Here is a 144179-nt window from a genome sequence, read left to right as displayed (position 1 = left end):
GTGTGTGTGTGTGTGTGTGTGTGTACGAATATACAGATGCCCACATAGAGCACCATGTCCATGTTGGATCTGAGGGTCAGAGGCACACAGGAACAGGGAGGGCAACAGTGAAAAGAGAAGCTGAGAGTCTAGGGAAAGACACTCCCTGTGAGAGCTTTCAGATAAAACTCGCTTCTAGGAGTACGGGAGCCTGATTCCCACAGCTGGCCTCCTCCTTCTGCTTTTCTCAGCAAAGCTCCTTAGGGCACCTCAGCCTGTAAGGAAAGCAGCAGCTCTGTTTGTAGTTCTCTTTCACGGCAGCTACATGGAAACCATCCTGCCACCGAGGGCCAGTCCCTCACCAAGCAAGTGTGGAACAGTGACTGTTCTGTCCCAAAGCCCCTAAGTCACAGATACAAAAGGGAGTCTCTGCAGACCCTATGTAGTCTGACTCCAGGAGGGGGCTCTGCCTGAATTACCTCATTCCAGAACCATAAACTGACATCCAAGACATCAGCTCCAAAGCCATAGAAGGTCGCAGGCTGGAGAGACAAACCAGAAAACTCCATTCAGCTCCATGGTCCTTTGAGCTCCAATTTACCCTGAACTTGCCCGGCAGTGGCAAGAGAAGTGGAAGAGCTCGCCCTGCATGCCAAAGCCTCCTCAGCAGCCTCTGAAGTGAGGAGGCCAAGGAAAGGCGAGGCCAGGCCTGTCTTATCCATGTCTGAGGCCAACTGAGAAGGGAACCCAGAGAGCAATGCTGACTACCACAGATTCCCCTACCCTACCATACCTCTGTCTAGAGATGGATTTCTGTGTCTTTCCACTTTGGGCTTGTGACTTTCTTACAACCCACAGAGTATGGTAGAAGTGAAGGGTTGTAACTCCAAAACTCAGTCAGAAAAGGCAATGGAGCAGGCACTCACCTCTGAGGCTCTAAGATCCCAAACAAGTTATCTGGCTAGGGTGAGGCCACCACACTGAGAGGGACCACCCACCACAGAGGGGCACATGAGGTGAGAGGGACCACCCACCCACCACAGAGGGGCACATGAGTTGAGAGGGACCACCCACCCACCACAGAGGGGCACATGAGGTGAGAGGGACCACCCACCACAGAGAGGGAACATGAGGTGAAAGACCACTCACCCACCACAGAGAGGAAACATGAGGTGAGAGGGACCACTCACCCATCACAGAGAGGAAACATGAGGTGAGAGGGACCACCCACCCATCACAGAGAGGAAACATGAGGTGAGAGGCCACCCACCCATCACAGAGAGGAAACATGAGGTGAGAGGGACCACCCACCCATCACAGAGAGGGCACATGAGGTGAGAGGCCACCCACCCATCACAGAGAGAGCACATGAGGTGAGAGAGACCACCCACCCATCACAGAGAGGGCACATGAGGTGAGAGGCCACCCACCCATCACAGAGAGGGCACATGAGGTGAGAGAGACCACCCACCCATCACAGAGAGGGCACATGAGGTGAGAGGCCACCCACCCATCACAGAGAGGGCACATGAGGTGAGAGAGACCACCCACCCATCACAGAGAGGGCACATGAGGTGAGAGGCCACCCACCCATCACAGAGAGGGCACATGAGGTGAGAGGCCACCCACCCATCACAGAGAGGGCACATGAGGTAAGAGGCCACCCACCCATCACAGAGAGGGCACATGAGGTGAGAGGGACCACCCACCCATCACAGAGAGGGCACATGAGGTGAGAGACCACCCACCCACCACAGAGAGGGAACATGAGGTGAGAGGGACCACCCACCACAGAGAGGGAACATGAGGTGAAAGACCACTCACCCACCACAGAGAGGAAACATGAGGTGAGAGGGACCACCCACCCATCACAGAGAGGAAACATGAGGTGAGAGGGACCACCCACCCATCACAGAGAGGAAACATGAGGTGAGAGGGACCACCCACCCATCACAGAGAGGAAACATGAGGTGAGAGGCCACCCACCCATCACAGAGAGGGCACATGAGGTGAGAGGCCACCCACCCATCACAGAGAGGGCACATGAGGTGAGAGGCCACCCACCCATCACAGAGAGGGCACATGAGGTGAGAGGCCACCCACCCACCACAGAGAGGGAACATGAAGTGAGAGACCACCCACCCATCACAGAGAGGGCACATGAGGTGAGAGACCACCCACCCACCACAGAGAGGGAACATGAGGTGAGAGACCACCCACCCACCAGAGAGGGCACGTAAGGTGAGAGGGAACATCCACCACAGAGAGGAAGGAACATGGAGGCTTCTGGTCCCAGATAAGAGACAACCCCAGGAGGTAGGATAAACATAGGAGACACCTTCGGAACACTCTCCTGGGGCCTTCTCAGCCACAGCCAGGTTATATATTGAGACTTGGCATGTTACTCCGCAGGGGTCAATCACTCCTTCTCTATCCAAATCCCAGGCCCACAGAAACACAGTATAGAAGGACAGTTGCCACACACTAAAATCTGGGATGCAGGCAACAGAGCAGTTCAGAAGGCCAATTAACTTTCTACCTTTGTGGATGCTCCAGAGACCTGGGAGGCCAAGGGTTATGGAAGTTACACCTGTTCATCAGGTAAGGACCCAGGCCTAGAGTCTTGACTACTGTGTCTTGGGGACAAGTGTAGCCCTGAGCCAGCACGGCTCAGGCACAGGAAAGCAAGAGCAGCCCTGCCACACAAAGCTATCGCCCTGTCCTCTCTGAGGGGCACTGGCAAGCTTGCCAACTGATGGAGGCTGGATTTGCCAGGCTGTGTGTTCAGTGCATCGGACCTGATCGATGAGCGGCATCCCGAGTCACGGGTTACTACAGCAACCACCGGGCCCCGGGAGAGCCAAGTCCGGACTACTGGACTATGAGCCGGTGAACTTGGAGGGAAATTCACCTTGGCTTTGCCACTTGGTTTCGGCCCAGGCTGTTGCTGGGACTCTCCCCTCCATCGGCCACTTTGATACTTTGCGAGTAGACAAATGGAAGTTTCCAGGAAAAAGGAAAAGATGTCAGGCAGTCTCTCTGGCTGTGGGGGTGGGGCTGGCAGGATGCTATTCAGCCTGGGCAAGGCTCCCAGCTCCGGGGTCCAAGTGGCCAGCAGTGGCCAAGGCCATGGCGGTCGGCAACTTCTCTCATTGGTCACTAGATTATCTGTTTTCAGGCAAGAGCCCCTGGGAAGCCACAACACAGGAGCTTTTATTCCGGCTGCTGAGATGCCAGCCAGGGGACAAAAGGGCAGGAGAGGCCCCTGAGGTGTGGGACTGTCCTCTCAGAACGTGGGGCCGGAAACAACCTTCGCCTACCCCTATCCACACCATGCACATGGGAAACAAAGGCCCAGAGAAGCCGCCAACCCAAAATGTGTCGTTGCCAGGGGCAACCTGGACACAGCACTGACCAGCCTGGGAAAAAGCTGTTATTCTCAGCAGGGGGGGGGTGGGTGTTTGTTTTGTTTTGTTTTTTATAAAACGTTGGGTCAGATCAGATTTTTATAATGCTGCTCCAGGACATGGTGTTGCCTGAACACCACTTGAAAAGGCAGATCCAGGCAGAGAGCAGTCGTGGATACGTTTGGAGAGAAACTCTCACAAATGGTGAGACACTGGCGCAGGACTCCTACACCACTAACAACGAGTCTGTCTGTCCTGTCTGTGCTGCTGGCGGATGAACATGTATGGTCCCTTACTCCTAGTTCCCAGGAGAGAGCAGAACACACCTCGCCTTGGGCCTGCACCATGCCAGCTGTGCCAGGGGTGCACAGATGCAATGCCAGACAGGCGTGCCCGAAACACGAGAGAGCATAGGCGGCCATGTAGAACAGATAAACGAATAATAAGCAATCAGGCTGTTATCAAAGGCAACTGATAGGCAAGAGCTATGGTCTCCTACTCCTACCCCTGAATTCTGAAAAATGCAGACAAAAAATACATTTAAGAAAAGAAATTCTGGATTCTGAAGATCATCCCCATTGTCTGAGCAGTAACCTACAGGTTGTCATTCTTAAAGTTTGTCTCTAACTCTGTTTTCTTCAGCTTGGAGATGTAGGAGCTGGGGTTTCGAAGGATCGGTAGGAGCTCCCCAAATCAGGGTTCAACTACTCTGTGGTGGCTAACTGGCCCTATGAGATAGTACAGTCTAGAGAGACACACTATCGAAGCTGGAGAGCGGTGTGTCCATCGTGGGTCTAGACTGTAGCACAGGAGTAGAGAGCACTTGCCTTGTGTGTGTGAGGACCGTGTCTGGTGCCCACCACAAAAATATGTCCGCTATGGACGGGATTCCATGTATCTGACACTCAGCAGGAAGAAACCTGGATGATGTGGTTTCTCTGGGTGTCAAGGTGTCCCTTGAAGTGTGCTTCCAGAGAAAGAGAGTCAACTGGCAAAGCAGAGAGACCTGCGTATTTACTTTAGCTTCTCTGTGTGGCTCTGGGAAAATGTCTTTCCCCCTCTGGGCCTGAGTTGCCTGTTTACCAGAGTAATCCCAATGACAAAGTGCTTCCCGTCCACCAAACACTGCTCCTTTGGTTTCACGTTCTACACATAGTCAGCACTGTGTGTGCCAAGCAGCTGAGGCTCAAGGAGGCCAGAGGCTTGTCCCATGGTGGTCCAGTAAGAGACGTGGCCCCAAAAGGCATCTGCCTGGATCTGCTGTGAGCACAGTCATGGGGACATCTGAGTGGAAGGTCTGGTGTGAGGCATCTGGTGGACGGTCTCCCATGCTGCTGGGTGACCCAGCGGGTGTCTCGGGGTTGCTGATGAAACCACTCTCCCCATTTCCTGAGGGAGAGTTCCAGGTCTTCCAGCACTCTCTGCATCCTCTGACGCCCTAGCCTACACTGCCTGACTGGAGGAAAGACCAAGTCTGTATACCTCACCCCACATCCATCCTGGAGCTGGCAGTGAATAAAAGCCCACATTGACAATGTTACCATCCTCCAGATGTTTGTTGCCATGTTACTATTCCAGATGTGACTGGCAATCATATAACTGCCCAGTGACGTGAAATGGTAAGGTGAAACGGAATGCACCTACTAGCTAGAGTCACACAGTAGTCGTTAAGGAGAGAATCCCAGCCAAGCCTGGTGCTCACACCTGTGTCTTGACCACTTGGAGAGCCATGGCGGGATTACTTGAGCCAAGAGTTCAGGGCCAGCTTGGCCCTAGCAGAAGGAACAGAGAGAGGAAGCAAAGAAGAAAGAGGGGAAGAAGGGAAAGAAGGGAGACAGGCAGACGAGAAGGGAGAGAGAAAGTTCATACCCACACAGCATGGGGTGCTGGGATGGCTACCACTTTCTTCCTCTTTCCCAACACTTACTGCATAAACAGCAGCCTGACGATTAGCAATGTCTCAGCGTCCCTTACCAACTTCATGATGCACTGTAACATTGTGCACTTTTTATCAATGGGCTCCAAGTGTTTCCTGGAGAAATCAGGAGCAAAGGTGCTGGTTAGAGGCTCTAAGAAAACCATACTGATGCTGACAAGGGAACAAGAGCAGCGACTGCTTTGTAGACGTGCAACAAAGGAGACCTGCTAAGCACACCAGCGGGCACCAACTGTGCAGAGAGGGCATGTCTTTATTTATTTACACCAGGACCCATAGTTCCTCCCATAAACAAAATTCATTGCGGCCCTAAACAAAGCAAAGAGACTGCAGCATTCAAGCCTCGTCTGAATTACCCCGTGCACAATTCATGAAGTGGCTCTCTCAGCCAGGCCTGGTAGGATGACTTGGGGGAGCCAGTTCCTGCTCTGCCAGGGCCGGAGTCCCAGAACAAAGACTTAAGATCCTTGATGCCCTAGACTGGCCCTCAGAACTTGGGTTTGGTGGTGAGCTCATCTCCATCTTGAGATCACTGAGTCATAGCCAAGATGTGGAAGCTGCTTGGAAGTATCCAGAGCATCAGGTGCCAGGGAAACAGGTGCCAGGACTCAGGAACAGCTGCACTGAGGCCTCCACGGCTCCCATGGGTGATGGTGGAGGGTGGACAGTGCAAAACTACAGGGTGCTGAAGCCTGCTGACAAAGTTCGCTGACTGTGACCTTTTATAAATGTTTACTGGACCCTAACCTCAGAAGGACAGAGGTGATCCTGTCGTCCTATGTCCCAATTCCCTAAAGTTGTATTTGGTGCTCCCCTAGGGGTAATCAGCCTGCCCTGGTATTTCTCCGAGAGCATATGACCTGAGTCTGACTTTGAGCCTATGACAACCGCTTTCCATCTACCTAGAATGCACCCCATCTTCCCCTGTCCCCATCCCCACCCCAACCCCACCACCTCACCTTCCTCCGGGAATAACCAGACTGTTAGGAAACTATCCCTTTCTTTGTAACTCTATCCTGATGTGTCTATGTGTCATTAAATGGTCTTTTGCTGGCCATTAACCAAAGCAGCCAGAAGTATGATCTAGCATCTCAGTGACGGAAGAAAACCTATTTCCCTAACCCTGTGAAAGACTGGACCACCCCAGAGCCTTGGATAGTGATGGTGAGGATCTGGGCATTGGAGCTCTGAAAACATGGCATGCTTCTAGTACACGGACTCAGAGGGTTATGGGGATGGATTGTAAGAAGTCTCTGGCCCAGCCCTCCATTCCCCTACCAGAATGAGCAGAGAAAAGAGAATGTTTACAGTCTTGGCCCTGGTGAGATAAACCAAGGCTGTCCATACCCAGTCAGGGCACCTGGGCTCCCCACTCTAACTGGATTTATGTGAGGCTCAACCTAGCCTCTGGAGCAATGTAAGCAGGGTGGATTAGGGGATGGCCCACTGCAAGATACAGCTTAGGGAACAGCGCATGAAATATCTCATCAAAGGTCATATACACTGCAGTCCATCTCCAGGAACATGCCCCAGGGCCAGTTTCAGGGTATAAGGTGACATAAATAAAAGAGGTGCCTGAATCCTTTGAGCCAAGCAATGTCCAGACTCTACCAGCTCCTTCTCGCCCACAGGCTCTGGGAAGTCCGGGTCCCTGGGCTAGCAGGCTTTTCTTCCGGGTTTTTCTGCTCTGCTCCCACGGGTTCCCAGGCTTCTTTGATGAGGGTGATAAGTCAGCCTCAAGTCGGATATGACATCTCTAGCCTGGGGGGTGGGTCTGCCTCCGCATTCGTTGGATCACATGCCCACCTGAGGGCTAGTCACTGTCCTAGACCTGCCTGGAAACGCCTGGTGGAGGTGAGAGATGAGCTCCTTTCCTGGAGAGACTCACACCAGTGGCCAGACTGCCAGAGAAACAACTGCACAAATTTTAAAAAGTAAGGCTGGACCAGATCCAGACGGGGATGCAGGTGCCTAGACTGCAGCAGCCACCCACTACTGGGTGGTCAGGAAGCTGGAGCCCACAGCATGAGTACAGTCAGTTTGCCAGAAATGTTGGGAGTCTCTCTGAGCAGCTGTCCCAAGTGCAAGAGAAGATACACAGAGGTCAAGTCTGAGCCAGGCCTGACTCACCTCCTTCAGCACTGTAGGAACGAAGTCCCCTGCCTTTGTTCTCAAGGCAGGGCTGGAGCATGGGCTGCCTTGGCTTTCCAGGTGATGAAATGATGCCTTTGGGGCTGTGATTTCCAAACAGGCTGTCACAGAAGGCTTTGGGGGAACTCTAGGGAGCTCTGGTGTCTAGGCCGCAGTGCACCTGGTGGAGTAGAATACACACACAGAAAGGGGGCATGATATAAGCTAGAATTGCTGTGTAACTAGATACGGGCACCCCAATAGTGTTATTCTGCACAATGGGGAGGCTGAGTCAGGAGTATCTCATCAGTCCCTGAAAGTGAGTGTCTCAGTAGTCCCAATTCAGTACCGAACGCCTGGCAGCTCCCTGGAGAGCACACGATCACCGCGGTGGTTTGATCAGGAGTGGCCCTGATCATGCTTGGCCTTAGAGAAAAGCACTATTAGGAAGTGTGGCCTTGCTGGAGGAAGTGTGTCACTGTGAGGCGGGCTTTGGGGTCTCCTGTGCTCAAGCTACATCCAGTGACACAGTCTCATTTACCTGCTTGCAGATCAAACTGTAGAACTCTCAGCTCCTCTAGTACCTGCCTGCCTTCACTCTGCCGTGTTTCCCACCATGACGATAATGGACTGAACTTCTGAAACTGAAAGCCAGCCCTGAATAAATGTTTTCTTTTGTAAGAGTTGCTGTGGTCATGGTGTCTCTTCACAGCAATGAAAACCCTAACCAGGACGGTCATCATGTTGAGAGGCTGAAGAAGCTGCAGTCTGGTGTCAGTGGAGGACACTACCATGACTTGCAGCAGCAGTAGCAGCAGCAGCAGCAGCAGCAGCAGCAGCAGCAGCAGCAGCAGCAGCAGCAGCAGCAACACACTCACCAGCAAGAAGGGAAAGGCAGGTAGAAAGTGATGCCGCCCTCCCCCTTAGACTGCTCTTCCTTTGTCTGTCAGAAGGTGCTGGCCACCCAGTTAATCCTCACAGTTAATCCTTCCAGGAGTGCTCCTCAGATCTCTCAAAGGTATGTCCCAATTAATTCTGGATCTTAATCAAGCTGACAGTAAGTTTCCCATTATAGGCCCACTTAACAACTAACGCCTAACAACTCTATTCACCTAACAACTCTTCTCATGACATGTTTAACTTCCAGATGAGGGCAATAGCAAAGGTATATTCTGCCTAACGTGATCCAGCTATCCCATGTACAGTCAAACCCACGAATTCTAGACTAGAATATCCCTTGAGGAATGCTTCCTTCCTAATACGCCTTGATTTAAATATGATATAGATCTAGTAACACTTAACTGCTGTATAATTCAATAGTAAATTTAAAGGTAGAAGAATAGGAGATAAAAGAAAACACGAGGTGGCTCAGCGGTTAAGAGCACTGACTGCTCTTCCTGAGGTCCTAAGTTCAATTCCCAGCAACCACATGGTGGCTCACAACCATCTGTAATGGGATCTGATGTCCTCTAGTGTGTCTGAAGACAGCTACAGTACAGTTATATACATACATACATAAATAAATAAATAAATAAATAAATAAATAACTTTAAAAAATAAAACATAAACATTGGTTTAATAAGTGTATACATAGAAATAGACATATTATTAGTAAAGTGGGCCAGAAACACTCATGGCAGCATCAACCCTCCTTTTATAACTGGCCACATGAACAAAGTTGGTATTCCTCAACTACCCATTCTGTATTTCCTCCACCCTCAGCAGTACCTCAGCAGGTCTCAATTCTTTTACCTAGGAGGCTGACCCATACCTTCATTCCTGAAGGATCTGTGCCCTCTGTCATCTTCCTGGGTTGAGTTGTAGTTGACGCTTGTCTTTAATCATAGGACATGGCAACACCAAGAGATGCCCTGCAGCAGCAGTTCTCGACCTCTGGGTTGTAACCCCTTTGAGAATGAATGACCCTTTCACAGGGGTCACCTAAGGCCAGCAGAAAGTGAAGATGTTTACATTATGATCTCCAGCTATGGTGGTTCCTGCCTCCAAATCCGGTTCTGGCAATAGCAATGAAGGACTGTGGCTTCTGGACCCTGCCCTCTTGGAGGATCAGTTTTGATATGGCAAAGCTACTCCAGCAATTGCAACCCCACACCTTTGTATCCATTCATTGACTAAGCCAAGAGGTGCCAGAAACATTTATTTCATTCACACTAGGCCGTCTTTTGACCATACTTCAGCCAACCAATCAAATAAGTTGTTGGCATCTCTTTTTTTTTTTTTCTCTCTTTTTTTTTTTTTATTTTATTTTTTTTTATTAACTTGAGTATTTCTTATATACATTTCAAGTGTTATTCCCTATCCCGGTTTCCGGACAAACATCACCCTCCCCCCTCCTCTTCCTTGTGGGTGTTCCCCTCCCAAACCTCCCCCCATTGCCACCCTCCCCGCATAGTCTAGTTCACTGGGGGTTCAGTCTTAGCAGGACCCAGGGCTTCCCCTTCCACTGGTGCTCTTACTAGGATATTCATTGCTACCTATGGGGACAGAGTCCAGGGTCAGTCCATGTATAGTCTTTAGGTAGTGGCTTAGTCCCTGGAAGCTCTGGTTGCTTGACATTGTTGTACTTTTGGGGTCTCGAGCACCTTCAAGCTCTTCCAGTTCTTTCTCTGATTCCTTCAACGGGGGACCTATTCTCAGTTCAGTGGTTTGCTGCTGGCATTCGCCTCTGTATTTGCTGTATTCTGGCTGTGTCTCTCAGGAGCGATCTACATCCGGCTCCTGTCGGTCTGCACTTCTTTGCTTCATCCATCTTGTCTAATTGGGTGGCTGTATATGTATGGGCCACCTGTGGGGCAGGCTCTGAATGGGTGTTCCTTCAGTCTCTGTTTTAATCTTTGCCTCTCTCTTCCCTGCCAAGGGTATTCTTTTTCCTCATTTAAAGAAGGAGTGAAGCATTCACATTTTGATCATCCGTCTTGAGTTTCCTTTGTTCTAGGGATCTAGGGTAATTCAAGCATTTGGGCTAATAGCCACTTATCAATGAGTGCATACCATGTATGTCTTTCTGTGAGTGGGTTAGCTCACTCAGGATGATATTTTCCAGTTCCAACCATTTGCCTACGAATTTCATAAACTCGTTGTTTTTGATAGCTGAGTAATATTCCATGTGTAGATGTACCACATTTTCTGTATCCATTCCTCTGTTGAAGGGCATCTGGGTTCTTTCCAGTTTCTGGCTATTATAAATAAGGCTGCGATGAACATAGTGGAGCACGTGTCTCTTTTATATGTTGAGGCATCTTTTGGGTATATGCCCAAGAGAGGTATGGCTGGATCCTCAGGCAGTTCAATGTCCAATTTTCTGAGGAACCTCCAGACTGATTTCCAGAATGGTTTTACCAGTCTGCAATCCCACCAACAATGGAGGAGTGTTCCTCTTTCTCCACATCCTCGCCAGCATCTGCTGTCACCTGAGTTTTTGATCTTAGCCATTCTCACTGGTGTGAGGTGAAATCTCAGGGTTGTTTTGATTTGCATTTCCCTTATGACTAAAGATGTTGAACATTTCTTTAGGTGTTTCTCAGCCATTCGGCATTCCTCAGCTGTGAATTCTTTGTTTAGCTCTGAACCCCATTTTTTAATAGGGTTATTTGTTTCCCTGCGGTCTAACTTCTTGAGTTCTTTGTATATTTTGGATATAAGGCCTCTATCTGTTGTAGGATTGGTAAAGATCTTTTCCCAATCTGTTGGTTGCCGTTTTGTCCTAACCACCGTGTCCTTTGCCTTACAGAAGCTTTGCAGTTTTATGAGATCCCATTTGTCGATTCTTGATCTTAGAGCATAAGCCATTGGTGTTTTGTTCAGGAAATTTTTTCCAGTGCCCATGTGTTCCAGATGCTTCCCTAGTTTTTCTTCTATTAGTTTGAGTGTGTCTGGTTTGATGTGGAGGTCCTTGATCCACTTGGACTTAAGCTTTGTACAGGGTGATAAGCATGGATCGATCTGCATTCTTCTACATGTTGCCCTCCAGTTGAACCAGCACCATTTGCTGAAAATGCTATCTTTTTTCCATTGGATGGTTTTGGCTCCTTTGTCAAAAATCAAGTGACCATAGGTGTGTGGGTTCATTTCTGGGTCTTCAATTCTATTCCATTGGTCTATCTGTCTGTCTCTGTACCAATACCATGCAGTTTTTATCACTATTGCTCTGTAATACTGCTTGAGTTCAGGGATAGTGATTCCCCCTGAAGTCCTCTTATTGTTGAGGATAGCTTTAGCTATCCTGGGTTTTTTGTTATTCCAGATGAATTTGCAAATTGTTCTGTCTAACACTTTGAAGAATTGGATTGGTATTTTGATGGGGATTGCATTGAATCTGTAGATTGCTTTTGGTAAAATGGCCATTTTTACTATATTAATCCTGCCAATCCATGAGCATGGGAGATCTTTCCATCTTCTGAGGTCTTCTTCAATTTCTTTCCTCAGTGTCTTGAAGTTCTTATTGTACAGATCTTTTACTTGCTTGGTTAAAGTCACACCGAGGTACTTTATATTATTTGGGTCTATTATGAAGGGTGTCGTTTCCCTAATTTCTTTCTCGGCTTGTTTCTCTTTTGTATAGAGGAAGGCAACTGATTTATTTGAGTTAATTTTATACCCAGCCACTTTGCTGAAGTTGTTTATCAGCTTTAGTAGTTCTCTGGTGGAACTTTTGGGATCACTTAAATATACTATCATGTCGTCTGCAAATAGTGATATTTTGACCTCTTCTTTTCCGATCTGTATCCCCTTGATCTCCTTTTGTTGTCTGATTGCTCTGGCTAGAACTTCAAGAACTATATTGAATAAGTAGGGAGAGAGTGGGCAGCCTTGTCTAGTCCCTGATTTTAGTGGGATTGCTTCAAGTTTCTCTCCATTTAGTTTAATGTTAGCATCTGGTTTGCTGTATATGGCTTTTACTATGTTTAGGTATGGGCCTTGAATACCTATTCTTTCCAGGACTTTTATCATGAAGGGGTGTTGAATTTTGTCAAATGCTTTCTCAGCATCTAATGAAATGATCATGTGGTTCTGTTCTTTCAGTTTGTTTATATGATGGATCACGTTGATGGTTTTCCTTATATTAAACCATCCCTGCATGCCTGGGATGAAGCCTACTTGATCATGGTGGATGATTGTTTTGATGTGCTCTTGAATTCGGTTTGCCAGAATTTTATTGAGTATTTTTGCGTCGATATTCATAAGGGAAATTGGTCTGAAGTTCTCTTTCTTTGTTGGGTCTTTGTGTGGTTTAGGTATAAGAGTAATTGTGGCTTCATAGAAGGAATTCGGTAGGGCTCCATCTGTTTCAATTTTGTGGAATAGTTTGGATAATATTGGTATAAGGTCTTCTATGAAGGTTTGATAGAATTCTGCACTAAACCCGTCTGGACCTGGGCTCTTTTTGGTTGGGAGACCTTTAATGACTGCTTCTATTTCCTTAGGAGTTATGGGGTTGTTTAACTGGTTTATCTGTTCCTGATTTAACTTCGATACCTGGTATCTGTCTAGGAAATTGTCCATTTCCTGAAGATTTTCAAGTTTTGTTGAATATAGGTTTTTATAGTAAGATCTGATGATTTTTTGAATTTCCTCTGAATCTATAGTTATGTCTCCCTTTTCATTTCTGATTTTGTTAATTTGGACGCACTCTCTGTGTCCTCTCGTTAGTCTGGCTAAGGGTTTATCTATCTTGTTGATTTTCTCAAAGAACCAACTTTTGGTTCTGTTGATTCTTTCTATGGTCCTTTTTGTTTCTACTTGGTTGATTTCAGCTCTGAGTTTGATTATTTCCTGCCTTCTACTCCTCCTGGGTGTATTTGCTTCTTTTTGTTCTAGAGCTTTTAGGTGTGCTGTCAAGCTGCTGACATATGCTCTTTCCTGTTTCTTTCTGCAGGCACTCAGCGCTATGAGTTTTCCTCTTAGCACAGCTTTCATTGTGTCCCATAAGTTTGGGTATGTTGTACCTTCATTTTCATTAAATTCTAAAAAGTTTTTAATTTCTTTCTTTATTTCTTCCTTGACCAGGTTATCATTGAGTAGAGCATTGTTCAATTTCCACGTATATGTGGGCATTCTTCCCTTATTGTTATTGAAGACCAGTTTTAGGCCGTGGTGGTCCGATAGCACGCATGGGATTATTTCTATCTTTCTGTACCTGTTGAGGCCCGTTTTTTGACCAATTATATGGTCAATTTTGGAGAAAGTACCATGAGGAGCTGAGAAGAAGGTATATCCTTTTGCTTTAGGATAGAATGTTCTATAAATATCCGTTAAGTCCATTTGGCTCATGACTTCTCTTAGTCTGTCTACATCTCTGTTTAATTTCTGTTTCCATGATCTGTCCATTGATGAGAGTGGGGTGTTGAAATCTCCCACTATTATTGTGTGAGGTGCAATGTGTGTTTTGAGCTTTAGTAAGGTTTCTTTTACATATGTAGGTGCCCTTGTATTTGGGGCATAGATATTTAGGATTGAGAGTTCATCTTGGTGGATTTTTCCTTTGATGAATATGAAGTGTCCTTCCTTATCTTTTTTGAGTTGGCATCTCTTTTTTAACAGCGCGAATTGCAATATCAAATCCAGACCCAATGGTCCACTCATGTGCTTCTGTGCCATATGCTAGAATTCCTCTCTTTTCCAATCAATGCCTTCATTTTATTTCTTACTTGTTTGCTTGTTTGTTTGCTTTTAAATATTTAGACAGGATCTCACTATGTAGTCCTAGCTACCCTGGAACTTGCTATGTAGACCAAGCTGGCCTCAACTTCAGAGAGATCCTTTTGCCTCTGCCCCCCATGGATGGTATTAAAGGCATGGAGCACAAGGCATGGCCTTGGTGCCCTCATTTAATTGTCAACCACTGTCAAAGCTGAGGCTTCAGGTTGCATTTGAGGACAGCCAACTGTATGATGAGGGTTTGGGTTTGCAACCTGAGTCTGCTGGCTGCTGGGGAGAAGGTTTCCTCCAGGACACTCAAAAACCTGTAGGTTGATTCTGCGCACCTGGATCTGGAAGTTCTCTAAGCAGAATGGTGTCTGTGTTGCTTTAACCAAAATTCTGGAAGCAACCAGCCAGCATCATCACATGCCTTAAGTTTTCCAGAAATGTTAAAGTTTTCTACGTAGAATTGCTAAATTCATTGATGTCCACAAGAGGCAACTTAGGAGTACCAGATGCCTTTGTCTTTTTTTTTTTTTTTGGTTCTTTTTTTCAGAGCTGGGGACCGAACCCAGGGCCTTGCGCTTCCTAGGTAAGCGCTCTACCACTGAGCTAAATCCCCAGCCCCCAGATGCCTTTGTCTTACAGAGTTCCTTGAACAGTTCATAGCACAGGTCTCCAGTGTGCTTTTAGTTGAGTTGGAAAGTCAGCTCCAGGTAGCATCAAGCTCAAATGCATCCTTACAGTTCTGTGTTTTCTAGAGCCACTGTGAATACCACATCTATATTGAGCAGGGTTCTCTTGTAAGGGTCCGAAAATCACTGAAGGAAGACACCAGACTCAAATAGTATCCAAAAACAAAGAGTTTATTCTGCAGAAACGACCAGCATATAGGATCAACCATTCTTTGAAATGGTGACCCTAGACAAAGGGACACAGACCTTCTTATAGGAAACTGGGGGAACTCTTTAGTGGGATTAGGTAAGCTAAAATCTCATTGGTGGGTATTAGGAGGGTCACAGGTGATCAGTGGTCTACATTCCTATGTTATAAACATTCAACCAAGCAATAAAATAGGGCTGTCCAGCGCAAATGGCCCATTCTGAGATATTTCCCCATTTTTGTGGTTATCCCCAGGCTATTCTTTGGGAGAAAGTTTTCTGATCTTGTTCTGGATTTTATGATCTGTTCCTAAAGAAGGTGTATTATGGCTTAGTTTCTGGGACTTATGGTCTATTCTTGAAGCTGGTGCCTTATGCCTTTTTTGAAATCAGGTCTGGTTCTCAAAATGGAGACAAATGGGGTTTATATTACCCTTTCACTCTGGAGTGTGTGTGTGTGTGTGTGTGTGTGTGTGTGTGTGTGCGCGCGCGCGCGCGCGTGCGTGCACGCGCATGCTATAAAAGGACACTTGCTAGAGCAGCTTACACACTAGGAGATGAATAGTCCAGCTATGGCCGTCTGCACAAAGAAGGGGCTGAGAACTGGGTACTTGGATGATTTGGCAATAGCAGTCTGGCAATGACAGTTTCTGAGAAAGTTGCTGGTCTTCAGTCCATGTTGGAAAGCACAACATGGTGGTCTGGTGCCAAGAAGGACAGTGCTGACAGCAAAGGGGACAGTTATACTCACCAGCAGAAAGCGAATGTCAGCCCAGCTGCCCTGCACTAGCTGCTTGCTGTCCACCAGCTCCATTGTCCGGCCAACACTCCACCAGCCTCCACCAGGCCCACCACACAAGGAACATCAGGCCTGCTACACCAAGAACATCCAAGGCTGCCCACAGGAGGCCTGCTGCATGGGGAATACCCAGATTAGGCTCACCTTCCTGATACCTGCTACACCAGGAACATCCTGGGACAACCAGATGGCTAAAGGCCCACATAAGAACACAATCCACAAGATCCAGGGCAATATACACCTTCAGAGCAAAGCTATCCCTCTCTGGCAAGCCCTGGATATCCTAACCCAACCAAAGAACAAGAAAAATGACCTTAAATCCAACCTTATAAAAATGATAGGTGTCTTTAAAGAGGAAATGAATAAGTCCCTTAAAGAAACACACAAAGATACAATTAAACAGGTGAAAGAAATGAATACAACTGCTCAAGACCTGAAAATGGAAATCGAAGCAATAAAGAAAACACAGACTGAGGTAATCCTGGAGATGGAAAACCTAGGGAAGAGAACAGGAGCTACAGACACAAGCATCACTAACAGAACACAGGCGATGGAAGACATCAGGTGAAGAAGGAGGATAGAAAAAGATCCAATGTAAGTAAATAAAATAACCAATAAAAATAATAATAAATCAAATTTGTATATGAATGAGAAAAGAAGAAAAATGATACATCAGTCAAAGAAAATGTTAAATCTAAAAAAATCCTGACACAAAACATCCAGGAATCAGGGATACCATGAAAATGTCTAACGTAAGAATCATGGGAATAGACAAAGCTGAAGAGTCCTAGCTCCAAGGACCAGAAAATGTTTTCAACAAAATTTCCCCAGCCTAAAGAAAGAGATGCCTATAAACATAGAAGCTTACAGGACACCAAATAGATTGGACCAGAAAAGAAAAGCCTCTTGCCATATAATAATCACAACACTAAATCTAAAGAACAAAGAAAAAAATTAAAAGCTGCAAGGGAAAAAGGCCAAGTAATATACAAAGGCAGTCCTGTCAGAATTACACCAGACTTCTCAACAGATACTCTAAAAGCCAGGAGGGCCTGGACAGAGAGATGTCTTGCAATCTCTAAAATACCACAGATGCCAACCTCTACTGCTATAGCAGGCAAAACTATTACCTACATGGAAAAAACAATGTATTCCAAGACAAAATTTAAGCAATGTCTATCCACAAACCTAGCCCTACCAAAAATACTTGAGAAAACTCCAACCCAAAAAAGTTAACTACACCCAAGAAAACAAAGGAACTAAATAATACACAAGCCAGAACAAAATAAGGGAAGCATACACAAACACACACAGACACACACAGACACACACACACACACACACACACAGACACACACACACACACACACACACACACACACACATTCCCCTCCTCTCTCTTTCTCTTCACGTGTTCATGGTCAGTTTCCCACCCCCTCCTCCTCCTCCTCCTCTTCTTCTTCTTCCTCTCTCTCTCTCTCTCTCTCTCTCTCTCTCTCTCTCTCTCTCTCTCTCTTTCTCTCTCTGACTTTCTCAGTCTTTACCTGATAAACTCCCTTCCCCATGCCCTAAGTAAACTCTATTTCATACTTTAAAAAAAAGGGGGGGGGGGCATAGCCTAAGAGAATGAATGCAAAACCAGGATCTATCATTGTGCTGCATTCAAGAAACACACCTCAGCAATAAAGATAGATATTACCTCATAGTAAAGGGCTGTAAAAAATTTTCCAAGCAAGTGAATGCAAGAAACAAGCTGGAGTAACCACTCTAATAGCTAATAAAATAGACTTTCAACTAAAATTAATCAAGGAACACAGGGAAGGAGACTTCAAACTCATCAAAGGAAAAATATCCACCAAGATGATGTTTCAATTCTGAACATCTATGCTCCAATCACAAGGGCATTGTGGAATGGTGAAAGAAGCATTACTAAAGCTTAAACCATACATCAAACATCCCACAGTAATTATGGGGAGATTCAACACCTCATTCTCACCAATGGACAGGTCTTTGAGACAGAAACTAAACAGAGAAACAACGAAACTAACAGAGTTTAACAGATATCTACAGAACATTTCACCCAATACAAAACAATATACCTTCTTCTTAGCGTCTCACAGAACCTTCTCCAAAATTGACATATAGCTCCCCACAAAGCAAGCCTCAACAGATACAAGAAAATTGAAATAACTCCTTGTATTTTATCAGAACACGATTAATTAAATCTGGACTTCAACAACAACAGAAAGCCTACAAACTAATAGAAACTGAACAAATAATTCAATGATCTTCAAGTCAGAGAAGAAATAAAGAAAGAAATTAAAAACTTTATCATTTCAGTGAAAATGAAGGCACAACATATCCAAACTTATGGGACATAATTAAAGCAGTGATAAGAGGAAAGTTCACAGCACTAAGGGCCTTCATAAAGAAATTAGAGAGCTCTGATACTAGCAATTTAAAAGTATACCTCAAAGTTCTCAAACAAAAAGAAACAAACACACCCAAGAGAAGTAGATGGCAGGAAATAATCAAAACCAGGGCTAAAATCAATAAATTAGAAACAAAGAAAACAATATAAGACTCAATGAAACCAAGAGCTGGTTCTTTGAGAAAATTAACAAAATAGATAAACTCTTAGCCAAACTAACTAAAAGGCAGAGAGACAAGATTCAAGCTTAAAAATTCAGAAATCAAAAAGGAGACATAACAGACACTGAGGAAATTCAAAGAATCATTAGGTGTTCCTTCAAAAGCTTATACTCCATAAAATTGGAAAATCTAAAAGAAATTTCCAGATAGATACCACTTACCAAAGTTAAATCAAGATCAGGTAAACTATGTAAATAGTCTATAACCCCTAAGGAAATAGAAGGAGTCAATTAAAGTCTCCTCTGCCAAAAAGCCTAGGGCCAGATGGTTTTTGTGCAGAATTCTACCAGAGCTTTAAAGAAGAGTGCACACCAATACTCCTCAAACTATTCCACAAAATAGAAACAGAAGAGACATTGTCAAACTCAGTGCCACAGTCACCCTGACACTGAAACCACAGGAAAACTCAGCAAAGAAAGAGAATTTCAGACCAATTTCCCTTATACACACTGACACAAAATACTCAATTAAACATTCCCAAACTAAATCTAAGAATATCTCAAAAAGCTTACCCACCATGCTCAAGTAGGCCATCCCAGTTATGAAGGGATGGTTCAATATACAAAAATCCATCAATGCAATCCACCATATTAAAAAGAAACTTTTAAAAATCACATGATCAACTCATTAGATGCTGAAAAAAACCTTTGACAAAATCCAACATCCCCTCCTGTTAAAAGTCTTGGAGAGACTGGGATACAAGGCACATACATAAACATAATAAAAGCAATATACAGCAAGGCAAACCCTATATTTGGGTTTTAATGCCAAATTAAATGAAGAGAAACTTAAAACATTTCCACTAAATCAGGGACAAAAAAGGCTGCCCATTCCCTCTCTAGTTGATGTATTACTTGAAGTTCTACCTAGAGCAAGAAGACAACTAAGGAAGATCAAAGAGATATTAATTGGAAAAAAGAAATCAAAGTATCACTGTTTACAGATGATATGATACTATACGTAAGTGACCCCAAAACTTCTACCAGGGAAATCCTACAGCTGATAAACACCTCCAGGAAAGTGGTTAGAAACAAAATTAACTAAAAAAAAAATAGCCCTTCTTTATACAAAAGATAAACAGGCTGAGAAAGAAATAAGGGAAACAACACCCTTTACAATAGCCACAAATAATAAAAAATATTTTGGTGTAACTCTAGCCAAGCAAGGTATGATAAGTCCCTAAAGAAAGAAATTGGGGAAGGTATCAGGAGATGGAAAGATCTCCAATTCTCACGGATCGGTAGGATTAACACAGTAAAAACAGCCATTTTATCAAAAGCAATCTACAGATACAATGCAATTCCCATCAAAATTCCAGCACAATTCTTTACAAACCTTGAAAGGACAATCCTCGACTTTGTATAGAAATAAAAACCTGAAGATAGTAAAAGAATCCTGTATAATAACAGAACTTCTGGGGGTATCACCATCCCTGATTTCAAGCTATACTACAGAGCGATACTAATAAAAAAAAAAACCCACATTGAATCTGCATAAAAACAGACAGATTGATCAACTGAATAGAATTGAAGACTCAGAAATAAACCCACATACCTACAGACACTTGATTTGTGACAAAGAAGCCAAAATCATACAATGGAGAAAAGAAAGTGTTTTCAATGAATAGTGCTGGTCTAACTGGGTGTCTGCTTGTAGAAGAACACAAATAGATTCTTATTTATCACCCTGCACAAAACTGAAGTGCAAGTGGATCAAAGACCTCAACATTAAAACCAGACACATTAAATGTAATAGAAGAGAAAATAGAGAACTATCTTGAACACATTGGCACAGGAGACGACTTCCTGAACAGAGCACAGCCACTATCAACAATTAACAAACAGAACCTCATGAAGCTGAAAAGCTTTTTGCAAGGCTAAGGACAGCATCAATCGAACAAAACAGCAGCCTACAGAATGGGAAAAGATCTTCACCAACCCTACATCCAACAGAGGACTAATATCCAAAATGTATAAAGAACTCAAGAGATTAGACGCCAACAAACCAAATAACTTGATTTAAAAATAGGGCACAGATCTAACCAGAATTCTCAACAGAGGAGTCTCTAGTGGCCAGGAAACACTTAAAGAAACGTTCAAAGTTCTTAGTTACCAGGGAAATGCAACTCAAAATGACTCTAAGAGTCCATCTTAAGCCCATCAGCATGGATACGATCAAAAACTTAAGTGACAGCACATGCCGTTGAGAATGTGGAGCAAGGGAAACACTCCTTCATTGCTGGTGGGAGTGAAAACGTGCACAGTCACTTTGGAAATCAATTTTGTGGTTTCTCAGAAAAATTGGGAATAGTTCTATCCCAAGACCCAGCTATACCACTCCTGGGCATATGTCCAAGATGCTCTACCATACCGCAGGTACATGTGCTCAACTATGTTCATAGCAGCTTTATTCTTAATAGCCAGAAACTGGAAACAAGCTAGATGTCCCTCAACCAAAGAATGGATAAAGAAAACGTGGTACGTCTACACAATGCAATACTATTCAGCTATCAAAACAAAGACATAGTCAAATTTGCAGTCAACTGACTGGAAGTTTGGAATAGTCTGAGTGAGGTAACCCAAACCCAGAGAGACACACTGGGTGTTCTCACAAGTGGACACTAGCCATAAAGTACAGGGTAACCATGCTACAATCCACAGACCCAAAGTAACTAAGTAATAAGGTGGGCCCAAGAAAGGATATGTGAATCTCATTCAGAAGGTGAAGCAAAATGGTCGCCAGAGGTGAATGAGGGAGAGAATTGGGTGAGGGAGGGGCTGAGGATCAGGCGTGGGGAGAGGGGATGTGGGAGAGGGCTGGGAGCAAGAGCTGCAGTCAGTGGGACACATCTCTGGGAGTAACTAGAGACCTGGGATAGGGGAGGCTCTGGGGAGTCTATAGGGTGACCCTAGCTGAGATTCATACCAGTGGGAGATATGGAGACTAAAGTAACCAATCCTTGTAGCCAAGCAGCAATTTCAGTGGAGAGAAAGGGACATCAACCCACCCATAAAACTATCAACCCAAAATTTGTCTTGCCTACAAGATTCACAGGGATAAAGACAGAGCAGAGATTGAGGGATCAGCCAACCAATGGCTGGCCCAACTTGAGACCCACCCCATGTGAAAGAGCCAATCCCTGCCACTATTAATACTCTGCTAAGCTTGCAGACAGGAGCCTAGCATAACTGTCCTCTGAGAGGCTTCAGCAGTTGATGGAAACAGATGCAGAGACCCATAGCCAAACGTCAGGCAGATTTCAGGGAGTTTTGTGGAAGAATAGGGGATAGAATTGAAAAAGCTAGAGGGGTCAAGGACACCACAAGAAGATGTATAAAGTCAACTAGCCTGGGACCATGGGGGCTCATGGAGACTGAACCACCAACCAAAGAGTCTGCAAGGACTGGACCCAGGCCCTGTACACATTTGCAGCTGATGTCCAGCTTGGTCTTCATGTGGGGTAGTGGGGGGAGGGACTTGTAAGGGTGGGACTGGGAGGAGTGGGAGAAGAGGAGAGAAGGGACACAAACAGGATGTAAAGAAATAAAATAAAATAAAGAAATAAAATTTTAAAAAGTACCATAGAGCTGGAGAGATGGCTCCACAGCTAAGAGCACTGCCTGGTCTTCCAGAGGTCCTGAGTTCAATTCCCAGCAACCACATGGTAGCTCACAACCATCTGTAATGGGATCTGATGACCTCTTCTGGTCAGAAGAATACATAAAATAAATCTTTTTTTAAAAGGGTACCATTTAATGGATATATATGAACATAAATGTAAATATTTATGGGGTGCAATCCAGTTGATACAATCCATGTACCATGTAATGTTTACATAAGAGTAAATAGCTCTATTTCCTCAAAAAGAGAAAGTGGCAGTGACAGACAGTTAGGCAGCACCGTCTTTTCCTTGGATGTCTTCAGAGCTGGTATCCCACCCTGGAAAGTGCCACCCACTCCCCCACTCTGGGAAAGGATCTACTTCCCTAATTAATTCTTGCAGAAAATGGCCCTACAGACCCTCCTAAAGGTGGGTCCCTGCACAGATGGCTATGGAAATGAACCATCACACCTAGCATGTGGACATGGCATACAGACTGAGTAAAGCAATGTAGGTGATGGATGCTTGATTACAGCAGGCCCCTGCTCCCTGTGACGTAAAGCTGTAAGAGATTGTGGTCCTTCCACCACAAACAAGGTCACCTAGTCTTGGAGGCAGCATGCATGGCCTGGCTCATAGTCCCAGTCTTATCCCTGGCAAAATCTGGGTGTCTCCATTTCACTTTGCATGAAATGGGCAGAGTCAGGCTCTGTCCTTTCGTTGCAGAGGGCCATATTGGATGGGCGGGCCTAGATAGCGTGCAGCATCTCAGCACTACAGCTGAGATAACCAGCCTGAGGTAACCAGCCTGAGGTCACAGAAACCACATTTCCACAGTGGCCTTTCTGGTGATGCAGAAACCAACCTACAGAAACAGCTATTTCCACGTAAATTAGCACCAACAGGGGCCCCACCCCTGAGACGCACTTTTTATAGAATGACCTTTGACTGTGACAAATGTCTTCAGTGTCCCTGAATGATCCAGACCTAAACAGATCTTATTGCCACCACAATGGTGACAAGAGGCAATATCCCCTGTCCCCAGAATTTGCCCACAGTCTAGTGACCACAGTACAAGCCGATTCTGAGAAGTCTGTGGAGAGGAGAGGCCTTACCAGAAACCTGTGTCTGGGCCTGGCGTCGGCTCTACGGGACTCTGGGATCAATCTGGAAAGATTGAGGGTACTGGGTCCAGATCTGGGGAAAGCAGTCAGACTCTGCGCTCTCTGAGTCAGCCCTTCCTTCTCCTTTCCCCTCCCACCATGCTCCACATCGACCAGGGATAGCTCTGTCTCTTCAGAGAGGTGGAGGAAATCTCTGAATTTCTAACTCCACTCTTGGTCCTCTGCCTTGTCCCAGCCTCACTCTCGAGACGCACAAATTCATCTTCGGCTTTTCCAAAAGAGGAGCACAGGCTCCCAGTCTTAGTCCAACAGCTGACTTTCCTTTTGTTGATGAAAAGCTACTTTTTGGTAGTCCTATTCCTTCTAAAAGAGAGGCTGTGGAGGGATGCTGCTTACTAGCTTGCTCCCCCTGGCTTACTCAGCCTGCTTTCTTATAGACCTCAGGACCTCAGGCCCTCCCCTGTCAATCACTAATTAAGAAAATGCCCTCCCTACAAGCTTACCTGCACCCAGATCTTACAGAAGCCATTTCTCAATTGATGTTCCCTTCTCTTCGATGGCTATACCTTGTGTCTATTTTGTATAAAACAAGTCAGTACAGCGCTCTTCTGTGTCTGACTTTTCTTCCCTTGAACCTAATTGAGGCTGGGGTATTCAGGGACAGTAGCAGTCAGTGCCCCTCTTCCGCCCCGGCCAGTTTGTTGGCTCTGAAAATCCAGTCCCGAGAGCATTCTGCATAGGGATCCAGAGGGCAAAACACGAGCATTGCCCTTGCAAGGGCAAGCATTTCATCCCTGGGGCAAAGGACGAGACCGCCATTTTCATTTGGGGCATTTCTATCCTAAGGCATATTGAAAGCCGCAAACCTTCCTGTTTTCTTTGCTCTGGTCAAAGGATTTCCTGAGCTAAGCATCTTACCATCTCCTCCGCTTGGGATAGAGCAGGGGACCGATAATATTCCAAGAATAACCACATGGAGGTGGTTGGGATGTACCATTTTCCTGCCCCATCCTAAGTGTCCAGGTTGTCTAGCATGAGGCTACAGTGAAAATTCAGTAGCATGGGCCCAGGGTCTACACAGCTATTCAGATCTCCAGGAATAGAGCAAGAAGGGGCCAGGTTCAAGGTCATCAGCAGTGAGGTTCCAAAATGGAGCCCCCAGCCCCAAGCATGGGATCAAGGAGTGTGTAGTCAAGCACACTGTGTATTCATGTACTCTCTGACTCCAGGTCAAAGAGAAGAGGCCACTTTGCTGAACTTGGAGGCTTTTCTTCAGGATGTTGGGAGAATGCGTCCATTGCAGTGTCCGAAGTAGAGTGTCCCAGCTCAGGGCTGACAAGGCTGAGTCCCAGCTATGCTTTCTCTCAGTGGCAATGCTTAGCAAGGCTGGCTCCAACAAGCAGTAGATGCCCAGGGTGGGGTGGCTTCTGAGTCCCTATGCGCTGTGGACCCTCGGCTGGGGCTTCACTCACATAAGGACTCTACTTTCCAGAGGGACAGTCTAGACTGAGAATGGCTGGCTGCCCTGCTCAAGGCTGCACAGGGCCCTGTAGCTTTGACTGAGTCCCAGACTCTTGCAATCCTCTAGGGCCTGGGATCGCACAGAGGCCAGGGACTTAGGCATCAGCAAGCTTCTGCTTAAACTGGTTTTGTTTGTTTGCCAGGCCTGGGGATTGAACCCGGGGCCTTGTACAGGCTAGACAAACTTTTCTACCACTTAGCAATGTATCAAACCCTTGCCAAAAATTGTTTATTTGGAGACACGGTTTTGCTAAGTTTCCAAGGCTGACCTGGAAGTCACTCTGTCTTGTATCCTCACCACAGCTGGCCTTATACTTAACTCTCCTCCCACCTCTGCCCCCACCAATATAGCGGTGATTACAAGCCTCTATCACCAGGGTTGGCTTATTTAAAATATCTTTTTCCTTAAACCAATACCAAGCCATTTAAACTATCAGACATTTAAAAGAACAAGCTAGGGCATGGAGTACTGACCCTTCCCCTTCCTATAAGAGTCATCCTGAAGCCATGTACAGACTCCTTTGACTGAGACCAGTAAATGAAAGCTTTGCTCTGCAGATGGGGGAAAAAGGCTCTTGGACAGGGTGCACTGGGGCCCTTGCAGGCTGCAGTGAGTGACTCCCTTCTGCCCCAACCCGGTGCCCCATCCACCCAGTTCATACTGGAAATCCAGAAACCTGGCTCCTGCAGCCAGAGGCCTGCAGGAACCCTGCTGCAGACCATATTTCTGCTCTGACAAGACAGCCAGGCGTTGTAAAACCCAGCCTCCTGCTTGCAACCCCGCACAAGTTTCCACTTGGAGGAGCTGACTTTGAACTTATCAAGAACAAAGACCCCTTTGTGATTCGCCTTGGGGACGGGAAGGGGGGAGTATTGCATAAATAATATGAGAAGCACCAGCCCCAGTTCTATTTTGTAACCTCTTGTGACTATGAAATGAAAACCACTTTATTTTGAAAACTGCAGCACAGCCAAGTTTCTCTGGCTGGATGTGGAGGCCGGGGCCCAGGCAGGGCCAACCAGACAGCGGTTGTAGTATGGGTACAGCCAGGCCAGCTGCGGGCACATCAGCCTGCTCAGGCTCTGCTTGGCCCAAGCAAGGCATCAGTAAAACACAGCACGAATCTGCCCCTTCCCCAGTCGTAGGGAGCAGCATTCCTGCAAGAAGAAAGCCATTTCTTTCCAACTGGGGCTTTAAAGAAATGGCTCTGTCCCTTCCTTTCTCCTGGTGCTCTCAGCCACAAGTGTCTTCCTGTGTCTCCCCCAAGCCTCTTCCTGCCAGCACTCCAGGCAGAAGGGCTGGCCTGGGGCCCCTGCAGCAGCCAAGAGATTTTTAGCACAGAGTTCTGCTTTTGGTATTATTTCTACACACTGGTACTCAGCAGTCACATAGGCTCTGCCAGCAGGTTTTGGTCTCTGAAAAAAAACCTCATTCACCTTCTCTGGAAAGCCCTGCACAGTCCCTCCCAGCTCTGCCTTCCCCAAAATCAACACAGGGTACCATGGCTATGTCTCAGATCTGCCCCACAGGTGACATGTGTAACTGAGGGTGTCACCCATCCTTGGTCCCCAGCACATGACCCAGGGCTTGGCACAACAGCAGATGCAGGTGGGTAAAGGTTCGTCTTCCTTAGCTTGCCTGGGGCCCTGAATTGGTTACCAGGCACTGAAGGAGAAAAAAAAAAAAACTTTGTTCTTGTATCAGAAGGATCTTTGGATCACGATGCTTCCCTATGCAAACCAGCCAGCAGGGGCTTAGAGGTTGATATAACTTGAGATATCTGAGTTGAAAGCTTCAGGTGTGGCTCAATCCAGGGACTCTGGCTACCTTGGCTCTATCACGGACCTCCCTCACAGCAGAGAAGTTCAAAAGATAGTTGGACCAGCTCAGCAGTCCTGCTGAAGAACAGCCCCTTTGTTTCCACAGCTTGGCCAGGTAAGTGCTCTGCATCCACCCAGTCCACGGCCCTGGAGGCAGTAAATGCTTCAGCCATTCTGGTGGGCCAGGGATGAAGACTGTCAGTCAGTCACTCACACTGCTTGCAGCATGGATCCGGGCGTCTCTTTTACCAACAATCCACACATCATCTACTGTGAAGCTGCCAAGATAAACCTGAGACCCAACCTGGGTTTGGCCCTGCCTGAGGCTTATGCAAAGGGCTTTCCTTTTAGCGGTAGTGGGGATGAGACCCAGAGGAACTGACTGGCTGAGACCAGCTCCCAACCCTGCCCCTGCCCCCACCATATGCACCGTGGCTGAACAGAGATTCCCCCTGCAGGGATGAAGGAGCTGTTGTTTCCCACTGTCTTCAGGAGACAAAGGATAAACAGGCAACTGAAGTCATTCAGCCTCAGCTTGGTCCCCACGGCGATCATTTAGTTTGCCCCATTAGAGAGGCAAATCCTCATTCCCTACATACCTGGGAAAGAGCTTACAGATACTGCCATCCTGAATGTTGCTGCTGTTCAGGCTTGCTAATAAAACAGTCTGTATCTGTATATATACATAATCATACACACACACATACACACACATACACACATATACACACACTTACACACACTTATACACAGTTACACACACACATACACACACTTACACAATACACACACACATACACGCATAAACATATACACACATACACACACACATATACATACAGACACACGCACATCCACACACAGACACAGACACATGCACACACACACACACACACACATACACACAGAGTCTAATACAAAGGATACATGTTACCTCATGGACTCACTTTACAGGTAGGAAATGGCTTCCCAGAGAGGATGTCTGGTTGTTCGAGTGAGTCTAAAATACTTTAACATAGAAACCTATTTCCTCACAGTTCTGGGGACTAGACATCTAAGATCAAGGTTGCTCAGTGTCTGGCAAGAGCCTAGTGTCCACTTCTGAGATGGCGTCTGGTTGCTGTTCCTCTAGAGAAGACAGACCCATGTGGCATCTTCATATGGCAGGAGAGATGATAAGAGACTAGCTCCGTCCCCTACACTCTGTACAAGGACAGGGTCTGTAGAGGGTAGAAAAGCAAGCTCTGGGTTTGAGCCACATTCCATTCCCAGCTCTGGGTTGGGGACATGGCTCCACTGAGTCGGTTTTCACACCTGAAAAGGGTGTTGATATGTGGCAGCGATGACTCAGAGATGTTGGTGTGGCCTAAGAGAACTCAGCAGCATTGTGATCTCTCTCCTCCAGGCTCCCCCAGCCTGCAGCAGCCCAGCCTTTACCCTCATCCTCTGAGAAGGACAAACTTGACCTGTGAAAGCTCTCCCCGGTGGTAATGCCAGGCTCAGCAGAAACACACAGACGGTCCCACTGAGGACCCCAAGACATACCAGCCATGCAAGCCACACCCTCCAACACAAGAGCCAAGGGGAGCAATCATTTCTCTGTCCAGAGCCAGCCTAGGCTGGAACTGGCTAATGGAACCCATCTTGAAGCATGAGCTGGCCCCCAAAACCTGGGAAATGGCTGTGGTCCCCCTGTACCTGCGTCCTCCAGAGCTCCTCCACCCACTGGCACCGCACTTAGCCTAGAAATATGGGGTGCTGGGTCCAGCGTCCGCCCAACAGGCTCTGGTCTAATGAGTGACAGGGCAAAGACCTGATTTATTTTTACTTTTCAAGATTGCTCCCACCAAAATGAAGACTGCTCTTTAACCAGCGGCCACTAAAAATAAATATTTAAACACCACGTTGCTGCAGCCGAGCCAGGCCGCACCCGCCACCCTGCCTCAGATGCATGCCTTCACCCTCAGCTGGCCCCTACTGTGACACTCTCGCACCTTTGGCAACCCCAACATTAGAATGGCTGAGCCTTGGCCCACTCAGAGGACAAACAAACCCTGATGTACATGAATACCCTTATTCCCAGGGTTGTGAGAAAAATAACAAAAAGAAAGGAGACCAAGGAAGACACCACTTCTGCAAACACACACACACACACACACACACACACACACACACACACACCCGGGGTAGTGTGATGGACCTGCATGAGGAGCCCTGCCTCTGTGGCTACGGCTTGCTCAAGCTGTGCAGGCCCCCCTGAGGTACCAGCAGTGCTCCCCACTGCTGACAGGCATCTGTGTTTCAGCTGGGATAGAGGCCTGGGAGGAGAGAGTTCCTACCTGGCATACTGTATAACTTCCAAATGCAGCTTCTATCATCGGAGGCCAGCAGGGGAGGGATGAAAGTCCTGCTTCTCAGAGCCTGAGAGATGAGTGGCGGGCAGAAGGGAAAGTAACAGGAAACGACAGGGGAGAAAGACAGTGAGCAGAGCAGTGGGGGGAAGGAGGCAGAAAGAATAATAACAAACAGGGAAAAGAGAGATTCAGGGTCACAGCTGAACTAACTGGTCCCTGCAGACTGGATTCCCTCGCCATGTGTCACGGGAGCTTCCAGCTACCAAATCCACTCCCTTCCCCAACCCGGTGATCACAGAGGAATCACCAAAGACTTTCTGGTGACTGGCTATCAGATGGAGCAGGACTCAGAGTCCCGCAGACCCTCCAGGAGGAATTGAAGTCAAGTCTATCCTCCAGACTTCTGTCACCCTGAGGTATCTGTGGAGTCAGCCGTGACTACACTATGAAGGTATTAATCTTTCAGCTGTGCCGTGTGTGGCTTAAAACGTTATCTACTTGTTAACCTTCGTGATGGTTGATTGTGATTGACAACTCACTCAACAGGATCTGGAATCAAGTAGGACACGCTGGGTGGGTCTGTGAAGGCATCGGTAGGAGAATTAACCGGGTGAGGAGACTCTCCCCCGCAGTGGGCAGCCAAGCCCAGTGCTGTTTCAGTGGTTATGAAGTGAGAAGAGCAAGCAGGGCTGCTTTTACCTGCCCACTTTCTTTCTTGCTGGTGTGTGCATTTGCTTCATTTCTGCCTCTGCTGCTGCCACATATCGCTGACATCAGAACCCCCGGCCCCGTCCTTACCTCCCACCTCCACTTTCCAACATGGGCTGAAGTTAGGTGACCCTCCAGGGACCCTCCAGGCATTCAGCACCACGGAGGAACTGCTGAGACATCCAGCTTTGTGGACTGAGCAGCTATAGGGCTCTCAGAAGGAAGACAGCCATCTTGGGGTTATCCAGTGCCTATTGTGTAAGTTAATATAATAAATCCCCTTTGGTAATAAATATTCATTCTGTTTGGTTTTTTCCCCCTCCACAGAACCCTGGCTAATGCAACTATCTATGCCAAAAATGCATATTAGTGCCAGTAGCATTGTTTTACTAGTCTTCTACTTGTTTTTAAAACACACGGCTGGAGAGATGAGATGTCTCAGCGGTTAAGAGCACTGACTGCTCCTCCAGAGGTCCTGACATGGTGGCTCACAGCCTTCTGTAATGAGATCCAATGCACTCTTCTGGTGTGTCTGAAGATAACTACAGTATACTCAGATAAATAAAAAATAAATCTTAAAACACACGTACATCAGTTTTCCGTCGCTGTGAGGAAATACCTGAGAAAAGTAAGACGAGATAGCTGAACGGATTAAAGATGCTCGCTACCAAGCCTGGCGAACTTAGTTCAACCCTCAGGACCCATGTGTTGGAAGCAGAGAACCAACTCCCGCAACTTCCCTTCTGACCTCCACACATGCACCATATCATCTGCTTCCCCACCATGGACAGGGTATAAATAAATGTAATTTGTAATTAAAAAGACAGAGGGAAAGTATCCTTTAGGCTCATACTTGGATACGTTTTTGGATTGTGGCCTGTTGCATAGGGTCTGTGCTAGCTAGACATGGCAGAAACGTGCAGGGGAGAAAGTTTGCACACATCACAGTAGCCGGAAAGCAGAAGAGAGAGAGCCAGTGACCTCACTTCCTCTACTTCACTTCTCAAAGGTTCTGCTACCCCCGAGTAGTGCCAGCAGCCAGCCTGGGGATCACTGGGGACATTTCAGATCCAAACTGTAGCATTCTGCGTCTCACCAAGCTGAGCTGCCTGGATCTGACGAGCAGCTCCTGGACGAGTCCTAGACTCTCAGTCTCGATGACGTCTTTGGCCTCTTAGGTCCCATTAGAACCCGTGGTCCTGCATATCCGAGAGCCAGCCTGCTGTAGCCCATGGCTAAGCTAGGTCTGAGCAGCATGGAGATGCCGCAGGCCACAGCTGGAGTTCCTAAGGGGTTCTTGGGGTGAAAGCTGGTAGCGTCCACTTAGGCAGAAGTTGGTAGTGCTATGACACTCAGGGATGTGCGGTGTTTCAGAGACCCCTGACCTAGATGTCACTACTGCAGGCAATTCTTTTTCTGTGCCCTCCATCTCTAGAGATGCCTTGAGCAGACTAGAGCGATGAAAACTAGCCCACCTCAGTATTCTAATTTATGTAAAAAATGGCATAATGGTGCCGTAGCCCATGTGCCCTTTCACAAACATGGCTCCTTAGTTTAAACCTATTGGCTGAATAAAGAGACCTGCAGCCGAGTCCTGGGCAGAAGAGTGGAAGGCAGGGTTGCGTTTCAGGACTAGGGGTTGGAAGCAGAGACCTTGAGAACAGGGAGAGAAGGTGGAGAGAGAAGACACCATGGGGTAGGTGAATCGTGAAAACATGGTCATTGAGGGTTGGCCAATTGGAGTAAGAGCAGCCCGGGCAGAACGTGGCAAATTAGGACTCAGAGTTCTTGATAGGGAAGTAGCCATTAATATCTAATAGGGCAGAGAACTGCTCAGTTCTAGTGCTTTAATGGGTTATCATAAATATAAATGTTTTATGTCTTTTATCCAGGAACTAAAGATCCAAGGCAGGGTAGACACTTCAGGCACACCTGTGAGGCGTTATTTGCATGAGGCTACTGTCCTGGTTTTACTTATGGTGCTGTGACTGTTGTGTTTATAAAAAGATAAAGAGAGGGGGAATATGTTCTATGGAGGTCTGGGGGAAGGGGTGCCTTTGTGGGTCCATGCCGAGACATCCCTTCCCCCGAGGGACCAGACACACGGTATAGTATAGAATAGAGTTTATTCAGGGTATGGGGAAGGGAGTTAGGAGGGAGGTAGGGCACAGGGGGGGGGGTAAAGAAATAGAAGAGTAGAAGCCAGCCATGAGCATGTGGAGAGGTGGGGGGAGGGAAATGGGGAGAGAAGGGACAAAGGGGGAAGAGAGTAAGAGCAAGATGGCAAGAGAGAGCAAAAGAGTGAGGAGGGAGGAGGCAAGCAGCCCCTTTTATAGTGTCAGGCATACCTGGCTGTTGCCAGGTAACTGTGGGGGTGGCGCTTAGACAGAATGCTAACAGTGACAAAGCACCCTGACCAAGATTGTCTTCAAGAAGAAAGATTTTAGCACTCGGGTTACGATCTCTCATCACAGGCGAGTCAGAGCAGCAACCTACAACAATTAGTCACTTCATAGTCACAGTCAGGAGCTAGTTTCTGGGCACAGCTTGATTGGGTTGAGGTGGGAAGACAGACCCTAAAGCAAAGCGGCTCTATCCCCTGGGCTTGGGTCCTGGACAGTAAGAGAAGGAGAAAGCAAGTGAGACAAGCATGAACAATCACTGGTCTCTGCTTCCCGACTGCAGATTCACCATGACCCGCTGCTCAAGCTGCTGCCCTGCCCCCCCCCCCCCCCCCCCCCCCGTGATGGCCTTTCTCCCTTAGGCTGCTTTGGTCAGAGTGTTTTATCAGGTATCAGGATCCATACTTTAGTCCCTCAATTAATTTGTGTCACAATTACTATTGTGTCTGCTTGAAATTCTTTCTATACAACCATGCATGACTCTCTAGAAAAATCATCTCATCCTTAGGAAATGCACACAGATGTGCTAAATTGTAATGAACTAAAGATAATAATGGGCTGGAGAGATGGATCAGAGGTTAAGAGTACTTGCTGCTCTTGCAGAGGTCTGGGTTTAACTTCTAACACCCACATTATGGCTCACAAGAGCCTATAACTGTAGTTCCAAAGAATCTACCTGGCTCTTCTGGCCCCTTCTGGCTCCTGTGTGCACATGATACACATAAATTTATGTAAGCAAACACACATACACATAAGTAAATAAATGAATCTTTAATAAAACACAAAGACCCCCTTTTGTCAGGCATGAGCGGCACATGCTTTTAATCCCAGCGCTCAGGAGACAGAGAAAAGTTGATCTCCATGAGTTCAAGGCTAGACTGGTCTACCCAGGGTGTTCAAAACAAGTGAAGACTACATGGTGAGGCTCTGTCCGTAGATTAATTAATTAATTAAGATGGTCCCAGATTCTTTGCAGTCTTTGTCTCTTCTCCATCAAGAGGCACAGTTTATGTCCCATTCTCCGATCAAGGCGAGACTTGATTAATAGACCATGAAGGGACAATCCATCCACAAGACTGGGAGGAAAGATTCCTATATCATATATCTGACCAAAGAATTCTGGAATATATGACTTCTTAAGACTTAATACTAAAAAGACAAATAATTCATTTTAAATGTCCAAAGGCCTTTTCTTCCAAGAAGATTCAAATGGCCAAATAGTGCCCAGCATGCCACTAAAGGAAAGTTAACATAAAGCACTGTAAAACGAAGGAACACTTGCCCAGACAAGTGAGAGATGGGCTTCCCTGACTGCGAAGCTGCCTGTAAGCTGTGCAGTGATCTCTGGCCTTACAGGTTTAAGAGCTGTCACCTGTGTTGGGGTGAGCTTTTAGGTGAAACAGCTGCCTTTGAACCATCCATCCACTTTGTAACTTTGGCACCCAGCAAAAACACACTGGCTTACCAAACTAGATGTTGGCATCCTCGTTACTTCGGTGTGTCCTGAGTTGCCTTTCTGGGGTAAACAGGCATATGTGTATGTGTTGTGCCTCCACAGAAAAAGTCTATCACATAAAAATGTGATAAATACCCTGATTTAAAAAAAAAAAGCTTAAGAGAGAAAGGGTTTCCTTTAGTTGATGTTCCCAGGTTCTGTCCGTCTTGCAGGGACATCAAAGCAACAGAAACTTGAAGCAGTTGATTAGCTGGCCCCATCACATCCACAGTCAGGGAAATGATCATTTCCTGCAGGCATGCTCGTTTGTCTGCAGGGCTGTGCTCAGCTCTGCTTTTCCCCTCAACAGTTCAGGATCTTCTGCCTAGAGAATGGTGCTGCCCACAGTGGGCTGGATTCTCCCACATCCGTTAACACAGTTAAGACAAACCGCAACAGGCATGCCCATGGGCCAATCAAATCAGTCAATCTCTCAGTGAGACCCTCCTCTCAGATTGTAGGTTGTGTTTATTTGGACACTGAAAGCTAACCATCAGAGTTGGCTTGCACAGAATCATGGACACAAATCATCATGGCTGTGTCATTCATAATAGGCAGATAGTGGTATCTTTCTATATTAGCAGAGAATGGTTAAACCTGTACAGTGAAATGTCATGGAAGCAGCAGACACAATCCTGACATGCTGTAGTGTGTGGGTGAATCTGGGAAACATGATATTAACCGAAAGAAGTCAGACACCAACAGTCACATAGACTCTGACCTCATGGAGAAGACAAACATGGAGGCAAAGGTTAGTGTTGGACTTGAGAGGAGGAGCAACTGCTAATCAGATGAAATTCATTTTTGCAAGTAATAAAAATTTTTCTAGGACTAGACAATGGCAATGTTTGTGCAATCTTGTGCCTGGATTAAAAAACCACTGGATCTTGCAATGATAACATTGTGGGAATATGAATTCACCAGAAAGCCAGACCCATATAAAAGACAGAGTTCGGGCAACTGCTGTGTTTCCTGTGATATTTAATTTCCTTGATTTACTCTTTAGTTTTAAGTTAAAAAGAATGTGTTTCAGTTGGGTAACAGTATTTTAAAATAACATGTTCATTTTTAAAGATGCTGTCCCAATTTAGTCGAATATTTCTCACCCGGATCAAAATGTGCAAACCTTGCAGTTTGCACTCCTGCGTTGTCTTAAACTTTAACCCAAAGAAGAGCGTCAGAGGTCTCACAGACGGACTCAGCTGGAGTGACTCACTGGTTCTGCATTCCTTTCAAGCCGGCTGTTGAAATGCAAGAACACATACATCTCTGAAGGTGGGGGTTGATCATGTCCTAAGTCCTCTCCAAACGCTCACAGCTTGCCTTGAAAAGGCACATCTCGCAACCAGTTGTATATTCAACAATTCTCCAAATTAAAGTGCATGGAGGAAGAAACAAATTTATTACAAGATGAGAAACAAAAGTATGTTGCTTTGTGGCCTGTAAATCACAGTAGCTCCAGCTATTGTTAAGAATTTAAACCAATGAAACATTCTTCTATTGTCCTGCCTGGTAATCAAAAACAGTAGCTCAGCTTGGCCAGTTGCTTGGAAGCAGGAAAAGATTAAAAGTGTATGGGACAAGAAGGAAACCCCTCACCACAGGGTCTAGTTCACCCTTGGGTCTAGTTTGTGACTCTCTGAAGGTCAAGAAACTTCAACACAACAGATAAAGCTATAATTGCTTATGTTCATAAGATGTGCTTTCTTAAAGACATTTCAGTGAAATGTGAAAAATAAAAATATGAAAGATTTTTCTCAGGGCCAAAATGCTTGACACCTTGAGTTTAACCATCTCAGCATACCTGTCTTGTCCCTAAACACAAACAACAGGCCTCTTAAGACCGTGTGTGTGTGTGTGTGTGTGTGTGTGTGTGTGTGTGTGTGTGTGGTGTGTGTGTGTGTATGTGGTGTGTGTGTGTGTGGTGTGTGTGTGTGTGTGTGTGTGTGTGTGTGTGTGTAGTGCAAAACAAAGACAAACTTGGCAATTGGATTGGATTACACGTATGGGTCTGCATGTGGAGGCCAAGGGTCAGCCTCTAGCGGTGTTCCTAGGAGTCATCCACCTGGTTTTCTGAGACATTCTCTCACTGAGAGCTGGGGCTCATGATGTAAGCTAGCAGGCTGGCCAGCGAACCCCAGGGGGCTGCCAGTCTTGCGTGGACAGTGAGCACACTGCAGCCACTATGCCTGGCTTTTTATGGGAGTGCTGGGGTTCAAACTGAAGTCCTCATGCTGGAGAGCTTAGCACGTTGCCCACTGAGCCGCCTCCCCAGTCCCCTTCTCCTTACATTTCAAATTTGGTTTAAGCTTTCAACCTTGGTGTAAATTACATCTTTGGACACTGTAACCCAGAGAGCCACAGGATTGCATACAGCCATTGTGAGGATACCTACAGGTAGCCCTCACTCTTGGGAAGCCATCAGCCATATCTTAGGGATTTCACCGACCTTAAATGTCAGCCCCACCTCTACCCATGCTTAAACCTGAGCTGTGCACTAACTGTTATCTATACTTAATGAGCTCGCTAACTGCTCCACTCTGACTCCTCCTGAAGCTCTTTTCTGCACAGCAGTCAATGACCTGGCTTTGCCTGAGTGAGGGTCCCTAGACGGGGTGTTGTGTGGCACAAGCTGCTGACAGCAACACTGGGCTGCACCTTCTGGCCACCATTGTCCACACACTGCATGCTTACTGCCTGAACCCAGGTAGATGCCTCCCACCCTTCTGCCCCCATGTTCTCTCTCCACAGAGCCTTAGCTTCCTTCTATCCTAACCCCCCTGACCCCACCCCCAGGATGCGAAGTATATCCAGTTTCACTTTATAAATGACAACAGATAGCTGAAGAGTTTGTCCAAGGACTCCAAGTTCTTGGACATTTTGTCCCGGGGCTCAATGACCACTTCAAGAGGCCCCACCCACACTGACCCCTTTTTATGGGCGCCCCAACTACTCCACTGCCCATAGCGCTGGCTGCCAGACTCACAAAGGCTGTGCCTCACTCCCAGCACACTGGCCCTCCATAAAGTGCCTGCTCACAGCTTAGAAAGAACCTGATTGTTTGCTACAACTTAGAAGCTGAAAGCTGACAGCAGGCTCCTCCTCGGAAGCATTTCCATGTGGAGAAGAGTGAAAGAGTAGTGCAATGGCGGTGTATGCTTTCAACCCAGCCCTGGGGAGACAGAGACAGAGGCAGGCGGGTCTCTGAGTTCAAAGCCAGCCTGGTATACAGAGAGTTCCAGGACAGTCATGTCTACACAGAGAAACCTTAGAGAGGGAGTGGGGAGAGGGAGGGAAGGGGGAGGGGAAGGGGAGAAGGAGGGGGAGGGGAAGGGAGGGGGAAAGGCAGGAAAACAGGGACGGGGAGGGAAGGAAGAGGGGGAGGGGGAGGGGGAGGGGAGAGATATCCCTAAAGGTACCATGTCAAGGCTGCTGCTGGGCCATCTATATGAAAATTACCTCAGGAGCCATGTCCTGTCCAGGTCATTCCAACCTCAAAGTGTATTTACATAAACAAATCACATGACACATGCTAGTGACTAGTGTTAGGTTGCAGAGGACCAAGAAAATACAGTTCCCTTCGTGCTGTGAATGAGCGTGTGTGTGTGCGCGCACACACACACACACACACTCACTCATGCATGCACACACATGCACACACACACCTCAATGCAGCCTGCGCCTTGTGGATCCGAGAAGACAGACTCCCAAAACGCTCTAGGAGTGGCTTTCTAACTGTCCTGGCATGGGCAGAGAGATCCTTCCTTCCTTCCTTCCCTTAGGTAGTTGAAACAATGGGCCCTAAGGAGTTGGCAGGTCCACAGGGGTCTCCTGCTTGGGTGAGGCAGAAGCCTAGAGCCAGAGAAGGAGCAACTGTCTCCTGTGGGGAGATTTCCTACTTCTGACAAGTTGTCAGACTTGCAGGAGACACTGCAACTGAGGTAACAGCAGGTCAGTGATGGACAGGCCCAGGACTGTTCAGTTTTCCATATCTCTTGCATAAACCTTTTGTCAGGACCCCAGAATGGATTTGGAGAAACAAACCTCCCTCCACTCTTCCCCTAATGTGCCCACATTAACTGACCCCTCCCTGCTCTCTGTTTTCCATATTACTTGTTTCTTTAATGGCTCTACTGAGGAAAAGAGGCAGAGCCTGCCTACTTAGAGCTCCCAAGACCCAGGCTATGACCCTAACAATTGTGGTCACAGCTTTGTCCTTAATTTGATCAGGTGTCCCTCTCCAAGAGCAGGGGGGACTTAACCAACCACATGAGGCAAGTTTTCTAAAGATTTTTCCCAAGTGTCTCAAACTCACTTACTTCTCCCCAGCTGGGTTAGGGGCAGGCCTGAGAACAATGTATATCTGCTTCAAATCCAAAGTGGTTTCCTGTTACAGTTTCTATCTCCACGCTTTGGCTCCAGAGCCTGCTCTACAGTTTCAATCCCAGAGGACTTTAGGCAGGAAGTGAGGGCCTACAGTTCATTGAGAGCGTGAGGGGGGAGCCAGACCTATTAAACGGATGCCCAGGACAAAACCTGGGAACCAGTGACTGGGCACTGCTACTTGAGCCTGTTAGCCAGCAGGGCTAAGAGGCCACCAGATCTGCCTCCCCCCACACCCTGTGACCCCTGGAAAAGACCCTGGAGCTCTGCATAGGAAAAATGACCTCACAGTTTTACTTGCCAGCAGAAACAGCCAAAAGCAGCAGGGAAGAGTGTTGGCTGTGAGTGGAAGTGCTTTGCAATGGATTTGCAGAATTCGGGACATGCTGGGGCTGGCTCACCCCTGTGAGACTCAGCTCTCGTGGCAATCCCAGCTCCACAGGCGCTGATACCAACTGAGCGGCATCTTGAAACTAAATAGACGGTGACAGAAGTATTCACACAACAGAAATCATGCAACATTCACTGAGGTGCTTCCTCCCCATTTCTTTTTCCTTCTGCTGCTGCCCTCTCCTCTTCTTCTTCCTCCTCCACCACCTCTTCTCCCTCCCTCCTCCCCCTCTATTTCCCCCTCCCCAAGAGCTGGTCAAGTATTTGCCAGTGTACTACTAGGCCAAATCTAGTTCACCTCAGAACCCTGGCAGCAAGGGAGGCAGGAAACACAGCTGCTCACTTCCAGATTCTGAAGACACACGGAATGGTGCTAGCCGCCAAGCCATCGCTGTGACACACATTTCTAGGAATGCATCTGACAGTAAAGTCACACGAGTGTGAAGGATGACTGAGGCTGCACAGCACTGTGGGTAATTGTGTGGGATTATCATTTCTTGGTGTGGATAGCTTTTGAGTACTTGTCAAAGTGTACCAGTGCTAACCCCTCAACCAGGATAAAAGAACCAGCCGGTTCAAAGGGGTTTTGGAAATTGTTGATTTTGCACTGCAAAGCAGCTAATTAAGAAAAGGGGCAGCTAATAAGGCCAAGGTTCTCAGTTGTGTTTAACATGACCCTTAAAATGGCATCTCCCTATTAGCTGAGCCTAGTGGGATTTGAGGCCCAGGGAATCTTAGAGGCAGTTTCTGGAGAAGCCAAGCATACAACAGAAGTAACAAGAAATACATGCAGGGCACGCTGCATCTGTGGTTGATGATTGGACGAAGCTTCCTGTCCTGACAGAGCTGGATAGCAGCTCCCAGCACTCCATGCATCCAGCAGAGGCCACAGTAGAGCACCAAGAAGTGAGGGCCAGCTCCTTCTCTCAGTGTCTAACCTCTGAGTCTAAAGGTGCTAACGAAGCCCACGAGTCACTTCACCCTACTTGTTGACCATAATCAGATATGGATACCTGCCAGCCACTGACCTGTGTCCCCAACCCTATGCACCTGTCTTTGGAGGTAAATTATCTGGGCACAGCAAGCACAATGGCAGTACTTGGAAGGCTGGGGCAGGAGGACTGCCTCTGTTTCCAAGGCCAGTGGGAGCTACTTATGGAGATGGTCTGAAAAACATAGCAGTGAGGTTAACCTGAATGAGGTCGGAAGAGTCACCCTGGTCCTGTGGGGCTGCAGTCCTCACAATGTCTGCGGGGGGGGGGGTGTTTGGGGGAGTGAGGGAGGGGGAAGGGGAGGGGGAAGGAGAAGGGGAGGGAGAGGGGAAGGGAGAGGGAGAGGGAGAGGGTGAGGGAGAGGGAGAGGGAGAGGGAGAGGGGGAGAAAAATTCCTCATCAGGAAGCAGTTCAATAGCACCTTGACCTTAAGCCTCCAGCTGAGGCATTGGAGGTGGCTGCAGGCCAATACTCAAGTTCGTTGCTCACAGGTGAGGGCCAGTCTACAGAGAAAAGGTGATTCACAGGGTGGGAAGAAATACTTGTAATTCACAAGTCTGATGAGGACCCTGCACGTGTGGCCTCCTCTTCCCAACTTCTCCTCCTTACCAGGAGGAGTCTTTCTTCTCCCCTAGGAGCCCCACATTCTGTCTGGAGAGTGACCTTGGTGACCTTGTCATTGTCTGTTGGAGGAGAGATCTCTCAGATCTTTTACCCATCCTTGGGCCTTGTTACCTAATAACCTCTTCAAGGACACTGGTGATGTCCATGGTCAACTAAGAGGCTCTACCAAGAGATCCCAGCTCTTCTGGAAGCACTGCTCTCTTTATGCCCTACCTCTAAAACAGAGCAAGGGTGAGGACACACACACACACACACACACACACACACACACACACACCTAGGACCTGGTCACTGTCAACTAGAAAATGCTTGGCCAGTCCCACCTTGCCCTTCTAGGCTAAGCCAGCCCTGGGGAACTGAGGGAGGACATAATGTGCCCTGCCACTGTCCCCAGTGCCAGGGAAGGTGGGCCTGGTGGCAAGAGCACTTCTTCTGTCACTTATGAATGTTCTCCAGTTATGTCAGAAAAAGTCCCCTTGCTCATCAACCCTCTCTCCTCAACCTCACCCCAGCCACACTCCTGAATAAGGCCCTGGGAAATTTGGCCTGACACAAATGTCCCTGTGGCAGGGCCTGTCCACCCTTGTTTGGGCCCAAGTGTTTTGTCTTGTTTGAGACAGGTTTTCCCTGTGTAGCCCCAGCTGTCCTGGAACTCACTCTGTAGATCAGGCTGGCCTCAAACTCTGAGATCTGCCTGCCTCTGCCTCCTGAGTTCTGGGATTAAAAGCGTGTGCCACCAAATCTGGCTGGGCAGTTTTGTAGTGGGTAAGAGGTCCTTGTGAACACAGATATGCAGTGGAGAAGCCAGGAAAGTTAATCGAGAGGGCTTATTTTTTCAAAGGAAGGGGAAGAAACTCCCCTTTTGTCTCCCACCTAGGAGCTGGAGAAGGATGGAGTTTACAACCCTGTGATCTCTACTGTCTGTGGGGCCAGGCTTCACCGGAGTCCCTCAGAATATTATGCTTGCTTATCTGAGATCTTTCCCCGCTATGTCGTGAGCACTGCTTCCATTATGAGCGATGTCACTTGTACCTTAGAACAACCTAAGTGACTTCTATGTTATCTTAGGGCCAGGTCAACCCTGACTCCCACGGACCTCAGTGTACCTCAGTCGTTCTCCACAGCCCCTTATCTTCAGCATTGCTTCTGAGACGACAGAACCCATCCATATGGAAGAAACCGTACGTACTTTGTAAAGAGCATCAATGTAAACATACTTTAAGACGTGTTGTATGCACCAGACTGAATTTAGTGTCATCAGAAAACTGTTTTTTTATGAAATGTGTTTAAATATGGCCAACATAAAAAAACAAACCTGGCACCAGACTCCAGAAATCTGGCCCAGCACTGGCAAACATAGTCAAAGGGAACCCCACACAGTTTGAGTGTTTGCTAGTTGAACTTACGTCAATGGTTGCTTCTCTTCCTCAGCTACCACCAATAGGGCTGTGAGGAATGCCCATACATGATATCTCATGTGGAAATACATGCTTTTCTTTTCTCTTGGCTGAATCACTAAGAGTTGGGTTACTGGCCGTATGGTAGAGATGTGTTCAACGTCACAGGAACAGCCCCAATGGTCATCCAGCCTATCCTCAAACTCATGGCAACCCTCAGGTCCCCAAGACCTAGGGTTACAGGCATGTGTCACTGTGCCCTGCTCCCAAATGCTTTCTAAAACAGTTACACCGCTTTACATTCCCCTGCAACATCCTGGAAGAGGGTCCATCTCTGTGTGTCCTCACCTGCACTTAACACCTCAATCTTTGAGCATTTGCTCTCCCACGGGTGTGAGTGTGGCGGCACCTTCCCATGGACTGGACATGCATCTCCCTAATGACTCATGACACTGAGCTTCTGTGAACCAGTGGCCATCTGGCTATCTGCTTTATCTGTTTAGATCTTCACCTCCTCCCCCCAGGCTTGTATTACCTCACAGCGGCAGCTTGCAGCTGTAACTTGGTTCTGAGCCTGGACAGGTCCTGAAGAGCTCCCTTATTCAGCGTGGGGCACTCAGCTGTCAGCTGCTAGTGTCCTGATAGACTACTCTAATGATGGCACCCACATGAGAGCACCAAGGCATCCACAGGGAGCCTTGGCCATGGGCTGCAGCCCTGGCCCACCTTGCCCTTCTGGAAGACACTCCCATAGGAGCCCTGGAAGAGAAGACATCTGATCACATAGTTTCCTGAGAGGTAAAATTGTTATTGGGATAAATTAGTTGTTCTTTTTAAATTTAAAATTGTATTATGTTTTTAAAAAAGATCTGTGAGAATTTCATACATGCATGCCATGAAACATGATCCTATCTGCCCACTATTTTGCCCTCCGATCCCCCATATTCTCCTTAACACACATCCCCTTCCAATTTTGTGTCTCCTTCCTGTTTTTCATAACCCACTAAGTCCAATTATTGCTGCCCATATACACATAGGTGTGGGGCACTCATGAGAACATGGGGAACCTATCCCAGCGGCCACACCCTCAGAGCAGAAAGTTTCTCCCTCCCCCAGGAGCTATCAGCTGCCAATAGCTTCTCAGTAAGGGATGGAGTCTGGAGAGCACTGCCCCATCTCTGCCTGAGTTCTGACTGGCATGATCTCATGCTGGTAACCACGGCTGTTGTGCGTACAATAGCCATGCTTTGTCTGGAAGATGGTGTCCCAACCACTTCTCCACAGGCTCCAGCTCTTGCAGCCTTTCTGCCCCCTCTTCCTTGTTGTTCCAGTCAGGGTTATCCCTGCTGTGGTGACCATGACCAAAGCAACTCCAGGAGGAAGCGGTCAGGACAGGAACTCAAGCAGGGCAGGAGCCTGGAGGCGGGAGCTGATACAGAGGCTGTGGAGGAGTGCTGCTGCTGACTGGCTTGCTCCTCGTGGATTGCTTTAGCCTGCTTTCTTACAGAACCCAGGACTACCAGCCCACAATGGGCTGGGCCCTCCCCCACTGACCACTAATTGAGAAAAGACCCTACAGGCTTTCATACAGGCTGATCTTTCAGAAGCATTTTCTTAATTGAGTTTTCCTCCTCCCAGATGACTTTAGCTTGTATCGATTTGACTTAAAACTACCCAGCACAAGTCTATGTGTATGAATATAAATACTTAAGGAATCTGACAACATTTATCAAAATAACAATATTAGGTTCTGCCCTAGGACCTAGGACCTCACCAGCCATGTGCTTTTGACCGGGATTAAGTAGAAAGCATAAAAGTCCTTCTTGTAGAGCAGGCCTGAAATTCAATCAGAAAGCAATTAGTTACCTCCCACTACTCTTGGACCAGTGAGCCTATCTCATTTGTCTAAATGTGGATAAAATATATGAATCAGCCACCCTCCTGTGCAAACACCAAGCACTCGGAGTCAGTTATAATCTTTGCTACAATCCAGCCATTCAGAAGCTGATGAAAAGGCTTTTCAGTCAGCAGCCTGATGTTAAAGTCCCGGAACTCAACCAGGCCAAACCTGCAGTGTCACAAGCTCCAGGCCCATCGTCCCTGGGAAGCTGAGCACAGCTCCCACCTGCTGCCCAGGTAGTCCCCGAGGGTTCTTGATCATTCTCAGCTGTGTCTGTCTTCTAGAAGCCTCAAGTGTCATGCATCCTACACACACACACACACACACACACACACACAGGCATGCTCACACTTGAGATTCTGTCCCCATTGTGAGCGCCTCATGCCCTCCAGACAGCTCTTCTAAGAGGTCCCCTCACCCTCATCCTACAAACCACAAAAGAAAACATTTCCGAAGCACTTCCAGGGCCAGCACAGTGGACTAAACTGCTACTCAAAGGCCAGGAGTTACACTCTAAGTGTGGGGGGGGGCAGTAAGTGTGAGACCAAGGATCGGTGAAGCCCCACAGGAACAAGGCCCCTCACTCAAGGCAGCCCCTCATCAGAAAGAAGAGTGGTGGCCAACTGGCTACTGGAGAATCTCTATCTCAAGAGAACAAGGGAACGGGGAGGAGGGACCGGCTCAGAGCAAGGCTCCTTTCTATGCTCACTGAATTACCCATGGAGGATGACTGCTTCCTGTGATGATCCCAGTCTTCCCTGCCCCTCTTCTCCATGGGATTAGCTGCCATACATTGTGGGACCGTGAAAGCCACCCCGATTCCCAGTTGAGCTAAGGCTTGAAATCCCAGTGACCCTAAGGGGTGGTAGGCATTTCACCTGACTCCCAGGAAACCAGGCCCTTCACTAGTCGCAGCCCTCCATAGATTTGTGGGCATCAGTCACGTAAGGGCAATGCCCCAAGCCCCTTCACAGGTAGAGGATGTGACCACAGGTCACGTAAACTCAAGACAGATCTCCATTATAGTGAGGTACCCAAAGGTCTGGAGGCTTAGCCAATAACCTTTCCTTCCCAGACACTCCTCTCTGCAAAAGGTATTTAATCTCAGGCCCACCCTGAGAAGTGGGGTATGGTTTTACTCACCTACTTTCTGCCATGACAATAAATGTGTTAAAACCATGACTGCCTTTTTTCATCAGGACCTGCCATGGGGAGCCGTGGAGAAGGCCTTCACCTACAGAGCCATGGTTTAATCTACTGTAGAAGGCCTTTCTGCCTTCCCAGCGGTGGCTGCCAACAAGCCAAGCTCAAGTCTACTGCTGTCAAGCCAAAAACTCTCCTGGCAGGACCAGCAGGAGCCCTTCTTGTTCCCTCTTGGCCCTGGGCTAGATCCAGCTCTCGGCCCCTACTTCCTTCTCAGTTCTGCAGCATCCAGTGGTGCCTGGATACCCAAGAGCCTGAGAACCAGATGGCCCCAGCCTCCTTGCAAGCCTGGGGACCCCTGAGCCAGCTCCAGCTGTGTCCCTCTCCTCAGACTGTGCTTCCCCACCCCCGGAGCAGTGTCCTGGGGCTGCCCTATGACATCACACCTGCCTGGTGACAGCCTGGGGTAAGCGTGGTCAACTTCCACACCCTGCCTCCCCAAGCAGCCGAGCCCTGTGGTGGGGAGGACTCGGCCCTGCACATTGTCCTGGTTCTTCAATGAATCTGCTTCTCTCCTGCTTTCTGCCTTGCTGCCATTTTTCTATGAACAAAATTACCCCAGCAGGATGGACAGACACTCCTCCAAAGCTGCCCTCCAATGGTGATAAATGGATTCTCCTCACCACTCTCTTCCTTTGCCTGTCTCACAATGGGCCCTGTGATTCATCCACGTGAGGTTTTGTCCTCAGTCACTGGTATGCTTACCTTCTAATATCCCACTTGCCCCAGGACATTTTGAATCACCTTCTAGCACAAGATGTCTCAGGCGCACCTTAAACTGTCACTGCTCTAAACCCAGAACAAGCCAATGTCATAAACAGTGCTGGCCCTCTGGGTGAGGCTGACTTAGAACCCGGGATATGGTGAAGCCCCCTCATCCAATATAAGAAAGATCTGACACCAGAGAGGGTCTAGGAGTCTATTATATTCCACAGGCACTTGGGGCAGAGTAAAGCTAACCTCCTACTCCTGACCCCTCGCTCAGGCTCTCTGCCTCAAGGAGCAGCTTCTAGGCTGGCCTCTGCTAGCTGGCAGTGCTCTAAGAGTGTTCTCTCCATGCACTTAAACTGGCCCTGAAGCCAAAGCCATAAGCCCAAATGGTAAGTAACCTCACCAGGACTTCAAGGAGATGCCAAGCCAAAATTACAGCTATGCCTCTATTTGGCCATTCATTTCCAAACACGGACATTTAAATGCAGCCTCCTCAAGGACTCAGCTTCATGTGTCTAGGTCCCCAGCAATAGCAGGTGCTGATGTCATGGGCATATAAGCCTGAGGTCCTTGGGACTTGAAAGTACAGGGAGAGGCCACCCTGAACAAGGAAAGAGCTAGATCTATTCAGGTTTGGGGGACATTATAAACACATGTTACAACCTGGCAGCTTTAGCCCACTGTCCATCACCCCTGCAGGAAAAAATACATCAGGCCTTGCAGCCTACAGACCCCCAGAGGCTCCTAAGGTTGTCTGCAGAGCCCTTAGCTTTGATGGGGACAGAACACCTGTATGAGAAGCACTAAACTTGGAAGGGTCAGTGAGGAGACACATGTTCCCTTTCTCCTAGGATCCTGAAGTCCCCGAGGTCTGATCAGGTACAGACGGAGATATCATTCTACAACAGAAGTGAGATGTGTGGAGTAAGAACATGAAACCAGCCAAAGAGGGAAGGGATCAGTGTGTGTGTGTGTGTGTGTGTGTGTGTGTGTGTGTGTGTGTGTGTGTGTGCATGCGCTCACTTGTGTGCATTGCACGAGTGCATGTGTGTGTTTCTGTGTCTGTGGAGATCTGGATGCATATTAGTGCACATCCTGTGTGTCTCTGTATGTCTTTTTTTTTTTTGGTTCTTTTTTTTTTTTTTTTTTTTTTTTCGGAGCTGGGGACCGAACCCAGGGCCTTGCGCTTCCTAGGTAAGCGCTCTACCACTGAGCTAAATCCCCAACCCCCGTATGTCTTTTTTATGTCTCTGGGTATGTGTTTATGTGTCTATGGATGCAGCTTTGTGTGTATCTGTGTGTTTGTCTCTATGTGTGTTTGCATAGCTCTGTCTGTCTCTGACTCTGTCTCTGTCTTTGTCTCTGTGCACATGCATGCGTGAGTGCATGTGTGTATGTCTTTACCTGAGTCAACATCTAATTTAAGCCTTCACACGAGGATGGCTGGCTCACGCCAACACCCGACTCCCCACCTGTCCCCATGGGACTCATACACCATTTTGGCCAAGAGGCATCTACCAGGTTAAAAGAATGCCAGGGTTTCAGAAATAAAAAGATGTCAACTCACAGGGATCTATTTCTGCTTGTGGTAGCATAATGAAGTGCTCTCCCGCCCCTTACCCAAAGCTTTACTTTCTGAAGTTTCTGTTACATGTGGTTAACCTCTGTCTGAAAATAGAAATGGAAGCTTCCAGAAATAAATCTCAAGCTTTAAATTGCATGTCATCCCCAACGTGAAGAGATGTTATACTGTTCCACTCCAGAATAATGGGCTGTGAATCATCCCACCGCCGTGTAGGCCAGGGTGTCCACACTGTATAGGTTAACTGGTGGGTACCAGTTAACCACTTCGTAGCCACGTTATCAGATGAACTGCTGTGGTACGCCAGTGCTTGTGCTTAAGGGTCTTGTTTAGCGACAAAAGCAGCAGTGCTGGCAATTTGGAGTTTATGATTAAAATGTTATACTTATACTACTTGTCAATCTGCCGTATCTCCTAATTCATGTAGTATCTTTATCATAGAGTCTATGTGCAAAGGAAAGTGCATGTGATGCAGATAAAGTATTCAACATTAGATGTAGTTCTGGATACATATTGCTCCTAAAAAACACCCTTCATAAGTGAGTAGAGCCTACTGACTCTTGCTCCTTCCTCTTCCCCTCCTCCCCTTTGTCCTTTCTCTCCCCATTCCCCTCCCCACTTCCCTCCACGTACTCCTCTCCTCTTCTACTCTTCTTCTCTCTCATCCCTCTCCCTTGTCTTGTCCTTCCATTAAACCTCTCAAACGTTGGGGGAAAAGAAGAAGAGCCTACTGTATTCTGGCCTATTGGTGGCATTTCCCCCCTTTACTTCATGCTACCCCATCATTTAAGCCACTCAGGTAGGTAGGTAGTTTAGACTCACTGTCCGCAGGCTGGGAGCAACACAACAGAGAATAGAGAATGCACTTGCACCTAGACTTGCCAGAGGGAAGGATTAACTGCAAGAGCCTGGTTCTTCAGAGATAAAAGTTCTTGGTTTTATGTTTGGGTTTCAGTTGCAAGCTGCTCAGATGACAGAGCTTAGACCATAAACAGTGAGACAGACAAAAGTATGTTTGGAAGTCAGTACCTCACTCAGGGCAAGAGTTTGTCTGCAGTGGGAGGAGGAGCTAGCTGGGAAATGAGAGAGAAGGATGGCTCAGAACCTGGCCCTGGCCTCTCAGTTCCAGCCCAGGCTGTATACCTGAGGAGACTGCAAGAAGCCCTGGAAGTATGGTCCCCCTGCAATTGCTCACTGGGGCTTGGGAGATAGTTCCACTTAAACATGAAGCTGAGGCTGCTTCAAGCTGTCGTTCCATCATTCTAGGAGCTGCCCCCTGGTCCTCATGGATGGCCATGTACTCTAGCCGTGCCCTCTGTGCTCTGAGAAGCAAGGTTCAGAAAGGGGAAAGGGGCAAAGCAGGGCATGTCTTAGGGATGTTTTCCATTAGCTGGCTCAACGATCTGCTTTCATCCTGTTCGGCCAAATGAGGTCCCATGGAAACCTCATTTCAGAGAATTCGATCTCCAGAGAAGCTGAGGCTTGGGGTCTTAAGAGGCCAAGTACTCAGTTCAAAGTCATGAGTCTTGAGATACACTAAACAAATGTGACATGAATCCAACAGTCTCACCAAGATACATCAAGGCACAGGATGCCCTAAGCCTGCTCCTTAAGGTGTCTGCCCAGTGCAGAGCATGGAAGACCACCCACCATTGTGCCCACACATGACACTGCTGTCCAGCTCCAGCATGGGTTCTGCAAACTGGGAGTCTGTGACCTCGCTGTCTTAGAACGCCTCCCTGGATGGAGCTATTTAACAAATAAGAACTAGCCAGGCTCATCAAGGTTATGAAGTCCAGTAAAGGTAGCCACTCCTCATCTTAAGAAGAATACTTTTGAAATGTAAGGTTAAATTGATCTGAACCATACTTGTCATAGTTTCAAGCATTCAGTAGTCAAATGGGGCAAATGGCTACCATACTGGGCAGGACAGACACAGAACATTCCATTGCAGAAAGTTCTATTAATTGCTTCATTAATGTGTAGATAGTTAAGTGATAGGTGAATGGGTAGATAAGTGGGTAAGTAACTGGAAGCATTGGCACAGGGGTGGATAAGATGGGTGGATGTATAGACAGACAGGTTAGTGGATGGGTATGTGAACAGATGGGTAGATAGCTAAGTGAGTGCATGACATAAGAAATCAAAATTAGAAGGCTCCAGCTGAGGGGATCTATAGCAGAGGATCTAACCTATTACTTGTAGGCTTATATTTTTCAAAACCTACTTCAATAAATGCACTTTAACCTCCCTTCTAGCCCATGCCCACCAGTGGTAGTGGGAAGGAAAGGTTAATAGGGCAAAGGCAGAACTCTTTAGAACTAGTTCTTTGGGGTGAATCCAATCTGCATTGTCAGGATATGAGCAGTGTTAGCTCAGTCCACTCATAAATACCATTTACAAATCAGCAACGGGCAGTTCGATCCAGAAGAAGCCATGAGGCTTTGCCAAAGCAGCAAGAAGTCGCTGGAACACCGCCAGAAGTTCTTTGATGCGTTTCTCTCTATGAAGCCATGACAAACGATGATCAGCAAAGAGGACAAGGAGAACCAATACCGCACAGCACTGACAGCAAAGACTAGTGTCAGCCAAGCCCAGCAGAGAGTGACAGGTGAACCAATACGACTCAGCACCATCCACTGTCTGGTCGGTTACCTTTCTATCCTTTCCAAACATCACATGTTCTCCCAAGCATCAGCTTTAGCAAAACACCACATGCCCTTTTTCCAGGCAGCTCCCAGAAAACCACCACGTGTCTGTTCTCAGCAAAACATCCTCTCTTGTATCTGCTCTAGTGAAAACATCCTCTCATAAGACAGTTTCCAGAAAAAAAAAATCACATGACACAATTGAGTCTCCAAAGAAGCCAGAAATTTCCATTTCAATTACTATCACTGCTCTCCTCAACACAGCTCCATAGCCTGGCTCCATTTCTGCTAATGGATGTGTTAGATACTCTCCTTGATCCCGAAGCCTAGCCAAGGATCCAAAGGCCTGCCATTCATGATCCCAGTGTGGGAGGAGAGACAAATGTGAATATTCATTGAATTTAGGGCAAGAAAGTCTGAGCTGCTGGCCTCTGTGATAGCTAACTGGGAAAATGGAGGCAAATCTTCTCTCTGCTTTTAATTTTCTCTTCCTTGCACCTGCCTATCCATGCACCTGATCATCCACCAACTTATTCATTATTCACTTATCTACCTATCTATCCACATACCCATCCACCCACCTGTCTGTCCACCCATCCACCCATCTATCTATTCACCAATGCTTCCATTTAGGTAGTCACTTACCTATCCATCCTTCCATCACTCTATCCATGTTTCCATTTACCAATTTATTCACCCATCCACTCATTCGTTTACCCTTCTATTTACCCACCCATACACTCCACACACTCAGCTGCCTGTCTATGCAATCATCCATACAATTACCAGCCTATTTACCTATTTTTCGGCTTGAATGAGAATGGCCCCCATAGGCCCGTATACTTGAATATTTGGTTCCAAGTTGGTGAACTGTTTAAGAAGGATTAGAAAGTCTGCCCTCATTAGAGGAGGTTTCAAGGTTTCGAGGTTTCAAACACCTATGCTAGATTTAGTCTCTGTCTCTGTCTGCCTCTGTCTGCCCCTCCCCCCAACTGCTTGTAGATCATGATGTAAGTTCTCAGTTACTGCTTCAGCACCATGCCTGCCTGCCTGCTGCCATGCCCCCTGCCATGATAGTCATGGACTCACATTCTAGAACTGTAAGCTAGTCTCCAATTAAGAACTTTCTTTTATAAGTTTCCTTGTTTAATGAGAGAAGAGGAGTAGAAGAGGAGAGGAGTAGAGGTCAGCCATGAGCACATGGAGGGAAGGGGGGAGGGGAATGGAGAGAGATGGGACAGAAGGGAAGAGGGCAAGAGCAAGAAGCAAGAGAATGAGGAGGGGGCAAGCAGCCCCTTTTATAGTGAGTCAGGCATACCTGGCTGTTGCCAGGTAACTGTGGGGTGGAGCATACTTGGCTATTGCCAGGTAACTGTGGGGGTGGAGCTTAGACAGAATACCAACAAAAACACTAGAGAATGTAGTGTCGAGGCCAAGTCTGTGCAAGGACATGCAAAGTTTAAAGAAAGACATAATGCTAAACAGAATAAAGGAAATGGTGACCTCAGGGTCAGACCCCACCCAGCTAGTACTGCAACCTGTCAAAGAAAAAGACCTGAGAGATTACCTCTATTTAAAAGAAGCTATAAAGTAAAATAAAATTCAAGGTTCCAGACCAAACAGGCAGAAATTGGCACCTTTAACCACATGGTTCTGGCTTTAGCATAAGGATACAGGAGTAAAGGAGCTAAGGAAGCTCATAATTAAGGCCACTGAGGTCAGGTGTATGGCAGGGGAGTCCCTGCATGGAAGACTGAAGAAGCCACCAAGTAAGCTATGAACGTGAAATCTGGATTGCATTGGAGAGCCCATGATGTTGAAGATGCTAGAGCCATGGAATGTCTGCTGAGGGTTGCAAACAGGAAGTAGCAACAGCCCGGGTTGGGAGGGAGCACTTTGTAGTCAACAAAGCTGGAAGGAGTAAGAGATCTGAAGATCCATCTAAGCTCTTAACATCAGGCATGAGAGTTCAGGTTTGGAGTTTCCCCTGCTGGTTTCAGTCTTATTTGGTCCAGTATTTCCTCAATAAGCTCTTTCTCCCCTTTAGAATAGTAATATATATTCTGTGCCACTAATGCTAAACTATGTAATTTGCTTTTTTATTTTATAGAGAGTTATAGTTAAGAGATTGCTTTGAGTCTCAGAAGAGGCTTTGGACTTTTAAACAGTGCTCAGACTGTGAAAGATTATGGGGAATTGGATTAAATGAATTTTGCATTATGATATGGCTATTAGCCTTGTGGTGGAATGGGATGTGGTGGTTTGAATGGGAATGTCCCACCTAGGTTCATATATTTGATGCTTGGTACCTAGTTGGTGGACTGTTTAGGAAGGATTAGGAGGTATGGCATTCTTAGAGGAGGTATGGAATTGTTGAAGTAGGTGTGACCTTTTTGTGCCACCTGGAGTGGACTTTAAGGTTTCAAAAGTCCATGCCAGGCCCAGTATCCCTCTCTGCCTCCTGCTTGTAGATAAGATACAAGCTCTCAGATACTGCTCTAGTGCCATGCCTGCCTCCCCGCTGTCATGCTCCCCACCACATGGCCATAGACTCACTCTCTGAACTGCAAACCCACAATTAAATGCCTTCTTTTATAATATACCTACCTTAATTAGGATTTCATTGTTGTGAAGAGATACCATGACCACAGCAACTCTTATAAAAGAAAACTTTTAATTTGGGGATGGCTTACAGGTTCAGAGGTTTAGTTCATTATCCTCATGGTAGAGAGCATGGTGGCATGTATGAAGACATGGTGCTGGAGAGGAGCTGAGAGTTCTACATCAGGATAGGCAGGCAGCAGGAAGAGAGGGAGAGAGAAAGAAAGGAGGGGTGGAGGTTGGTCCTGGCTTGAACAGATAAAACCCCAAAGCTTACTTCCAGTGACAGCATGCCACACTTCCTAATCCTTGTCAAGTAGTGCCACTCCCTAAAGACCAAGCATTCAAATATATGACCTATGGGGGCCATTCCTCTTTAGTCCACTACAACACCTATCTACCCGTTTCCATTAACCTACCCGCCAATTTCTACTTGGGTAGTTATTTCCTCTTAATTGAAAATTTTCCTCCTAGACAAAGGAGGGAGGCTCACAAGACTCAGGAGAAAAGGACATTTATAAGACTCAAGATATAAATGGAATTTATAAGGTTTGGGAAGCTCCCAAATCTTACAAGAATCACAAGGCACCTCCCTAAGGTTATATACAGTCGCTGGTGAGAGGGGACTGATGGGCGGAGCTTCCAGAAATGTGTGTGATGGAGCTTTCGTGAGTTGTCTGTTACCTGGGCTGGGGTGGCTTTTCAGTGACACAGCTGCAGTTAGTCTCACCTATTTCTACAATAAACTTACTGGTTCACTAAGTAGGAGCTGGTGAGGTCATTTCTTTGGCTAGTCATTAATGCCCTCTCTGGGGTGAACAGATATTTGTTTATGTCTCCTCAGGAAAGATAGCAGAATAACTGGTGTCTGTCTTAGTTGGGAATTCTATCACTGTGATAAAATACCATGACCTAAAGCAACTTGGAAAAGAAAAGTTTCCTTTTTACCTTATAGCTTGTAGTCCAACATCCAGGGGAGTCAGAGCAGGAACTCAAGGCTGGAACCTGGAGGCATGTGCTGATGCAGAGGCCATGGAAAAATATTGCTTACAGGTTTGCTCCAGGCTTACTCAGCTTGCTCTTCTATATATCCTAGGACCATTGCCCAAGCATGGCACTGTGCCCAGTGGGCTCCCACATCAATCACTAATTAAGAAAATGCACTACAGATTTGCCCAAGGGCAAATGTTAAGAAGGCATTTTTCTCAATTGATAATTGCCTATTCCCAAATAACTCTAGCTTGTGTCAGGTTGACACAAGAGTAACCAGGGCAGCTCTCAAACATGGGCCAGCATAGCCACAGGTTGTTACATGTTTGCTGCCAATGGGGATGAGACCTGCAACTCTGACTGATCTATGTGAGGGTAGAGTGTCTGCTGGGAGTGGGGGCAATGCTCCATTTACCTATCTATCCACCCGTCATCCATCTATCTGTGTACCCATTTACCTATCTATCCACCCGTCATCCATCTATCTGTGTACCCATGCCACCATCCACTTCCCACTTCTCTACCCATCCTTCTATCCATTTGTCTATCTATCCATTCACCATCGACCCATGAATCTGCTCATCTATCCATCCTAATAGCCAACTACTACTCACCCATCTACCCATTCACTCGACCACTTGGTCCCCCCACCTTTCTGCTTTCCAGACACTATGGGTAAAAAACAAATAAGCCATAGTCACTTGAACTGAGCGAAAGTGATTAATTAGCAAAGCCACACTTGGTAAGCAAGGCATAAGTATCCTGACTGATGTGGCTTGAATACCCTGGAAACACAGTAACCTCTTCCTCTAAGACTATTTCCTTGGGTGTGAGTCTGAGGCTGGGGGAGTCCCCAGAGTACCAGAACAAATGGACGATCCTACATGTCAATAACTTCTGAAAGTATCCCCTTCAATACACGGGGTAGCTTTTTAACAGACAAGACAATTCCTCAGCAAACACCAGACCTCACAACGGTCAGTCCAAATGCCGGGTCTGTCCTCAAACTACCAGAAGGAGGCTGTGGTGGCCAAGAGACACCCCCACTCAGGACTCATTCCGATCAGACCATTTTGGTAATGTGTAGCCCAGGCCAATGACTCACCTGCAGGCCCTGGGGCTCCAGGTTGCAGGTTGTCAAGTCTCCACCCTACAACAAGAACAAACCCAGGAATCCCCAAGACATGAGCTCACCTGCACAGGAGCCTAAAGAAGTCACTCTAGCTCCCGTCTTCTCTTAGGAGGAGACAGAAGGAACTGTGGTTTGGTCAAAGGCTCATCTGTAGGTACCTCATGTATAAAATGTGTACATACTGGCTTGCAGGGTTGACAAGGATGTAAGTGACTGGGCGGCAAGGTTGGCATACAGCTAGTGCCTAATAAATATTACATGTAGAGTTGGAATGTGAGAAGGGTTCCTTTCCACTCTGAATATATAAACTAGGATGTGAGGTGCACAGGATCATTTCTAAAGCTTGACAAGCCTGAACAGAACCATCTTGAACTCGGGCTCCTGCTTGTACTGAGGGAAAAGGCTGTGAGGGAAGCACACTATAAATCAAGCCACCTTTGACCTGGCAGGAAGATCAACTTCCCCTACACTTCACCTGCCCTTTGGAGAGTCTTCGAGACACACATCACCACACCAGATGATTGGCCACAGAGATTGATTCCTGTTGACGACAGGCCAGGCCGGAGCACACCCGAGGGTGAGCTGGTTGGCGGCATTTCACAGCTGGTTATTGAAAGTTTAAAACCAGATCAATTCACAGTAAACACCGATCGAGAGCTGCGTACGCTGTGGGGGTTGCACGTTCATTTCTGCGCTACGAAAACACACCCCACAGGCAACATCTGCTCAAGAATTCAGGTAGAATAAGTCGATGGCATCTTCAGAGCACCAGGTGCAGCAGGGCTCCATTTGTGGGAGACTGTGAAGTCATTCAAACAGTTCTGCCTGGGGTGTTTGCTCTTCCGGTTGCTAGGCAGCAAACTTACAGGCATAGCCTGGTACCGGAGTTGGGGAGCAGATAAGGAAATGGACAAACTGTATATAGACTGAGCAAATATCCAAGTGCCGTGAGAGCAAGGTTTCTGTGATAGTGTGACATTGAAACTGAGAAGGTGACTCAGTTGCTAAAATGCTTGTCACACAACAACGGGGACCTGAGTTCAAACCCCCCACACCGTCCTACAAAGCCAGTCATGGTGCAAGCGTTTGTAATTCCAGTGAGGAGGCAGAGACGATAGGCCAAGCCCTGAGCTCCTCCATCTCACTGGCTAGCCAGCCTAGCCTAATTGTGAATTTCCAGGTCCCATTGAGAGAGCAAGCCTCAAAAAAGCAGGGTGGATGGCTCCAGAGGAATGACACCCAAAGTTGATCCCGGACCTCCACCCATGAACACACACTAAGCAAGAAGCAAGGAAAAGATAAAGACTTGGAGAATAGAGAACAAGAAGAAAAAGGAAAAAAAAGCACGAGACTTAGAGGGGCATGGTGTGTCTGATGGCCTGAGGCAGAAGAGAGGCTTACTTGCAAGATTAAGGCAAGTGGAGCACGGTGAGAAAGCTAGGAGAGGACGGCCAGTAAGCAGGGTAGGCTTTATCTTTAGTTAAATGAGAGGGAGATTTGGAGCAAAGGAGCCACATGTTCTGAGTTGTTTGCCTAAGCGATAGCATTTTCCTATGGCTCTTAGGAGAATGGAGGTGGAGGCCGAGACCTGGCAGGAGGCCGTGGGGACTACCCAGACGAACACAGATGGTTCTGTGGCTGAGAGTGGTGGTAAGAGAAATGGGAGGACAATAGATACCAATGCCACCCGCTGCTGGTCTGGTCATGGGGTGGGAAGGAAAGAACTCAGCCAATCATAAACTGATGGCTTGAAAAGAGTGGCCCATGCTGTGTGTCTGTGGTGCACGGGTTGTGGGTGACCAGGTAAGAACAGAGATTAAGAGGGCTGAGGAGAAAGCTGTCAGTAGAGCGTTTGCCACACAAGCATGAAGACCTTAGTCCAACCCCCTGTACCCATGTACACAGCTGGACATGGTAGTGCACATCTGTAACATCTGTTGGCAAGGGCTGGGGCTTGCTGACCAGACAGTCTAACACAATCAGGGAGCTCTAGGTCCAGTGAGATCATGATTCAGGGAAAAAAAAGTGGAGAATGACTTGGGGAAGACACTAACACTGGTCTCTAGCCACCACACAAAGGCACACACATATGTACATGTGTACAAAAAATAAAGTCAAAAAAGAAGAAGAGAGATTCCTGCAGTTAAAGACTGTGGGAATGACCAAAGGCTGATGTCAGGTGGCATAAGCACATCAGGAATTCAGAGGAGGTAGCTGCCTGGACCCCTCAGAAGGATTACAGTTATCCAACTGTCTTAGTTACTTTACTATCACTGTGACAAACACCAGACAAAAATCAATCTGGAGACAAAAGGGATTATTTCAGCTTACAGTCGTAGTCCACCATGGAGGAAAGTTGGGACAAGAACTCAAGGCAGGAACCTGACAGCAGGAGGTGAAGCAGAAGCCATGAGGAGTGCTCTTTATTGGTTTTCCTTCTTAGAGGACTCAGGACCACCCGCCCAGGGGTGACATTGCTCCCAGTGGGTGGGGATAATTAATCAAGAGTCCTGGACAGACTTGCCTGTATGCCAACTTTATGGAGACCTTTTCTCCTCCCAAGGGACTCTAGCTTGTGTTGAGTTGACGACATAAAGCTAACTACACACTGTGGAATCGCCCAGGTTCACAGACGCTTCCCGTTGAAGAGCAGGAGGAGGAAGAGCAAACTTAGAAGACAGAGGCGATGTCACCCAGCAGGGAGGAGGAGAGTGGGGGAAATTAGAGCAGCCTTGTAGAAGGCCTGGGAAGAACTTCAAGGAGGCCAACGGGCAACACACCTCCAGGAGCCCAGCAGTGCACAGACCTGCCAGGGCCTTGCCCATCATCAGAGGGTGCTACTAGCATCTGTGTGTTGTGGGGAGTGGGGGGCAGAAGATGGACAGAATTAGAGAGAAGAGTAAAGAAATGGGGATACAGGAGCAGCATGCAGGACAACTGCCAGGCTTCACGAATACCCATGTCTACACCGATGTGTCTACACCCATGTGTCTACACCGATGTCTGAGATAAGACCAAGCGACCCATCTCTCCCCATGGGGAGTCAGTTAACAGTAAAGCATTGTTCAGAATTGTCAGAAGACCGTACATTAACTCTGGACTTTTACTACATGCAACATTTTTAATGTTTACTTTTCCTTTCAATAAGCTAAGATGTTGGGGACTTTGACTTCCCTGACAGCTGTTCGACCCTTCCCTGGCACTTGATGTAAAACCGTCAGCCAGTCAGCCAGATTGTCCATGTGCGCTAGTACAGCTGCCTGAACACTCCTTGGATGTCTTAAGGAAGCTCGACTCCAGCCACAGTCCCTTGCTGTAACACTAGTTGACACCACCCACTGCTGGCACTCGGCGTTATCTGAAGCTGAGAGCTACAGTAGCTAAGTGCTGGGGTGCTGATGGTTCAAGTGCAGAGCGCTATTTCTTCAATCCTTCTCCCAAAGCCCCAAGACTCTGGCTTCTGTGCAGCAATAGGCACCTAGCACTCGGGGTCTCTATTTCAGCCCCTAAGCCTCAGGCAGGGCAAGCCCTGGGACTAACTGCTGTAGCATTCGTCCACCTGTGATTTTTATTCGTGAGGGGCAGAAGGTCCCAGCCAACTGTTCGATGATTATTAGAACATTCTAGCCCTTCTGGAAAGTCCTGTGTCCCTGGGACAGAACTGAGAAAACTCCCTTCCCAGCATCCTTTGTAGACAGGCACAAGCACGTGACCCGGCTCCACCAGTCCCATCCATCCTCACTAGACACCAGTGTGGGATAAGGTTTAGTGCGGGAGGGGAAACGACCAAAGAAGAACTACTAGAAGGCAGGACCAACTCCACAAGGCCAGCGATGGCTGCATGAACCCTCTAGGAACTGAGCAGACCCTAGAAGCTGCACTGGAGTCATTTCTTACTGGCCAGGCTTCAACCACAGGCACAGCGCAGGCTGCCCTCCAGTCCTCGCTTCCTTCCTAGGTAGAGGCTACCATTTTACTTTTTACCTCTGACCTAGGATGTTAGAGCTCACAGCTGACCTCTGTGGGTGGGGGCTGCCACATAGCCAGCCTGGGAAGCAGAATCAGCCTGGCCACTTGCCTTTGGAGCCACTGCCTTCTCTTCACACTAGAGACCAGCCTGGGCAAGTGCTGACTCACAGGGGGGTAGACTGCTGGGCCGACTGCCGGCAGCATTCCAGGACCTCTTCCTTTCATTCTGACCGGAAACCCTGTGGGGAAGGAAGTAAAATGTGCCTGCCTACAATTCCCATTTCTCAATTAGAAGCCCCATGGCCCTAGTCCAACCAACGGAATACAGGTGAAAGGCTCTGAGGAGAGACTCTGGTCTCAATACAGACTCAGAGCTTTGCTGTGGGAATAAAAAAATAGACTGCCTTTGTTCCCCTGCCTCTCTCTCCTCCCTCTTCTTCCTGCCCGGAGAGGAGATGTGGTGATGGTGATGGAGGGGCCATCTTTTGGCTGTTTGATATGAAGAGGTTTTGGCTGCCAGCCTGAGGGAGCATGCAAGTTGAGGAGAGTTAGGAAAGAGAGGAGCATTGTGAGATGGTGCAGCATAGAGGGGGACCTGGCGGGAGGGGGGAGGGGCAATCAGGTGTGCCTGACTCTCAGACAATCAAGGTAGGAGGTGCTGAGAGAGGGGCGTATGGCCCCATGGGAACAGAGAGGACACGGAGGTGGGAAACTCCTTTATTGTGCGCGTGTGGAAAGTTAGAGGACAGCTCTCAGGACTAGTCTCTCTCCTTCTACCAGGCCGGCCTGAGGATCAAACTGAGCCCATCCGGCTCGAGGGCAAGCAGCTACACCCACTGAACCATCTTGCTGGCCCCCCAGTTCCTCTGCTCGTTATCTGAAATAGGAAAATGCCACACACATGAAATTCTTCTCCCCAGCTAGTTAAGTGAGGCAAAACGTGAAACTGAAATTTGAGTCGGCCTTGAATTTTGCATGATGTCAATAAATACGAGACTCTTGATTTGGCCAGACAGGTTGGGTTTTCATAAATAGGGACCTGGCCCTGAAGATGATGTGTTTCCGGGCAGCCCTCTGGAACTCAGAGGGAGTCTCCAGGGGAAACCAAACACAGTAGTTCCTCGGACTCCATCCATGTGTGTTCACGGTCTGTGTCAGCTAAAAAAAGAAAAAATTAGTAATCATTGCTGCTCATCCCCACTTGTGCCTCGCTTTGAAATTAAACTTCGTTACAGATACACATGAGCAAGAAGCAGCAGTTCCGTGTGCACAGGCTTCTGACCATCTGTGGGTTTCAGACCTTTCGCAGGGGGTTGGTGGGGACTGCCGTGCCCAGTCCGGAACCCCAAGGCCTTCTGACAGCATTACAGAACTGAGAACAGGGCCCCAGGCAGCTCAACCTGAGAGCCCCAGGGGCCAGCCAGAGGCTGGGAGAGCAGCCTTCTCACACAGCTGTGTTCATCTCCCATTTCATAGGAGGCAAGGAACCACAGCTTCAGGAGGATGCTGGCTCTGCAGCCAGGACAACACTTACTGAGGACTTACTGAGGGTATGGGGGAGAGATGAAGACTAGGGATGGGGAACTTACATCCCCTCTGCATCCCGGAAAGCCAGAGAGGTCATAGCCACTGCTGTTCTTGAATGTGATGGAGCTCGGCAGTCCTCAGTATCCTCGGAGCTTATGTTTCTGTGTCACAGACACAACAGCCAACGCTGACAGACCCAGAGCAGTTGGCCAGAGCCACCTGTGGTCCAGGTCTATTGGCTTTGGAGGCCCTGCTCCACCCCCAGCCTCTCTGGCACCCACGAACTCCTTAAGGTGGCCTCAGCATGCATCTGTCACTCCACAATGCTGAGAGGCTCTGTGCTGTGGCCATGTGATCTTTGGGCTCTGGAGCTAGTTTGTCATCGCTTGATTCTCAGTCCTCATTGATTGTGTCACCCGGGGCCTCGATGTGTACTTTGGTTTCCTCCTCTGTCAAAAACAAAAAGCATTATGGGAGTAGCCTCTACCACATGGTTCAGATGTGAGCAGTGCAGCCTAAGGGTGGGCTGCCGCTGTGTTATTTTGTCACTGTTGCTGGTGTGAGGTTGTGCGGTTTGGGGGACAAGCCTGGGAAAGTAACTTGAACTGGCCCACTCCAGAAGCCTGATCTCTGACACCCCAGCTCTACCCCCTCCCTGGAAGTGTCTTCCGTCAATCTCTCTGTCCCAAAGGTTCAGGCACAGGCTTTCCTCAGCTCTGGTTGCTGCATACCCTCCCACCCCAGAGGAAGTAAAACTACCCCTGGGTCAAGTCCCAGGCAGGAGGTTGTGGACCTCTTCTGGGTGGATTCCAGACCAGCCTCCACAGGCTGCCTCTGCCTGAAGCCATGTGTGGGCCTGAGGGCCATCTATTGTGGGGGAAGTTGCTCCCTTCCCTGAGCCCTGGCTGTTCCGAGTGCACAGTGATTGAATGGTGGGTGGGATGCCTGCCCTGCCTGTCTATAGGCTGGGATCTAACTCCACTGCCAATCTCTTGTCTAGGCTGGGCCCAGCTCTCTTCTCCCCCCTGCTCCTGGTGGGTCTGACTGGGCTGCATGGAGGTACCCACCATCCTAGGACACCCCTTGGGCTACGTGACAGTCATGCTACAGTCATCCCTACCTATACCCAATAGTCTAATGCAGGGAGCTTTGGAGATGAGGAGCCTCTGGACAGTGGAGCCCTTAGTTCTATTCCTCCCTCACAGAAAGGCAAGCTCTGAGAATGACGTCTCCACCCGGCCCCGCCCAGCCTCTGACTTCCCCAGCCCCAAGTTGTACAACAGGCACTTGAACTGCCAGAAACAGTCCCCAGATAACCTTATCAGCCACCCAGCCACAGAGCCTTCCTGCCGCGCCAGCCACCCACAAAAATAGAGCTGCTGATTAGAACCTTCCAGAAACACTGACCCTGGAGCCTTCCAAAAGCTGAAGAGACATCCTGGCGCGCTCTGAAGCCCTGCTCTATCTTAAAGCAGTGCGGAATATTTATTTTGGGGTCTTCAAATCAAGTCTTGGGATCTGTGGAAAGAAATCTGCCAACTACCTTTGAAAAACAGCACAAAAGTATCCCTCTTCTTAAACTTCTTTAACTGCCACTTCTGATAGCATAGTTAGAAGAAATAATAGGATGAAAGGAAAAAAGTACCAGTTAAGGTTGTCCGACCCATGGATTCATCAGAATACCTAAGCTTAACCTGAAAATGACGTCATGTCCAAAAATGCGAGGAGGAAGGCGAGAGGGAGAAAAGGGAAGGGAGGGAGGGGGAGGGAGGGAAGAAGAGGAACCAAGGAAGGAAAGAAGGAAGGAAGTTAGGATAGGAAGGACAGACGCATGGCTACCCACCCACTGTGTCCTAGATAGCTCTTCAAGTGTGGCAGAGCTTGTGCAGAGGTGGCTCGGTGGGTAAGAGCATTTACTGTGCGAGCATGGGAAGTAAACACAGATCCCAGCAGCCACAGACAGAGCAGAACGTGGGAATGTGAACACCTACAACCCCAGCACCGTGGAGGGTGTGAATAGAGAAAGACTGATTTTCCCGGCTGTCAGCCTAGGTCCTGGTTTAGTAAGAGACCCTGCCTCAAGGGAACAAGAGGAGGTGATAGAGAGGGACACTTGTGCCCTCCTCTTCTGACCTTCACACACGTACACATACATGAACATAAATATATTCTCTCACACACAGTTTTAAAGTATTTATTATATGCTATGCATATATGCATGTATGTATGTGCATCATGAGTGTTCACAGTGCTCAGAGGCCAAAAGAGGATGTTATATCCCCCTGAAAAAGAAGTTACATGTACTTGTGAGCCACCATATAGGTGCTGGGAACCCAAGCACCCAGTGTTCTTAACTTCTGAGCCATCTCTCCAGCCCCAGCAACCGTGTGTGTGTGTGTGTGTGTGTGTGTGTGTGTGTGTGTGTCTGTCTGTCTGTCTGTCTGTCTGTCTGTCTGTCTCTCTCTCTCTCTCTCGCTCTGTGTCTTTCTGCCTGTGTCTGTCCTTATGTATTTCTTTGTTTGTGGGGGTCCCCGTATGTATGTGTCTATGTGCCTCTGTGTGTATGTGCATGTATGTATATGGATGCATCTGTGTGTGCGTGCATGTGAGTATTTCTTCACATGTGTGTGTTCGAAGCAGCCAGAGGAGGCCATCAAGTGTCCTGTTTGATCATTATGTCTCATTCTCCTGAGTCAGGGTCTATCACTAGCTTCAACCATCCCCCTGTATCAGGATTTTTATTCAGATCCTGGTGCTGATACAGCACCCACTCCTGCTCGCCAAGCCATCTCTGCACCCCATTACCAGATTTTAGAAAGTGAAGTCGTGCCATCGACCAAGAAGAAGAAAACAAGTCTTCCCTCCTGCTCCTCAGTTCTTTAGTAAAGGCCCCGACTTAGCCCGTGAAGACTATAGAACCACGGGGAATCTGCCGGGCATGGTGGCTTGGGCACGCAAATGCCTGTGCTTGGGAGGCAGACGCAAGAACATCTCAAGTCTGAAGCTGGGCTGAGCATGAAAACATCCAGGTGCTTTATACACCCCCCTCCTCACTTCCACACTGGGCCACTGTCCCTTCCCTCTGACCTGCACACAAGGACCAGACTTGTGGTCCCTGAGGAAGACTCCCACCCCATCCCCTGACTCCCATGGCCATAGTTAAGAGTAGAGCCACTCCCTCGAGCATGGCTCCCTTCAGAGACACAACACAACCCCACCCTCAACCCCTGACTGACTCACCCACAAGAGCGGCTCCCATGGGACTGTTTGACCCTCTATGACACCTGGAGGCGGCTTCCTCTTCCTGAGGCGGGGGTGAAACCCCTCTAGGGAGAACACAGCTGTGAAGGAAAAGAGGCACACCAGATTACCAAGACACCAGGTCGATTGTCCCAGATTACTCACCTTTCCCCTCCTCCCCTCTGGAAGCCTCTGGGAATCAAGTATTCCTTCACCTGCCTGCACAGCCCCGGCTCTACTGCCTGAGAGTGTGGGCGGAAGAGGATGCTGACGCTGCTCCGGGGGCCTGGACAGCAAAGGAGCTCCTGGCTGTCCCTCTGACCAGACCAGCTCACATCAGCTAGCAAAGGATGTCTGTTCTCTTAAATTCACCTATCACCCAAGGTGCAGATCCAGGTCCAAAGCAGGAACTATGGGAATAAGGACATGTGGAAACTCTGCCCACTGTGTCCCTAGAGGGTGCCACTGTTCTCCAAGTGGACATGAGGAGAGAGAAGTAGGAACCGTTGGGGTCAAAAGTGGATGGGCAGGAAGATAACCACATGGGGGACAGATAGAGAACTAAGGAGGAAGACATGCTTTAGTCACAATGTTCTCTGCTGCCAGTGACAGAAACTGATTCAAACCAGAGCCTGAACAGAGGAGGTGCGGGGAAGAGAGAAGGAGAAAGAGAGAGCAGCCCTCTTAGTTTACATCTCAGAGCTGTCTGGTTTCAGGAATGGCTGGACCAGGGACACAAGTGATGGCACCGTTCTCTCTTTACGCTCCTTATCTTGACTTGCCTTTTATCTGGGTGTTAACCGTCCAGTTCTTTGTGCCAGATGGCCTTTGCTGTCATGACTACCCATGCTTACATCAGGCCAGCTTGTCAAGCCAAGCAGACGCATCTCTCTCATCCACCCCTCGTGGACTTACACACTCCGGTGACATGCTGCTCCTCGGGCTGACCAATGGTTCCCGGAGACTGGGCTTTGAGTTAACCTGGGCCAGCACGTTCAAGGTACCAAGAGGACAGGTCCCAGCAGTTATTTCTGGAAGCTGAGAGTCTGACTGCTGTATTTAGCCCAGGCTGTACAAAAAGCCCAGAACAGGGCATATGGACATGGCTCAGTGAATAAAGAAGCTTGTGACCAAACTTGAGGGCTTGAGTTTGATCCCCAGAACCCACACGGTAGAAGGAGAGAACAGACTCCTGTTCTGTCTTTTGACCTACACACGCATGTGCCAAGGCACGCACTGCCACCCTACCCTCAACACATGGGCTAAATAAATGTAAAGAAAAACAAATTTGCCTAGGCAGAAAACCCATGCCGGAAGGAGCTGAGCTGAGCTGGAAAACGGGCCAGGGTCCCCCGTAGGAGGAATGCGTTCTCCTAGCCAGTGGTTTCTCACAGTGCCTTCCATCAACATCACTTGTGGCTGAGGCAGAGGAAGTGCCGGAGTTCAAGGCCAACATAGGCTACATAGCAAGGCCTTATCTGAAAAACAAGCCAACAGTCCTAGATGTGACAAACAGTGACACTCCCTGGTATAAGAGTGGGCAAAGACTGAGGAGATGGCTCTCCAGAGATCTGCAAACTACCAATGAGGGCAGCGCAAGATAGCGAATACCTGATCATTGACAAACAAATCGAGAGGAGGGGGGAAAGGGAGGGACTTTGTAAGGGAGGGGCCAGAAGGGGGATGCAGCCTTTGGGATGGAAGAAAGGAAGGAAGAAAAGAAAGAAAGGAGGGAGGGAGGAAAGGAAAGGGGAGGGGAGGAGAGGAGAGGAGAGGAGAGGAGTGGAGAAGAAAGGAAAGGAAAGGAAAGGAAAGGAAAGGAAAGGAAAGGAAAGGAAAGGAAAGGAAAGGAAATCAAAATCACTTCACAGTGCATGGTGGTTCACATGAAAATGGTCCCCTATAGGCTCGGAGGGAGTGGCACTATTGGGAAGTGTGGCCTTATTGGAGGAAGTATGTCACTGAGGCTGGGCTCTGATGGTTCAGATTCTGAAGCCAGACCCAGTGTCACTATTTTCCTGATGGATACCAGTCCAGCACCACGTCTACCTGCATGCCGCCACGTTTTCCACCATGAGGATAATGGACCTGAAAGAATAAAAAAAAAAAAAAATGCAGCTAAGAAGTCAGAAGTTTAAAAATGCTATCTCACCCCTAAGAAGCCCTAAATACCTCAAATTCCAGACCCTGCCCTCTACCTGAAGGTAGGTAAAAGGTCACATTTCTTGAGCCTGCTCTCCCTGGAACTAGATGAAAGGACTTAGGATAAGGCCCTTAGATATGCGATTTCCAACCCAGTAAAGATAACAGAAAGCTTCTCCCAGGAACTAGCTGACCATAAAGTTAAATTAAAATCTTAGAGAACAATCTTGAGAAACAGGAAGTTCCTCCTTGAGATTTTTCACTGGTATTCTCGACACTTTCCAATGACGCCATCTCTGCCCCCTCGGGTTGTGGTTTCTCCCTTTAAATACCCTTTCTCCCAGCCTCTCAGGGTCGAACTCCACTGCCCCTGCGTGGGATATGAGTCTCGACCCCAGTGCACTGGTTTCTATCGATAAACCTCATGTGATTACAGCAAGGACAGTCTTGTGTGAGTTCTTGGGGGGGGGGTTTGTCATCCCGGGACTTCTCCCCACTCCGGGGTCTTTCAGACCAAACCTTTAAACTGTAAGAAGCCCCAGCAACTGTTTTCCTTTAAGAGGGGCATTGCTCATGGCATCTCTTCACAGCCATAGGACTTTGACTAAGACAGCACCCCACACCCACAGGGTAATTATCACTAAGCACAAAAAGCCTTGTGGTGGTGCACACCTGTAGTGCTGGTGAATCCAGGAGGCCGACTGAGAACCTGTCTCAAGCAGAAATGCATCTCAAGCTGCTGGGACTCATAATCAGAGTGATTCCAAGGTCACTAAAAAGAGAAAAGGGCCAGGGAGAAGGGAAGCGCCCAGGCATAAGTACAGGAGGTGGAGAGACCGTGGTAAACATAGCAGGACCGCAGGGTGCAGCAGTTCAGCTCTGGGGCACAGAGTGGAAGGAACCAGAGCTAGGTGTAAAGGGGACTGACTGTTGGAATCCAAGCTCTAGTAGCTGCTCAAGCCACAAGTTTTGCATGGAGCTTTTCACGGGTACCCACAGCCACCTGCCAGACAAGCTCTTTGAGCCCCTTCAGCCGGGAGCCTTAGTGCTAGGACCGCTCACCTGGGACTCAAATGTACATCAAAGCTATTCGTCCTGCATCCTTCATCCTGCTCACACCACCCCACCCGAGGATCAGGGCTGGACGTAGGCTTCTTCTGAGAAACCTACCCCATCCTTAGAAATGTATGAGCATTTCTGCCTCATTGGGGTTAATTCCTCTCTTGAAAGACTCTATCATGACGTCTGCCTCTGCCTCTGGACCCTGATCTCTCGAAGAAGCCCATGCTATGTTGTTGCGTCTTTGTCCGTGGCATTGATAACTTCCAATAAACTCCTTAGTGTCCAGTAATCTGGCTCAGTGTCACCGTTGAATCCCCACATCCAGAACCTCTCAACACAAACTTGATATCTCTAAACAGCCAGCAGCATTGCCCACAATAGCCAAGGGTAAGGAATGTATCCATAGACTGGACATGTAAGACATATATGCAAAGCAGTACTTTATAGGCATAAAAAGGAGACTCGAACATACACCACAACATAGGTAAACCTTGAACACATTATGTCCATGCCACGAGCCAGACACAAATATTTTTACTAATACCAGACATCCAGATCAGGCAGATTACCGGGGACAGAGTAGAATGGTGGTTGCCAGGGACTGGAGCAGGGGGAATGAGGGGTTAATATTTGGTGAATGCAGAGTTTCCATTGCAGAGTGAAAATACGCAGTGGATGGATAACGGTAACGACAGAAGGAAAGTGGGCCTAAGATGATCTGGGACAGCTCCAGCTATGTCACCAACTGTCAGACTAGGTGACAGGTCTGTGGACCAGACACCAGACAGGGGACTGAGCAGGACATGCAGACAGATGGCCACCTCCTTGCTACATGCTTGTTTGCATACATTTGGAAGGAAAGCTCTCACTTCTGCTTTAGTTTGATTTTGTTTTCTTGATGAGTTTCACTCTACCCCAGGCTAGACTAGAGCTCATAAGGTAGCCCAGGGTAGCCCTGGAGCTCATGGCAGACCTACTGATTCTGGGATCAGAGAGATGTGAGGCACTCTTCCCTCTGGCTCTCCTCTTCCTTTTTTTTTTTTTTTTTTTTTTTTTTTGGTTCTTTTTTTCGGAGCTGGGGACCGAACCCAGGGCCTTGTGCTTCCTAGGTAAGCACTCTACCACTGAGCTAAATCCCCAGCCCCTTCCTTTTTTAATTAATGAATTAATTTTTAATATTTTGACCATTTCATGAACGTGTTATATTTTGGTCATTTATACCCCCATTATCCTCTCTTATCCTCCCACTCCTGCTGAACCCCTTCTTTCCAGGTCCCCCTTCTATTTTCATGTCCTCTTATGCAATCCACTGAGTTTAAAGTTGCTTTCATGGTTGTGAGGTTATCAACAGCGTGTACACACTGTATGAACCAGCCTGGCCCTGAACCTGCAGTCATCCTCCTGCCTTGGGCTCTCTCTTTCCCTCTATGGAGACATGAATCAATCATGGAGACTCAGCATCTAAACCTATTCACCCCATCCCCCCACCTCCATACACCATTATGCCTGACAGCTCCACTTGGGGCTTCACCTTACGAATCTTGTGGGGATAAAGACATTCGGTCCACATCAGGAGGACACTTAAAAATAAGTGAAGATGGCAATGTTTATACTGAGTCTATTCTGCCACAATTACGAAGTCAACGCAAGTGCGAGCATCCTTCATGGAGTGGCAAGTCCTTGGGCCCAGTCACTGGCTCTGTATGGAGGATGAGCTGTGACCTCTTACATGACACAGGCAAATCTGAGCATGCCACAGTGTGTGAAGTCCTGCTTTAGGTGATAGGGAGCCCCAGGAGATTCCTAGCCAGGCTCTGGAAGGATCCTAAATGGGAGGTTATGTACACAGTGGCCAGGCTTCTAGAGCCATCTTGTCCACATGGCTAAGGAAGGACGGGGAGGGGGAGAGAGGAGCCAGATGAAGGGGATGGCATGGGTTTTCTGCCAAACAGGGGTTATCTCTGTGGCCACACTGAACACAGCTCCACTGATCCCAAGCCCGCCTCAGCCCTGCCAGTATCTCCTCTCCAGGGAAGGATCCTCCTGTGCTTCCTTCCACCTTGCTCTCCCAGAGTCGCCCTGACTCAGGTGTCGGGCAGCAGACCATCTGCACGCACACAAAGAGCAACTCTTTCCGCTGAGGGAAAGCAGCCCGCGCCTCTGGGATTCTGCCAGGGTGAAATCCAAGCCTGGAGTGACCAGCGGAGACAACAGCATCTGTGCTGTCCCAACTGATACCTGCTAGGAGGGAAATGAGAAACCCTCACTGGGGGTCATGTGGCTTTTCTCCTAGACCTCTGGCCACAGATGACTGCTTATCACTTGAGGGGCCTGTCCCAGCAGAGCCAGATCCCTCTGGTCTGCAGTCATTTCCAGTGAAGAGGGCCTGGTTTTGTCTGTGGGAGGAAGAGAGACGTGTGTCCCAGCCCCAGGTCCGGCCTTTGTGGGTGGAGATAGAGAGATCAGATTCTCTTTGAGGCCTCTTCCTGCTCTCCAAGTGCTTGCCAAGGCTCCAAAGCAGCTCTATTAAGGGTGATAAGCAGGTGACAGAGCCCCAGGCCCCAGGGACAGCCCCAGCCACATGGTAGATTTCAGCTTCAGCCCGAGACAGGGAAAGAGTAGAAAGGGGCCCATTCAGTCTGACATGCGAGAGGCTTTAACATGGAGGAGGCAGGTGGGCTCCATGTTGCCTTCTGAACCCTGTGTCCGCAGTGGTTATTTTATATTTTTTAAAAAAATCACCTAGGAAGTGCAAGGCCTTGGGTTTGGTCCCCAGCTCTGAAAAAAAGAACCAAAAAAAAAAAAAAAAAATCACATATAGTGTGTGTGCGTGTGTGTGTGTGTGTGTGTGTGTGTGTGTGTGTGTGTGTGTGTGTGTGTGTGCGCGCGCGCGCACATACACATATGTGCATGCATATCGGGGTCAGGACAACTTGCAAGAACTGGTTCTTTCCTTCTACCATATGGATCCTGGGAACTGAACTCAAGGCATCAAGCTTTGAAGCACACACCTTTGCATCACCAGCCTCTGATGACTTTAAATACTTGCAGGGGATGGAGAGACGGCTAGTCAGTCAAAAGTGCTTACTGCACAGTCATGAGGACTGGGGTGGATCCCAGCACCCATGGGACAAACTAGGCATCCCCCAAAAGCTACCAACTCCAGCTCTAGAAGATCTGAGTGGGAGGTGGAACACCTGCTAACATATGAGAACGTACACTCATATAGACACACAAACATATAAATAAAATACATCTTTTTTAAGATAAAGAATATTTGCAGCAGATAAGGATTATGAATTCAGAGCCCACCTGCAGCTCAGAGTTCGGTCTTAGCTCTGAATCCTGAAGGTGTCTCCCCTGATACAGGAGCCATCAAGGACTCTGCGATCTATCCGTGGAGAATCTCAGGCACCGCCTTCTCCTCATGCCTTCCAGAGAAATCTTGAGCAACGCCGTTGTGGACAAAATCGAGCCCACTTGGTTCCCAAGTTCCCATCTCTACCACTTCAGAGTGTGGCCTTATAAGAAAGAGGGTCCTCGGGCATAATTAGCAAAGCTACGGTCACACCGCAGTAGAGAAGGGTTTGATTCAGATTGCCAACTGTCCTAATGAGCAGGGAGCTATGGCACAGAAACACACCCAGCGGTAAGATAGCATGAGAGGACTGGGAAGACACCCATCTTCAAGCCAGGGAGACGGGCCCCGCTTTCCCAGCTGAAGGAACCAATCAATACCCTTGACGCTCTGGCTTGGAATGTTAGCCTGCCGGACTAGGAGAACTTTCTGTTGCTCTGATGTAGACTTGTAAGCTAAATAAACAGTCTATCATGAGAGAAAGTCAAGGCAGGGGCCTGGAGGTAGAAACTGAAGCAGAGACCATAAAGGAACACTGTTCACTGGCTTGGTCCCCATGGCTTGCTCAGCCTGCCTGTCTATACAACCCAGGACCATCTGTGCAGGAGTGGCACTGCCCACAGTGCGCTGGGCCTTTCCACATTCATCATGAATGAAGAAACCCCCCACAGACATGCCTGTAGGTAATGTAATGGAAGCAGTTTCCCAGCTGGCTGTAGCCTGCATCAATTGGCAAACATGAGCCAGTGCGGATACATTACTTATGCTAATTTATTACATACATATGCTAATTTATTCATCAGTTAGGGTTCCTTGGCTTTTGGGTTGTTTCCAGTGTTTGGCTGTTAGGAGAATTTGATTTTCTGTCAGAGCTGAGGCTCACACTCTGGCCGCCTCTAGCTGAGCCTCAGCCCTAGTCTATAATCCCATATAGGACTCCTAGGACACGTGCCACAGGGGCAATGCTTCAGAGTGGAATAGCTGGATCACAGACTTGATGAGTGTGTTTGTCATGGGACCAGAATGCTGACTGGTTCCCAACGTCCACACCAACACGTGTTCTACTTAGCAGTGCAGTGGGGATTTCCCATTGGCCACCCCACCCAGGCCTCTGAGGGTCGCCCTATTGTAAACCGGAGCAGTACTTGGTGTGTGGGGATATTCAGTTTTGTTTTTCTTTTTTAAAAAATTTTCAAGACATATTTTATTTTCATGTATATCTGTATTTTGCCTGCATGTATGTATGGCCACCATGTGCATGCCTGGTACCTGTGGAGGCCAGAAGAGGGTGTTGGATGCCTTGGAATTAGAGTTAGAGATTGTCGTGAGCTACTATGTGGGTACTGGGAGTTGCACCTGGGTTCTCTACAGAAACAAATGCTCCTAACTACTCAGTCATTTCTTTCAGCCTCACCAAGGTCTTCGTTTGCATTCTCCTGCATAAGAATGAAAGTGAGTGCCCTTTCATGAACTTCCTCTGTGGTGAGGTTGCTGCTCAAAGCTTACCCCTCTCTAGGCTTAGCAGTGTTATTGTCATTGACGTATAGGAGTGCACACACACACACACACACACACACACACACACCCTTATACACACAGCACACACATTCTTATACACACACACACACACACCCTTATACACATAGCACACACACACACACATTCTTATACACACAGCACACACACACACACCCTTATACACACAGCACACACATTCTTATACACACAGCACACACACACACACACACCCTTATACACACAGCACACACACACACACCCTTATACACACAGCACACACATTCTTATACACACAGCACACACACACACCCTTATACACACAGCACACACACACACCCTTATACACACAGCACACACACACACCCTTATACACACAGCACATACATTCTTATACACACAGCACACACACACACACACCCTTATACACACAGCACACACACATTCTTTTTTTGTTTTGTTTTGTTTTGTTTCTTTTTTTCGGAGCTGGGGACCGAACCCAGGGCCTTGCGCTTCCTAGGTTAGCGCTCTACTACTGAGCTAAATCCCCAGCCCCTCACACACACATTCTTTTTTTTTTTTTTTGGCTCTTTTCAGTTTATTGCATGAAGGAGTTACACTAGTCCAAGTTAAAAGCGGACCCCAAATGATTACATTATACAAACTGTGAGGTTTTTAAACTTGTCACACACACATTCTTATACACAGAGCACACACACACATTCACACATACACATTCTTATACACATAGTACATGTACACATTCATACACACACTCTTATATATACACACATTCACATACATATGCACACATTCTTATACATACACATATAGACACACAAGACATTGTTGGTTCAGATATTGCAAATATCTTCCTCTTATTATGGCCTGTTTCTTATAATTGATGGGCTTGCTTGCAGATAAACCTCTTTTCCTTTGGGAAGAGCTAGCATTTGGGGAGGGTTTGCTTTCTTTGTTTTGTTTTTTTGTTTTTGTTTTTGTTTTTTGTTTTGTGGGGTTTTTTGAGACAAGGTTTTGTGTGTGTGTGTGTGTGTGTGTGTGTGTGTGTGTGTGTGTGTGTGTGTGTGTAGCCTTGCCTATCCTTGTCACTCCGTAGACCTGGCTGGCCTCAAACTCAGAAATCTTCCTGCCTCTGCTTCTTGAGTGTTGAGTTTAAAGGCGTGGGCCACCACCACCTGACTGGGGAGTTTTTCGTTTTGTTTTGTTTTTTAGAAAACTTCTTTATCTCAGGCTCTGGAAGCTATGTGGCTATGTTACTCTCTCTTCTATCAGGGTTAGAGGGTGGGAGGTCGGATCTGCATGGTACCTGCTTCATTTTTCGCTGTGCTGAGTGCCAAGCCCAGGGCCCTGTATACCCCAGGCAAGCCCTCTGCCACTGAGCCTCTACATGCCACCTCTGTCATGTGTGGCATCCGGTTATGCACAAGTTATGAATTTCTGAGCTCTCTAGGCTGAACATTCCCCCAAACTCAGGCAAGCTCTCGGCACTCAGGACAGTATGCCAGGATTGCCTTTGGAACAAAAGTTTACCCACCCTATTTTTGTTTACATTTATTCATTCAGTGTGAACGTGTGTACACGTGTTCGAAAGTGCACAAGCCATAGTTTGCACTCAGAGGTCAGAGGACCACTTTTGGGAATGGGTACTCCCCTGTGAGTTTAGGAGATTAAAGTCAGGTTGTCAGGCTTGGTGGCAAGTGCCTCTCCCCACTCCCAGACCATCTTGCCAGGGCCGGCCCTACTCCTCCCTCATTCCAGTGGTTAGCTGTGGGACAGCCATTACCTCCAGGGACAGGTATTACAGGAGAAGACAGATTAAAAATGCGGACAATGCATGGAAGATAAACATCAATGCTATAAACATAGAGGACTGACACAGACCATGGTCCCCAACTGTAGCGGGGCCTGTTACACTTGAGATCTTTGTGGCTGTAACAGGGTAAAAGCCACAGGCATTCAAGTAGAAGTTTTCCCCATGCTACTGAGAGCCAAACGTGCCATCCGTGCTGGGCTTCATTAGGGAGCCCCAGCCCCAGTCACCCGCAGTTATGAAGGGAAGCCAGGCTTCTCACTAGTTGGAGCACAGTGTATGTGTGCACACCCGGTTGTGTGCACACACGATGCATGCACACATTTGGGAATTTGAACTCTAAGAATCTGATCCACAGCATTATGCTTTTTTTTTTTTTTTGGTTCTTTTTTTTGGAGCTGGGGACCGAACCCAGGGCCTTGCGCTTCCTAGGTAAGCGCTCTACCACTGAGCTAAATCCCCAGCCCCCACAGCATTATGCTTTAGACAAGAACTCTGCCACTGGGTTACAGTTCCAGCTCTAGCGAATGCATGTTTTACTGTGAGTGTTTTCTGTCTGTGGGTGGTTTACCAGCACAGAGCTTTATTGTAAGTTGAGGAACAGCTGTGGTTAAGTGCTTGCCTTTAAACTTCAGAGGCACCGGGGTGTGGTAGAGCGCTTACTAGCCCTCAAGACCTGAGTCCCATCTCCCACACCACGCCAATGGTATAAAGGTAAGTCCGGCTTATTAGCTCAGGCCCACTGGATGAAGTGGGGACTCCTTGGGCAGGGAGAAGTGAGAGCGTAGCTTGGAGAAGGGTGGTCTCCATCGGGGCCAATTGTCTTGATTCTAGGTTCTTGGAAACCTAGAGACAGCTGCAACCTTAGGACTGGCACCTTGAGGTACAAACCAGGTCCCACTTTTGTCCCTGTGCCTGGCTATGCTGAGGGCAGTGAAACAGAAGAGCCGTGGAAGGTGAGAAGCATCTCCTGAGAGGAGAAAATAGTACCAGTGAGCAGAAGCAAAAGAGCCATAAAGCAGTAGGTCTCAATTTGGGGTAGCAACCCCCTAGGTCGCAACCCTTTCACAATGGTCTCCTAACACCACTGGCAAACGCAGATATTTGTATTCTGATACACAACAGTAGCAGAATTATAGTTATAAAGTGGTCACAAAATAACTTTATGATCTGGAGGTCACCACAACATGAAGAACTGTATTAAAAGGTTGAAGCATTAAGAGGGTTGAGAACCAATGCTATAGAGAGAGGCCCTGAAATGACTAGGAAGAACGTGACCATGATCTGTGGGGTTCCTGGGTGAGTTCAGCCACCATCTCCTGACAGCCACTCCATTCTGCAGATCAGGCCTTGAGTCAACGCAGAACAGCAACAGTGAGTCCAGGTGTCTTGTTTTGCATCCAGTGAGAGGCTAAGGCTGTTTACCTGGGTTCTGGAGATCTGAACCCAGACCATCAGGTTCATGTGGTAAGACTTCACCCACTGAGCCATCAGCCCAAGCTCTCTAATTTAATGAGATTCTGATTCCCCTGCAGCAGGAGCTAATGTGATTTGCTTTTCCAGGATGTCCAGCTATTACTTTCTCCTGGTTCCTTGGAGTCTGCCCCATGCAAACAAACTTAGAAGTCAATTGAGGTTTGGAGAGGAGTAAACTTGTAGACTCAGTCATTCCAGCCTCTGGCCCCACTTCTTCCTGCGACCTCCTTCGCCACCGCCAGCTGCTCTGGCAGCTCCAAACTCTTTCCTACAGCACTGCAAGCCAAGAACAATGGGGATGGGTGAGTCCTAATCCCCACTTCTGTCCCATGTGCAGCTCACCCAGTGAAGTGCCCTTCTTTTAGAGTAGGAGGACCCCTCCTGGGCAGGGTCTCGGAGCCTCACCAGTACCTTTGTTGTTGATTTTAATTTGTTAATTTTTCATGTTTTGCTTGCACATACGTGTGTGTCATGTGCATGTGATGCCTCCAGAGCCCAGAATGTGGCGTCAGATGCTCTGGAACTGGAGTGTGGTGCTGGGAATCAAACCTAGGTCCTCTGAAAGAGCATCCAGGCCTCCTAACAACTGAGCCCTTTCATTTACACTTTTTTAATTTGTTGCCTTTTCAGTTACTGCTGGTAAGAGGATTAGTTTGATACAAGCTATCCTATTATTCCTGGAGCTAGAATCTTCCAAATACTGCATATTTTGAAACTTTTTTCCCCTTATATTTCATTGTACTGAATGGCACATTAACGGAATGCTTGTTTTGAATGTGCTCCCTCTACCCCAAGATGCCTATGTTGGAAATCCTCAAATTCACACACGGATGTTTGAAGGTGAAGTTTTGGAAGCCAAGTCCAATTAGATGAGATTGTGAAGCTGGGTCCCCATGCTGGCACAAGCTGATTTTTAACAAGAAGAAGAGACCAAATCTAGAGTGCTTGCTTGGTCTCAGCCTGAGCTGCCCTCCACCACACAGATGACCCTCAGCAGAGGGCAATACTTCTCAGTTACCAGCACTGCCAGCCAGTAAAAGTCTACCTTGTGTAGAGTATTTGATCATAAGTGTTTTGTTGTGGCAACGGAAAATACACTAAGACACAGAACCTTTACAAAATAGAACTTTTTTTTTTTTGAGACACAGAATTTTACTATATAGCCCAGGCTGGCCTAGAACTATGTGGCCCAGGCTGGCCAATTCACAATCCTCTTAAGAGCTGGAATTACAGATTTGCATCACCGTTATCTAGCTCGAAAAGTTTAACCATTTTTGAAGTGGAGACAAATTTAAAAGATCTCTTATGTATGAGTCTTTAACTCTTCAACCATTGACTCCATTCAGTGACCACTATTTCCTTAGAGTACTCTAGGCTGAGGATTTTATCTTCCTGACAAGTAAAACACATAAAACATCTCCATCCCACCTCCATTGCCACCACACACCAGCTACCAGAATGAGGCTGATCCCTTTGGGCAGATGAACCAGTTAAGCTCTGTGAGCTTAGGCACTTCACTCACACTCTCTGGGCTTCGATCTCTCATCTGAAGCCAAGGCCAGGGACACTGACCTCACAGGGACAAAGAGAGCCACAAATGAGGTAACAGCCCTAGAGTGCTGGGCACTGAGTCACTGAGCCCCATGAACACTCCCGTCAGGATTCCAGCTGAGAGGTATTCCATGGCTCTTGTCTTTCACTGACAGCCGTTTGGTTCTTTTCTTGGGAAAGCCGAAAACCACAGCTGTCTTTATAAGAGTATCTCATTTTAGCTCGGATTTTTCCTTTGACAAACACTCCAGCCAACACAAAGGGTGACTAATGCGGCTTCGCACAGTGACTTACCACATCCCTCTTGGGTCTCTAGAATGACTGCATCCTGCTCCTGCCCAGTGCACTGTGCTAACTAGGGCACAGGGAAGTGAAGATTTGGCATTTGCAGCTAAAACCTAGAACCTGCTATGACAAGGAGGAAGGAACCTTGGTCTGAGGCTGGTACTGGCCAAGCCCAGCAGGAGGAGGGGGTACTCCAGATGCCATGTGACTGGAGCTCAGGTTCAGAGCAGGATCTCCCAGTTTCCGCTTGGGTGCCGAGATGGGCAGGGTTATGTGAACAGGTAAAGTTAGAAAGGCAGCTGGGGGCCACTGGGTAAAGTGCAGGATAGTCAGATCGAGCAGTAGTTTCAGGGGACACGGAGGGTGGTGATAGTACGTGGCATTATAAGTGACATAGAGCACCCAGAGTCAGTCCGTGGAGGAGGTGGGTAACCATGCCCTCTTTACAGAGCAGGAAACCAAACTCTGGCACAGGAAATCTGCCCAAGATCACGTAGCTGCAGATAGGGCCTGAGGTCTAGGGAGTTGACTCAAACCAGTGCTGTGTGGCAAACCCAAGGTAGGAAAGAAACAAGTAAGCCTGCTCTGAAGCGCTGGCCATTTCCGGAAGTGTGAATGGTTTCTGATGTCCCAGGCAGAGCTGGAAGGGAGGCTCCTTCTCCAGTCTGAGCTGGCCCCAGACCACTGCTGACCCCAACTCAGTTCTATTTGGTTCTGAGCCTGTGGCTCCTAAGCAAATGTCTCATCAGTCAGGCCCTTATGTAGACATCCTTCCCTGCACCGCCTCGCAAATCTACGTAACCACAGGTCTGTCTGTAAAGCGAGCTACTCAGACACATCTCACAGGATGAACACCCGTTATCCCTCCTCTGGTCTTGAGCCCTGGGCCCCCTGATATTTCGGGATGTACAGCTGACCCAGGGTCTCTCCCACTCCAGACGCACAGTAAAGCAACATCGTCCAGCCACAGTGATGCTGGCTGAGGTGCAGGGAGCAAGGTAGCCTGCCTGTGTCTGGTTCTCTGGCTCACCCAGGAGCCTCAGACTGGCACTGTTCCTAGATTTGAGGTAACAGATACTTGATCATCCGGAGCCAAAGCACACCAATTGTTTGTCCCAAGTAGAGATTGTGTTTCCGATGCCACAATCCACGAGTGGACTCAGCTTGCACAGCATTCCTCTTGAAAGTTGGCAGCCTCGCATTCTCTCAGGTGATTTCTTTTTTAGGACAATCTGTGGCATTTTTATACCTAACCTATGGAATTCTGTGTGATTCTGATCCTTAGGCTCATGGATAATTTCCTCCTCACTTGAAACTGAGGGGTGGCCGGGAAGGACGCTAGCTAGCTAAGTGGCACTCCTTCCAGGAGGTGGGGAGAGGGCCATGGGAAGAGCCATACTGAGCAGCCCTCACATGAGGGGAGGATAGAGAGACAGTCTGCACACGCCTACAGCCTCTGAGCTAACAGGACCAGGGCGTGGCAGCCGAGAAGAAACTTCTGGGCAGGCACAGCACCTAAGGCTGCCCAGCGACTTCTGGCAGGCTCACAGGAAACCAGCTGGGGCTGGACAGAGCTTTTCAATCCCTCCACACTGATGAAACTTACCAGTCACATCCGCCCAAGGATGTGGCCCAGACAGTGACTGCCCTGACAAGCCACTCAGAGAAACGGCTGGCACTCAGAAGCTTGAGGGCACAGCCTCTCAGGGGAAAAGGCCCACCTCTGAATCTAATTTTAAAGACCCACGAGCCATGATGTAAACTCATTTCCCAGTGATGGTTGCCACATCCAACTCAGGTCCTTGGACAGTCACAGGGCACATATGATTATGGTCAGTTCCCTGCAGCCCAAGGTCCCCCAGCCTAAGGAAATCCCCAGTGTATTGATGCTGGGGTGGGACAAACGCTCACTGCCCGGCTGTCCCCGCCCAGCCATCTTCCTTTTGCCCACTCTTCTGATAAAACTCCTATTTGTGGAGTCTTCATCACTAGAACTAACCTAACTTAATGATGTACCACAGGAACCTCAAAGCCAATGTCGCTTTGTTTGTTTGTTCATTTGCTTTTTGAGACAGGGTTTTTCTGTGTAGCCCTGGCTGTCCATAACTTTCTCTGTAGACCAGGCTGGCCTCAAACTTAGAGAGATCCACCTGCCTCTGCCTCCAGAGTGCTAGGGTTAAAAGCGTGTGCCACCATCGCCAAGCAACAATAAAAGATCTTAACTAGCACCTATTAAATGTCATTTTATAAAACGGTCTTCAAAACTAGCCTAGAGCGCAGGCTAAGTAGTTCCAAGGCTGTCAAAGTTCGCTCACGTGCATTTCCCACCAGAGGAAGCATACCTGGTTTCCAGAGGACGCCTGGTCACATTGCCCCATCGCCACATCAGCAAGTTGGAAAACCCTACCATGAGCTGACAGCTTCCATTTCTCATCTGTCCCCAGGGCAATGAGTGGACAGCATTCCCTAAAAGGCCAGGCATATGAGGCTCGCCTGACTCACCACTATGTCTGCCCTTTCCTCAATCTGCCATGACTCAAGTTTTGTGGCCATGGGGATGAGTTTTAGAGTTGCTCTATTCCCAGGACGGCGTAGCCAACACACTGGGCTCTGTCTTCCCACAATAATCCTCAGATACGATTTTGTTGTTCAGGTTTATTTATGCATATTTCGTGCTTGTGTGGTGCTGGGGATCAAAGCCAGGGTCTTACACGTGGTAAGAGCTCAATCGCTGAGCCCCAGTACCTCGTTTGGTGTTCATTCGAGATGTTTTTTAAAAGACTTATTTTTAGAAGTGGTGTCTGGGTGGGCACATGTGCATATAAGTGCAGGTGCCTGCAGACCTCAGGACGGAGTGCCAGATCTCCTGGGATTGGAGTTAGAGGCAATTGTGAGTCACCCTCTGTGGATGCTGAGAGCAGAACTCAGGTCCTCTGCAAGCAGTGTGCGCTCATAACTACTGAGTTATTCTGTCAGCCTCATTTTGTTAAAAGGGTTATTAGAAATGCTAGCAGGTACAAAATGTCACTGTTGACCAAATGAACTATCAGTTGACTGCATGGTGTCATGATGCCCAAACCCTAGTTACCCAAGGGCTGGTTCCAGGGACCCTGCCAAAATCTGTGATACCCAACCCTTTTACAGAAAATGGTGTAGAATCTACACAGACCTCATACTTACTCTTCCTGTAGCTTTAAATCACCTCTAACTTGCAAGACCTACTACTGTGTACCACTGCAATAAAAAGGGCAAGAAGTCCATAAATGTTTAGCAGATGAAATTTTTCTGTATTTTTAACCCAACGGAGGGTTGAAATCCTTCTTACAATACTGATACTCTTTCAAAGTGTACTTTCAGAAACATACTTATTTCCGGCTTCAGCATGGGGCTGTGCAGGATGCTTTGGGGGCATGGGAACAAGGACCCCCTTTAAGTTATGAGGAAAGAACCTAGCTTTGGCTGAAGAGCCACATTTCATTCAGAATGAACGAGGTTATAAAGGTGACTTTGAAGTCCAACCAGAGGATTTTCTTTGGCCAAAGGAGAAGGTACTTAGAGGAACTGAGGCTTCAAAAGGGCAAAGGGCTATGAGGAGTCACAGAAGGTGGCTGCCAAGAGCCTCATGAACTCAGCTATGCTGGACTGCTCCATTCAGAGAACAGCTCATCACAGACAAGCCTTTGACACTACGGGGCTTCTTATCTGCCCCATTAGATGACTTGATTGATCATTTAGTCTTCTCACTAAAGCAATCTAGCATGACTACTCTTACTATCTTAAAGGGAGTATGGCTAGAATATTCTTTAAAGGGGGCCGTCTGTCTTTTGTCTCGATTAGTAAAACATGAAGACTGTAAGGCAGCGTGATTCACAGTGAGCTCAGACACCCAGCAACAGAAGCTTTAACGGTTTAACTCCACTAATAAGAAGCTGGGCTCTGCTCTGGTTGGACCTGTGGTTTCTGAAGATGTAGAACCATTCCTTACATCCCTTCAAAAGATTCAGCACCAACCAACCAACCAACCAAGCAAGCAAACTACCGTAAGGGAAAATGAATGCTGTGTTTCCCTATTGGAAATACTAAAGCACAGGCTGTTGTGGTTTGCTCCCTAAGATTCTGACTTTTACACCTTCATTGCATTTACAAGTCAGACGGAGCAAGCGCAGAGTGGACATTTCCAAGTAGGACCGATAGCGACTTCTTTTAAGGACTCACGTAGGTGGACGGCAGCCTTGTGCAGTCACCTTAGCTGACAGCCCCAGTTGGCACTGGTCGCGTGGCACATAAGCTCCTTTGCAACCTAGATTACAGGTCTTTGAGCCAGTAGGAAGGAAGCCTAATCCCCAGAGCTAGTACTGGTCGGGGTGGGGAGGGCTGGCACCCAGGATCCCTAAGGCTCTGGGGACTTGAGCAGAACTCGGCTAAGAGTTTCCTTTCAAGTGTCCTGAGAGACAAGGACGCTGCGGCAGGGTAACACATCCGAAAGCTCACAGGTTCTTTTCATGTAAACATCCCCTTCCCAGGTGAGAAGTGTCCCCTGACTATGAGCATACTGGATAACGATGAAAGTTGCCCGCAGAGAACATCAGACCCTCGAGTGGCCCTTCCAGGGACAGAGGCAAAGCCTGACCGTGACAAACAGCAAGAAAGGGAGCATTAGCAAAGTCCCTGAGCCTGCAATCTGGGGAAAAGAAACCTCATACCTACTCCTGGGCTGTGCTGAGACCTGGGCTTGGAGAATTTGGTAAAACAGGATGTGGACAAGGGCTGAGCAGGAAGGAGGTGCAAACAGTCTTGCCCAGAGGGTTGCAACTTGATTGGTAGGCTCATGAACGTTTTCTACTTCCCCTTCCTGCTTTCGAATTTAAGTGAATGGTTCAGCTCCACCTTCTCTCTCAGGGTCTGCCTGTGTCTACAGCCCAGAGTGGGTGTTTCATGGTACTGTATACCACACACACACACACACACACACACACACACACACACACACACACACACACCTTCCTTCTGAAACACAAGGATCTCAGGGTATTGTGGCTCAAGGCATAGTGTCAGCCTTACCCTGGCTATGAGATCTGGCAAAAGGCTAGTTCCTTCCAAAAGAGATATGCCAGTTACCAACATCAGTCATGGCTCTCTGTGACCATCCTAGTCCACCACTCTCAGGACTGACCCCTCCTATCCAGCACTCATACCTGCCAGCCCTGCCAGCCCAAACGTCTCCAGGTAGCAGAGGGCCATGATCCTCTGCTCTGCCCTCAAACATCCCGAGGCCACAGACATTCCTGCCAGGGTCTCTGTGATATAGGATACATTTTTTTTTCATTGTATACACACATGCACACACTTTCTTGGTCGAGATACATACAAATCTGGTGGTCCACTCTGGGAAGTCTTGGGCTGGTGGGTGGATGGGGAGAGAAGCTTCCATCTGCACACCCTTCTGCAAAATAATCTCTTCCCTGGGTCTTAACTCCATTCACATTCTTAATTTTCAAAATATTACCAAAAATTTAAAAATGTGCCTAGTGTTCATGGGCCACTCTAATTTCTTAATACATTTAAGAATAAGGTAACACAGCTAGGCTTGCTGGCACACGCCTTTAATCCCAGTTCTCAAAAGGCAGAGGCAGGTGACCTCGGAATTGAGGCCAGCCTGGTCTACAGAGCAAGTTTCAAGCCAGTCATACAGTGAGATCTTGTCTTGGAGAAACCCATGCAGAATGAAGTATTGGCCATTGAGAAACAGAAGCATGAACTGAAAGCTTTCCTGGGGTTCGAGAGTGATTATCTCTGGGTCCATGGTGAGGGTGGCAGGCCTCAGTACATGCAATGACTATGGGATTTGGTGAGAATCCATTGAGAAGACGAGGTGGTCCAGTTCCCAACACACCAGGGAACCAGCAACATCAAGAAGCCCAGGTGCAACCCCAGGAGCTCTAATGAGGGAGAGGTGACAAGAGAGGATTAAATCCAGCTAGTCACATCCACTCGGGGTGGAGGGGCCTAAGCTGGCATCTGGGTAGTTACTGGGGTGTTTCAGCTTCAGGAGAAAACTAGGTGCCAGAGTGGCAGAGCCTACCAGACCTCCATGCTGAGACGGGGCTTGTGTGGCTGTAGGTCACCAGGCGGGGTCCACACTGGGGGCCTGGGACAAGAGGAATCACTGAGAACACCTCTGGAAGGAGGACACTGGAGACATCATGAAGTGATCGGACAAGAGCTGAACTTAGGGGGGCACAGATTTCACGGGTTTTAGTTTCACGGGCAGGGAACTGGGAAAGATGCCGACAGCATTCCTGGAGACAGTTGGGGAGCAGGGGAGACCAACGTGACCAAAAAGTGTGGTAGGCGATGGAGTGGGGGCAGAGGAGGAAGGAGCAAGTTTAACCAGGTGTCACTCTGCTTTGTACATCCCCCACCCCAAGGCATACAGCGTGGGGTCAGGACCCCAGTGCACAGACAATATGCAGCAAACCCAACAGCCTGCATGGGCTGAATGGCAACTAGGCAGGTGACAGCAGTTCTGTGAGCTCCATGTCATTACTCTGGACGTAAGTGTCATCACACTGCAGATGTCTCCCTCGGTGTGTAACTGTCATCTACAGGAACTCTGCTAATAGCACCAGAGGTCACCTTTTGACTTCTGAATTCTATAGCAACTGATAGCAAGTTTTTCTCTGGCTAGATTGGTCCTAAAACCCAAGCCATTAGTGTGATGGTTTTACATGGGATAGGGCTTAACAGGTGACCCCTGGGCTGATGAAGGTGTATTTGTAGCCAGGAGCCAGAGAGGGGCCGGGGCCTGGTCTGAAGCCCTCTGGTCTTCACACAGGAGTCTGCAGGTCCTCCTTGAGTCATCAGCTCCTCCTTGAGGAGTCCGCTCCATGCCACCCCCAACCTGCAACCCACAGAAGCCCTGACTCAGGAACCACAAAGGCTGGAAGTCTGTGCTTCAATGTTTTACTCTCCAAATGTAATTCAAGTTTTCAACTAACACCAAAATAATGAGACAAAACGGATCTGCAAAGTACAATAGAAAAATACTGTCCACTGGTTTATTTGTTCGGATGTGCAACAGGCTATTTACAGATAAGCAGATCTCCAATGATGTATATTAAAAATGGCAACTCTATCAACTGTCTGAACTCTAAATGAAAACAAATTATTAAGGCACATTGGATCTGTAAGTTGAAAACAAACACTCTGGTATAACAACAGACTCATTTCACCTTTGTCCCCAAAACACATGAGCACCAAAATTATCAAAGAACACTTAATCTTTAGTAAGACGGGAATGTAAAAATTAAGGATGAGGGAAAAGTGTTTTCAAAAGGAAATCTTTGGAGATCAGTTTACTGCAAATAAAACGTTCTAACCACACTCATGGTACACATAAATACTAGTGACTGACAAGTACTCAAAATGGCAGAGATCTAAACAATGGTATTAAATAAATTAAAGGTATTGCAGATAACAAGATAGAAAAACCAGTAATTAAAAAATGGAGCAGTCATCTCCATCCACAACACAGGACAGAGAACAAAGCGCCAACTTCCCTCACACGTCCATCAGGGGTTTGTCTGTAAGCTTGCATTCATTCCACTGCTACCAGCCGTTCTTTGTCACCCTAATAATACTGTACCCTCTACAGAGAAGGGCGGGGCAGAGAAAATGCCGAGTCCTTCTTGGACTTCAGTGCCAGGTCCGTCTGGGTCGCAGGATTAGAGAGGGGTCAGCACATGCGTGCCTTCCTCCATCCCCCACCCACCACGGGCTGGGTGGGAAAAACCTGTGACAGTGGGGGGTGGAGCACAGCGGGGAAGTAATCTGATTTGGAAGGCTCTCCTGGAGAGAATGACAATACAACCACTATCACATCTCTTTACTTTGTGACTGGAACTCAGGATGGCTTTAAAAAAAAAAAACAAACTGTTTAAAAAAAAAACAAAAAAAAAAACAGGAAAAAGGTAGAATTTGTGCAAAGGCAACAGGTTAACAGTCACAACAGGACATTTACCAGAGACAGGTCAACAGTCTCAACAGGACATCCACCAGGGTTACAGTGTTCTTATCACGATAATACTTCTTAGGAATGTTCACGTTTTTTCTGCCTTAGGACTAGAGAGAAAAAGGGGAGTTGTCTGGAAAAGAAATGTAAAAACCAAAGACCAAAAAATTCTTATAGAAAAGTTTTGCTCATTGGGTGGGCTTCAAGTCAGGACTAAGCCGGTGCTACATAGTGTTCAGCAAGGTGTGTTCAAAGGCAAACATTGATCACATTTTTGTTCAAAAAGCTCAATCTTAAAGGAGTCCTGTGTAAGAAAACCACTTGGAAAATATATCCTTGTACGGACTTCAAAAACTGATTATACAAAAATTTTTTAAAAATAAATTAGGCAATTAAAACTGTCCTTCGCAGCGGGCCGGAGTCAGACTGTCCTGGCCGAGCCGTTGCCGCCTCTGCTGTAACTGGGGTCATTCTTCTCCAGCCACATTTCAGCCAACTGCTGTGTGGACCCGAATGTTGACGCCTTCGACCCCAGGCACATTTTATACTGTTTGGGGTCCAGATTCGGGTCACAGAAGACAGGGTGGTGGACGTGAACAACCCCGACCTCCTGGCTCCGGAATGTCTTCAATCCTGCCTGGACGACCTTGTTAAAGAGGTCCACATCCTCCAGCCCCCAGCCCTGGATGGAGACATCGAAGCCTCCCACTCTGACAAGATCTCCCTTATAGATACAAGTAATGCCAAACCCATAGTTTCTCCAGAAGCCGGTTTTTTGAGTAAAGGCAAAATGGTTGTCACTGGGAACCTTCCCACTATAGACAATCTTTGGATCGTACTGGCTAAAGATGATTGGGAAGTAGATCTGCTGGCCCAGCACAGTGTTGGCTCGGCACCTCTGCAGGAACTCCGCTGTAAACACCAGGTCCACATCACAGAAGAAGAGCAGAGACTCATTACTAAACTGCGAAGAGCCTACTTCTAGGGCCAGTGCTCTCGAAAACCCTCCAGACACAGGCAAAACTTGCATGTCAGCCTTCGGGTACTTGACTCGGTAATCTCGCATCAGCTCGACCTGCTTGGCCTTGTCGGGGTTAGAGTCAGAATTGAAAAGCAGAATGACCAGCTTCACGTTCAGATTTGGAATGAGACACGTCTTCTCAAAGTTTCCCATGAACCTCACAAACATGTCGAAGCGTCCAGACAAAGGGATCAGAATGTTTATCTTCTTTTCTTTGGGCTCTTTGTGCTCCATCTTGGATCCAGGAAGCTGGAAGGGAACGAGCTTCTTCAAGGAATTGGAGAGGAACGACAGGGACCCAGAGTCCTGGTTGATTCTGTCAGCGAGCTCTTGTGCATCCAGGCCCTCATGCTCCACAAACTGGATCTTGCTGAAGGTCTGCTGCAGGTACGCGTGCCTCCTCACAGGGACCGTCATCTTCTTCCCTTTGTGCTTCTTATACAGGAGCAGCAGATCCAGGATGTACTCTGCCCCGTACATGGGATTCACGCGTCTGTAGCCATACTGGATCTCCTTGAAGTCGATGATGCGGCCCCGGGTCTTGGCATTGGCATTGATCATCTCCATCACTTGCAGGACAATGTCATCCAAGGCCTCCCTCTGCGCTGAGTCCATCCCTCTCCGGGGAGGCTGGCCTTCCGTGGCTGAATATAAGTATTTCCCAGTCAGAAACTCCCACTCCAGGATCTCCTCTCGCTGGCGGGCCTGAAAGCGCATGAAGGAGGGAGGGATGCCCAGCTGGAGGTCTTCCTTCTGGATTTCCGTGCTGCTGTACTTGCTCATCAGGACGATCTCCCGGTGCAGCTGGATTGTGCGATGGCGCAGCTCAGCGATCTTGCGGCTGAGCATGTAACTGTGTAGCCTGTACTGGTAGGGCGGGTTTTTGTTGGGGTGTAAAGTGATCGCTCGGTGGATTTTACTGCTATGGAGATCTCTAATGTACCCTTTCTTGTTCTGTTCATAATTCTCGTAAAAAAGCTGCTGCATCTGTTAAGGAAAGAAAAGACTCTGGTTTAGAATTGCATAAGTAAGTGTCACTCCATCCATACGACTGCTAACTAAACACAACATCTGAAAATGAGAAGCTTCTCTAGACAGGGACAGCACACAGAAGGCAACCGCAGAGATCAGAAGCGAATGGATAGGAATGGCTTAAGGTAACATTTCAACAAGACATTAGCCAATGGGCTAAGAACCCTGCCAAAATTATGAGGACTGCAGCTCTGGGTGTGTAGAGCAAAGCTTTATAAAAGGTGGGGTTGTTTTGAACAGAGTTTAAGAACATTTTAATCCAAAGTGGAAAGGACACACATGTTCAAATAATCAGAAACTAGAATGATAGTGGATGTAGATATTACTACTAGAACAATGTTTCCAAAAGCAGGGAAAGTGAAAAATCATCCTTGATGAACATTTACCTTCCCAGCTAAACTATCCATCAAGAAAGGATAAGGAAAAGATCTTCAGATAATGCAGGCTCTTATTTACCTTGCAACTTTCTTTTCCTAGACTATTTTGAAGAATATGCCTAACATGAGAAAAGACAGTAACACTTGATCTAAGAAGCAAGGGGCACAATCCAGCATGACTACGCAAGGAAGTCTTGGGTACTCGAAGGCTCTGACGTTTACTGACTTCATCTCCAGAGTCCAACCTAGGGCCCGACATGCTCTAAGATGCTTGATATATATCTGACAGATTAAAGATGGAGCACTAAACCTGTAAGCACAGCAAGACACTGAGAAGTTGTTGAATGATTTCAATGTTAAATACTGAGAAAAGGCTAATGTGATATGTTACCTATGGCAAACAGTGCATACAGATAAGGTTAGACTCCTCTAACCATGATATATTTTCAAATCTAAGAGCATTAGCACTTTCAAAGAAAAACACATGCCCTTCCAGACTGTCTTTATTGTGGTACTTACAATTCCCAGTATAATTTGACTTATTCTATCTGGACAATATCCTACATGTGGGAAGGTGGACGCCAATGGACACACACTCTGCAGTACGTTCCCATGGGTGTCTGGTTTGCTCCGTATGGCCAATTACTTCTTACAGACTTGCAAGGATAGCACATTTATAAAGCATCTTAGAGGGCTCTTTGCCATACTTTCTCAGTTTCTAGAGTCTAGGATTTATCTAGTTCCTAGTAATGATAGCAATATGGGAGAAAGGATTCACTGACAGGCTGTGGAAGCATTAAAATAGGTCGAGAATTTTAAAGTTGAGTAAAGTTGCTGTGGGCCTGATAACTAAACTTCAAAAATTTGACTGGAGGGAACACTGTGTTATATCTCTCCTTAAAACAGTACATTCATTACAAGATAAAAATGCGTGGGGTAGTGGAGAAAGTGAACAGCAGCAGCAGCAGCAGCAGCAGCAGCAGCAGCAGCAACAACAACAACAACAACAACAACAACAACGTCTATGCTCAGAGTGGCTGGTGCCCCTGTGCTGTCCAAGGGATCTCTGTATATTTACTGCAGTTGCAAACAAATGAAATTTTTACACAAAGATGACATAAACTTGATACACTGAGGAAAGCACAACACACTCCTAGAATAATCTTAAGTTTCAGGAAGTTCCTTCATTTCTGAAAGGCTGACAGAGGTAAAATAAGCAGGGAGCACAGATGCACCACACGAGGGCATGGGCCTCCAATCCTGCTAACAGCTATGCCAAGACCTGCCTGAATGGGCTCGGCTGACACACTCAGCCACTCAGCCTACCTAACAGCCACCTCAAGCCTGTAACAAAGTCTCATCCAGAACAGTTTAGGTTGAGAGGTAGGCAACACACACATATTCCTTCTAATCCTCAGAGAGGTGAGATTGGGGAGGAGCCATCAAATGATTGTCAGACTTACCAAAAAAATATTTAGAGGTATATTACCTTCAAAATGAACAAGGAATAGAGAGGGCCTGGAGATACTGCATAAATACAAGGGTTGGAATATAGATTGCCAGCAGTCAGTGTGCAGGAGACAGAGCTAAGGATTCCAGAGCAAGCTGGCTAGCAAGGCTAGTCCAAACAGTAGCCAACCGGTGAGCCCCTACTTCAGTGCAACAGATGGGAGAGAGATTGAGAAGGATACTGTGTGAGAACATATGTACCTTCACACACACGGGGGCGGGGGTATACACAACATGCATGCATCACGCACACACAGAGAGGGAGGGAGGAGGGAGGGAGAGAGAGAGATATTAAGAAAGTATACTCTAAGGCAAAAAGTGAGTAAGGCAAAAACCAGGCTAGAAAAGAAGTTTAGAAATCATCTGTGTGAAGCAGGAAGGAAGGGAGGGAGGGCAGATCCTGATGGCCTCATTGTGGTTCCCACCTTGCCAAAGGCAAGATGATCGGTGACTCTCTGAACACATCCGCTGACGCCAAGGCTGCCTTTGCATATTCCAGTCATCTGCACTTGGCTTTAGAATCAATTACAAAGTTCTCCTCAAATCAAATCATTTTTTGTTTCTTTGCAAGTTCACTAGTTTTAGAGTCTCTGCCGTGGCTTGGACTCTCTTTCATCTTTAAGAACACCTGACTGGGAGCCAGCGCGGCGCCCAGGACTTTAATCCTGGCACTTGGGAGACAGAGGTGGGCTAGTTCCAGCCAGGGCTACACAGTGCAACCTTTTCTCACAGAACAACAGAACTCACACCCCTGAGTTTAACAAAGTACATTGTGGGTGTGAGCGATGAAATGGAACCACTGTGGTCTTAAAGACATTTCCGTGAGAAATGACTGGTCAATGAGCAACACTGGTACTTTCTGCTCACGTTCCTTCCTGTCAAGTTATGGCTAGCCCAATGTTCATCTCCAAATAATCCTTTCATCAGGAAAATGCAAGCAAGACTTAACTTCTGAACTCCAGCCAATTTCACAAACTCAGCAGGCTAAGAAATCTTGTCCTGAAGAAGCATAATTATATGGATAAGTTACTTTTCTGCTACTACAATAAGCTGTCATTCCCCTGAAGTAAGCTGACACTCTCCCCAGCCACTGCTGCTGCTGACACTGGGAGAGCTAATGGGGACAACATATCTTTAATAATTTCTAGCCTATAAAATTTTTTTCTAGAAAATAAAAATTAAGAATATGATGAGATTCATTCAGTTCATTTTATACCTCAGGAGTAACAAACATGTAAATGTCATTTGTTACAAAAACATTTTGAGAGCTAAGATGTAGAATGCTTGACTAAGATTCACAGAGCCTTGGGTTTAATCCTAGTACAGCACAAACCTGGACGTGGTTTGAATACCTACAATACCGACACTCAGAAGGTGAAGGCAGTGGATCACCGTTCAAGTTCCTCCTTGGTGTACACAGCAAGTCTAAGGCCAACCTGGACTACATGAGACCCTATTCAAATAGGAGGTCTTTTTAGCCTGGCATGGCGATGCACACCTGTAATCCCAGCATTCAGGAGGCCCGGGCCAGCTAGGCCACATAGTCAGAAACTGTCTAAAAACATATTTGTAAATATGTGCACATCAAATTTAGAGTTTAAGAGCATTTTATTATCACACAGTACAACAATAATTTATAATCTGAATGTTAAGAGGAACAATATAAAGCCAGGTGGCGGAAGTGCATGCCTTTAACCCCCCACTTTGGAGGCAGAGGCTGTCTAGCTCTCTGTGAGTTAGAGGTCAGCACTGTCTACAGAGCAAGGTCTAGGACACCCAGCGTTGCACAGAGAAACCCTGTCTCCAAAAACCAAAATCATAATGGTAAGTTAAAAGGTACTTAATAAAGAACACATTAGCTAATGAAAAGAAGCTGTCATTTAATAATTACAAGATTATTCCGTATTTTAAAATTCACAGAACCCTTTGTATTTAAAACATTTAAAAATGTATGGGTTAAGTTCCAGCATTGAAACAGCCTTTATTCTTTGTTGAACAAAGTACCTCTACCACCTTGGCTCCAGCAGAGGCATCTCCCTGCTCATCTCAGGATCCTGTGCCATTCGGCTGTAAACCATTCGGCTGTAAACCTGTGCCATTCGGCTGTAAAAAGGAGTAATTCCAAGGTCATGCTATTCCCAGGAACTCCCAGTACAGCTGGCAGCAGCCATCAACTCCCCACGTCTAATCGTCCCTAACGAAAGCCTTCTAGAGTTTTCATCAGCGAGTGTCCCGTGTCCTGCGCAGCCAATGCCAACATGCTCAGTAGGCCTTGTTCTCCTGTGAGCTGCTCAGATCACTGCGCCTCACTAATACAGCACATCAGCTGCAGATGGACTCTCTCTCGGGATTAGAGGTCCACTCTGCAGAACCTCTTATCCTTTTGTTCTAAAACAGTGGTTTTGAAACAATATCAATTTAACGATGATAATTTAAATAGCCACTCCCACAATTTGGATATTTACATCAATATTCTTACAAGGCAGCAACTCCAGATAACCACTGAACTTGTGAGAGCATGCACATGTTAATAACTGTCAGCCACCCAGCACGCACAGAGTTGTCCCAGGCTCTTGGGACATATGGTTGTCCTACATATCCCTCTTAGTTCTCCATTAGTTTTGTGTTGGTATTGCTAATTTTCATTCAATTAAATTCAAGGAGTATGTACTCTGCATTTTAAAGACTTCATTCATAAAACTAAAACTCTCATGAGAATTAAACTGGGCTTATAATGGTAGAAATTTTAAACTATGTTTCTGAGCCTCCAATTCTGAAATCTGAATGTTTAGTAGAGAAGCCTGGCCCATTTCAAAGTCACTGAGAACTGAGCTCGGTAAAGTCAAACAAAAGCTGCCGGTAGGACTCAAGTCCTCTGTGTAATGCAGCACGCACAGCACTAGACTATAAAACAAAAGATTCTGTGAGTAGCGTCCCTTGGTTTAAGAAATAACATGATAATGTTAAGCTAGTCCTGCAGACAGAAAGCCGCACAGAGCCCCATCTCTGTTAGTCACCGAGCTCTCAAACATCATCTCTTTTATTAACTTTATTTGGTTAATGTAGATAAAGCTCGGCTTGCCCGGCTTTTATACACGTACAGTGTTCTACATTGCTTGTCCTCCTCCTTCCCCTAGAGTATGCTACACCCCTTCTGCTTCACCTCGGATTCCACGTCAGAGGCAATGTGTGTTTGTCGTTTTCTTCCCTACCCCATCATTGTTAACTAAGGAAGCAATCATGGCCATGCTGTGTGGAATGAATTATATATAGAACTACCTTCTAATGCAAAGCCCTATGCAGATGTGCATCAAGTGTTTACCCTCTTCTGGCAGACACTGTGCAGACTGAGCATCTCAAGGGCCCAGCAGAGTAAAGGGTAAGGTGGGGCCTGGCTTGCTGAAAAGGGTACCTAGGAAGGGCCCTCACATAGGTACCCAGTGCCAGGATCCAATCCTCACAGCTTCCTCAAAGCACCGTGTAATAAAGCACCGTGTAATAACTCTAGTCAACGTGGGTCAGGTAGCAACACGGCAAGCATCTTTGTATGATTAAGTAACTCCAGTTCTAGCAGAAGGGTTTGCCAAAACAAAGCAAAGCAAAATCCAAGTGGAACACAAGTTTCAGGGAGAAGTGGAGCAGGGAGGTGTGGGTGGGGGCAGACACATGAGCGCACAGAAGGGTCAGGTCTAACAGAAGGTCGACTCTAGTTCTTTTGTGGAAGACTATCAAATCAGGAAGTGTAGTGTGGAGAGAGGGGTGAAAAAGACAAAAAGACAAAATCCATAGGTCAGATACTATAGTCTACAAGGCCACAGTTCTACAGGATTTTTGTTTTCATTGTAAATTTCATTCTACATAAATATTTTGTGCTATTCTAGTTTATAGACTTGTATCAAGTATTATATCCCAATTCAAAGCCAACCAAAAAAAAAAAAAAAAGATAAAATATACGTATGGCGTTGGCGTCTGAAGAGTTACTGACTGAGTCCCCTGAGAGCAAAGTGTAGGGAACAGTACACATCCCCGGCCTATCCCGGTCCAGCAGTCTAGAAGCACAGCACGAACTGGAGATGCATACCTCACTCTGTTTGCAAACACACACTTAGAAACTAATTTTGCCAGGGCACTCTCCTCACTCCGCACTCGGGAATTAAAAGTATATAAGGACATCTCTGCCTTGTCTTGTGTCTGTCACACTGCTTTACTGTGGCCCAAGGCAAAGAGACAGGCCATCTCCTCACCATTTGCACTACTTGCTCTGGATTTCTTCAACAACAGAACCTCGGGGCAGACCCCACACACCAGAGCAGAACAAATCATCTTGTAAGAAGCATCCTGTCCCCTCGAGCAATCCTTTCTTCTTCTACTTAAACCTAGGGAAATGTCAGGACCCAAAGACAGACTTTGGGTCCCTGAACTCCTTCATCCGTTCCTTCTCACCAGCATGGCCACACTAAGTCTCTCCTGCTTGTCTCTTTAATTGGCATACTGTCTTGTACCCACAGCTCAGTCATATCAAAAGGAGATGCAGAAATAGTCTAAGAGTTGGAGGAACAGGAAGCTTACTGCATTTCATAGACATGTCAGAAGTTCCACCCATGAAGTCTCATCATTGTGGTTGCGTAAGTAAGACCTACATAAGAACAGTGCCAACAGACATGATGCTAGGCCAGGGGATATCGCACGAGGCTTCAGCCTACATGAGAACTACAAGCAACTAAAGAGTATAGAGAGGGAGAAATAGTCTTCCCCAGATAAAAGCCTCCAAATTGGTTATCCGATACCAAATGGTCAACCCTGAAATCACATGTGTACAAATAACATTATACAGACTAAATAGTGTGTATTTTTATATTTAGTTATATAAGAGAGGATTGTGGGAAGGGTTGGATGGAGGAAAGGAAAGGAGAGATGGCATAATTATATTTTAATTTCAAGTATATGAGTGTATGAGTGTGTGTGTGTGTGTGTGTGTGTGTGTGTGTGTGTGTGTGTGTGTATTAAGAAACAAAAAATGCAGGCAACCAACCAAGGCAAAAGGGCAACACACAAAAGAAAAGGGAAATTCAACAAACGCTTCTGGAACTGGACTTTCACATGCCCAAAACAATAGAAGTAGACACTCCTCACAAAAAGTGACCCAAAATGATCACAGACCTAAGACAGAAACACATAGAAGAAAATCTAGATATCTCAACAATGACTGCCTGGATAGAATTTCAAAGTCATGACTCTTAAAAGACAAAGAATCAATAAACTAGGTTTAATTAAAGTCAGAAACTTCTATCATAAAAAGACAGTAGCAGAGTCTAGTGATTTCTGTGGGCCAGCCTGGCCTACACAGAGAATTCCAGGCCAGCCAGGGCTACACAGAGAAATATCTGAAGACTTACTGGGTGAGTTACTGTCCAAGTCAAAACCCTCAGGGATCCTATTGCTGGACAAGAAAACCAACTCAAAAGTGGTCAATAAAACATACGACGGCACATGAAAACATGAAAAGACCCCTGTGCCACTAGGAGACACAAATCAAAACAGAGAGATGGCCGAGTGTGGTAGGACATGCCTGCTATCTTGAGAATGGCTGCGTGTGCTAAACAGAAGGCGACTCTTGCACAATCATTCAACACAGCCTTCCTTTGGCTTCCAGGAAGACAACATTTGGAAATGACAGTTGGCTCTGTAACCATTCAGAGGTTTGTTGTGTTTTGTGTTTTAAAGGCCACTACCGTTTCCTTACCCTGACTGAAGTTAAACAACTGATACCATTCTATAACGGTACCCTAACAGGTAACATTTCTTGGGAACCATATCTAGCATTTGCCACCATGTGCTAATGACGCCCTGTGAGGTGTGTACCTACTGCCCATGGGTGACATGAAGGGGTGATGTAACTATACGGCGTCCAGCCTTGAACACACTCACAGTTACTGCCTGGCTTGGTCAGTGCTGACCCTTGAAGTCAGAGCCAGACCTCCAGATCTGGGTCCACCTAGAGGGTAGGAGGTGATGGCCTACTTTCCGAGAGCTCATACAGTAACTCATGACATCTCAGGTGGTGACTACACAGAAATGAAAGGGCAGCAGAGATGGGTGCAGTTCCCACCTGTGAGTCAGCAGAGAAGGCTCCAGCAGGCCGGACTTGGAGCAGAGGTCCCATGCAGTGAGAGGGAAGGAAGTGAAAGAAAGGACACTCATACCCCCATCTCTGCAAAACAGTACGTCCAGGAACAAAAACCAGTCAGGGCTCGCTCCAGACAGAGCAGACCCCATACCCAGGAACAAGCGACCACACAAAAGCACCCTGGCAGTGTCCTTGCTAGTCACTGTGAGGCTGCAGACCAGATACACACAGAGTTTATCAGCCTCAGCAATAAGATTTCAGTGAGGAATGCTACTTAAATTTTTTGAACAAAAGTTTATGAACTTCAAGGATCTCTAAGTTTGGGTTAGAGTTTAGGAAGGGTTGAAAAGCAACATATGTATATGGACGATGAACATTGCTGGCATAAACAGAGCCCGCTGTCCCTGCTCAGTAACTTTCCTAAGAAAACATTCTCTGGGCTGTGGAGCCCACACTAGAATCCCTCTGCTCTGTGTGTGGGCATGCCAGAGTCCCAGCAACAGAGTCCCTGGAAGAACAGACAATCATGACAAGTACAGCTCCTGCCGCCTGCCCCTCCTCATGTGCATCTGCAGTCACATGCCCACCCAGGCCCAAACCAGGGACTGTCCTGCATTTTGTCTAAATGGGAATAACTCAAAAACAGGAGCCACCTGCCTTCTGTGTGCGCAACGGAGACTTCCATGGGGAAGTCATTACTAAAAGTATTATTTGGAAGCTTTGAATGAGAAAGAAAGCAAATGGGCAACTTATGTTTTACTAACAACCCGCGGACTGTGCCTAGTGCTTCTAACCAAGAGGAAGAAACTACCAAGCTCATTTACAGTAAGCCCATCCCCCTCGCTCCGTTATGTATGCTGATCCTCTTTATCTTGCTCATTTGTACACACACATTTTAAGTGGGTACTCCACCTGAGAAACACTTCAGAAACTTTTATATTTTTTAACTCTACTTCATTATCCAGTTTGAGTTTTTCCTTCCAGATTAATTACATGGCCAAAACAACTATCCAGCTACCCACTGTTGGCCTTACACCCTGCTTACACTTGGTACTACTGAGGTGAAGCTGTAACAAGCAAGCCCAGTGAGCCTGACGCCCCAGCCAGTGCTCCGGCACCTCACTGCAATGGAGGCACTGACTTCCTGGCTATCCCCACTTTTTAACCCCGCCTCTATCTCTACATCCAATGAGATCTCTAGTCTCCACTTTGTGTGCATGTGTGAGTGCGGTGGGAAGAGGAACACTGAAGGCCTGAGGGGGGAGGATAAAAAGGAGCACCTTAAAAGCCACCATTTTATTGCAATGCACTTCTGGAAGGGGCTCAAAGGGCAGAGACTCATAGATTTCTTCTGTCCCAAGGCTTGGTTCTGAACAGATTTCATAAGCTGTATCTTAAAAAGTGTCTTCTAAATTGTCTTCACAAAAACAAAATGGGTCTCCATAAGTGAGAGGTGGGTTTACAAACAAGATTTATGTGTGTGTGTGTGTGTGTGTGTGTGTGTGTGTGTGTGTGTGTGTGTGAATATACCTGCATATGTTTGTACCCCACACGTATGCCTGGCACCAATGGCAGAAGACAGTACTAAATTTAAATGCAGAACCACATCTCCAGCCCTGGAATCACATATGATTCTTAGCATGCACGTGTAGGAAGTTACATCATATGATTCTTAGCATGCACATGTAAAAAGTTGCATCACCTACAATACTATTTTAAAACCCCTTAAGATCATTTCAGAGCTGGTGAGATGGCTCAGTGGGTAAAGGTGGTTGTTGTGAGTCTGAGCTCCAGAACACATGATGTAAGAGAGAACCGACTCCTGCAAATTGTCTTCTGACCTCCACATGTGTGGTATGACATGCACACAAAGGCAAGTACTAATACACATAAAGTAAATAAATAAATCTTTAAAATGTTTAATGAAAGTACTTAATGATATTAAAACAGGAAAACCAATTACACTACATAACCTATCATAGTGTTTAGTGATGACAGTCTATTTCTGACCACCTTAATTTCCCTAAACAAACAGTAACTCATGGGTAGTACTGACTAAATAAAATGATTCACTAAAACTACGAGTTATAAGAGCAGTGATAAGTCACGGAAGAGAGAAAGCATCAAGATTACTGGCAAAGAAGTAAACCATGCATCAGCCAAAGACCAGAGCCATTTCTCTCATGGAAAATGGTGGGCGAGGCAGGGTGACAGCAAAGAACTGGGTCCATTTTCATGGCATCTTGATGTCATTAGTCAGCATCAATTATGTATAGCTATAAAAAGTGGAGCTGAGAGTGGTGGCTCACATCTGTAATCACAACAGTTAGCATGCTTAGGCGTGCAATGCCATGTGCTTAAGCTAGCTTGGGTTACACACTGAGTTCTAGGCCAGTTTGGGCTCTAGAGACCTTGTTTCAAACAAACAGATAAGATAGATAGAGATGAGTAAGTAAAATAAAAAGTAGGTGCAGATACGAAGGAAGCATAAACTGTTCTAAAAATGGGCTACTCACGATCCCTGTGAGAATGACTTACAACTGAAGAAGGTGTAGTGGTTGGAATATACCCGGCCCATGGGAAGTGGCACTACTAGGATGTGTGACCTTGTTAGAGGAAGTGTGGCACTGTGGAGGTGGGGCTTGGAGGTACCCTAGCCTTAAGCTCTGCCCAGTGTGAAAGAGAGCCTCCTCCTGGCTTCCTTCAGATAAGGTATAAAACAAAACAAAAAAACAAAACAAAACCAAACAACAACAACAACAACAACAACAACAACCCTCTTTGCATCTCTAGCACCAAGTCTGCCTGCTGATGTCATTTCTCCCACCATGACATTAATAGGCTGGGTCTCTGAAAATGTGATCCAGCTCCAATTAGATGTTTGCCTTTAAAGGAGTTGCCTTGGTCCTGGTGTCTGTTCACAGCAGGAAAACCTAAAACGGAAGGAAATGTATCGTTCGGAGCCTCCTCACGCTCATTTCCTCATGTCCCACTTGATGGTCAGGTATCAAGTAGTGCTACGTCCATGTAATATGGGGTAGATATAATAAAGGCCTTGGAAAAAGAAAAACAGGCCAAACTTACATAAATATATGGAAAGTGTCTTACTTAGGGTTTTACCACTGTGAACAGACACCATGACCAATGTAAGTTTTATAAAGGACAACATTTAATTGGGGCTGGCTTACAGGTTCAGAGGTTCAGTCCATTGTCATCAAGGCAGGAGCATGGCAGCATCCAGGCAGGCATGGTGCAGAAGGAGCTGAGAGTTCTATAGACATCTTCATCTAGAGGCTGCTAGTGGAAGACTGACTTCCAGGCGGCTAGGATTAGAGCCTTAAGCCTACACCCACAGTGACACACCTACTCCAACAGGGACACACCATCTGATAGTGACACTATTAATTAGAGGTAGAAAAGGACACCTAATAAAGATATTGAAAAAATTCAGAGAAGCATTAGGATATATCTTTAAAAACTTATATTCTATCAAGCTAGAAAAAAAACTTTTTTTCAAAAAAGGAAGAATTTATAGACCTTAGAATAAGGCAGATGTAGGATGTTAGACCTCTCCAATGAACAATTTAAAACACTAAAGAAAGAAACTGAAGAAGACACTAGAAGATGGGAAGGCCTCCCATACTCACAAACTGAAAAAAATTACATTTTTTAAAAGATTTTTAAAAACTGTATGTCTGTGTGCAGCACATGAGGGTAGGTGCCTATGAGGGTAAGCAATAGTCAATTCATGTTTACCAACAGAAACCAGGAAAACCTCGAGAGGCAAAAGCAAATATTAACTCCAGAAATACCAGAACTAACCAGAATTACTACTTAGAAATAACCACTATTTGTACTTTAAGATCCGATTAATGACAAAATAAGTGATCAAAACCACACCCCCAAGTGAGTAACAGTACTCTACGCCAAGATCCACGACAAGGAGCTGTCAACCAAACAAGGAGGCGGCGTGATCCAAACCTGAATGCATGCCTTAGCTTCTCTTCAAGTGTCCTTGTCAAGCTCAATGGGTGTACACAACCCTAGCAGCTAACAGTGAAGCACAGGTAACTTTCTGAGATGAAAACGAACAAAGCATGCTAGTCTTAATTATTTCCATCTTTGATTTATCTAAGTGCATTTTATATAAATACTCCTGAGCTAATTTTTATGTTGATGCTTCCCAAAGAAGTTGGCAAGTGGCAAGATCTAACTGCAGGACCCATTTAAATGTCGTCTTTGAGATCAGGGCAGTATGATTAATAATAAAGCACTTCCAACCCTTCCAAATACAGGCTTCACCACAAGTGCATTCCCAAACTCTGTTACAAGGGAAAGCTGAAACCACAGAACAGAAATTTAAAGGGAGACGCCCTGTAAGGAACATCCCCATCTGGACTGATGTGCTAGCTTATAGTTGAAGAGTATTCCCAAGTTGTCACATCTGTTATTACAGTCAGAGTGACTTTCCAGAATTGAAAAACTTGTGTCAAATATATAAGGATAACTCAAAAATCATGTCATTTATAGAACATCAAATTATAAATTTATGTTAAATCCTAACACACAAAACCAAAATTACATACAGAATATATTGATGACCAGTTTCCAACAGCCAACCTGGTGGAATGGAAACATTAGAAGTCTGTTCCTAAATTAAGACCTTTTTTTTTAAAACTCTCTCTCTTTTATTTTATTTTTTTAATTAGATATATTTCTTTACTTACATGTCAAATGTTATTCCCTTTCCCGGTTTCCTATCCACAAGCCCCCCCCCATCCCCTCCCTCTCCCCATATGGGTATTCCCCCCATCCATCCCCTTACTGCCCCCCCCCATATTCCCCTGCACTGGGGGTCCAACCCTGGCAGGACCAAGGGCTTTCCCTTCCACTGGTGCCCCAACAAGGCTATTCTCTGCTACCTATGCAGTTGGAGACCTGAGTCAGTCCATGTATAGTCTTTAGGTAGTGGTTTAATCCCTGGAAGCTCTGGTTGGCATTGTTGTTCTTATAGGGTTGCGAGCCCCCTCAGCTCTTTCAATCCTTCCTCTAATTCCCCCCAAGGGGGTCCTATTCTCAGTTCAGTGGTTTGCTGCTAGAATTGACCTCTGTATTGGACATGCTCTGGCTGTTGTCTCTCAGGAGAGATCTATATCCGGTCCCTTTCAGCATGCATTTTTTAGCTTCATCAATCTTATCTAGTTTTGGTGGCTGTATATATATGGGCTACATGTGGGCAAGGCTCTGAATGGACGTCCCTTCAGTCGCTGCTCTAAACTTTGCTTCCACATCCTTTTAAACTTGAAAGCCATTTAAACTGCACTGTTCAACTATATTAAGCACCTAACCTTGGTACACTGCCATAAACTGTGACATCCAAGTGATCTGCCTTTGCAACCTAGGGAACAAAACTCCAATCTACAAAAGAGAACACAGGCTGCTTAAAATACTTACAGACTGTGACCTCATGGTCTGTCCTCCAAGCCAGACTTCATGTTTAGTTAGGTGTGATCATATGCCCAACTCTTCACTCAGTGGAGTGAGTAGAAAGGACTCACCACTGGGTCTCCCACCTCTGAACCCCTAGGCCCTGTTCCTCTCCTGGGCCAGACAGCAACCATGGCATCCAACTCCAACAAGGGAACGAGGCAAAGAGAGCCAAGAACCCAGACCACACCCCCACATGCTAAGAAACAGCCTTGCCAACCTGAAATCCCTGAAGGTCTCAGCCTGAATTAAATATAGAAATTTCCCTATTTCTACTACATTTCTTGGATGTCTGTTAGCGTGGTTTACCCCTTCCTTTGTAATGCCATATTAACAATTTACTTCTTAAGCAACACCAGAAAAACACCTCATAAAAACGCACAATTACAGTTATTTCACATATTTCTATAACTGGGAGTCAGCCCCATGTATCCTACTATTCACATTGTTCCCACTTTGGGAAGGTGGTGGAGCTCTGGGAAACCAAGAAGCTCAATAGAGACTGCGGGCAGGTAACTGCGGGCTCAGTTTCATGTGCACACGGAGCAGGGTCAGTCCACAGCCTGGGTCTCCCCGCGTTCCTGTGGCGCTTCCGGTGTCCATAGGCACTGAGGTATTTACCATCTGGCCCTCAGAGAAAGAGTCTACTGACCCAGTATCTAAAGCTTTTGGGACATACAGCCTTTGCCAAAGGCCACGAGGGCCTAAATGTGGTGTCCTCTGTAAGCACTTTGCCTTCTCTTCCGCAGCTGAGCTGCTCCTTGGCTCCTGGATGCCAAGCCATCATGCTAGACCAATTCTGCCTCACTGATGCCAAGATATCTCATTTCATCTGAGATCTTACACTTCTGCCTTCCAGTCCTTCCTTGCTAACTCTAACAGAACACCTTCAGGGGAAAATGTAATCTCCTGTAAGAAAAGTTCCAGAGATGGTTAAGATTACCGAGCTAACAGCTATGATAACACATGTTGTATTATGTTACAACCAAAAAAACAAAACGTTGCTGGGCATGGTGGGGCACACCTATAGATAACTCCACCACTCGGGAGTCTGAGGCAGGAGACGACTGAGTTTAGAGCCCAGCTTCAGCCACAAAACAAACAAATAGGAAACTATAAAATTAAACACAGTGTACCACACAGTTTCTACTTGACTTTGTGGTATACATTCATTCTATTTTGGTTTTGTGAATAAAAGGCACTTCGAGAAAGTAAAAACTGACATAGCCCTAAAAACAGAAGCCTAAAGACCTTGAGGAACCAGGTATGTTCTCTGTATCCCTGCTTCCAACGAGGACTATGCTCCATCAACAACCGTATGGCCACATAACTGCCTTAGAGGAGTGCTATTCTGATTGAGATACAGGAAAGTAACTGTCTCATACGACTCACTTCACACAGCGCTTTGCTGGTACCCACTGCATGCCTAACCTAGTGCACACATGGGTAACCATACCCCATGGCATGTAAGACGTTTTTTAATTCCAAGCTCTCGTGATACTCAGGCACTAATGGTCACGTAGGCAGCATAAGAGAAAAGGTAGTTATTACATGAAGTCAGTTCTTGAACCAGAATTATTTTTTATTTCATTTTTATAACAGAATAAAACAAGAAGTCTTTACAAAATGGTGTTGGCTATAAACAAGGTCACTAGGGCACCACTGCTTTTAAGAACAGGCAGACACTACACTGAATGAGAAGTGCTTCTTGAAATCTGTTTCTGTCCACGTCTCCCACCAGAACAGTCTCAGTTTGGGCCAAATAAAAAATATCTCCTGGGACTACAGTTCTGGGGAGGAAAGTAGAGTATGAACAAAATTGAGGGTTTGGGGAAATGGAATCTGTACAATGGAATCTGATAAGGACACCAGACTGCCCTGTGCCCCACTGTCCCCCTAGATCAGTGAGTGCCAACCATTTGTAAAGCAACTGGTCTTTCCTCCAAAGGCCTCTGCAGCGCACAAACAAGGCTCTGGGTGCTGACCTCCTCACCTCTCAACTCGGCTGCAGACTCCTTTGGTCCTCTCGGCCTCTTCTGAAACTAGCTGAGTATTCTTTTGATACAGAAGCCTAGAAAAATTTAATCCAAACCATGTAAACTCCTAGCAAAAACTCAGTTCTATAAAGAAAATAATGAAAGAGGAAGGTAGTGAGGTGTGGGGAAAGAGCATAGATACTTGCATGGACATGTCCTTATGTGACCCATGGAATAAAAGAGGAGTTATGAGGCTGGTAGGGAGACCGTCACCTGTTCCTCTGTGGCTCTCCAGTCCTCAGTTCATGAAGGTGCTCTGTGGCAGGGAAAGTTACCTCAGCCCTGTGGAGAAGGTGAAGTGTGAAAGACCATGAGGGTGCATGAGCCATGCATGGCGGTGCTCATTTGTAGTTAGCTACCCAAGGGCTAAAGCAGGAAGATCAGGTGAGCCTGGGAGTTCAGGGCCAGCCTAGACGGCATAGCAAACCCTTCCGCTCTGTTCCCCAAGAGGGTAACTAAGAACAGGTAGGAGGCTGATGGGCAGCCCTCGAATATGTCCTCAGTGTCCTTGGTGGCTAATCTGACCACTTGATGGATAGACATAAGAGGCTCCTTTCCAGCAGGCCACTGAGGAGGAAGGGCAGAGCAGGCACAAGAGCTAAGTCTTAGCAAGGCTGTGCTGTAGCTGTGAGTCACTTGGGATGACAGGAGGCTGGCAGAACTGAGAGGAAGAATGAGAAGTGTCCCTGGAAGTTTTGGGAGCACTGGGTGAAGGAGCTTCCTCCGGCCCTGTTTTAACTTTCGCCTATGTAACCATAGAGAAGTCAGGAGAACTAGACACAAAAGAAAGAAAAGACTCGGTGTCACCTGAACTCCAAGCAGTTTGGGAAGTTGCTTCTATGTCCTACTACAAGAAGAATTTGGAGCAACATCAAGCCAGAGCAAGCCAGCCAGGAAAGGCCAACCCTGAGACTGCTGAACATACTCCAGCCTTCACTCTGAGCTCAACTGAACAACAGCTACCGTGAGCTTCAGCAACCCCAGAGGGTACAGTGACATGTTTGCACTGCATGACATGCCAGGGAGGGAGGAAGCAGCAATGGGAATGGGTATGAGACAGTCCCAGGGTGACCACTGTCCTGGGGGGAGTGACACAAATCAAAGCTGACCACTGGCAGCTCACATTAGTATAGAAAGGATAAAGGACCCAGTTTAGGGATTTTTAATTTTAAAAAAGTGGACCTAAAAATACTAGTTTATAGATACTTTTAATAAAGCAAGACCCTAGCTAAAAACCCACACAAAAAAGTTTGAATAATTTAAAATTCAGTATTATTTAAAATAACATTTAAAAGCACTATTAAAAGTCAAGACAGAAAAAAACATATTAATAAAATAAATTGTTTTAGGTAGCTTTAAAAACAAAATAAAAACCAGCTATAAAGGTATAATTTTGGGTAAATACACACCATTGTCTTTGGGCTTTAAAAAGTATAGGCTAGAGTCCATGTTTTTTCATTTAAATTAATTTCTAAGCTAATATATAAAACAGTGTGTGTGTCATGGTGTTTTGATATATACATTGTATAATATAATCAGTTACAATGTTTACAATTAGGTTAAATGTATCTCCTCAAACACATCATGTTTATGGTAAGAATATTCAGCCTTTAAGATTCCGCATTCATTCTACTACTGAGTGTCACTGGTTTCTGGGATAAAACGACTAGCATTCTTCTCAGTCCTTCTTATTTATCACTATTAGGAAGTCCCTCAGCTGGACACTTATGAAAGCACTATTAACTCACAAGCTTGACGGCTGAAAGTCTAAAAGGCACACTATCTCTGGAGAGGGCCCCTAACTGCCCACTTCCTGGCAGAGGGTTGTACAACAGCAGGAGTAACCCTCTAAACCGGGAAGGAGGTCAGCTCAGGGATTTCCCAGCAAGCCTCTACCTCTCCAAGTTCCTTCCACCTCTCAGCAGTGCTGGCCCCATGGTTTTGATGTGTGACACACTAAACTTCAGCAAGCACTTGTTAAAAAGTTTAAAATATGACAAGATTTAACAACAGCTTCTGAAGTGAATGAAGGAGAACAGCCACAGATTGACTCTGCTCCCAACTGCTTTTAAGTAGAACGTGCTAGTTTCCAAAAGCCATAGCCCCTGAAACGGGGAGAAGGGGATAGTGAGCACCCAGACTGCATTCAACGTCCTGTTCCCAACCCTGGCAAGACACCTGCCGTCTCCCTGGGTCTCAAAGTATGTAAGATTTACTAATCACAAAAGGGAAAAGTCACGTTACAGTGGAGAAACCCGGCAAGGGCTCCATTAACACTGCCACACGGACAGAACTGCAGTCATGTGCTCCTCCTGTAATGTTCTGAGAATAGAACATCACTCGACGTGGGGTAACAAAAATCCAAATTTAGGAGCAGTCTGCAAATAAGTTTCCAGAACCTTTTGGGGGTGAGGGTAGGGACAGGTAGAAACAAATTCTTGCTGGCTAACGTGGAAACTTAGGGTTTCTTTGGAAAACTAGTTGTGTCAGGCCGTGTCTGCTGTCAGGTGAAAGAATGTTTTGTTAAAGCAAACAAGTGAAAGGATGAATGGTGTTAAAAAGGATCCAACAGATAGTGGGCAGCGCTGGCTGGTATTGGTACGCTTTACCATTCTTTATTGGTCACCGTTTGTCATGACTTCAGAGAAAGAAACGCACCAAGAACTTCTGGTGGTGTTCTGGCAGCTTCTTGTGGCTTCCGCAGACGTGGGCCTTGGGCCAATGGACAGTGATGTCAGCTAATACAGACTCAAGTGGTGAGACAAGGCCTCTGTGAGGACATGTGATGTTTGCAGGGAGCATAAATAGGACTCAAAGGATACTGAGAGGGGGCCTTGCATAGCTAGCTTTGCAATGTATCACTGGTCTCTTCGTCTTTGCTAGTCTTCACTTCATCAAGGGGGGCAGTCAGAGAACTTCTGGAGTCCCTGATGCTACAGTCACTCCTGCTGCCTACTGCCAATTCCTACAGGTGGAAGGAGGCCTGGCTGTTTCTGCTGGTTTGTGCTACAGCTGCAGGTTTCATGTTTGCTATCCTGACACTGCTGAACTGGACTAATGATGTTTGCAAGTACATCGAGTTGCCACTGCTGATTTGTGTGAACTGAACTGCTGAGATCCTGACAATACATTATGAATTTCCTTCAAAGCATTATTTCTAAACAGAACCACATCCCTCCATACCCTAGTAACCTCTCTTTTTTTACAACCTCTGGTGGGTAGTGGGCTAGAAGGGAGGTTAAACATTTAAGAACACTTATTTTAAAACTAAGTTTTGAAAAATCAAAGCCTACACTGGTTAATCCAAGCTGGCCTGGAACTTGTGCCGTTTCTGCCTGAGACCTGTAGGTGCTAGAATTCTAGGTAAGCATGTACCACCACACCCTGCCTCGCCTATAATTTTTAATGTAAAGGTCAGACAGCAAATATAAGGTCAAAATACTTAATGGAATCCTGGATTCTAACCCTGAAAATCCCTCAGTTTGTTTGTTTGCTATGAGATGTTATTGGGATAACTGATAAAGTATGAATACAGTCCAAGAATAAGATAATAAAGCAATGCTAATGTCCCAATTTTGTTACTGTACTCTGTTTGTATCACCGAGGTATTTAAGGACAAACCAAGATTTGTATCTGAAGTTGACATGAAGTTCACAAATAAAAGGCACAAAGCAAAAGCAAAAGCTAAGAGTCAGCCACTGAAGTACTCAGGAGAAGGGTGTAGAGGATTCATTCTTTATTAAACTTAAGTGACTGAAAATTTTAAAAATTTACAAAGAGTTGTGAAAAGTGACCCTCTGGACAGAGACAGAGAGGGAGACGGAAATGAGGAGACAAGATGGAACCTATAGGAGAGGAAGAGGAACCAGAACCATGTAGTCCTGAGAGCCATAACTCGAAGACAATTTTATTAGAAGAAAAAGCTCCTACAGTCGGGAATCTGTTGTAGTGGCTGTTCCTGGTTGTCAGCTTGACTGTATCTGGAATGAACTACAGTCCAGAATTGATCCTGATCTTGGTGCTGGGAGATACAAGTTTCTGACCTAGATCTTGGCATGGAGATCTTGAGGCACAGTAGCTATGAATCCCAGGAGACTAAGGCAAGGAGATCACTGACTCCAAGGTCATCTGGGACAAAGCAAGTCCCAGATCCATGTGCGGTGGTACACACCTTTAATATGGGACACACCTTCTGCTGGAGACCGACATAAGAGCACTGAAGAAGGAAGATTCTTTCTTTCTTTTTTTTTTTATTAGATATATTTCTTTACTTACATTTCAAATGTTATTCCCTTTCCCGGTTTCCTGTCCATAAGCCCCCATCCCCTTCCTCCTCCCTCATACGGGTGTTTCCCCCCATCCACCCTCCCTTACCACGCCCCCACATTCCCCTGCACTGAGGGTCCAACCTTGGCAGGACCAAGGGCTTCCCCTTCCACTGGTGCCCCAACAAGGCTATTCTCTGCTACATATGCAGTTGGAGCCCTGGGTCGGTCCATGCATAGTCTTTGGGTAGTGGTTTAGTCCCTGGAAGCTCTGGTTGGTTGGCATTGTTGTTCTTATGGGGTTGAGGAAGATTCTTTCTTCTTTGTCTGTGTGCCTTGTGGGACTGAGCCACTGTCTTGGATTCCATTCACAGCTGCTGCTGACCATTGTTGGGGAGTTGGGACTACAGACTATAAGTCCTCAACTAATTCCCTTACTATATAGAGACTCCCATATGTTCTGACTCTAGAGAACCCTGACTAATACATCTGTAAATCTCTCCAACTGCCTCCCTCCTCCCATCTCAGGAAGAAAGTGAAGGAGGTGAGAAGTCATGCTAATTCAGCTAGCATGGAGATCAGACACTGAGGACAAGCAACCACGTGCTGGGGAGAGGGCTTTAGAAAGAGTTGTGCTTTTTGGCTCAGGCCAGAAACCTGTCAGACCCAGGCAAACTTCATGGTGAATTGTGACTTGGAGGGACTGCCTCTTCTTTTTTTTTCTTTTCTTTTTTCTCTCTTTCTTTTTTTGGACAGGCTCTTATTATTTTGCCCTGGCTGGTCTGAAACCCTTTTATGTAGATTAGGCTAGCTTTGAACCCTTGAATTCATAGATGTCTACCTGCCTCTGCCTCCCTAGAGTTTCACCACTGAGCCTGACTGGCCTGAACTTTTCTCCCTGGCTGGTTTTGAACTCCTCACCTTCCTGCCTCAGTCTCTGAGGTGCTAGGATTACAGTGTCAACACCATACTGCTTTTTTTTTTCCAATTAAACTTTTGTATTTTGAATTACATCTAAAAACAAAACAACAACAACAAAAAAAGTGGCCCTCTGGCTCAGGAGTCAAGAGCCCTGGCTGCTCTTGCACAAGACCCAGGACCATATCAGGCAGTTCACAGGCCTGAAACTCCAGACTCACGCATGTATGTGGTGCATACAAACTCACTCACTCACTCGGACAAAGGTGGAGACACACAGACACAGAGACACACACGTTACACACACTACCATTTGGAAGCATCACTGCAATTAGCTTTATGCAGTCTCACCTCCTTTATCAGCCAGCAGATAATGACCAGACTTCTTAAAGGTTCTTAAACTATGTCAAGAGATTTCCAGGAAGATAAAGCAGGACGTTTTTAGTCTATAATCTTTTTACTGCACTTACAGTTTTGAAGTTTTGTCTTTTGGATCTGTTTTCCTCTTCCCATTCTTCTAAAAATGGAATCAGCGTGGTAATATTTCAGTATGTGCTTTGAGGTTTCCTGAACAAAAACCATTACTATTTCTGTCCCTAATTCATCCTCTTGCTTGCCATTCTGTGGGTATGACATCAATTTATTATAACCAATAATTTACCATGCCTGCTAGTCACCAAATTACCACTACATGCACTGGTGATTCAGAGGAAAAAAATTAGTGCATGCAAGTAAAACCAGGATGGCCATTAGTGGTGTAAGGAAAAGCCTGGTCTTCATGTACTTCTCCTTCAATACAAACACAGTTACTGTCAATCTGCAAAGGTTGTGCAGAGCTTCCAGACGACACAGAGCAAACACAGGTTTTTATAGCTCCTTTTCAAAGACTCGGTACTCACACCTGGAGGGTGCTGAGATCAAACAGAACAAGCTCGGGTTTCCCCGCACGCTCTCAGCAGCATTTGGGGTTTAATACGACACGCGCACTTAACCTGGCTCTGAGTGCAGAACTTCCATTTTGGGGATGGTTTGTTTTTGACCCATCTCCTGTGTTCCTATTAAAGTATCCTTTTCTATTCTAAGTACCAATAGCTGGTCGCATTCACATAATGTTAGTACTGATAAGAAAGGTTTCACATCAAACCCGTGCCTAATCCATGTCCTTTCTCTTCCCCTGGTACAGGCTCTGAGAAGGGAGGGCTGGTTTCAGAAATGGAACTAAGGCCATACAAGCAGGGCTGGTTCCTGTTCTACAATGTCACTAGACAGGCAAGGAAAAACTGGACAGTTTTCAAATCATGCCTGAGAAATTCCTGACCACCAGAGCCAAGTCCTCATTCCTTTTTTCAGCAACAAGGATGCTACGGACCAGCCCTGCTCAAGGATATGGCCACTGAGCCTGCTTCCTGTGAAAATGGTTTGTAAAGAAGCATGGGGCTAGAACCCAAGCAGAAGCAGTGGCCCCATATGAATGAATCGGACTTCATCAGCTGTGAGGAAACATGCTCTTTCCTGGGTTTCATCCCACACAAAACTACCACTTACAGCAGAGAGCAGTGAGCAAATGTCCATGGTTTGGGGGCATAGCCTAAAGCCGTGTTCCAGGAAGGACGCAGTTTTTTCTTCCCAAATCTACTCCTATAAATACACATAAGTGTCAGTGTTTGCTGCTCACTGAGTGTGTAAATGAGTGATGCTCCCTGTAAACATGTCCTTCCCACGCCTACACTTCAAGTAGAATTTATAGCTTGGGCGTGTACATTTACTCACGCCATTGGAGAGACCTGGTTCCAAATCAAAATTTAACTTAAGAGAAACCAAACCACACCAAACAGAAAACAGCATGGAAATTGGAAAGCTCCTGAGAAGACATCTGAAACAAATCTGCACACTTCTCACAAAGATTCTATTCCCCACAATTTTTTACATTAATAGAACATTTACCATCAAAAAGAAAAAGAAAACTACGCACTGCCTAACACAGAACTACAAGGCTTTTCCTCCATGGCTAATCTGTGGAAATAAAGTCTAGCAAAGAGTTGTACCTTATGACCCCCACCCTCAAGGGCAGGACTAGTTATCTCTGAATGCTTTGCCACTTGGCCTACTCAAGCTCATTTTAATCACTGGTTGGAATTGCCAGAGGGGTGGTGTATGACACTGGCTGCCAACAATACTTGCACTTTTTATACAGTATTTCATTTCAGTGTTAGTGGAGCATCTTCTTAAAGCTCCCAACACCTTGATCATGTTCTCTGTACATGTACGTTTATCAAACATCAAGTGTTGTGGGGTTGGAGAGATGGCTCTATGGCTTAGAGCACTGACTGCTTTTGCAGAGGATCTGAGTTCAGTTCCTAGCACCCATGTCCTGCAGCTTACAACCTCCTGTAACTTCAGATCTAGAAGGTCCAATACCCTCTTCTAGCATCTGTGAGCACCTGTACTGATCTTCCAACACACATTTTTTAAATAAATATTTAAAAAATAATTGTTCAATACATTAATCATAAAGGATAGCAAAATCTATTTAAAAAAAAAAAAAGGCAAATGTCTAGCACGAGCACCAACTTAACTCTTAAAGATGTGTCCAAGCCTCTTTCAAGACCTCCCTGAGCCTTAGTCCTGAAGTAAAGAACCCCGAGCTGAGGTGCGAGGTTGTTAACAGGCTCAGGAGCCCAGGAGTGTATAAGAGCCCCGTGAAGAGGCTTCTGTAGGTACTGGGACTGGCAGTGGGTGACCTAGCAGAGCAGAGCCATCAGCACAGAAATGAGGGCCCAGGAAGCATGGTGGTAATGTGCAGGCAACAGGAGACTGTTCTCACACAGGATACAGTCAATGACTGTATCTTAGAATAACAGGTCCTTAACTGTTGAGGAAAGGAGTTCCAGATATGGAAAGAGATAATTAGAACCCTTATAGTTGAAATAAGTTTGGGGTAACAGCATGAATCAACAAACATGGATCTACTCAAATCTGTAAGAACTCGAATTTTCTCTGGTTCAGTCCATTAAACATGGCTGCAAAGAGCAGTACCTTAAAGCAGTGACTATGCCTAGCGCCCACACCTCAGTTTCTGTATGTTTTCCACTGTACGCGGAAACAAGGGTCTCGGTTGTAGGACTAGGGTACGAGAAATAATTTTGGAACAGGTTATTACAGAAGAAAGCAAGAAGCTGCTCGAGAAGGATAAAAGCCCATCTTAAAGACAGAGCTAGCAAGGAAGCACTACAAACCCGGCAGAATTTCAACAGGAAGACAGCAAAAGGAAGAATACATAAGCCAGTAAGCAAACAGGAACACAAGAATCCACAGGTACAAACCCAAGAGGACAGACAGGAACAGAACACCTTAACTTCTAACTAATACCAGGAGAAGGGATGGTTGGGTTACAGGCCACTCAGCCAACGCCACAGTTTTATCCATTCAGGAAGTACTGATGAGCACAGGGCCTGAAGGGGACGGGGTATTTACAGGGGCTGAGGAGATTGCCACAAAGATGCTCACTAATTTTCCACTAACTTACTTTCAGCTGAGTAACTCTACAGTGGGGAGTGTGGCCAGAACCACACACAGAGCTCAGGGCAGTGCTACTTCTGTAGTTTTTCCACTCACGTGGCCGTGTGGACCTACTCACAGGAAATAAGCCCAAACTAACTAATCTTTTAGTCTGTGATCTCTGAGAGTGTCAGTCATAAAAATCAGCCTGAGGACCTGTTTCAGATTGGACATGACATAAAAGACATAACAGTCAGGGCCATTTAAAATTCCATTCATTTTAAGAAAATGAAGACTTATACACAGATTTTAAAAGTAGTAAAAATAAATAAAATAAAAAGTACCTATGTGTGTGCCACAAGGTCTTTTCTATTTTAAAGAAAAAGGGTTAAATATTGATGCTTATAAGACTAGAAATTATACAAACTTGTTTCATAGGGAAAAATTACTAAACCAAACCAACCAATACAAGGTGAGTTACTATGTAAGAGTAAGACATGGTTGAGTCACAGAGAGAAGGGGAAAGAGTGGTAAGAGAATGTGTACTTCCTGTGTTGAGTTTTCAGGGTAGGTCAGCCATATCTGAGACTGCTTCAACGGCCCACCGCTGACTGCAATACACATAGTAGTACTCACTAGTCACTGTGTGCAGTGTGGGGGCAAAAGGGTATAACAGCATCAACATTAAAACCAGTGTGTGTGCACACATACATACACACATACACACATACGGAGCACTAACTCTCAAAAACACCACCAACTTTAACCTTGGTACAAGATCTGACTACTATTTAAACTAGTTTGAGGTCAGCCAGTACCTTTTACAGGTCAGGATTTTTTCCTATTACTTGGACCCAGGAAGTGAGTGAGGCATTATGACACCCATAGTCACAGAATTTTACATCCAAAGTAAACCCGCAGCAGGAAACAGTAACTAAGGGTTCCACCATACCTTGAGGACCAACCTCTTAAGACTGCACCCACCAGTGATTAGAAAACCTGCCCTAGGGCTGGAGAGATGGCTCAGTGATTAAAAGCACTGACTGCTCTGCCAGAGGTCCTGAGTTCAAATCCTAGCAACCACATGAGATCTGATGACCTCTTCTAGTGTGTTGGAAGACAGTGTGTGTGTGTGTGTGTGTGTGTGTGTGTGTGTGTGTGTGTGTGTGTGTGTGTAAAATCCTGCCCTAAATTATTATTGTTGTGATAAAGAAACACAGAACGGAGTGTTAAGGGTGGGGACGGAGCTCCACTGCAGAGTGTACGCCTATTAAAGTGAGGGCCCGACAGGAAAATGGACAGCTGTATTTTCAGAGCAGACATAAAGAGCAATCTTCGACCCAGCTATATCCCCATCTGAAGTGTGTAATGTGTCACACAGTGTCTCTCAGAAGTGGAAGCATAATCACAACCTCACTTGGGGACAGTAACCATATCCAAAGACTTGCCAATCTTATACATGTCTGTTATTTGTTGAAGTTATTAGACAAAGCAGTCATCAAACTGTAGTCAAGTACCACACACAGATAATCTACAGGAAGAATCACTGTGGTTCCAGAGGCCTCAGTTCACAGTTTCTTACACAGAATATAGCAACAGGAGCTGAGGCAGAGGAAGGGTGTAAGGCTAAGCAGGAAGCATAGGAGAGGATTGTAGGGGCAGCGGCCTATGGAATGGCACTGTGTGCATTCAAAGCAGGCCCTTTCCCCCCGTGACTTCCCATGAATCAGTCCTCCCCTGTGGACACGGGTGTGCTTTACTAGAGCTAGGAATGCCTCTATTTAGTCAGTTCATGGTCACTCAACTATCACAAAGAGCAATGACTGAAAACTGAAGTGGGTGTAGACATGAGAGATGCATATCAGATACAGTCTTTAAGTTTTGAAATTAAGTTTTAAGAAGAGGATGATAAAATGGACGATTTCAGCAGGCAACTAAAATTTTCACCTAAAATCGGAAATTATGAACTATACTAAGCTGGATGTGATGACACATGCCTATAGTACCAGAGCTTGGAAGATAAAGATGGGAAGACGAAAGGTGAGAGTAGCCCGGACTGCACCAAGAGCAAAACCAAAACTGGCTAGATAGTTTGGCAAGTAGACACCACTGCCAAGCCGACACCAGCCGAGTTCCATCCCTTAGACCACATGGTATAAGGGGATCACTGACTCCTACAAGTTCTTTGGTTTCCACACATGTATCATGGCACGTATACAAGTATGTACAAATGCACATGCATGTGTACACGTGCATAGACACAGACACAGACACACACACACACACACACACACACACACACACACACACCATTAAGGAGTGGAATAGAAACACTATTGAGAACATAAAGCAGAGTGACACCAGAATTCTTCAAATTAGAGAACTAATTTGGTACAAGTACTTAGAGAAAACCAGCCATTTTTTATAAAATTACATACGCCTCCCCCTAACCTAGTAATTCTACTTCTAGGTATTTTCTCTTCATCTTATTTATAGAGGAAGTCCAGGAGTGGTAAGTTCATTTCCTGTGTGCCAGCCCATGTGACCAGGACTCACCACCTGCAATGCAGGCATTAAAAAGCCAGCACTGAAATGTGCCAGGCAGTCCTCAGGTGCATCATCCTCCTGCCTCCCAACTGCCAGCCTCAGCTTCACCATTATGCCATCATAACACACTTGTACGCCCTTTCACTGGGAGACAGTGATTAAGAAATGCAATCACACTTAAGTCCTTTATGTTTTCACCTGCCGTCTTAAAGAAAACAGTAAGTGATCTGCCAATCGAGTACATCCTCTGTCATGTGCCTGGTCACCTTGGCAATTAATTGAATGTTGTGTGTCAATACCTCGGAATACCAAGTTAGACTAAGTCACAGAGCTTAAAATCCTATGAGGCTTTCTGTCTAGTATACTATCAGTATGAGCCTACAGTGTTAGGAAGAGCACACATATTTGAAAGGCCGTATAAAAAGGAAACTGAAGGGTTAAGCACACAGAATTTTACAGGTATTAAATAATCCTTTCACCTGGCTGCCTTGGCACAGTATCTCCCTTAATCTAAAAGATCCTATTTTGAATTTGATATTCAAAGTTAATTTTGAATTATAGATTTACAGCATTCTTATTACATGCTCCTGACTTAAAGCCATTTGATTTTTCATGTCTTCATTAAATTTATGTGATGTATGTGCAGCATGTGTGCGTGTATGTGTGCACACACAACAGTATGCCTGTGTAAATCAGACAACTTTTGGGAATCAGTTCTGTACTTCTACCCTCAGGGTCCGAAGACTGAACTCAGGCCATCAGTTGGCAATGAGTGCTTCTGGCTTCTGAGTCATTTTGCTGGGCCCTGTTTCTTGATAAAGGGTCTCATACAGCTCAGGCTGGCCTCAAACTCACTGTGTAGGCAAGGAAGAGTGTGACTCCCATCACTCTAGCCTCCATGTTCGGACCTCTGGGTTTCAGGAACTCACTGTTGTGTCTGGCTATGTGTTGCTGGGGATGGAGACTTCTTCATCCATGCGAGCCGAGCCCTCTAAGTGAGCTACCCACTTTCCCTTGCACATGGCCACATTATATCTGATTATCACTGCATGCACAGCCTGGTGCCCTTTCACAGGGCTGAGTGGCAGTCACCGTGTACATGGATGTGCCCCACCCACCATCCCTAGCTCCATCTGGACTCCTAAGACACAGCAGGGTGCACGCCTTTCCCCTGTGGGGCAAGCACAGGTGCCGTTCCACCCGTGATGTTCCGTGGCTGCCTAAATTACAAGAATGCTTTATACTTGCACTTTGTATTTTATGACAAAAAACTCTAAAAATACCCATTGTCTGCAAAGATGTCTTTCTGTACCACTTACACGCCGTCATGAAGCAGCATCTGGAGGCATAAAGGCGGTACTTGCTGAGGGGGACAGATTAAAGCAAGCGGGCGGATGCTCTACTCAAGGCTCATACTCGCCTGCCCTCCATTTAGCCAACTTCCCTTAACTGCTGAGCACTTCCCCAGGAAACCCCCATACTACCTGAGCCTGCTAGGTCCTCTTCAGCCTCTGTCCAGCCTGGGAGAAGCGCTCCCTCGTGTGCTCTTGGTTCTGGCTCTTTTGTCTCTACTGTTCACCCACCCAAGTGTGGTGCAGAGTAGGTACAAGAATTACTGACTGCTGATTTTTCAAAATAAGTGCATGAAACAACCCTCTGAAAAAGTTATGTATTTCTGTGACCATATGAATCACAGAAACAATCTGTCTCAGATAAATTTCATAACAGCAAGAACGTATACATTTCCTCGCCCCAGCATTCTGGCTAAATGTGCCACATCACACAGGCGGCATTAGTCATGATCCTATAGCAACAAATGAACGAACAAGCCACATGGTCTTCCAGACCTCCTCAGCTTGCTAACAACCATCTGAGTGTAAAACATGGAGCGCTATCATCTAAGCTGTTTGGACCTGTCTTTAAAATCCTTTACACATCCACTAGTGTGTTCTATTAAAATTCCACACGCCTTGGGCACATGAGCCACTATAAAAAGAATGGGGCCAGGGGGATTGAACCCAACTTCAAAAAACATCAGTTGAGGGTGGGGGATTTAGCTCAGTGGTAGAGCGCTTGCCTAGCAAGCGCAAGGCCCTGCGTTCGGTCCCCAGCTCCAAAAAAAAAAAAAAAAAAAAAAAAATCAGTTGAATAATTTTCTGTATCTTCATTATACTCAGGCATAAACCTGCCCACAATTAGTATTATTAAGACACAAAAGTGGGAAGTGCCACCTGTCTAAATTACCAACAGCAAGAAACATGATATCAGATAAAAATACCCGAGCCTGAATTAAACAAAAGTAATATTTAAAAGAAAAATAATGCAACTATTAGCCTGGGTTCTATTCCCAGCACCAAGAAGAACAAGGAGAAGAGGAAAGAAGAGTGTGGAGGAGACAGAGCTTCCAAATGAGCGTGAAGCTACAGAGCCCTGTGAGCCACATGGTGCAGCTTTTCTCACAGGGATCCAGGCAACAGCTGCAGACCCACTAGTCAGGAATGCAAGTAGATAACGTGAGCTGGTAAGAGCAGGCTTCTGCCAGGGTGGGAAGTCAATTAAGCTACAATCATCTATGTGGTGGAGATCAGAGCTTGGGACAACAGTATCAATTTATGCTCACCTCAATAAAGACCCAGAAGGTCACAGATAGAAATGCTTATAGTTATGTGTGTACACGTGGCTTAGCATTCTCACACATCCTCGCTCAAGCATCTGAGGGGGCCTAGACTCCCTAATACAATTACATTCTAACTGTGTCACCCAACAGAAGGAGCCTTGGTTCCCTAAGACACTGAAGATTCTAAACACGATAAAAAGTGTAGACAAGAGGCAAGAGCATCTTCTAGTGCCTGAAAGGGAGAAAAGGCAAAACACGCTCAACTTGAAAAATTCTCAACGGCAAAATGACAGCAGTTTATTTCAGTGCAGAATACAGTAATGCCCTGATATAAATGCATACTCCTGACGTGGGGAGAACAGAATGATGTCTGCACTGAAGAATGCCAGCCAGACCTAATGTCAGCTCATGCCTGTGAGCTTGGAGAGAGACCAAGACACAGGAATTACCATGCAGCTCAGGGTAGACTGGGCTAGACAGTGAATTCCGGGTCAGCCCAAGCTACAAAATAAGAGACCCTGTCAAAAATACAAACCAAGACACACCGCTACACAAAGTTCTAAAATATGTCAGTATCTCAACCTCAAAGAAGCTGGATAATAACACCTGCTTTTCAGGACATAGTGATTCCCTTTTTCCAAGGGCTTGGGAAAATCCAGGAATGAAAGTGACTTTCTAATAAAGAGGCCTTCCACAGCAGGAAGCCAGGTCAGCAGTAAAGGTGACAATGGAGCTGGCAGCACACCCTGGACACAAAGTGAGAAAAACAGCTTTCTGCCTCTGGTCTCCTCAAACACCCCTAATCCCAATCTAGTTATGAGGAAAACATGAGAAAAGTCCCAGATGAGGAAATGCTACACAATATGTGACTGTTAAGGTCATCAAAAACAGGGAAGCCTAAGACACTTTCACAAGCAAAGGAACCTAAGGAGACACATTAGAAAACAGGCAGTACACAAACTCCATCCCGTGTCATAGTGACACAAACTTGTGATGCCAGCCCTTGGAAAACTGAAGCAACAAGAGTATTGTAGAGTTGAGGCCAGCTTGGGCTATTTAATAAATCTGTCCAAAACAAACAACAAACAAAAAGTCAAACCCAAACAGTCCTAAATGGCTCTGGTTTTTGATACAGGCCATCAGGAGGACCTAAGACAAGATGATGCAGAGCCTGCTGGCCCGGGGACTACACTGTAACAACCTCTGCCCTAGACAAACCAGGCAGTAAGTCTGGCACTTCACACGACACACTTGCAAAGCGGTGTCCTGTTATTAGAAATGCTCTTACCAAGAGCAACCCTTGGCCCACAGCTCCATGATGGGTGATGGAGCCTCTCTGTTCTTGCACCCATGAAGGCTCTTCTTTTGGATAATACACTACTTTTGCATCTTAAGACTGCCATTACAGCCAGCCTATGGTGGCACACACCTTTAATCCTAGTACTTGGGAGGCTGAGGCAGGTGGATCTCTCTGAGTCTGAGGCTAGCCTGGTCTACAAAGTGATTCCAAGCCAGACAAAGCTATATAGGGAGAATCTGTCTTTAAAAGACTACTGCAACAAATAACCACAGACTTGCTGGCTTAAAAATAAAACAGAAATAGAGCTGGGGAGATGATTCAGCGAGTAAAACTCCTGCTGAGCAAGTAAGGACCTGAGCTTGGATCCCCAGAACCCACATTAAAAGCAAGTTGTTTGGCTGTGCTTCTGTAACCCCTACACTTAGGCACGGGGTGGGAAACAGGTAGCTAGATATATATGGCTTGCTGGTTAGTTTGTCTATAAAAAATTTAAGAGCTCCGAATTCAGTAAGGCCTGTCACAAACAAGCAAGCAAGCAAGCAAAAAAGCAAACAAACAAGCAAGCAAGCAAGCAAGCAAGCAAACAAGGTGGAGAACAATTGAAGAAGCCCCAAAGCCAACCTCTGGCTTCCAGACACCAACATGTGCTGTATCACACACATAGGAACACTTGCACACAGAACGCAGAGAGGGACAGAGGTAGAGAGACATGGGGGGTGGGGTCTCCCACCTTTCTGAGTGCTAGAAAGGTGGCACTCAAGAAGTATCTGGCAAGGCCATGCTCTCTCCAGGGGCCTACTGGCTTGTACCAGCTTCTGATGGCTACCACCATTCCAATGTGTGCTGTTCTCACAGAGCCTTCCTGCTTGTGTGTCTTATGCTTCTCTTGTTTAGTGCCCTCCAGGACAAACTAGGGCTGTGTCCTGACCTCAAGATCCTCAATTTAATATAAAAGAATCTGCAAAAACACCTTTCCAAACGAGGTGACATTTACTAAGACTTGCTATCTCTGGGTGGATGCTATTCAACTGACTATACATACTGTAAAGTCAAAATGATATTCAACAAATTTCTCTTAACATTACAGAAAAGAGCGATATTATCAAGAAGAATAAGACAGGCTATGTTTTTAACGACAGGTCTGTCTCTGACCAACACTAAATGTCCAACAACTTTTCTGTGGCATGGAACAGCGTCCCCCTCTCTGAGCTATTTCAGTAGCTGATGAGCTCCTGCATCAAGGATCAAGGAGTGCTCAGGGGCAGGGACCCAGATGTGAGAGTCGAGGCATCACAACTCTGGGAGCAACTGCTCCAGAATGTGGAGAATTTCCTGAGACACTGGGCTTGAGGCGAATAGCCTATGTTTTCATGCTGCCATCAACTCCGTGAAGCCCATCACATCATCTTACAAGAGACTGCAGACTGACAGGCCCATAAGGTCTCATCACTGCACATTAGCTTAAACCTGAGAGCATTCTAAAAGTGATGGAAGATTAAGACTCTCCCTTTATCTAAAACTCTTGGCCACGTAACTTTATTAATGACTGCCAAATGAATACTGGAAACAGTTACAACGAAAAAGACTTTAAGTACATTACACAGAAAAGAACATGATCATTTTAAAGAGTAGAACAGTCCAATCTGCCTAGGGCCAATGAGATGGTTCAGTGGGTAAAGGTACTTGGTGCCAAGCTAAAGATACGAGTTTGATCCCTGGGACCAATATGTTTTGGAGAACCAACTCCTGGCAGTCTTCCTCTGATTCCGCATGTATACTATTGTAGCATGCACACATACATACAGTAACTTAACTAGATAAATGTAACGGGATTGAAATGTTAATGAAGGCTATCTACCCACATTAAAATGCTCTACTGCAAAGGCTTAACGGAACCAATTTCATTATTGTTCCTCTGCAATGTCACGGCAACTTCTGCTTTGCTGGCTAAGGGCCATTTAGAAGTTCTATTGATCCCCTGCCACTGTTACCAAGTGACTTACTTCATCAGCAAGCCACAGCTGATACGGGGAACAGCCAACGTATTCCAAAGGCAGTCTTTGGTTCACAGTTGCTGGTTTGCAATTGGCCATCTGCACACCCAATGTGGGTCCTTGTAGTGCAGTGACGGATCTTTCTTAAAGGGAATGAATCCCTGGATACGGAGGACATGTGTGGCACTGATGACTAGTGTGAGGAACAGACTTGAGAATGAAGTCTTGCCAGAGCCTGAGGACAACTGGGGCACAGACGGCCGGAGATTAGCACCCAGAGTCAAGAACTGTGTGGTAGGTTTTATTTACTTATGATACCCCCTCAAAGACAGGACCTGAGTGGGTTACCAGGCTCATCTCAAACTTGTGATCCTGCCTCGTAGTAGCTAACATAGGTGGATGCCACCAGGCCTAACTCATCATGAAATCTGATGTTTAATTATAATATTTTACACTTTTATTTCTTTCATTTTATGTGTGTAGGTGTTTCCTTTTAGAAGTTGTGCACCACGCTCAAGCCCGGTGCCCATGAGGTCAGAAAAAGGCATTTTCCTGGAACTGCAGTTACAGGTAGATGTGAGCCACTATAATAATGATTTAAAGTCATATAGTCTTGTGTTTTTTTTTAAATAAACAAGGGACTCCCCCCATGGACTGCACATCTAAAACCTTTCTTCAGGTGCTTTGAGCCTATCTCTTAAGCTCCCTTCTGTTTGTTTCTTCTGAGTCTCTTGTTTTCTAGTATTTACAGAGCGGTTGGTAAACATGACTGCAAGGCTATGCCCTCGCTGTGCTGTGGTCTCCATGTCGGGGCAGACAGGCACACTGGTTTTACATCATTTTAAAAGCTAAGCATATTATATTACCTGGATATGTTCATTTCCATAGGCACTGTGCTCTAACTGAGCAAGCAGACACCTGAATTATTAAATTATCTATTATAAATATCTACCAAACCAGCAAGCCTTCTACTGCTTTAAATTACATTGTTAAAAATAAAACTAAGCCTTCTTTTTTGAGGTAAAAGGATCTAGGAACAGAACATAGGACCTCATGTTTATCTGGTAAGTGCTCTACCATTAAGCTAAGTCCCAACCTCAATTCTTGTTTTTGTTTGTTTTTTTGTTTTTGGCTTAGGAATAAATGTCAGACATCAAAGAAATAACTTTGCACAGATTTCTTCACCCCACTGCAGTAAAGGCTGGCAAGGTTGCCCCTCCCCTAACTCTGATGTCAGCAGGGGATTAGCATTCAATTGCTCTGTGGATGCTGAAAAGAATCTTGCTACCCAGGAAAGGTTTGGCTGTAATGGTCCCATTACACATGTTTTTACAGTCATGACAGGGCACATTATAATCTTGCTCAATGATAAGCTCTTTATGGAGTTAGAAGTCTGCAGCCTCTAGAACAAAGAGCTCTTCTATCTTCAAGTTCCTAGAAGTCAGTAAGCTCCAAATCACATCCTGTACAATAGCCACTCAGAGAATTCAGTTCTGTATTGCTCTGCCCAGTTTCCCACAGCACAGAACAGCCTACATGACAGCCACGACAAAAGCTCCTCATTTTCAGCTGGAAGGGTCTGTGTTCTAACTGCCCCCAGCCCACTTTTGGAGTCATTCATGCAGCAGTCCAACTTACTGTGCAGCTGAGAATGACTCCACCACCCTGGCTCTACCGTTTTTTAATTCTGAATTAATTTCAGAGGGATTGGTGAGACAGCTCAGTGGGTCTACCTGCCTGGGCTGAGTATCTGGGACACAGGTAGAAGGAGAGAACCAACTCCACTGGTTATCCTTGACCTCTCCAGACAGCATGGCTGGCACACACGTGCACACACACTGAAACCATTTCCAGTAAGAGCCGTAAGTGCTGAGAGTAGCACCCCCTGCCCTGTTTCACATCCTCCTCTCCGTAACGACACAGGAACACATCAAAATAAGGAATTAACATGTGTACACAACTGTCCCAGAGCAGCAGACTCTGTCCAAAATTCATTCCAGAGGCCCACACTGGGTCACGTCTCTGTGTCTAAGACCTTGATCCTGGAAGAAACACTCCTCAGGTATCTTGGAGGAAGTTCTATATATAGGTACTTTAGTCTTGACTGGTCTGGAATTACAGGTGTAACATAAGGAGGTGAGATGTCCTCCTCACACTCCATTACATTGGAGAGAATTTAACACGGCCATGTCACCTCCCCTGAGACTCTGCTTGTGGATGCTGACTCACAATAAGTTTTACTTTGTAACTCCTGAAACATGTAACTAGTTCCATAAATAAGCTTTAAGTTACTTAGTAGCTAGTCTGAAAAGCTGAGGGATCCCCCCCATAGCTGTAAACAAACATTTAGTTTTAGCTTTGTGGTGGCCCATGCAAGCAACAGCAGGCCCCAGAGAGCAGAGGCAGAACTGGGAATTTAAGGCCAGCCAGGCTACATAGTGAGACCCAGTACCGACAAAGAAAAACAATCCTGTCAAACCTTTGTGTTTGTCATCTCCTGAGACTGCTGTTCTCATGCTGTGGCTGGGAATGACAGTGCTATCTTTCAATCCCACACATGTGTATTTGGTCATACAGTTCATGAGTGTTAACAAGACTCACGGAGAAGAAAGGAACGTAAATAGTATTAACCTTATAAAGCACAGCCCACTGGGAGCATTTGGCACCCAGTCTAGTTTCCCCCCAGCCCAACTACAATCTATTCTTACTGGAAAAAACAAATTCAAACTCTCTTTTTGCTACCTGGGACAATGTAGTGGAAATGTAAATTAACAATACTAAGTTCTACATGGTTCCAGAACACCAGTGCCTCCTAAGAAATGTTCTCTGAGTCTAAATGAATGACAACTCCTGAAGGTTTAGTGGGTAAAGAACTGTCAGAGAAGCCCGTGTGCACTACAGTAATCAGGGAAATTCCACCCACCGAGACACCAGGTCTAGGTTTGGAGTGGCAACTGCTCCTCTCAAGTTATTCAAGCAAATCTCGTGGAAAGTCCACTTCTGATAAACAGCAATCTGGCGTGAGATCCACAGACAGCTCCAGAACCTGACATGTATATACAGAGCAACACTGATTAAACAAACACCTGCTGTTGTACAAGATGGAGACATACCAACTTACAACATGCTTCTAAACCTTAAGCAATTTTACCCAATTTCCCTAATCCCAGCCACACTGCCTTTGCCACCTTCGGTGCACTGTCCAGTTCCTTCTTGCTTTTGTTCCCTCATTTGCTATGCTGAAGACACCAGATTACATACCAATAAGGATGATTAAATATCAGAACTACAAACTTAAACTTGTTATCTCTTAAAAGTTGGGAAGATAAGTTACTTTGAAGCAATCTAAAAATATGCTTGCTTAACAATACATATACTAAAACTAGAATATTCTAGAAATCTAATTATCTTCAGAGAAAGCAGAGACCAGGTTGCCAAAGGCTTTTACACTGCACCCCGAATTCGTATTGCTCCTCTCAGCTGCAGCCTGGCTCCCCCTTGCTCACTTGTCAAGTGGACATTGAAGCTCTTTCTGTACAAACAGCTCACCTTCATGTCGATAAGTTCCTAGTGTAGAATTCAGGAATCACCTTATGCCTATTATCTTAAAATGACTTATATGCCATTTTGAATACTTATATATTAAAAGCTAGGCTATACATTCTGCTGGAGGAATTAAGATGGTAACATCTGCTATCTCAATTTTTTAACTATACAGGAAAATAATGCTTGGATGTATTTTAAGGTTAAATAAAAAAGGAACATGTTTATCCTATCTCCTGTTAGTGTGCTCAAGAAACCTTCTTGTATGAACTACACATACAGGTTTAATAGTTAAATGACAACCTTCCAATAATAAAAGTGATTAAAAAATAAAGCCTAGAATGCCTTCAGCACAGGCCTACCAGACTCACAAATTACGAAAACATGCCGATCCACCCTTCTCACAACATAATCCACCTATACACTATCTCAGAGACACTACTGGGAATTTACGTGCACAGCAAATTACAGATCCAAAGCAACAAACAGTTGTAAGTGCAAGTCCAAGAAAAGAGATTCTAAGTCAATGTTGTTTTTACCAATCACAGTTAAATACCTATTTATCCAGGTCAAAATCTACATGCAGAGTTCTCAGGAATGAGTTCTGAGTGGCTGTTTTACAGTACTCAAGGATACCCTCAGCAGCCTCTCATGTCACAGGACCAGCTCTTATCCCACTCTAGTTATGGTAATACACATCCTCACAATCCTTGAGACCATCCCCCTCTGGGGGCAATTTCTCCCCTAGTTCCATTCTGAAAAACAAAACAAAGACAAAAACAAAAACGCAGGTTCCAGAAGTTAGGTAACTTGTTACACAAGACCACACTGCTAAAATGAGAAGCACCATGATTCAAGTCCAGGCCTCTTTGTGACCAAAGTCCTCACCAGCTCAACCTTGCCATGTCTCAACCTCTGTGCTACCCTGGCCTCTCCATCCACCACTTCTCATGCTAATCATTTTGCTGTCTTAAGACCACAAACCTTGTCCTCTGTTTCTCTGTACTCTAGCCTACTTCTTTTTAAGTATGAGAGAGTAGGATTGTCTTAGTTTACTTTTCTGCTGTGATAAAACCTCATGATCAAAGTAACTTCCAAAAGAAAGCATTTAATTGGGGCTACAGTTCCCGAGGGCTAGAGTCCACGATTACAGAGCAAAGGCATAGCAGAAAGACTAGCAGGGTGCTTACATCTTGATCTTCAAGTTTGAGGCAGAGAGGAAATGGCAAGAGAGTCTTTAGAAATCTCCTCACCTGTCCCCAGTGACCTCCTTCAACAAGGCCACACCCAATCCTTCCCAAACAGTTCTACAACTGGGGAACCAGTATTCAGGGTCATTCTTATTCCAACTACTACGAGGGGCTATGTTTTCTTTATTCCTATGATCTAAATAATAATAAGAATGTTTTCTGCACCAGTGTCACCAGAACTGTGTGCTGCTAATGAAAGAGGTACAAATATTATCTTTTAAATGAATATGTTGTAACTTACTGCTCAGAAGTCTTCCAAATTTTTCCAATTTGTTTGACTTCTTAAAGAGATATTCAGAATAATGTATCTAAGTGAAAAGACACTGTAAGCTATGAACTGGGTATCCAATAAAAGGATGATCTTAGGTGATATCAATGAAAGAGAAGAGTAGACAAAATCAAATCTGTCCTCCATAAAAGTATAAAGAGTTCTGGTGAGAATGCCTAGAAGTAGCCTTTTCAGGACTCTGAATTTCAACTAAATGCCTAAAGTAATTCAGAGAACACTGTACAAGAGAAACAGAAAAACTATATAGACAGTGGGCTATCTGGTCTTAGAACTTATCCTATATCCAACTCATTTTCCAGATCTACTCTAGCCTTGTCTACAACCACAGTCAAAAATGAGCACCCTGGAAGTTCCTCAAGAGGTAAGACAGAGGCACGAATTTCCTTCAAAACCGCACTCCAGGACTAGAAGTGGTTAAGAGCATTTACTGGTCTTGTAGAGGCCTGGACTTGTACCCACACTGAGTGGCTCACATCTGCCTGTAACCATGGCTCTTGGTGGATCCAATACCCTCTGTTGGCTTCTATGGGAACCTGCATTTGCAGGTCTAGTAAAGGTAGTGCTGGGTCAGGAAAGCTGGTGGGCTGACTTACTCAGCTGACATCTAGGACCCTGGTCCAGGGCTTTGAGTTGGCTCACCCTAACATGTACCTCATGTACGAACTGCTGAAGCATGTGAAGGGGAGGTTTTACAAATCCAAAGCCGCAAGAGCTCTACAACACAGGGCAACAAGAGGATATCTATCAGAGAGGGGTCCTGGTAGAGATCCAGTATTGACAGTGTAGCAGCATGCCAAACCAATGACTCACTGCAATGGAAATCTGCAAGGAACAATGTTTGGGCAAAAGAGTATACTGTGTGACATACCGCAACACACTACAGATTCTATGGTGAGACTTTTTCAGGGTTTGGGGGAGGGGGAGTTGCAAAAGTGGAGGGAAGATACAAAGGGACAGTGAGATGAGTAGGTGCAAACTGATTCACAAAGGTTCAATAAAAAGTTTAATGGGGGGTAGCTGACTGGCACTGGTGGCACATGCCATTAATCCCAGCACTTGGGAGGCAGGCAGATCTCTGAGTTCAAGGCCAGCCTGGCTATAGAGTTCTAGGACAGCTAGTGCTACACTGGGAACTCTGTCTTGAAAAACAACAAACAAACAAACAAAAACCAAACACACACAAAGTCACTTTTCCAACTCTTTAACACCATGTCTCACAGCCTCTTGAGTAATCTGAGGTAACAGCTTTTACTCCATGTGAAAGGTGCCAGACCTAAGCAGAATGTAAAAGAAGTTTAACTTCTCTGTAAAACTAAAATGATTTTAAAAGTATATGCTTAAAGGTATTTATTAATAAGTACCAGCAATAATAAAAAAAAAAAGCTTAGAAATGAATCGGAGTTTTGGCTTTGACAACTGTTCCTCATGAGTCATTTTAATTACACAGCTATTACCTGAGGAATTATTTCTACTTCAAGGCAAGTTTCTAAAAAACTAATCCTCTGGCTAGGCTTATAATAGAGCAAAATAAAGTCTTCCAAGACTCAAAGCTTAGCATAATTATGTTACAGGAAGTCTAAGGATTAGCCCTGCCTGACTGACGGAGTCTCTCAGTGATGGGGGAGGGGTGCCAGCAGGTCGATCCAATGGTAAACGGTCCTTGTATGTATTCCTTAGAATGAGAATGAAGAACTGCAAAAGGGGAAATTTCAAATAAGCAGAAAAATGCAGGATAAAATCTGTGGGACCCAAAGAAGGGATAATTTCTTAAAAACTAAAAAGTCATTAAGAGCTTTGACGGCTTGCTCTTCCAGATGATACAGGTTCAGTTCCAGCACCTACATGGCAGCTCCTGTTCTAGGGGATCCAACCCCCTCTCTGACCTCCATGGGCAATGGACACACATTATGAACACACAGCCATAAATGAAGGTAAACATCCATATGCATTAATAAAAATAAATAAATAAAAAGCACAAACCATGAAAGAAAGGTTATACTAGAGTTAGACTCACAACTGGTCAATTTTTTAAAATTCTCTAATTCAGAGAAGGCAAAAAGACAAAGCACACAGTCCAGAAGATACTATGTTGAGAACAAAGCACTTGAACAAAATTCTAAGACAGACATCTGAAACATGGGCTGAAACTATGAACAGGCAACTCACAGAAAAGAGAATTCTCAGCATAGCTGAGGGGAGTAACCTCTGGCACAAGCCTAGGGGAGAGCCAGCCAGTAAAATCTAGGAAAATCAGTGTCATCATAAGGCATTTAAAGAACTGCAAAGCAGTAGGGACATTCCTGACTGCCTGCCCTACATTCCTGGGGAGAGCCGCCCATGGCTGCTGTTACTGACCCAGCTCCCTAGCAAAGAGGAAACCGCCAGAGAGGTGCTTGTCTATCAGCTCCTCTGAGCCAGTAAGACTACTTACAAAAGTCAAAGTGTCCACAATACCGACCACTGGTATTTCAACCCTTGTCACATTACTTCGAGATGAATAAGAAATCACCCCTCAGTCTTTCAAGTCCTAGAGCTCTTGAGTCCACTTTATACCAACAATGTGGCACTCATGTTAAATCAAAGTTCAAAGTTCTTGCTCTATCTACCTCAAGATTCTGACTCTATCCAGTAGTACCTATAAGATATTGATGACTAACTACATCAAGACACAATTATGGTTTTTAATTATCAACAAAAGGTCTGAGCTATGTGGGAATGGTAGTCGATGCCTGCAATCAGAGAGTTCCAGGCCAGCCTACAATACGGAATGAGACCCTGACCTCTGTCCACACCATAATAAAAGTGTTGGGCATGGTGGTTCACACATGCAATGCCTGCACTGTTGGGGCAGAAGGATCTACATTTTGAGGCCAGTCTTAGCTACAGAGCAAGCTCGCCATCAGCTTCAGCAACTAAGGAGACCTTCAAAACAACAAACAAAAAGCAAGTTTGTCCTCTAGAATGCCAGCAAGACAAAGCATTCCAAAACATACAAAGTCACAGAGATGTAAGCTATGGTCATAACTATTTAATTAAGGACGGGAATGCAGAAACACTGCTGGGTTGTAATCTACTTAACAGCATGAAATCCTTACACAGTTTTTGTGCTGCTTTAATAAGAATGGCTCCCCCATAGGCCACGGCTGCTAGTTAATGGAACTATTTGAAAAGGATTAGAAAAGGTGGCCTTATTGGAGGAGAAATGGCATTGGGGATCAGCTGTTTGGTTTCAAAAGCCCATGACAGGCCCAGTTTTCTGTCTGCATACTGCCTGAGATCAGGACTCTCTCAGACACTGCTCCAAAGCCATGCCTGGGTCTTCCACCATTCTGAAACTGTAATCAAGTGCCCAATTAAATACCTTGGTCATGGTATCTCTTCACAAAAATAGAACAATAACTAAGACAGTTTTCTTCACTGTAAAATTTCATGATAAAAGAGACCCCCAAGCCTGGAGAGCAACCACCAGACAAAGGAGGCAGGCAGAGGGAGAATATGGCTCATGGAGATTAAAGGCTCCCTCAAACCATATTTAGAATTTAAAGTGAGCCTTTGTTAATTTAAATTAAATTAAATGAAGAGCATTGCTGTACACTTAAAAATGTCTGTTTCCTTCAAACTTTAAGCAGAAGAACAAAACAAGTGGCAGACATTTAAAAGCAAGCTGCAGGTCAGGGGAGGCAAGCAAGGGCAAGAGCATGCTTCTTCCCCTCAGAAAGAGCTGAGGGCTCACACAGGAGGGCAAGCTCTTGCTTTGGGTAAAAGGCCTAGCAGTTCCTTTTGCTTGTTACAACCAATAGTTGACTAAACTAAATACAAAAATCGATTCCTGCTACCATTACTTGATCCTGAATTACCTGCAAGAGGCATACATGTGTCAGTAGAACACATCCACTAATAGAAACATGTACTAATAACTTATACCAGTTTTAAGCCCAAAATTAAGTCATCCCCTCTTATTAAAGAGCAAACTCCTGCAAGTAGTTCCTCAAAGCTGTCATGTGTTCACTCAGAACTGCCTGCTGCCTAGTGTGAAAGGAAGGAGTCAGAAACTTACAAATACAAACTCAAGGTTTATAACAAAAAATCATTTCTTTTTGGTGCCAGAGATGCCCTCAGGGATGCTAAGCACATGCCATAGCACACACTGTACCACTGTGCTGCAACCCTAGCTCCCAAACACAGCTCCTGGCCTTCTCACGGCTGACAATTTTATAAGTTCAAAACACGTAAATTTCTGATCTGTGCAGGTCATCCTGACCAGATTAAAGTTCGAGCCTTTGGGAGACGGAAACAAGGAGGTATCCTATGCTCTTGTAGAAGGTCTTGTGGAATCAACAGAAATCAGATGTTTCTGGGTTTCATGGAGAAAGGTCACTGTGACCATCAGTAAACCCTATGTTTCCTTCAAGTCCCAAGTGTTATTACTTATTTTAAAAGACATCAGAAGTCCAGAGGCCTACTCTAAAGGCCTAGCAATCTAAAAGGTCAGGGAAAAATCAGGGTAATGTGAATTTTAAAAATTAAAAACTAAGGCTAAAACATGTACTAATAACTTACACCAGTTTTAACCCTGAAGAGGCTGATACTGCTAGTTTCCTATGATTAACTCACAACCCAAAAGGCAAAACGGACAGTTTTTCCCACACGAGCATTCTGCTCTTACCTCATATGACCAGACGCACTGCACGCCTGCGAATCTCCGGACGCACCTCCCCACCTCTACATCCTCGTGGGTGGTGTACATTTCCCGGAGACACTTGCCAATGTGTGGTGCCATTCTCCGAAGCACTTCCCGGCTCAGAATCACACCAGGTCCCCCCATGCAGAAGTTCTCTCCAGGCTCAAGAGCCAGTTTCCCCATTTCTTCAGTGGTGCCCAGTCCTGTCTGCCCGAGAAAGAGGGGCTCGCTGCTATTCAAACTCCTCAGAAAGCTCTCCAGACGATCTCCCTTGATGTAGACATCATCATCTGCTCTCATAAACCATTCGTACTTGTCCAAGTAGTGATCGTGCATGTACTTGAGCATCATGAAAGACTTCTTCTGGGGGGGATAGGAGTCGTCCACACCCCTCAGTGGCACTACTGGAATGGGTATAGATGTGTCTGAACCCTCACTAGAGAAGAACTCAACCTTCCCGGGAATTGTCTTGGACCATGTTCTGTAATTAAAATAAATACAGATTAGAGGAGTTATTTTCAGAAACGCATGTATCTGCTCATTTTCAATCATTATATGAATGCTTAAACATTGGTCTGCTTGCCTCCTTTAATGGAGACCCCACTGAGTATTATAAAACCCAGATTCATTTTCATAACAACCCAACTGAGGGAAGGATAGAGCTTATGGATGGTTAAGTCCTACTTCCAGCTGACAACCAAACTGACACAGCAAGGCCTAGGCAGTCAACTTTTGGATTTCATCAACTTTTACCAACAACTCCTCAGCTCGTAAGACGCCTGAGCCGGCGAAGAAACAAGCCGCCAAGCCTCATCACTAGCCTGAGCTTGGTCCCCAGACGCCACATGGCTGAAAGAGAGAACCGACTCCTACAAGCTGTCCTCTGACTTCTGCATCAGCACCACGGCATGCACATGCCCACATACTCCCACAAAGTAAATAAAATGTAAAAAGCAGATAAATGACTAAATCAAACTTTCCAGTCAACAAAGCTTGTTGCAAAGTTCCTCAAGCGCCAAGCCAGGCAGATGCAACGGTGAACTAAACCACAGCTGGGAGTCATGAGCAGTCAGGACAGACACTGTCACATGTGTGGATGCTATCAGCTTTTTGAAAGAAAGGAGCACACAGGCAAGGAGATCCAGAGCAATGAGTGCTTCCCTGAGGCAGGGTAAGTGCTCCGGATGCTAATGCTGAGCCAGGGTGCAGCACTAACAAGAGATGGGGACAACTCAGCAGAACCAGAGGTAGAGCCAACCACAGCAGGTTTCTACGCTATGCCGTAGGAGGCACCAAATTGAACACAGCAAGAGAAAAGGGATGTACACTCTGAAACTCCCAGGTAGTGATTTGAACTGAAATAAGCCATAGGTAAAGGTGTGAAGTTTAAAAGGAGCTGGTTCAAGTCAAACAGAGGAAAGATCACTGACCAACTAAATGGAAACAAAGTATCCAGTTGAAAACAACTAATTTATGGCCATCGTAATGTCCTTTCCTTCACTTCAGGCTACTGCTGAGAACTTAAGTAATTTAGCTGCAACCATTCATTTATATGGAGTACTCCCAATATAAATATGACAATAAATGAAATACAGGCTGAATATCCTTTATACATTTTTACATTTTAAAGTGTATGTTTTTCATATTTTAAAAAATGTGGATATACCAAATACCCCTAATCCAAAAATCCAAATGCTTTGAATCTGTCACTGGTAGAATTGAACACTGCACTCAAAAAGTCTCGTATTTCAGAGCACTTTAATTCCTGCATTAGAGACGCTGAATTTGTAGAAAATTTAATATTAAGAAAATCAAGGTCCAACATGGTGGTGCATACCTTTAACCCAGCACTATGGAGGCGGAGAATTCTTCGAGTTCTAGGCCAATCAGGGCTATATAGTGAGACCCTGCCGAATGTGGGCAGGGAGAAAATAAAATCATCAACTGTAGATACAGGCTAATAGTAGAATGCGTGCTCAGAATGTGCAAGGCCAGAGGTTCAAGTACCAGTCTTACTATCTGTCTGTCCAACTTACCCACACACCGTATGCTGCCTCATACACACAGGTCCAAGTGACAATTCTCTACAAAATTTAATTTATTTAACCAGTACAACTACATTTCTACAGTGAAAAGATGAGGTGGACCAGTTAAATCTGCACAAATCTTTAATGGAGAGTACTAGAGGAATATTTTTAAAAATCTCTAAGCCAGGTATAGTGTACATGTATGTTCTCAGTGCTCATGAGACTGAGGCTAGAGGTCAGTTTGGGCTACTTAAAGCAATCCTGCCTCAAACAAAGAAAAAGAAAGAAAGAGAGAAAAAGGAGAGAAGGAAAGAAGGAAAGAAAAAGAGAAAAGAAAGAAAAAGAAAAAAGATTTCAAATCTCTGGGGAAGCAGTACAAAAGCAGGGAAACTGGGATTGGAGGCGCTACAGGTGAGGCAGACATAACGTTCACTCTCCTCTCAGTACAGGAGGCTTGGAAGTGTCACCCACTGATCTTCCAGCACGACCTAACGGTAGCGAACGTCCAAACCGTCCAAACCGTCCAAACCGTCCCGTGAGCTTGTGGTGTTGGGCACTCAGTGCCACATGGCCATCGCCACCATCCAGCTCTACACTTTTCATCTTGCAAAATGGAAATTCTAAAATTATTTTATTACTTTAAGTGAGATACTTCAAAAACAAAACTGTTTCATTTATCTTCCTAGTCAAAGATAAGGAATAAAAATAACCAAATTATCTGTTCACATTGAATATTCAATTGCATAAAATACTTTTTCAGATTCCTTTCAAAAAGTCCAAGATTGAATAACCTGTTTCCTCATATCTAGGGTATTAAATATGAGGTGTGTCGGTGTTTCATTTACCAATAGCAAATACCGCCAACTGTAGCCAATCAAAAACTGGAAACTGCACCTATTTCAAAACTGGGAGAGTCTGGACAAGGCTATCTGAGAACGGGTACAGCACTGCAGCTAGTGCTCCCCCAGTGCCTGTGCACTGGTTTACAGATCGGTCTATGCAGTGCCATGCAGCTCTTCAGCAAATGACACAGAGAAGTCTACCGCATTGCAGAATCTATACCAGGTACTGTGCTTCATTTCCACAAATGATATGCTCTTTTAAATTAAAAAAAAAGGGGGGGGAGCTGGAGAAATGGCTCTGTAGTTAAGCACATTTGCTATTTTGCAGAGGATGAGGGTTGGGGTACCAGCACCCACATAAGGCAGCTTACTAGTGCTTACAACTCCAGTTTCAAGGAGTCTCTGGAAACCAGCACATATGATGCATGCATGCATATGTCCATGCATAAATCCGTGTTGATATAGAGAGACTCACATGTGCACATAAAATAAATCTGTCATATATATACAAACATATACACATATACATAGTTATGCATGGTAGCACAGGGCTATAGTCCTAGTTACTCAGGAAGCAGAGAATAGAACAGGACAACTTGAAACCATGAGTTTGAGATCAGCATGGGTAGGCAACATGGTGAGACTCTCTTTCAAAAAGCAAAATAGAGCAAAAAGGTAAATAAAGAAGAGATGAGAAGTTAATGTACAGAGAAACCAGCTCTCCTATAAAGGGACAAGTCCTTTGGCAAATGGCTACAACATACAGAATGCATGACAACCTATACGAAACTCTCTGATGTGGCCACGACTGCAGGAGAAAACACTTCCTGATATTCCTCTAACCACAGGAAGCCGGTGTACCCGACCCTATTAGGCCAAGGAGCTCTGATTCTGCTGTCCTTACACAGTAATGTTTGGCCTTTCTTGTTTTCTTTCAGTCACAATAACCTTTGAAAATGTAAATAATCTCAATCTTGGCACATAACAGAGGTCAATGGACGCGAGGAATGAGAAATGCCCCTCTGTGCAGCAGGTGACTTACAGATGCTGTGTGTTATGTTTGCCAAGGGACAAAAATCTCTTCCAAATGAGCTTCACAGAACTGTCCACCAGCCCAGCCATACTTCCTACAATTTGTACATAAAGAAAACCAATTTTCTCAAAGCATAAAAAGAAAGCAATTATTGAGAGGGAAAGCCAGAGGCTCCATGTGTTAAGATCTACTGTAACTTGAGGTGCTTGTGAAGTGCAACTCAAAGTTAAACAATGTCTACCGTCTTAGGAGGGGATTGTAAGAGGTGAGGACGAAAGCGACTTAACTTCCCCTATCGGTATGAATGTCAGAGTGCTTCTACACTAACGTGACTACTAAAACAGACCAGGTTCTAAGTCACACTATAGCAACCAACCCCAAACCACAAAAATATGGGAGCAAGAGGATGCTAGAGGGGAGAAGGAGCAGCTAAGGTAGCTCCTGTCTTCAATGAAACAACCTGTGACAGGATGTTCTGCAGTGCATGGGCTCCGGAAGTGCCCTGACTCCAGTCCAGCACTGCCTCAGTCCGACTTATAGAGAAGGCAGAGGCTTGCAAATTAAGAAGAGACAGGAAGTGTGTGCACTGTAGCAATGATCTTATGGAAAGTGCCTCTCACATTTCTGCCTAAAAACCTGACCCTCAAGCCATATACTACATTTGAATTGGGTTTAACTCTCAATTTCAGACATTGTTTTAGGGTAGAAGTCTAATAAGAGTTTAAATTTTAAGTGTTTTTACTCAAAACACTAAGCTCTTTCCTATTTGCCTGAAGATCAGAATTCATTTCTGCCTGCACTGTTTGCCAGTGCCCCAGGCAGAATGCATGCAGAAAAAAAGCATTGCTAACACAGCCGTCACGGATGTAATTAATGGCCCAACTGTGACTTGAAATGCTGTAATTTGTCCAAGAAGAGAAAGCAATTAATTTTAAAAACAGACAATCCAACCTCAGACCTTCCTTAAAAGCTCCTCTGCGCTTTTGGTGACCCCACCCAACTATTATCCAGGACGGTTTAGGTAACCCAGGGCAAGCCTCTTGTTGTCTTTTCTCTTCTAATTGAAGGGTGGTTTGAAGAAAATCTTCTCATGAATTCTTTGCAAACCCTCCAATGTTAAGAAATTGTGATCTTTTCAATTAGGATTCCATAAAGTGAACGCATTCTGGAACATAACTCAATTCATTGTTCTGTGGGAGGAGGAAGAGGAGGAGGAAGAGGAGGAGGAGGAAGAGGAGGAGGAAGAAGAGGAGGAGGGAACATATTTATAATTTCAAATGGAAGGCAAGCAATATTGCTGAACAAGAACGCTTACCTTCCTTCTGTGATCAAAACAGGTCAAGTTCCGTGATTTTCGTAAACAAATGTCTACTTGGCCATCAGCACATTTGCTGCCTGGGGCTCTCAATGGAAATGACAGAACATTTGCAAAGGTCCTTGCCAGAAAGCTCAATTTTCAATGGTCTGATACCCAGCTCTTTCCACAGCCCAGATAAGACAGCTGAAATGTGAGCGTGTCAAGGAAATCTTCTATTTCCCCAAGTTTCTAAATGCCATCCCCTGTACCAGATTAAACCACACTAGGAAATGCAGCTGGGCAGCTGGCAGGTTGGCCAAGAGATGCCTGTGTTGAGTTAGGGCTTTGTGTCAGTCTTCGCTTCTAGTCAGCATCACTGTAAGAAAATCTACATCTACAATACAGACACTGTCCTGGGTAAGCAGCCATTACATATGGCTAAGTTTACAAAGCAGGCAAACAGGGCTAAGGATGTAGCAAGTGATACAGTGTACACCCAGCAAGTTCAAGGGCCTGGACTGTACGCCCTACCCCACACAAATTAAGAATGCAGAGAAGACTATACATAGATATCCCGGCTTACTAAATATTCAGAAATAACAAACTGCTCTATCCCAAAGTATTCGCTGTGGTTGGTTCTAGGTGGGGAATTTGAAAATACTTAATTTGGGAGCTGGAGAGGTGGCTCAACCATAAAGAACATTTGCCCTCTGCTGGCTTCTCTAGGCACTAGGCATGCGCGTGGTGTACACACACACACACACACACACACACACACACACACACACACACACACACACACAGAAAACAAAGAAAAAAAGAGGTTATGAATTTGAAAGAGAAGGTGGTTACATGGGAAGGTTTGGAGGGGTAAATGTAATTATAATCTCAAAATTTAAAAATTTTAAGATAAAAATATTTTGAAATCAAAACATTTAATTTTCTTTGTATTTTCCTCACCTTCTATAATAGATATACTTACCAAGGAGGAAAAATTACCCAGGGGAAGCTTTGTGTAACAAGAAAAACAGAAAGACAACAGAGCAGTTTATTTTGTAATAATCTTATCCAACAGGCAAATCAAAGAAAAGTGGCATAAGATTGAGTTCCTCCTTTTACAATTTCTGCATTTTCATAGTTAGAAACTAATTTTCCTAATTAGAAAGGCAGGAAGACTTTCTAGCCCACAGCCCACTCTTACACATGCTGGCTACAGAGGGCTAAGCTTGAGCTTCTCAGGCCTGTGGTAAGTGGCTGGGGCCTAAGCAGGAGGACAAATTTGTAGAACTGATGGACACTAGGAATTGAATGTGTATAATCCTTTCTGTTAGGGAACGGATTTAAGATCACATAACCAAAATGCATGCATAAGGAGAAAAGTGGGCAAGTGAATAATTGCAGAGGGAGGAAGGGGAAAGGGTGACCCAGACCAAATCAGAAGAGCAAAATCGTGATGAATAAAGGGTGCTCGGCTGTGTTCCCTGCCAGTGCAAACCGGGACAGCTTTAGCACTCTCGGGAGGTACCTTCAGCTTGAGCAAGCCCCTGTGTTCAGACCTGAGACCACAGTGTCACCCATGTGTGCTAACAGTGGCCCACTTTTAGCTATAAGCTGTCTAGGAGGCAAAAGGAGAAGTCACAAGACTGTCCTATTGTTCAGGGTTACATGTAAGAGCTACTCCAGACACCAGGTCCTAGGAGACCATCCTCCTCCAGGCCCACTCAGGGAAGGCCGGTAAAAGGACCCTTGTGGGAAGCAGTCTGAGGGGCAGCAGTCTTAACTCATCCTCTCACAAAGTGGAGCACAGAAAGAAGGAAGATGCTGTTGTCCACTGTCAGTCAGAGCAGGACAGGGACCTGTGAAGATTCAGCCGCTAACTGACAAGGGCTGTTTTTCTCTCAGTATAGGAACCCTGCTTTAAATGTCCTTGGCATCCCTATGGGTATGTGGTTTCTGGGTATATGGTTTCCTCTCAAATTAACTGACTCACTGTGCTTAAGACATGCGTAATCTCAAGCTGTTACGGGAACAGGTGAAAAACAGAATAGAGAGCAGTGGGGAAATTCTTTTCAATAGTTAAGTTATGATCCTTAGACACAGACTTACCGGGAAAGCAAGGGTAAAAGCGTTTCTTCACTTTACAATCCAAGTACTCAGGAGACTGAGGCAGGAAGATACCCAGTTCGGCTGTATTGTTACTGAAACTTGTTCTAAAAGGGGAGAGGGAAACCTTTTTCTTATAATTTCCCACCTCAACAGTGGTCTGAACAGTGGCCCAGAAGGCATTTCCAAGTACTGGAAGCCAGCCCTCTGAGCCCAGGTTCATAACCAGCAAAAAGAACACTCACCAAGAGACCACAACTGCACCTTCTTTGAAATACAAGAATTAAAATGCAGAGTTAAAACAAGAGGTGGTGTGTGGTGGCCTTCTCTAGTCTCCAGTTGAGTAGTGAGGAGCTCTCTGAACAGCCTCTGCACTGCTGCTGTATGCTCAAAGTTCTTGTATTTTCCTGAGCTACAGTTCTTATTAGCCCCAAATAATCGGTTTTGTTTGTTTGTTTGTTTGTTTGTTTGCTGGGGGTGGGACGGGTATATAGTATATATAGACAAAATGTAAGTTTTCAACTCTTAGGCGAAAAAAGTGTATCAGAGAAGTTATGCAAACAATAAAACCATCCAGGCTTGCTCCTCGTCATCAGTGTCCTGGTGCTGTGAGGGGCTACCTGGAGTCAACCTGTTCACTAGCGGCCACCTTGACTCAACAATCACAGGCTGCTTTACAGCGGCTCACTCTTAGCAGGTGGAGGACTCTCAAGTATCATTACCACAGGAAACTGTGGCCAGCAAGGACAGACAGCTCATGAGTGCGAGCCAAGTGGACAGGCAGGTGCCGCTGTGCGGCCTCCCAGGCCGGCCTGTCTTCTCACCGGCACTTGTTTCCTGGCTACCTCCTTTTATTTCCCAGTGATAAGACCGGGGCAACAGTGCTCTCAGCCTCACACACACTTCATCCAATTCCACCTGCCCATTGTCTGCATGGCTGGGCAACATAAAAACTCCTTCAGATTGTGACTGGGCCTAACTCTTCAGCCAAAACACTTGACAAACCCTCCTGTGAGATTTTGATCACTATCACAGATCCTGCAGACTTACGTGTGGACATGGCCATCAGAAACAAACTCAACAAAGTTTAATACGACCAGCCACCAAATTGTAAGACCATCAGCCAAACTCTAAACACGGATTCCACCAATACTCTCATGCTGAGATACCACTGACCGTTTTGCAAAACTCAGGTTCCTGAGTCTGGCACATGAAACTCCAATTCCCCAAGCTCAAAAGGCAGTTCAAAGATTCAGAAATGGGCTCAGCCAATTAACTCTATGGACTAACGCACTACAGGAGGATTTCTTTTTTTTTTTTAACCTTTGACCCAATTGGTCAGATATAATTGCCCAATTAAACATACAAAGCCCGGTACCATCCATCCCTTGAGAACATTAATAACAACCTGTAAATACACAGAGCAGAATCTTACCATCACCTGCCATGGCTTCTCACCCTCTCCTCCTACCCTAAGCTCCCACCAGCTCACAGGTCTCTACACAGCAGCATAATTCCCACCCCGCCCCCACCCCTGCTGTTCTTGCTCTCCCCATCCTTCCAGTCCCTCTGCTCTGCTCCTGCTCCTCCCTAGGCGCTCTGCTCTCTTCCCCTGCTATTATTTCTCCCTCTCTGATAGTTCTAGCCAGTCTATATGTTCAGTCTACTTTCAATCTCTGCTCTGGAGTCTTCCAGATGCCTCTGGCTTTGTTCTCATGTGCGCCCCCCACCCACACATCTACAATAAAAAGCTTCCCCTTAACTACACTATGGACTGGCCATGCCATCAGTTTACATATATAGCACACAGGGCCTTCCCTCAGACAGGCCCTTGGTGTCCCTGCTGTCACTTTCCCAATAGCTCATGGCTGTCCTCTCACATCACCCACCACTGCTGTCACTGTTAGAAAACCTGCCACTGTCACTCTCGAAGGCTCCTTCTCAAGACTCAGAGGAAATGGGTGGGCATAGGGTCAGACTGCCTTTGCTCGATGCCCTTCCTTGGCACACTTCTGTGGGTACCTTGTGAGCCCTTGTCAGTCAACAGTCTCCAGTTCTTCATCTCAACTAGGCTCTGTAGGGCTGCAGCCCAGTATTAGTAATCGCTCAACAACAGCGAAAAATGTATGAATCCTGCTGGTGACCGCACTGATCGATCGATCCTAGAGTACTGACAGCACAGACCCTCCAACTCTGACAGATAAAAATCACACTCATTTCCAGACCACACCTTTCACCAGTGTCTTTCTACGCGTAGCTCATAACTTGATATTCGTTGTACTCTGAAGCACGCTTAAAAGTTGACTATGTGGATTTTTACATGTAAACACCTTCCAAATTAGTATCTGCTAAAAAGAGCTGCATGGAAGACAGCAACTGACCTGTTTCAAGTTCTCTCAGCTCAAGAAATAAGGAAATTGCTGATATGGTACGGAGAAGCAGCTCATTAAGGCTGACAAGAGGAACAGTCTGCCTTCTTTCAAAACATTAGGAAAGGTCATTAACTGATAAAAGCTATCTTGGGTAAGAGTCCTGTTCTCACCTTTTCCCACACCCCTCCACACGCTAATGCTAATCACTCCTGGTCAAAAACAGGCAGCCAACCACACCATCAGGGAAAGTAAATAGGAAAATAAAGATAAAAACTGTCACCCATCTTCAGGCCAGGGGCAGTAATATCCAAATAACTGTGAGATGTTAGGAAAGCTCAATTTCTCTCTCTCTCTCTCTCTCTCTCTCTCTCTCTCTCTCTCTCTCTCTCTCTGTGTGTGTGTGTGTGTGTGTGTGTGTGTGTGTGTGTGTGTGTGACTGAAAAGAGTCTCAGGCATCATCTTCAAGAAAGCTGTTCACTTCTTGAAACAGAGTTTCTCACTGGCCTGGAACTTAACCACTTAGGCTAAGTTGGCTGTCCAGTAAGCCCAAAGAATCCTATACAGTCCTCTGCCCTGCTTCCCCATCTCACCCCCCCCCCCATACCCGGGTCCCAGGCTAGCACTCAGGTTCTTGTACCTTGCAAGCACTTTAGTAGTTGGGCTATATCTCTAATTGAAGTTCAATGTTTGGAGCATTAGAAACAGATTGGGGGAAAGGAGCTGGGTAAGCCAGCAAAAGGTCTGTGATCTCAGGACTCAAGAGTCTGAGGCAGGAGAATATCAACCTGAAGGCCATCCTCAGCTACTTAGCAAGGTTTCTTTTCTTAAGACTTTAAACTGTGTGAACACAGATGCCTTGGAGCCTGGAGCAGTTATAAGCCACCTGATGTGGTTGGGTCCATGTCTTTTCCTTCTCAGAGCAGAAAAAGAAAGACTTCCCTTAAAAAAAAATTCCCTCCTCCCCATCCACCCCACCTCTCACAGGATTGGTCTGGTAACAGAGGCCATATTCCTAGCTATCTGGAAGCTAAAGCAAGTTCAAGGCCAGCTTAGACAACTGGAGACCCTGTCTCATATGAAAACTCAAAAGGGCTGAGGGTGGTGTTCAGTGATAAAGTTATTTATCCAGTATACTCAAAAGAACTTTCTCAGGACAGTACCTTTAGAAGACAATACCTTTTGGACCATAAGGAGGAAAATCTAAAATCAGGAGCAGGAAGTAGTGACTTCTGCTTGCAGTACCAGCAGTCAGGAGGGTGACTAAGAATTCAAGGCCAGCTGGACTACAGAGTGAGTCTCAGGAAACAAAACGAGATGTGTGCTCACTGGCTGCTCTTCCTGGAAACCTGGGTTTGGTTCCCAGCACCGGCATGGTAGGCAGCTCACAACCATCTCTAACTCTACTCTCAGAGGATCTGACGCCCTCTTCTGGTCCTATTAGGTACAGGGACACACATAGTACACAGAAATACACAGAAATACATACAGGTGGACAGCCATAAATATTAAAAATAGTAATAATGAAAAGGCAGGTTAAATTATTTGACTTGTGTGTGTGTGTGTGTGTGTGTGTGTGTGTGTATTGTTTTTTTTTTTAAAAAAAACTAGGAAAAAAATCAAGGAAATATGAACTACAGTTAGTAACTCCAGACATCCAATCAACCTGGTGATAATTAGCACAACAAATTACTACATGTGAATCATGATATTTTAAAGTAAAATACATAACAGACAAATACCTTTGCAAACAAGCCTACAGAAATTACTTTCTATATTCATTTATAGAGTCCCACTTTCCTTTCTGCTCAAAGCCTCAAGTGGCTTTTCCGCTCACTCAGAATGTAATTCCAGGAGTCTGAACAGTCAGACCCAGTTCCTTCTTTTATGGTCTTCTTGGGGTTCCTTTCCAAGCTGGCTTCCGCCTCAGCACCCAGCTTTCCTTTGTCAATATGTCTATCAGTGACAGTCACACAACCAGTCTTTCACTGTCTGACCCAGGGGGTACAAATGCCCCTTTCTCCAAAGCCTTCCCAACCAGCTAGCTAAAACAGACGGGACACCACCCTGCCCAGCCCCTGTTCTATTTTCTCCCACCACTAGTCCAAACTCTTTTTTGAGCCTGACCCTTTTAATACAACTAGCTGAACAAACATTTGACTTGCTGTGCGCGGGCGCAGACTCAGGTTTTGGATCCACAACGGCCATGCAGGTCACCTGTTTTACAAAGAGCTGAACTGTACCTAAGTGTACTTAAATGTTTGAAAGAACCAGGGTCACTCCTGTGAGCTTCACAGCTAGGCAGCTACACGGGATCTACAAAAGTTGGCTCCAGTTGGTCTCTATCTATACACTTTTGAGTTTCATTCTGCCTACTTTTAAAACTGTTTTGTGTCTCCTATTGGCTACCACTGCTTGGCTGTCTCTCAGTGGGGCCTAGTCTCTCTTCAGGGGTACAGCAGGTCTACGAAGTTAAGAGCATATACAAATGGAGTTGTTCTACCATTAAAGCCTTACACTACAGTAACTTTAGCCCAGGCAAGCATACATTCCTGGATTTTTCAAGGGCCTCTTAGCTTCCTTCTGGGTATCAATCCTCGGAAGGAAAAGGTAGCTAGTTACTAGTCCCAAAATGTAAATTCTGACGTTATCAATCTTATATCATAATGCCCTTACTAAAAGTGCTGGCATCTCCTTCATCTATAAACCAAACAATTGTCTTATTAAATTGAAGGAGGGAGAGGAGGGGGAGGGAAAAGAGGGGGAGGAGGAAGAGGAGGAAGAAGAGGAGGAGGAGGAGGACAATGATGACAACAACGACAACCACTACCACCACAAACTGAAGGAGGTTTTGTCTCTTTAAAGACCAAGTCTCATGTAGCCCGGGAGCCTTGAACTTCTAAACTTGCCTGCCTCTACCTCTTGAATGCTGGGAGGCTTTCATATGAAGAAGAATGAGCCAGGTGTGGTGGCACACAAACTCAGGCTCCACTTCTTATCTTACAAGATTCAAGAAGCAAGCTACTTTCACACAGTACTGTACACAGACCCTCAGTGTGAACTTCTGGCCCAGGCTGCAAAACCTGTAATAATAACTCACAACCTCTTAACCTCCCTCTCCCAATTCAGGCCTTCCCTGAATACTCCCTAAGGCTAGCCAGTCTAACTACAGGGCTGAGAGGTTGGGACACTGAGCATCAGGGAGCAGCTCTCCACCTGCTCCACTCTCTCCAGATCACAGATAAAGAGGAAGTCCTCACTGCCTAGAAGAAAACAATGAGGAAATCGTAACATTTAAGGGTGACACACACTTAACTTCCAGATGGGCTTTGGGAAAGCATGGCCAACTATAAAACTAGTGTACACGACATGTACACTTGTGGTGTCGCTAGCACGACGATCCCTACTGATTTGAGCATATTGGTTCTATAAGCATGAAAATGTACGTGGAGAGGTAAGGAGTCACATCATCTGTCTGAACAAACTACTCTGGCAATTGTCTCCAGAGCTGAGACTTCATGTGATCTGTCACTAACATATAATTCCAGGGATTTATTTTCAAAACCACAACACAATTTAGTGGTCTCTTCCTCAATTTAATCTTATTACTGAAAGGGCATTTGTTTTATTTACATTTATCTATTGTCTGTTATGTTGTATAACAGTGCAAATGTACCTCGTCATGGCAGAAGTGTGAAAGTCAAGTTTGACGGAGCCCGCTCTCCCCTACTCTGTGGGATCTTTCTGAGGACCAAACTCAGGTCGTCAGGTTTAGCAGCAACTACCCTTTACCTAATGAGCCACCTGGAGGGAGGCTCATTTCCCCCTTTCTCATTTTTTGTTTGTTTGGGTTGTTTTGTTTTGCTTGACTTTTTTTTTACTTTCCAGAAGGGTCTCGGTGTTAGTCATCTGGCCTGGAACTCTATGTAGACCAGGCTGGCTTGGGTCTCACAGAGATCCATCTACTCTGCCTCCTACGTGCTGGGATTAAAAACCTATGCCACCCTCAATCTGTGACAAAGATACTAAGTCAAAGACCATCGGGGAGAAAGCTCTGGCCTAATGGTTCTCAAACTACTCTGTTAGTCCACACATACAGCCAGCCACCAGTGGCCTCTTGGGTCACTCAGAAAGAATTGTTCTTAGCAGGATGCAGCTTCTTGACATTAGCAGGAATGGTGGTCAAGACGTTCCATGCCTTTCCGCCTTTTCTCTTGCAATCCCTCACTTGACTTAAAAGAAAGGAGAGATCCAACTATGCTTGTTTTCTTATACCATCTGCTGCCTGAAAACTTAGACCAGAAACTGGATTTAAAAGCCAACGTTATAAAAGCACTGGCTATACATTTAAAACAAACAGCAACTAGTGTGGCCCTGCTCAAAACGCTTAGCCCCTAAATATCCATGCTCTGAAACCATTCCTGCCACCGACTGAATCTGTGCCTGGAAGAACGCCAAACTTCACCCATACAGTAAAGGTTTGTGTACTTCACACATACAAAAGTTTCCAATGAGTCCCTTCCTTCCCTTGAGTCCACCCCTCTTCTATTTCAGGTTCACTCCAATGGAAATACAGTTCTAACAATGCCCTCCATTCCAAAACCATCTCCTTTCTAAAGGCAGCTTTGGCTAATCTCTTTGTTAATCCTGAACATGATCACTGCCACTTCTACGACTCATTTAGCCCTACTAGGGCCCAGCTAGTTCCTACCACGCATACACCTCTGGGACTGCACTGGGGAGCACCAGGCTGTAGTCTTGAATTGACCGAATCTATCACGAAAACTGTTTTTTCCTCAAGGTTCTTTATCTCTAATTACCAAACCGAAGTGCTCAAAAGCGGAGTGGTCACTCTCATTAAAAGGAATGACTGTGAAAATCTTAAGTACAGTACAGAGGAGCCCTAGCCAGGTTAATTTAGGCGGGCTCTCCCTTCGAAATGACAAAGTGCCTATTTTAGAGACTCAAATTATACCTCTGCCTCCACTATCGCAGGTACAACACTGAATTTCCCCACCATCTTATGGGGGAGACTCGTTCCTTTTAACAAAGAAGTCCTGAACACAGAAAGCTTACGTGTCTTTCTGGAGATCAAGTTGAAAGGCACACACTGAGTGAGGCCAGTGTACTCACTCATCTAATCCTAAAGTCTTGCCCTTGAGAGATGCTCTCCATCCTCGTCTAACCACTGCTGCCTTTGCGCTGAGTCGCTGGCAGCTACCCGAGAAGCCTCCGGGGAACCCGTAACGCCGCCCTCCCGCTAGCCAGGATGCCGGATGCAAGCGATGGTATCCACGAAAAGGGGGCTCACCTGTAAGCGGCCACGGCGCGAGTCTGCAGGTATTTCTGGGCGGTCATGACTCCCACGAAGAGAAAGTTCCTGTCGCGCGGGACGCCCTCCGCGGCCGAGCCCTGCGGCCAGAGCTGCGCCCCGCGCGCATCCCCCGGAGCACCGCCGGGCTGCGACGCTGCCTGTCCTGGCCGGCATCCCTCGGGATTGGGGCGCCGCCGCGGGCCCACTCGCTTCAGCTCCGAGGCGCGGGGCAGGACGAGTCGCGAGGCCAGCACGAAGCCCAGCACGAGCCCGAGCAGCATGCTGAGCCAGGCGCGCCGGCCGCGCGCGGCCATGCCCGCGCCCCTCCGCCCGCCGGGCCGCTATCCCCGCCGCAGGCTCCGCGCGCCTTCAGCCCGCCGCCCCCGCCCGCGGAGGCCAGCCCGCCCTAGCGCCGCCTGGCCCGGCCCGGGCAGCGCCGCGGCCGCCGCGGGTCCGCCGCGCCCATCGCGGCTCCCGAGCCGCCCGCAGGCCCCGCGCCGGCGCTTTGTTCCGCGCGCCCGCCCGCACAGCCGCGGCCTGCGCCTTTAAGAGGGGACCATGCCCGGCGCGCGCGGCCGGCGACTCCGGCGCGAGGCAACAGCAGCTCCTGCGGCTCGCGTCCCCGGGCTGGCTCGGCTCCGCTCGCGCTGCGCCCGCCCTCTCGGTGCCCTGCGCCGCCTCTGCAGCTGCACATCCTCCGGCTTAGCGCGCCA

The 144179-nt window shown here is 46.2% G+C and overlaps 1 protein-coding gene and 2 long non-coding RNA genes across 6 annotated transcripts; all 3 read right to left on the bottom strand.

The window, feature by feature from the left end:
- Positions 1–5557: 5557 nt before the first annotated feature.
- Positions 5558–29002, bottom strand: LOC134485130 (uncharacterized). The gene is made up of 3 exons (XR_015646941.1): positions 28851–29002; positions 9224–9393; positions 5558–7633 (listed from the first exon to the last, which is right to left on the bottom strand). It is a non-coding gene; the product is annotated as an uncharacterized LOC134485130 (long non-coding RNA).
- A 27418-nt stretch (positions 29003–56420) lies between these two features.
- LOC102549532 (uncharacterized) lies at positions 56421–78433 on the bottom strand. 4 transcript variants are annotated; one of them, XR_015646919.1, is made up of 6 exons: positions 78322–78433; positions 65574–65673; positions 63675–64847; positions 62760–62860; positions 59582–59968; positions 56421–59150 (listed from the first exon to the last, which is right to left on the bottom strand). It is a non-coding gene; the product is annotated as an uncharacterized LOC102549532 (long non-coding RNA). The 4 variants fall into 4 exon arrangements; XR_015646928.1 differs by lacking the exon at positions 78322–78433 and having other exon boundaries at positions 57131–59150; positions 62979–64847; positions 65574–65601; XR_015646925.1 differs by lacking the exon at positions 65574–65673 and having other exon boundaries at positions 58694–59150.
- A 4602-nt stretch (positions 78434–83035) lies between these two features.
- Chsy1 (chondroitin sulfate synthase 1) lies at positions 83036–143773 on the bottom strand. Its single transcript, NM_001106268.1, is given in 3 exon segments — positions 83036–85998; positions 128467–128962; positions 143464–143773. Coding segments are annotated over 3 exon segments (2367 nt in total). The 5' UTR covers positions 143748–143773; the 3' UTR covers positions 83036–84411.
- Positions 143774–144179: the final 406 nt, after the last annotated feature.

This window comes from Rattus norvegicus, chromosome 1 (genome assembly GCF_021556685.1).
Source record: "Rattus norvegicus strain SHRSP/BbbUtx chromosome 1, alternate assembly SHRSP_T2T, whole genome shotgun sequence".
Taxonomy (NCBI): domain Eukaryota; kingdom Metazoa; phylum Chordata; class Mammalia; order Rodentia; family Muridae; genus Rattus; species Rattus norvegicus.
This window is presented reverse-complemented; position numbering and strand designations above follow the sequence as displayed.